Here is a 144,179-nt window from a genome sequence, read left to right on the forward strand (position 1 = left end):
GTTCGATCCCTGGTACCAAAAAAAAAAAAGGAATGTGTATTCTGATTATGTGGGGTGGAACACTCTATAAACATCTATTAAGTCCATTTGTTCAATAGCTTGGTTCAGTTCTAGAATTTCCTTGTTAACTTTTTGTCTAGATGATCTGTCTATTTGTGATAGTGGGGTATTGAGGTCCCCCACTACAATTGTGTTAGTGTTTATTTGGTTTTTTCATGTCTATTAATATTTGTTTTGTATAGTTGGGGGCATTCGTATTTGGTGCATATATATTTAGGATTTTGATCTCTTTCTCTTGGATTGTTCCCTTCAAGGATGTAGTGACAATCTTTGTTTCTCTTAATTAGTTTTGGTTTGAAATCTACTTTTTCTGCAAATAAGGTTGCTACCCCTGCTTTCTTCTGGGTTCCTGTGGCATGAAGAATTGTTTTCCATCCTTTTACTTTCAGTCTATGAGTTTCTTTTTGAGTTAGGTATGTTTCTTATATACAGCATATTGTTGCATTTTCCTTTTTAATCCATTCTGCCAGTCCATTTCTTTTGATTGGTGAATTGAGGCCATTAACATTGAGGGTTATAATTGATATATATTGATTTATCCTTGTCATGATGTTTTACTTTATTTGGCTCTTTTATTTATTTTCCCCCTTTCCTTTTAGTGTCTTACTTTGCCTGGTGGCTTCCCTCTGTTGGGCCTCATGGAGTTGTGGCCTTCATTGGTTTTTTCTAGGATATTGTTTAGAATTGCTTGTAGTGCTGGTTAGGTGTTCATGAAATTTCTCAGGTGTTCTTTGTCATGGAAGTGTCTAATTTCCCCATCAATTTTGAAAGATAATTTTGCAGGATACAACAGCCTAGGTTGGAAGTTATTTTCTTTTAGGGCTTGAAATACTTCACTCCAGGCTCTCCTTGATTTGAGGGTTTATGTTGAGAAGTCTGCTGTGATTCTGATGGGCTTTCCTTTATAGGTGATTTGTTTCTTTTCTCTAACTGCTTGTAGGATTTTGTTTTTCTGTTGGGTTTCTGGGATCTTGACTATTATATGTCTAGATGTAGATTTTTTTTTATTGTGGCTAGTTGGAGTTCTATATGCCTCACTTATCTGTATGTCCAATTCTCTACCTCTGTCTGGGAAGTTTTCCACTATTACTTCTGTGAACAGTTTTTTTATGTCAATTGTGCTTTCTCCTGTTTTTCAATGGTCTCTTATCAGTCTTACATTATTCTTTGCATTGTCTAGCAGCTGTTGCATTGATTTCTCATGGTCCCTTACTATTTTTAAGAAATCTCTATTTTCATGGTCTCTAACCGCGATCCTGTCTTCTATATCTGATACTCTATCTTCAGATTCCCTTAATCTGCTGTGGATACTTTCAGTGGAGTTTTTGATCTCCTGAATATCTGTTTGAATCTGTTTCATGGATTCCATTTGGGCGATCATGGTTTCCAGTTCTTTCTTATGCTGGGTATTCATGGCTTCCAGCATGTTTCTGAGGTCATCTATTTTTTTATCTGTTTCTGTTCTAGATCCTCTAATCATGTCTTTCACTCTGCTCACCATCTCTGTAGTTATCTGGGAGATTATTTCTGCTTTGAATTTTTCTAGAGCCTCATTCATCTGTTTTGTTACTTCCTATGCTATCAGTTCAGGGTATCCAGGTGGTTGGTTATGGGACTTTTCCATCTCATTTCCCCCAGGATTTACCCTTGGTGGGGTGGAAGTCTGAGTTTGTGCCTTGCTTAAATGTCTTCTCATTTTTGTTTTTGGTACTGTCCTTGGTTTAACTCCTGGGTTGATAGTTGAAATGGCATATTGTAGGTATCTTTGTTGCTTGTAATTAGAACCCTTATGGAATGAATGCTTCTCAGAGATGTCTTCCAGATATAGCTGGTCTTTAAGTTTTGAGTCTCTAATGACTCTAAGGCTATCTCATTTTCCTTATACTAGGAAGATTCATTGACTAGATCAATAACAACACCTTAGCCCAAGTGATACAATCAGCAACACCACTGCATCAAGTACATCTTTGAAAATGACATTTTGTGGTAGTTATTAATCTATCACCTTTAGCTGTGTGAATTAAATCAAGATCAAGGACCAACCCAACATACAGTGAATAAACTCTTCAATATAACAACTTTACCCTTTGGGATGGGGAGTTAGAAGGGGTTGGGGAGGGAGAGACAGATGGGAAGAAGGATAGGGGAAGGTTAGCAGTGTGGCCAGAGGACACAGGTGAGAAGGAAAAAGAGAATAATAGGAAAATAAAGAAGAACTCTGAATGCGGACCAAAACAGGGACAAAAAGGGAAGATGAACAATGTGGGAGAGCAAGAGTGAGTGTAAGAGAGAGAGAAAGGAAAGAGAAAAGAAAGAAGAAAAGAAAAGAAAGAAGGAGAGAAAAACAAATATTTGCAAAGAGTAGGAAAAAAATTAAAGATAAGAGGAGCAAAGGAAAAGAGAAAAAAACCCAAATTAATAATACTAATTTTGGGAATAAAAAATAACCATGAAGAGGAAGGGCCTCTTTCAGGGTATGTCTCTGCTGTCCCAATAGACACCGTGGGTTGTAGTGTGCAGATATAAGTCAATGAGTCTCAGCAAGCTAGTCGCAGACCCATGAGATTCAGGCAGATTTCTGGCTGCAAGTCCCAAGTTGAGCTCCCTGTCCTCCTGTGGGGTTGAACTCTGCAGAATTGTATTGCAGGTTCCAGCTGCCCTACCCCAGAAGATAGTCCCGGTCCTGATGGAAGGTGAAGATGACTTCAACTTACTCAGTACAGTGGTCTGGTAGTCTGGTGTCCTCTGCGTCTTTGTAGTTTGGAACCAGGTGGCTGTACAGAGGAGCGGGGTGGGGGGTGTCCAGTGGATTGCTGCCGGGGCGCGGGCTGATTCGGCGCATTCCGCGTGACTCGCAACATTGCTATGGCGTTCGCAGACCTGCTTGCCTACAGCGGGCTGATTCAGCGTGTTCCATCTTGCACTTTAAATAATCTTTTACCTTCAGGTAATTTTGTTTATTCATTGGTCTTGTGATACTTCATTCTGAAGTATACACATATCTTCCAAATGTTAAGGCTTTTCATTATAAAATATTTTCTAAAGTACACTCATTACTATCGTCAATTTCATTGTTAAAAATGATTTAACAAATGGGTATAATTTTTAAAATATTGTACTTTTCACATGAATGCACATTACTTATTATTTGCAGTAAATCCTTGTAGTGACAAACTTATTTAAGCCATTTTAAAGATAATGTCTGCCAAATACCCAAGTCTGAATAACTATAGTTTATCTTTTAGTAATTGCTTTATTTAAAACTAGTACACTGTGAAAAAGACCACTTGTTCACCGCATAACTCAATCACATAAGTGTTTTCCCTGAAGACATCCATCCTATTGAAGGATGTAGAAATGTTCTTTCAATTCTGTCAAACAGCAAGTCTTGTGTCCAAGTACCAAGATTTTATCCAATCAATATATATCACTGCTCCATTAAAGATTTCTTAACTGAGAAAGGCATTTTCTTTTAATATCAGCTTGTTCCAATGCAGAAGACAACAGCTACTTGCACAGTTTTGGTGTCAATATCATGCTTTGTATTTAAGAAAAAATTGTTTAACTTACCAATGCTTTCGCACTAGAAATATACAAATATCAGCATGGTTGGAAAGCATCAAATAATCTCTTAGTGTAACTATGAAAATAATTTTGATCTTGTGGACCCACTAAAACTCTATTGTGTGTATGAGGACTATGTATCTCAAACCTCTGCTTTAGAGAATTTCTCTGACAGTATTCCTAAAGACTATGTGCAATTTCTCTACTCCCATTCTCATTGTTTTGTTTAACAGATAATATTGATATAAAGATTCGTTTTTTGTTTTTGTTTTTGTTTGTACCAAGGATCAAACTAAGGACCTTGTGCTTGCAAGGCAGGCAGTGGAACCACTGAGCTAAATCCCTGGCCCCCGATCTAAAGTATTTTTTTTAAAGCATACTAGCAAGCACCGTCCCTTTTACCTGGCCATCTACACTACCAAATAATCTACCATTACCACTCAAGATTGTGAAAGACATAAAAAATGAGGAAGGCCTAAAAGCTGTCACAAACCAGAGGAGACTGCCTAGCCAGACAAGCTTAAAGTAATGTAGGATGCTATTAATGGAGAAATTGACAAAATTCAAATAAAGTTTGGAATGTGCCTAACTGTAAGGTTGGTTATTTAGTTTTGGCAAATACACCATGTAAAATGTCACAAATGAGGGAAATTGAGTGAGAAATAAATTAGAACTCTCATTGTTATTTTTTTATGGCTAATATTGGTTGTCAATTTGATTTGACTGAGATGCAAGTAAAAGCGATTGGACTTTTATGTTGTTGATCTTATCAATGGATTGACTCATTGATGAGTTCCTAGGTTGGTGAGCTATTAGGAAATGGAGCCTAGTTGGAGGAAGTAGGTAGAAGTAGGTAACTATGGGTGGTCTTAGAAGGGTAAAACTTGTCCTCTCTCCTGTCACTTCCCTTTTCTGTTTCCTGTCTGCCAGGAGGTTAGCAGCTTTCCTCTACCATACCATTTCTGCCTTGAAGCCAGCTTGATCCTGAACTGAACCTTCTGAGACTGTGAGCCAAAGCTAATATTTCCTCCTTCAAGTTGTACATGTTAGATATCTTTGTCAAAGTGACATAAAAGTGATTAGTGCAGCAACTTTATAAGTCTAAGATTTTTCTTCACTTTCACAGCTTTTTAAATTTATTTTTAAATTTTATTTATTTATTATTTATTTTTTATTTTTTGGCCATGCCAGGGATCAAACTCAGGACCTTGGACTTGCCAGGCAGGAGCAGTGCCACTGAGCTACATTCTCAGCCCTTCACAGCTTTTTTTTAAAAATTAAGAGTTTTGGAAGAATTTTAAATCAGATCATATTATTCCTCTGTTCAAAATCTATTTAATACCTATCTCACATAAATTCAAAGCCAAGTGCTTAAAATCCCTACCTAAAGTGGACAGGCAAAAACTTCACTTTTCTTCTGGTTGGGATGAAATACTCAACACGAGCACCTCGTGGGGAGGAGAGGCTTGTTTTGCCTTGTAGTTTTAGTCAGCAGTTAGCTCAAGGCAGGAATCCATGCGGAAGGGTCTGGCAGAGGAAAGCTGCTCACCACATCACGGTGGGCAGGAATCAGAGAGAAGGGAGGAGCCATGGAGGGAGCTAAGCCCTCCAAGGTCACACCGAAGTGTCCTGCCTCTCAACCAGGTTCCACTTACTTACAGCAGGTCCGCTACAGCCCCCCAGTAACTCAAGGCAAGCAACTTCCAAAAGCCCTGTCTCTGAGTGCACGAGGCTCTTGCAGGACATCTAGATACAAACTGTAACATTTTCTAATGTCTTTTCCTGGTAATATTTCCCTAGTTCACTCTGCTTCAGCCATGCAGAGCTCTAGATCGTTCTTATACTACATTAAGCTTGCGTTTGCCTCAGGGTCTTTGCACTTGCTTTTCACTCTGCCAGGAACATTCTCTCAGATACTTAGATGGTTTATTCCTGTATTTTCTTCAGATTCATCCTATTAGAGATTCTTTCCCCAGTCTATATAATCACTACTCAGCCTCCTCAGGTGGTTCTTATTCTATCTACCTTGCATTCGTTCCGTCTAACACACACAGTTAAAATATGTCTGTTTGCCTCTTCCTCCTCTAATGAAATGTTCTTGAAATAAAGGACTTTGTTTCAACTTTATGTTTTCTTTTAACATTGGATCTTCAATTGATTTTATAAGTTCATTCAAAAGTCTTTTGATAATATTTATTAAAACTAACAGATTTTTTTAAAAAAATGTCTTTTCTTTGCAAAACAAAATAGCTGAAAATCTTGTTTGTTCTCCAAACTGTTTCTTGGATTTTTACTGGTCTGAGACTTTCAAAAGTTTGATTTTAAACTTCTATACACTACCAGTTCTAGAAAGAGTTGAGAAAAATATGGACTATGAGACTAAATTTCAATAGCTATCATTATTAATGTATGTATTACTAGTACGAAATAGCAATTTGATTGTTATATCTTATAAAATCTTATATCTTTGGGGCCGGGGATTTAGCTCAGTGGTTCCGCCACCTGCCTCATAAGCAGAAGGACCCGAGTTTGATCCCCGGTACAAAAAAAAAAAAAAAAAAAAAAAAAAATCTTATATCTCTGATAACATCTCTAAAGAATCTTAGCTAGAAATACCTCTCAGCAGATTTTATCTTCTGAAGGTCATTATTTTTATCTACCTATAAAACGTGAAACAGATGACAAAGAGATTTGGTGTTCTTCTAAGATAAACATTTAAGTAAATGAAATATTTTTGATGTTTCTCTAATTTTTCCCCGTGTGAGTATGTAGATCTGCTGTTTTAAATTACATATATATATGTAGGTGTGTGTGTGTGTTCCTTATTTTAATTCACCTTACCAGATAAGTGACAATCTCAGTAAAAAACACATAACATTAGAAATGAAAGTCCTTCAAGGTCTGATTGCATTGTCCTTCATTAATTGTGCCTAACAATCTATTCAAACTTTGAAATCTTTTTTAAAAATTATGCTTTAAATCATTTATAAATAACAATAGAAAATTACAGGTCCTGCTGCTGTATTTTAAGCTATCATAGTTCTTAAAAGACAAACTATGTTTCCAGAATTCCTGATGATAAAAGAAAACTTATTGGTTTCTGAGATGTATCTAATTGTTATTCTTTATTTTTTAGTTTTTTAAAATTTTTGATCCAGAAATGGTTATAATTGGCCTGAAAAATAATTTTTAATTTTTCATATCAAAAACTGGTACACTTACAAGCTACTAATTCCCTGTCTGCCCTGCCTCCACTGTCCCACTTCCCAGAAAGTTGGGTCAGGGTTCTGAGTAATTGTAACGTAGTAGACCCAAAATAATATTTGATATATGGAAAATATAGAAATGTTTTGAAGTCATCAAATTATTACGGCATGAAGAAATTTTGAGGTTAGAAATACCATCAACAGTTTCATTAAAATAATACATTTGCTTTCTAAGTAGAAATTGAAGGACTCCATTGATTTAAACTGAGCTCAAAATGAATTCTAAACTTTAGGTGCTCTAATACTGCCTTGTGAATGAATTACATCCTATGCATTTCAATATCCTTGTTTCTAGTCAAGGTAGCACTTTATGTTCATTTTTTTAGCTCCTCCTCTACTCCAAATACACAACAATGTGGAAAACAAAATATTATAGGAGAGAGAGGAAGAAGAGGGAAAGGTCGAGAAGAGGGGTCAAGGAGAGGAGAGAGCACCATGGTTCTGGGGAAGAGACAAGAAGAGATTCATTAAATTGTAACTGTGAGACTATGGGTTCACTGTCTTCAGATCTAGATCTCAGAAACTGATCAGGGTTCCAAAAGTTGATTTACTGTAATTCAATGAAGATATCATACAATGCATAGTTAGCTGATTTTAATTCTTAAGATAAAAGTTTGGGATATTGTTTCCTATTTCCTGCCCTCTATTCCCATTATTCCATGAAAGGAGGATGAAAACAGTGGTTTGGATCACTTAGAGCCACAGTTTACATGAAGACACATACATACTTTAAGAAGCAGAAGGAAGGGAACTCAAACTGGTTGCCAACCCCAAACCCAACCCATACTGGCTGTCCATACTGCATGTCACCCAGGGATATTTGTACAATGAACATCCTTGGAAGACAGAGATGCACAATGTTTTCTTACTCTGTAATATAATAAGCACAATATTTTGCTTCAAGACACAAGTCAAGTCCTCTTGATTACTGCCAAGAGAAAAGATTTGAGTTCCCTAAATTTTGGCACCTTTATGTTGTGCATATGCGGGCATCAACTGTCTCTCTTTATGTTCCCCGTGGGGACCAGAGCATAGGGATCTAGAACAAATGTTGATACTCTGAATGCTGCTATTTTTGTTAGTAATGAAATTCTTTGTCACTAAACCAGGAGTTTTGTGTCTTTCTGCCTACATCCATGAAATGTTGCAGAATAACTTTTAACTTTCAAATAGAACATATTGTCGTACCCTTTCATAGTTGTTGAGATTGTTGAAAGATTGAGGTGAAATTCCATTAAATTGTATGGCAAAATCTCTAAGACATATGTTAAGGAAAAAAATGTCTCAAAACTATGTACATATTCATACAGAGGTACATATGTTTATACACATTCACTTATAATATAAACTCATTTTTAATCCAACACTCAAGCAAAGTTGAATGTAAATATTTAAAGAACATTTTGAAAGAATATAGATCAAATAATTACAGAAGATTGCTTGTCAATCATAATTGAACCTTTGGGTTAGAGGTTGGGGTACAGTGGGTATTGATGAGAAGAGTTCAAGTAGTTGGCTAAGTCTCCAGGAGAGGTGCACTCTATGTGAAAAAAAATAAGGAAAATTACACTGATGTTATAATTTCTTTGTCATCTGGACTTCCATGACTAATAATATGTGCCAGAAAAATGAGACATAATGCACAGATAGTTTGTCATAAGGAAATCCACTATCTATGTGTCTATGAGATATAGCTCCTTAGAGAATGTGTCATAAATTTTAAGAATCTGTTCTTTATAGAATGGAGACATTTTGTACCTTAAGTGCTATGACTTTCTAACCTAACCTAGCAAGTCCTTATTTGAAAGTCTCACCTATGATTCTGGGGCAGAAATATTACATGCACTGCAGGAGGAAATCCATACGGATGGCCCAGTTTTGTTTCATCCATGCTTCTTCATGGAGCATATCCTTACATTTTTTTGAACAGCTTGATGCTGGGCATGATACCTGATTTCTATGGGTCTGCCTTGGCCATCCAATACTTCATTCTCCAATGCTCTACTTTCCTGACCTTCTCTACCCAACCAGTGTTGTATTTTGATTGTTCTTGACAAAGATACTGAAAATTTAAGACATCAAAAACACTTTTCAGGGCCAGGGATTTAGCTCAGTGGTTTCAACGCCTGCTACGCAAGTGCAAGGACCCGAGTTCGATCCCCGGTACCACAAAAAAACAAACAAACAAAAAAATACTTTTCAATACTCCTTCTATATTTGGCTAATTAGAACTATCATTGCTTGTTTTTCTAATTTTTTCTGGGATTCTATATTACTGTTTCTCCCTGGTTATCTTTTTATCTTTGTGACATCTCTTCATTTAATAAGCCTTTACTTTATCCTAGATACTTTATCCTCATTTTCCATTTTCCATTCACCACACCACTGTGACTTGTGTTATGTCCATTTTATTTATTTTACAGAAGAGAATAATAAGACTTAGAGACTGAGATAACTTGCTTAAATCTCCTAGCCAGTGAATTATAGAGCACTTTGAAATTCATTATGATTGCAAAGCAGGAGCACTTACCTCTTTTCCAGTTTTTTTTTTCTGACTCTTAAATGTTTTCTCCCAAATTTCTTTTCTTATGATATATGCCTATTGTTTCAAATTTGTATTTCTCATACTCTCTGGATCAAGAGCCTCTTTGAAAGTTGAATAAAATCTGTAGATTTATTTCCCAGAAAAGTATCTATGGAAATAAACACAAAGATATCTCATACTTTCTCGAGTCACACTGAGATCTGGCCACATCATTAGGTATTGGGCACGTACGTTTCTACAAGTGATCTCATCAAGTCTAGTAGCTCAGCTACCACTTATTTGTAGTTTCCTTTCAGAGCAGACACCACTGGTGTTCTGATTCACACTTTCAAAGTGCCACCTCTGTGTGCAGCTGTGAATGGGATGGCCAGTGCTGCCATGTGACCAAACTTAGACCAAGTAACTCCTTGCTAGTTTTCTGTATCAGCAGACCTAGCCTAAAGGACTGTGGGAGCTAGGTGGGTCAGATTAAGCACTGCTTGAACTTCTGGGATCTTTGTACCATTTGGGCCAATTTGCCCCATTGGGGTTAGGAATTTATGAATCAAGGTTTTTCTCTCTTGTACTTTATATGTACACTTCTGGGGAGCAATCTGTGCTCTTCCCAGCAGGTACTGGTGGAATTGAATTCCACTGCCCATAGTGACCTCAATAGCAGTTTTTATTTATGTATTTATTTTCAGAAGACTGGAGACTGAGCTCAGGAGTGCTCTGCCATTACCCCACTCATCTTTAAGCCAAATGTCCAATTACTTTTCTCTTTCCAGAGATAAGTAATCACCTATAATTGTTTAGCATAAATTCTTTGAAAATGCACTTGGCTTCAATGTCCTACCCTCTCAGTCCTGTGCCTAGGATGACTTCCCAAGTAACCTGAATGCACATGCTTCCATCAGACTCTTTTTTTGAGGGAAATCCCTTCCAAAAGAAACAACTCTCAAATTTGCTTTTATAGGGGCTGGGGACGTAGCCCAGTGGTGCCATGCCTGCCAGGCAAGCTCAAGGTTCTGAGTTCAATTCCTAGTACCGAAAAAAAAAGAGACAAATTTGCTTTTATAGTATTGATTTTTCCTTTTTTTTGAGATCTCATTCTTCAGGTTGAAATTCCTGAATATTTTAACTTCCATAAAGCATTCCAGTTACCTAATGTTCTTTATTTTGGTTGGTGACATTATTATGAAGGAGGTCCTCAAGGTTAAAAAAAAGAAAAACTTTGGTGACACCCTTGACTCCTTCCTTTTTCTCATATCTCATTATTTTCCCATCTCTTTGATCATCAGTTTACCTCTCAAGTACCTTGTTGCCACCTCATTACCCTCCTCTCCCCAGTCCCACTACCAAAGCTCTGGTAGCCTTGAGTTCTACACAATTTCATCTTTCTTATAGTTTCAGCCATATTTGATCTTGCATTCTTCCTTCTTTCTTCTTTCTTCTTCATTCAATTATTTTACTTTATTTGTCTAAATAAATATTTCTGAAAAGCAATTTGAAACTGGCACTTCCTGCTTTAAATTATTACATATAGAAAGAAATCTGAACTACTTATCCTGACATTAAAAGTAAAGGCAAAACAAAAACAAAAAACAACAAAAGCCCTGCACAATTTATCCACAGTTCATATTTTCATGTCGTCTTCCATCTTATCTTTCCTATATAGGTTGTTTTTTAGCAACCTTGAACATTCTCTGGTCCGGGAATATACTGTGTTCTTGGCCAGTTCATGAATGTATAGATGCTATGCTGTTCCTTACGCCTAAATAGCCTTCTCTCCTCTTTCATGTTTGCCTAAAATCATCTTTCAAATGACATTTCTATCATAATTTTTGTTCTTCCTAAGTTTTGGTCTTCTGTAATACTATACAGTTTTCACATTTTTCTGCATGGCTTCATGTCTTTTAATGATTTATTTCCTTTTTTTTCTGTCAGTCTACAGTGTGCTCCATAGATGCAGGAGCCAAGTCTGATTTATCTTTTCTTCCCAGTGCCTAGAAGAAAGTAGCCACTTAAAAATCATGTCAGACTGAATCCAACGGTCCTGAGGACATCAAGAGGGACATAAACATTGAACAAATGCATAGGAAAAAGGTGATGGACTAAGGATACCATATTTAGAACCAGGTAACTTGGAGGAAGTGAAGAGGGATGAATAAAAATGTGGCCCAAATATGGAAATAAAGGCAGAGGTCATAAGGAGAAAAATATCTGCAGACAAAATGCAAAGAGAAGTGTAACACACATGATACAGATAGATGTTCAAATTCAGGGAAGTGTCTAGACATAAAAAAGAAAATATTCCACAGGACATTAGTTCTGAATATCAAAAAAAACTGCTGTTCTTTACACAAGTGGCTATATTCTCAAGATCAATTTAGTTCACCATTTTAAATTACTGTTTGAAAATTATTGCACACATAAAGGCAGCATGTACACAATAATGTCGTGATTTAAATATTATTCTCTATTTTAGAAAAGCTTCATAAACTGTCATTTCCCTTTTGCAAATCTTGGTGTTACGAGTATCCTTGTATCGCAGGAAGAATATTGAGCATTGGTTTCCAAGGATCTCATAATTTCCCTGAATGAAAAGGCAGAGGCAGAACCCCAGAAGTAGCAGAATTATGCTGCCAAAAATTCTCTGAAACTTTCAAAATAAAAAATTCAAAGTGCTTCATTCAAGCAACTACAGAGGAGTTTTGATTTATAAACATTAATTCCTTTTGGTAAATAGAAAAAAATTGAAGTTCTTTTTTCATTTTAGTACAGTATATATGTTGGAGGGATATCAGACTTGTTGTGAAGACCCATCTTTCTGAATTCAAATGAAAAATAGTTCCCCATAGTTCTAATAAAAGAGTATCTTCCCCACAAGTGCAGTGTTCTTTTTTCAACTCTTCTGCAGTGATATGATAGTCTGTTGCCCCACAATTTGATATTCCATGAATCTTTTTTGATACACTGGCAATGGTTTCTGATAATATTTGCCTAATAGAGTATAATTGTATTTATCTATTCTCTGCCTGTCCATGTTTTTTGTTTATCTGAGGTATTTTGCCATGGATTTTTCTTTTGGGAAGTGAGAACTAGAATTTGCATGTCAGTATTACAGCCAAATTCTGATACCAAAATATCAGCAAGCTTTCTTGATATCAGTTATTCAAATGGCTTCCAGGATATAGGGGTTGCAATCAAAGATGTATACATAGCTATATGTGCTCCCACATGTATGTAGCTCATGAGCTTAAGATAAAAATCTGTATTTCTAACTGACTTGGAAGCAACTAGAAGGTACAAAATACAAGCTGGAAAATAATATGAACAGTTTTTAGACTAAGTGAATACTGTTGACATGTTACAAATATAAACTTAGTGATCATAATAATTTTTACTCTCTCTTGAAGAAGTTTTGCATTGTATAGTTTAGTATTTCTTTTGTCAGAATATGCACACACACATACACACACACACACACACACACACACACACACACACTCCTACCAGTTTCTCCTATTACCATGTTAGGAGTTCCTGGACCATAAACTATCCCTGAGAATTGATTCCACACTCTCTCAAATACGACTTTTCATAAGCCAAGTCCTTTAAAAATACAACATTTCATATATTTCTCAGTCTACATGTCAAATTGGTCTCATACAAACATAATACTTTTACTACTTTCTTAGAGCATGGTGTTGAGAGGGAAAAAATTTAATATATCTGTGCGACATCTACATTAATGCAATGGTGGAATATTGAAACTGCTTTTATCTGCCACAGTTCTCAAATGAAAGCAGCAGCTAATTTTTATGGTAGTTAAACTGTGAACCTTGCCCACATTTTTGCCTATGTGGATGTGCTCCTTAGGTATTATTAAGGAAGTAGTCTTTTTTCCACATCTTAGACTTTAAAAGTTGCTATGGATATACGAAGCCTATCATGTGGTCATGTCTACACCATAAAATCTTTCCAAAGCATGCAGCAAATTCTTGATAGAATTCACAGGCCCTTCAAGAAATTACAGTAAAATTTCTTGGTATTCCCAATGTAAGACCGAGGGCCTTACCAAATGCTCCGAGGAGCTGACTGCAGCGACAAACACCCGGGAAGGAACACACCGGACAAGTCGGAAAGTAAAACAGACCTTTATTAGTCTGGCCAGACGGCACTCCCAAAGCAAAGTAGCTTAGAGAGGCAACTGGCTCAGAGTCCGGGGCTGTTTTTATAGGGGGTTGAGGGGGAAGTTAACATGTAGATTTAAGAGAAAAGAAACAAGGGTTAGTGGTCGACTGTCACGTACTGATGGTCGGCACACACACACACTAATGGTCACGACTGTCATGTACTGATGGTCAGCAGACACACTGATGGATTGTCCTACAGATAGTGGGTCTGGGAACGTCCGTTCTCCAGGCAAACAAGGAGTTGAGTAATTTACCTTTAAAACTCTATGTCTGTTACAAATTTTATCTAGCTTCCCAGAACTAACAAGCTTCTTAATCATTAGCTCACATTTAATTGCAGTCAGGGCTACAAGTATTCTAAGATTACAAGGTTTTGCAGTCCCACACCAAGTCACACCGTAGAGGAGACTATGGTACAGCTTGGCCCCTCAAAAACATTGCAAATTATCATGTCAATAGTTTCAAAATTAGTTTCCAAGAATCTGTTGTTTATATCTCTTGTTTTTACGTTATAGTATCTGTGTACTTCACACACAAGAAAAGAGTAATTTGACTATATGAACAAGGGGCATAACAGTATTTTGAGGCAAACAGAGCAAATAGAATTTAGCTAAATCTTTCAGAGAAGTTTACCATTAGCAAAAAAAAGGAGGGGGGGGCGCTACAAGCAAGCATTTCCCATGTGAATATGTTTAAGTTTTATGTTTTATATATCCTTATACTTTCATGGAAATTGAGTGGGCTAGAATCCTTGCTGTGATGCTGATAAACTTCTTGTATCACTGACAGTCAATAATATCTTTTCTTTTGTGATCCTGATTAAATGAGAGATATTCACTGTTGGTAAATCCCCCACAGAGTAACTTGAGCTCACATGTGCCTAGCCACGATGCCGGTAATGACATGATCCAGAGGGGATTTGAAACCCTATCTCAACAAATTTATTTCTGTTTTTCAACATATAATATTCAAAGTAATACTTTGGCATTGTAATGTGATTCTTGACAGGGCTAAGGTAAATTCATCATGCTAAACTGAAATGCTTCTGGCAGGTGTCTACTCAGTAACAATCAAATTGTGTGTACTATAATATCTGACAACCACCTCGCTACCTCTAGCTGTAAAACTTGCAAGTATAATACTTTATTAATGAAAACCTGGCATGTAATCACCACCTTTTTTTTCATTTACAAAAAGTTTTTGAGGATAATCTTCCATCTTACAAATAATGTGAATTTTCTAATGAATGTAGAAAAACATAAACTGTTTCATTACAGTTATTTATGCACTTTGATGTTTTTCAAATTGTATACTTATTTAAATTTAAGAAAGCATAAAAGTGAAATGTTTTTCCTTATTAAATATTAACTTTGCTGCCCATGGAAATGGTCACTTGACCCAACTGAATGCTCTCCTTAAAGGAAGGAATGATTAGAATTAAACATTAAACATGAAAATATTTTTAATTTTTTTTGTTTTTGTAATAACCTTTGGCTAAATATGTGTAACACCAACATACTTTGGTACAATTTATCATACTTTAGGTCTAAGCACCTAAAAAAATTCAGTTTAAAAGAAAATGTAATCCAAATGAATGGCAACATTTTACTTTGTATTAACTGGAAAGCCTCAGCAGGTGACAACTACTTTATGACATGTTCACTCAAAACAAAAGCAGCCATGGAATAAACCTTTTAAGAAGCTGGAAAATTTAAGTTTTCATATTATGGTTTGGACTTCCATTGCCTTGCCTATCATACTTTCAACAATTATTTCAAAACAAATATTTGCATGAACAGATAAAAGCATTCGGATCTTGTTTGATGATCCAGTGTCCAGATGTAAATTAAATTTCTGCCTGGTGAAATGCATTGTGATTCCCTTTCAAGTACCAACTTCTACCACTAGGGACAAAAAAAATGTGCCTGCCTTTTGCCCCTTCTTCCTTATTATTCTTGGTAATTTTCTTTACTGAACTCCTTGATATTTCATTGGTATTTGCAATGTGAATTTAAATATTTTCATTTTAGTGTAATTATTTTTTACAGAAACAGAATTTCATTCCATGAACCTTTTGTAATTTACTGTGAAAATAAAGTGGTTAAAATAGGCTTGGAGCAGTTTTATTAGGTCTGGAGAAATATAACATGTGATGCACAGAATATAAGGCAAATTAAGCCAAACATAAGGCACAGAACATAAGACAACTTCTGAGGGCCAGTAAACACCCTCCCAGATGAAAACAAAAATTGGGACATGCCCAACTGAGAATTTGAATCAGGTGCTGCAAGAAGACAAAGGTTAGCAAGAATAGAACTTTGGAAAATATATTTCTAATTTTAGAGCTGCTGGAGGCCAACCAGAGAGATTTGAGTCATACAGTGCCTAAGACTTATGATTTGATCTAGACTTTTTCATTAACTGGGTTACAGAATTATTCATTTAACCAATCAATTAGTAAACAGTAAATGGTCAGTTACTTGTTGATTTAGTTTTAAAAGGTCAAGCCAGAAGGTATGTATAAATGGGTAGAGATTTTTATGCACTCCTTACCCAGTGTGTTTCTTATTACTACACATTCCATTCTGCTTTTTAAATTATTCATATCCTACAAGCACACATACACATGCACGTGCACTCACACACACGTAGGTGTGTGCAGGAGTTTGTGTGTGCAGTCAGTAATCCAGTCACTTAAAAATCAACAAACACATACTTGAACATCTCATATATGCCAGGCCCTCTTGATGTTCTTTGTCCATGTCTCCTTGCTCCTTTCCTTCCCTTCTTTTCTCCCCCACTTTCTCCTGCCCCCACACCCTGGCTTACAAACAGCACTAACAGACTGAAGAACTGGAAGATTTTACGCTCCTGCCTATACACCGCATATATACCATTGCCACCACATAAACTCTGATAGGAATTAAAATGTAGATTTCTAATACTGGTGAAACTACTTTCAAAGCACTTTCAAATCCATTATCATGCTTATGGAAAACATGACATTTTTGGCCTGAAACATGAACACTCTTTAACACTCCTGTGAACTGGACTTTAATTTAACGTTCACATGGTTGGCTTTGCAAGCAAACAACTGGTCACATTTAATATGTCCATTCACCTGAGACAGTCTTTCAATCGTCTTTCAGAATTGCATTTAATTCAGTTCCCTCACCCAGATCTGTCCCACAGTGATGGCCTTGGTTCAGGCTGTCATTGTCTTCTATGTGTGTGTTGAATACACACATTCTTTCAACTCCTTACCCAAGTTCATTCTTCATTCCTTGTAGCCCATCATCCATACTGTGCCCTTAATAAAAATGTGATCAAAACATAAATTTAATCTCATCATATCCTTGAGTAAAATCCTCAGAAGTCTTCACACTACCTATAGGATAGAGTTCAGAAGTCTTCAGCAAGATATTTAAAGTGCTTCTTGTTGAACCAGCTCTGTCTCTTCTCACTACTCTCTGCAGTCCATCCTTTCCAACATGACTGCAGCTTCAGACTGTACTTACGGATGTCACATTTCTCCAAACCCCAGTTATTTCTTCCTCTATTTAAACTTTCTCACTTGCTAAGAGGGTCTCTTCCCTTTTAGCTCTCTATTCTTGCAGCAATTATGTCTGTTCCTGTTCTAACTTTTTAGTTCTATTTAATATGCATTCTGTCTCTCCAAACTGAGACATCTATTATCATCACACACTCCTACCTATACATGGGATCTAACCAGCAAAGGTGAACAAGATGCTTCTTGATAACTGGGTGAATATTTGAGGCATCAGTTAAACTGTTACAAATTTATTAACAGGGTTGAGCTGATCACAAAGACTTGATACCGGACCTTCTTTGAAGTGTTTGGCTGGAGGAATGTAGATGCTGTGTAACTTGTTTTATTACATATATATATGTTTATATATGTATATGTTTATATATATGTTTATATATGTATAGTTTATATATGTGTGTGTGTGTGTGTGTGTATATATATATATATATATATATATACCAATAAAGACATTCATTCATTTCTGGGGTAGATTAATTTCCAGGCTGGGATTTTTATTGTGAGTTTGCTTATGTTGATAATGACATTGATTAATTTTAGGTTGTGAAGAACAAAAGAAAATTTTCTCACTTCCAGGGACCCTATAGCTATGTTTGTAAACTCAGTCATAAACTTGGGATACCCTCTTTCTTTGCCCCTACATGTTACCATGCAAAATGATAGCATAAGGCATGGGTGATCATTGAACCAAAATACTTGAGGAAAATTTCAGAGTGTCTAGTGTAGTTTTTCCTATATTTAATTAACTGTCCATGTTAAAGAGAAAAAACATCCAAGGACTGTTAAATCTTAGAAGTATGTAATGACGAGATTGGACTGAGACAACTTGTACATTTGCACACATACAAACCGACTCTTCCTTACCACCTCATTAGAACACTGTCAGGAAACAGATGGCTCACTCAGAGACCTTAATTGAAGGAGGTTTAATAAAAGATACTGTTTGCAGAAGAACAATCAATTGTAAGGAAACCAATAAGGGAATTCGAAGTGATAGGAACTACAAACAGTGGGAAACTAGTATTTCCCCCATGCCTGAAGAGGCAAGGGAGGGAGCTATAGCTATACAAGCAGAGCCACTGCTCAGATACTCCTATGTGAAGGAACAGGGCAACTGTCAAACCACTGCCTAGCAAGAAGGGGGCCAAGGAGCAGGATGGGAATGAATATTTTGATCTCTTCTCCCACTTTCTGATTTCCTACTAGTTCCTACCATCAATCAAAGTCCAACAAAAAACAAGAAGCAAAGTGCAAAAAGCAAGCAGAGACAGAAAATAGAATTAGAAGGGTAAATGAAGAAAGAATAACACATTCTTATGAACAGCAAACTCTTCACTCCTTATCTGATAGGAAAAAATGGGTATCAGTGCTAAGTAATCAAAGTAACATTCGATGGGTTGAGTTTAGGGTCAATGCATGAGAGCTAAGTAGCACAAGTAGTTATAACTTCCAGTTTTAAGATCTTAGACTCCAAGCCAGGTATCCCCATCTCAGCTTCAAGTACCACAGCTCTGATTAAGTCTATTCATTCTATTAAGTAATATGTGATTTCATAAGAAATAGACCTATGTAAAGGAAAGATCCACGAATAAAGATTAGGTTTCCTAGGGATATCAGTAACTAATAGCGTTTCTTTAGGAAGTAAATGTAAGTAATTTATCCCAGCTTTTTCATCTGTAAAATGGAAGAGTCATAGTGTTTGCGAGGATCAAATAAGAAAGTGGCTATGGTTTCCTTTTGAAAAGTTGAACAAGCTCTACAAATGTCAAGCCCTGTCACTTTTGGATGCTATCTTACAAAGCTGGTCCCTGGTATGTGCTTGCCAATCATCACAGCCCCTGTTTTTGACTATCTTTCCTGGGCACATGGAGCACTTCACTCAAAACCAACTTAAACACCACATATAAAGTACAGATAAGCACTGAGAAAAATCCAAATGCATTGGCAGTACCACTGCATGTTAAAAAGAAAGAACTGGATTCACATGGAACTTCGTTTTCGTGGTGCATAACTCTCCGCTCCAAAGGTCCTATTAACTTCAAAGGAAGCTCCGTTCATGTAAATCATTATATTTATTGGATGCGCCAACTCCTTCTTATCCTCCAGGCACAATTAGAAATATCATAGAAAAATGAATGTCAGAGACTAGGATCCATATTTGATATTCTATGGGAAATTTCCCATAGTTACAGATGTTAAAAATTCTGCCCAATGGTCCAATCGTGATTTTTGCAGTATTTCCTTTCTATATTCTTGGAATTACTTTTTCTCTGATTTTAGAATATTTGTCTTACATTAAAGGAAAAATATTCTCTAGTGATAAAATTTTGGCTGTTGTACAACTTGGTATAATAATAAAAATGAAGACTGCACTACCCCTCTTTAAAGGAACAGTTAGTGCTTCCCTGAGATTATCCCATTTACAGTTACAGCAATTTTGTTCCTGCTTCAAATTCACTCTGGGAACTGCTATTAGTGTTGGTATCTTGGAACTGAATTCCTGGGTGCTCAGTTCAATATTATATACACCAAACCACCCTGTAATTTCGGTGTTCACTGTAAATTTAGGCCATTATCAATTTTCTTGTTAGGATGTGGGTTGAAAGCTGTACAATCAGTGAAAATCCACTGTAGGTGTATGTAACCCTGCACTTTTTACACCAATTTGTTGTTTCTTCACTTTAAATTCAGTAGTTTCATGCCTCATGATTGAAGTGTCTCTTGTATTGACTGAGACAAAAAATTTAATGTCTCCACTGTCCTCTCAGAGAATATGTAGACCTTGTGTTACAGACATGGTAACTCAGCAACATTATGTGTGTGTCTGTGTGTGTCCATGTATAGAAAGGCATCTAAGAGGGCATATTAAGTCTTTAACTATAATTTTTTCAAGGTGACAATATGGAGAAAAAAGTCTCTCAAATTAAATGTTTAGGGGTATTATGAAAGAGAAAATGATAATTAAATACTAGAAAAAGACTTTACTGGAAATGTATCCACATCTAGGTAGTTTTAAAGATATACTTCTTTTATAGTGTTTGGATGAGCAATGTATTAAAAAGATTCATTCTCACTAGCTTATAGATAAAATAATATCAAAGTAATTTGTATCCACTGAATTATTCCCAGGAAATAAATATGCAAGAACAGTCTAATTTTAGTAGGTGTTTATAGAACAAAATAATCCAAAGTATATATAACAATCAAATTTCTAGTGAAAATGTGTGTAAGTAGGTTTATTTTGAAAGGAAAAGTCCTACTCCCAGTGTCATAATCAATTAAATTCTCCAGGTAATGACCCCATTTGCATAGTGAGCGGAACCCACAAGTGGGAATTTTAATGGGTACACCACCTGAGTACAGTAATTGAGAGTGACACAACTTGAACTAGTTTTGTGCTTACCCCACTGAAAATTCTACTCATATTATTTTTAATGTCAAGCTACAAGTCAAATTTCAAGATGATGGATTTGTTCTTTTTTAAGCACTGAGTTTGAATAAAAGAAATACTTTAATTCTGTTCTGCATTGCAGATCTTTGCTTTAACTAATCTCTAGTTCTGATTCTCACCATTGCTTCACTTTCTTCAGTGATTGGAATTTAATTTTATTCATTAATTTGTGAATAATTAGATAAAAAATAATGTCCTCAGCAGCTAAATTGCTTTTGGATTGCAATTTAATATATTTTTTGCCAGAATATGTATTATATAGTTAAGCTAGCATAATAGTTTACTAAAATGTAATTGTGTAAATATGCCCAATTATTCTTTCTGATGATCTAACAAAATCTAACACAATACGTATTCTTGGGTAGTTCACTTTTCCTTCACCTCAATACCAGTAAAATGCAATTTCTTCAGAGCTGATCAGAGATGCCTTGTCATCTGAAGGTATTACTTTGAAAGATACTCTCCTCTCTCAGGCACTATTCATGTCCTTGAAAGAATTGTGCATTCTGAGTGAGGGATCCTATGACGTCCACATTAAATTATATAATAAAGGTGATTTGAAAACTCTCAGAGTCAAACACAGTAGATGAACTGTGCTTTCTAGGTTTTGAGGTGACATTTCAAAACTCCTTTTGTTTCACTCTAAGATTGTGTGCAATGCTAAGTGTTTGTAGGTGTTTGACACCACTCTTCCATGTCTGTAATTGGCATAGCATCCAGCAGACAGGCTCTGTACATCTTTACACTGCAACCTACCAAGTTAAGAAATGTATTGGTTCAATATAAAACAGCAGGCTGTTTTAAGACATAGTTACTAGTGCACAAGCTTTAATATGGCTTGGCTTCCTCCTATAATGAGATCTTTTGGTTCCCTGCTCAACAGGCTTTTATTCCTTTGCAAAAGGCTATGAACTATGTCAAGTGGATCAGCTGCTTTTGTACACCCTCTTTCTTGGCTTTGGAATGTAATTCCTTTGCTTCTGCCCCTTTATGCATCAGAGAGAACTTAAGAATCTTCAATTTTTCAAGCTAAACTTAGAATTTGTTTGAATTTTCTTTTCATCATTTTCCTAATAATTATATTCTCAACTAAACTTCACAAAAAGACTTGCCTGGAAGAGAATACCTAATTGCAAAAGCTATAGCTTGTCTCTAACACATATCTGTAACCTACATCTGCAAAGTGTCAAAAGACAGTTTTCTCAAATGATTTCTTGGAGGTCACCTCATATGTACATGATTCTCTTTTGATGTTGACTAAATAATGAAGTGAGGGATTTGCAGTATAAATAAACAAACAGAACTATTAGCCACAGCTGAAAGAAAAGGCAGAAACTACTTATACTCATCTATATGACTCTGGTAGAAAACATCATGTCCCGCCCCAACTTGAAGATTGGTGTTGGACAGATTTTCTGTTTGCCTCAAGAGTACTTTCTGAGGCGAGGTAGGAGTGGGAGGTGAGCCAAGGCTGGGTTCATAATCTTTTTAATTCCCAGAGTGTCTACTGACCTCATTAAAATTTGATCATACATAATGATCTTTTGAGTCAGTCTTTTAAAGTAAATGGCACAGTTCATTGTTCACTGGGAAGTTTGCAATGGGAAATGATTGTGGGTTTAGTCACCAGTAATGGCATTTGTTAAACCCACCCTCCCACATTAGAACTGCAACACATTGTCCTCTTTCCACAGCCTTTTCCATTTTAACCTAAACCTCTGAAAGCAATCTTAAATAGCTAAGTAAACAACAGGAGCTTCACTGGTGGAGCTAATAGTTTTCTCATGGGCAGTGCCAAACTTTTCTGGGTTGAAATTTTCTGAAGATTATGTGACTTTCTTGAGGCTCCCAGAACCAAACCAAGCAGAAAGAAAACACTTCCTGTAAGTTTCTTGATTACTAGGGGCACAGAGAGATGAAAAATTGAAAGGTTTTCCTTGATACTGAATCCTGGATTAAAATTGTACATAGTAAAGGTGAGAATAAACCAATCAATATATTAACCATGGTTTAAGAAGAAACTGCTTTGCTCTACTACACTGGTGTAAAAGGAAGAGAAAAAGGGGTTTTACAGTATTTGATGAAATCTTATTTGGTATCTCTGCATAGACGCAGCAATCCAATGAAAAAAATGAAAAGGTCCTGAATAATTTGGAAAATAATCTTATCAATAAATGAACTATTAATTAGAAAGATGGGTAAATCTAACCATTTAACCACCATTGAAGAAGTCAAGCCACTGAATCCCTGTGTTCAAATCGTTGTTATGTCAGGCAGTGACTTTTGACACTAATAACATTAGAATCTAGGATATTGATAGAGTTTATATGGACGAAGAATGGAAAGTTATTATACAAGGCTGCCTTGATTATTCCTTAAACTGCACAAATAACACTGAGTGTTCAGGTGAAGAAAATGGACACATATGGTATCACTGGAAGAACACAAAAACAAAATGATAATTTCTCCAAATAAACAGCCTTTTCTGAAACAGTTCTACTGGCATGTGTTAGTTATATAAAAATATTTTTTAAAACTGTGCCTCTAAAATTCCTAGATGGAAATACTTTTGATGATTCTTTTGAGTGAAAGTAATATTCATTAGATTTAATATCCAATCTCATCCATCTGAGCATTTTTTGCTTGATGTTCAATCTTGGGATATATAAAAATTTGCTTAATTTTATAAGTTAAGATATAATTCTCAAAGTAAATAATTGAAATCAATCTACTAAAAAGGTATGAAATTTGTATTTTGACATGAGTTTTTGAAAAAACACTACTGTGTTTTCATATCATGTATCAACTATGATTTTGACTTATAAAATGTTCTATTTCTCCATAGATAGTTCTCCATAGTTCATTTATGACCAATACATAAGGAAGCTAGGAAATCTCCAGAAGGGGATGTAATAGGAATAAGAAATACAGAAAAATCTAAGTTTTTAAATAATAGTTAAATTAATTAAAGTATCAATTACTATATCAATTAGATATGAAAGTATGACAAAGAACAACAAAGTCATTTTAAAAATTTTAAAATATTATATTCATGATAATACAGATCCAGTTTAAAAATATTTAAGATCAAGTTTCCACATTTAAAAAGAGGTGAAATATATAACTGCACTTAGCTATGATGGTCACATAATTCAATAAGACATTTAACATACAGAAATACTAAAATATATTGAAACTATTTTCACATTTGCCTACTTTTATGCTTTTTTCTTTTTACTTTTTAATTATACAAGAAACTTTAAGGAATGACTGCCTGAAGTAGACGAATCAAGAAAAGTATTCAATGTGTAAGTATGAAAATAAAATTCTGGTATCCACTAATGTTCTCTGTTATAGAGAAACCTTATTTCAAATGTGTTAATATTTTCATTGCAAAGAGTAGAAGGATATACTTAAATATCAGACAAACCACTTAATTGAAAATTTCTGCAGATAAAAATTAGTCAAATTTCTAACAATTCCAGGTTGTTAGCAAGTTCTATGGGTCTATAAACAGATGCTATTCTTGTATCCTAATATACAAGCATAAGTTAATTTTGGGTATATATCAATATTCAGATTCTCATCATATTTTATGTAAGAAATCAAAGATATTCTTTAGAAGAGGAAGAAAAAAAAACCTGTATACTGAAATTGTATTTTAATCAAATAATTTAAAGGTTGTGTGTGTGTGTGTGTGTGTGTCTGTGTGTGTGTGTATGGAAATGGCACTAAAAGAGAAATCTGAGTCTGCTAACATTTTTTTCTCTTTTAAGCCCTTAAATAATATTATAAATAGAAACTAGGTTTCATCTCAAAAGAAAACCGTAAGTTTTCACATGATTCAAGTTTGAAAAGTCTCTTAAAAGTTTGTTTATTTAAGGCTTCCTAAAACTATGACTATTGTTATCAGTTTAATAATCACCCAGAAAAATTGAAAATTACCGTTAATCCTAGTTTCAAAATTTCTACAAGGCATTGCATTGAATAAAACCGAACTACAATTTTGGAGAGATCAAATTCACAGGAGAACATATAGGGCATATATGTTCATTTGAACTATAGATACTTAAGACTCTGTAACTATATAATTACTTTTGCGATTGACATTTCTTTACATGTAGGAAACTTTATTACCTGCTATATGGGCTTAATTTAACTTAAAATTGCAATACTTAATTTGGTTAAACTAGTAGATATCAGGGTTCCTCATACATTGGAAAGAATGGTTTGCATCCAAGATTAACTTTATGAAGTATAATCATCGTTAAGAAACAAACCAAAATAAGCAGACAACACCATTTTTCCAGCAGACTTGAAGCTCTCAAAATAAAAGCAAGCCTTCGAAAACTCAAAATCAGAATAGTGGAATTTTAATATTAAAATATCTCCCATTCAATGAAATTTGTCAAAAGTAGTCCACATTTTTTATGAAATATAGCTATTTGTACAAGATATTATATTTTCATCAAAAATTATTGTGACATTTAAGTTATACATATTAAGGTGCTTATTTGGGCTAATTTAAATATTTATTTTAAAAAATTTGTATTCCTACAACTAAAATGAAGTGCACTGAATGTATTCTTATACAAACTGATTATAGGCACACACAGTTCAGGTTGTCCACCTAAAACTTTGTCCTAAATCTAAATAATTCATATAAGTAGCAGATGGATCACTCATTCTAAGAGGTCTGCTCAGACACTCGTTTTCCCTGATATTCAATATTCTGGTGGTTCCTCTCTGTTTATTTATGTGGACTTTTGTGTTTTTCTTCCTCATAATGCTCACCTATAGGTTTTAGCTTAGTTTGTTTCTTAACGGTCTCTTTCCTCTGCCACACTGAATGCTGCTATGCACAAGGGTGGAAGGATACTTGTCCTCTGAAGCCTAGATGAGAAAACAGCCAGAATGGGCACTCAGCAACTCTTGAACCAGTGGGGCATGTAGAGAAAAGAGTAGGGAGAGCAACACTGGGTGTCCAAGGTATGGTGTGAGTTTGTTTCCCAATGTTTGAACTAAATATGCTTACTTTTAACCTCTAGTAGATAAATATAAAAAATAAGTAGTCTGGTTTAAATACCCACTGAGAAATAATATGTTTGGAGCAACACACTCCTGGGAAATAGAAATATCAATACAAAGAGGACGCATTTAACATGTTTGGTGTGTGTGTGTGTGTGTGTGTGTGAAAATGTACTTCAGTTACTGTAATCCATTAAGAAGTTTCCAAGCTCAGTGAAAATAGTTAAAATTTCACATATTAAACCATGTAGATTGGTGGGGAAAAAAAGGGTTTCAGAGAATACTTAAAAATAATGAGTTAACAGTGCAAATACTGAGTTGTTTCAATAGAATCTTACCATGTGTTTTTCAATTTCTTCAAAGAAAATTTTTAAAATGTTCTCCAGTTTTAACACAAACAAAAGATAAATATTTATGAAGGAAAACAAATCCCACAGCATTCCATACAGATTTCCAAACAGTCCGATGATTCACAACAGGCATCCATGATGCCACAATCCATGTCACACGGACAGTTACAGCCCTCCCCCATTTCGTCGCCACAGCAGCAGCAGCAGGCTTCTGACGTGCAGATGCCACAGGAGGCTTGTCCCAGGACAATGTTGCAGACCGTCAGGAATTCACAGAACAGGCATGCCAGGATGCAGTGGACACAACAATCTTCATTTTCAGTTGTGAGGGGATGACATTGGTGAGAAAGAGAAGGGACACAAAGTATATATCATCAATCGATTGAATAGGAAATGATCAAAGGTACAACCCAAATGACATACAGCCCCAGGAGTTTCTTTTTATGAGCTGATAATTCAAAAGGGGGCTCACATGAAATTCTAGACAAGCCATCTTTAGCAGTAAATACTGCATTAGCAAAAAAAAAAAAAAAATTAGCTGAGTATATGTGTGCGGTTTGTGTGTTACATTTTTACCCTGACATTGTGTGATGGCCCTTGGTCCTAAGTACCTCTTCTCTGTGCTTCTTACTTATCCTTCCCATAGCCTTCTCCTCCCTCTAACACTGTAAAACAATGTGTTATTTATTAATGTCTGTCGTATTTATTAAGCAAGAGTTTCCCTCAATTGCTCCACAGAAAAATAGCAAAGAAATACTGAGATGAAAGTTTAAACGAAAAATGTAGGCAGAGGTAAATCACAGACTGTATCTAGAAACCCTGAACTTTGCAAAGCCACAGACCTGGACTCATGTAAGTTGATTCCAGGACTCCTCTAAATGATTGGGTTTTACCAAAACATTAAAAGATAAAATATTTGATGTATAATTAAATAATTCAATTGTTAAACCAGAATCATTTAAGGTGGATCTACATGTTTCCCAACTGACTCAATTTGAACAAATTTCATCGTTTTTTAAAAAATTACAAACGAATTAAAGAAAAACAGTGAGAATCTCTAATTGGGTTCAGCTGTCATTACTCAACAGTCGCGCCTATTTCTAACAAAGGATTAGCAAGTATGAACCATGACTGGATAATCTGACTTTTCTACTTCCTTTGGATCTTTATACTTTACATCTTTATTATTTCTTGATGCTTCTCTAAACAACAATATTTAATAAATTTCATTAATAAAAAGGTAAGAAACCATATCACCATCTAACAAGTGCTACCATATTTTAGAATTATTTTCTTTAAAATTAAGGGCCAGTAGGAGGAGCAATGAAAATAAATTTATATTTTTGAATGATTTTAACACATGTAATAAAATTCTTTAAGACCAATGTTTGAGACTTTTGCCAGTCTGAGAAATATTTATGGTTTCTTCTGGATTACTTCTGGTTTATTCTGTGGATTTTTGCTTACTTTTGCATTTAGCAAAATGCCAGTTTTAATAAAGGGATTCCACATCTTGCAACAGCAATAAGACACAACAATCTTATCTTCATCCCACTATCTAATTCCCTTTATGTTTCTGTATTTGGCATTAAAACTGCTCAGCAAATTTTGTGAAAACCAAAGAATGAAGGAAGAAAAAGAAAACACAATTTGTTGTGTGGTAGCTGTGGAATACTAGGGACAAATGCTCCTGCCTCTATGATGCCTTGTAATTCTAAATGAAGATGCCAATTGATGGAATTCTTCTAACATCATTGTTACCGCTACTTCAAGAAAGCAAGCATCAAAGTATGTGAGTCCATTTTCAAACGTACAGGCCAATCCCTGAGGATCGCTTCATAATATCCCCCACATCCACACTCCATTTCACTGCAGGCTTTACCTCTGCTGGGAATTCAGAGAGTAAAAGAAAGATACAAGGAAACACAGTCTTACTCTATATGCTACATACCAAAAAAGGAGAAAAGGTCAGAAAAGAATTCCAGAGTTGCTTGCAGAATTAAAATCCAGAAAGAATACACCAATCATTCCTTTCCCCTTTCTCGGTGTCAAAGCCATTATCATAGGTAACGCATGTAGCGATTTGGAAAAGATCACGGAGTTGCGAGGATCTCTGGGTCTTTCCATCTTCCCCTAATTTTGATTTTGGTAGTACCCAATAATTTAGAAGAACCCTGAAATCAGCCTACAAGAATCTGAGTCCAAGGCCTTGCCAAGTTTGGGTTTCTAGAGAGTATCTGTGGTTTCCCTCCACCTACATTCTGTTTACAAACTTTCAGCCCAATATCTGTTTGATATTTGTCTGTTCAGTTCAGCTTTTCATTACGATTTGTAAAATATTTTAAATGCCATAGTTATTTCATAATTTTTATGAAAATAATATTAATGAGACGCACACAAGTTCTACTCAGCATAACTTTTAATGAACAATGTACTAATTGACTCCAAAAATATTTTATTGAGATTTAACTCTATTCCACTGTGGGCTGCTTAAATTTCAAGACCAAGAGAATCCCACTGAAGAACCTTTAACTGAGTATTACTAAAACACTAGGAATAATTACTGAGAATAAAGATTCTTTATGTACTAATCATAAAACACACCATTCATAGACCTATATGTAATGGATTCATCAGTTATAAAAGGGAAAGAATGTTTGTCCCACTTAGCCTTAGAAACAGAAGGTTATAATATACATTTTTACATAATCAGAAAGGAAATCATATTTTATGAATTCCCGTGAGTGGCATTTTTGCTCAGCATCATGTGTTTGAGATATACTCACACTGATTCATGTAGCTGTAGTTCACTCATATCCTATGTACTGTAGCCAACTGAATACATCACAATGGATATATCCATTTCATTATTTATGGATATTGTTGTTCTTTTCAGTGTTTTTACTGTTCCAAAGATTGTTTATTGGAGCAACTTGTGCAAACCTCCCATAATACACCTGCTAAATAACTAGCAGTAGAATTATTGGGTCACAGAATTGCATATCTTTAATCTGATTCCAAACTTGTTTGCAAAATGATTCCTCCAAAATTTACTCCCATCCACTAAGTCTGAGACTGCCCATTGCTCCACAATCTTTGATACTGTCACACTTTAATACATACTAGTTATCTGAATGTGAAACAGAATCTCATAGTGGCTTCACTTTGCATTTTGTTGTTTACTAATACAATATCTTTTCATGTCTTTTGGCCTTTCAAGTTTCCATTTCTTCAAAAGAGATGTCCAATGTGTTCATAATATTCCCTCATTCTTCTACTAACTTCTTTTTGAGTTCTAGAAACGTTTTATATAACCAAGATTCTAGTCCTTTGTTAAATATGATTGTCTTCTCTAAGTAGGTGATGGGCCTTTCTAACTTAAATTAAAATAACAAGAAGAAGAGAGTTAATTTTTAGACCTTGAGATTCTGAGGCAAGATGAGAAGTACTAGTCAAATCTTGTTTTTAGCTGGACGTATGGCTGAGGAAGAGAACTAGCAGATAGACATATCTGACAAATCAATTAATGAAAAAGAGATGAGAAAGCACTAACAAGGACTGGTAGGAGAAGGAAATAAGTTTAGTGTTTGATTCAAAACAAAGGAGTCCAGCCACGCCTATATATGGAAAGGAAAAAGAACCCAATATGCACTCAGCAGGGAAAATGTGCTTGGTGTGAAATCAACTCAAAGGATGAAGAGCAAATCGAGTGATAATTCAAACTAAACAACGTATCACTGCTCAGAGGATACATTCATTTATAATCTAATCTCTCTTCCAGATCTTAGACTATCATGACAGATGTCATATAGAAATTAAATACCCTAAACTAAGAAATGATCTTTAAACTTCTTTTAGTTGACAAAATCTACAAATTACAAACCTTAAAACACTGTTTTATTTTTACTAGGCAGTATAAGTGCAATAAAAGTGCTTAGCCCTAAGGAGATCATTTTTTTCTAATCTGTGTTATACAATAAAAATTGACTTCTTTAGCTAGTATGTATGACTGATTGCTTTACATAGAAGGGGAAATATTAACATTAATGTATGGACCAAGACACCACTGTTAATACTTTTGTTTACAAACTGCATCAGGTGATGAACATGACCCTGGCCATCTTTCCTGCAGGAACATGAACGTTGGCCTTCTTTTTCAGAAACACGGAGCAAATTAAGTTCATGAACCAAGGCACCACTGTACTTGTTTTCAAAATTAAGAAATGTGTTATCTCGGGAAAAAAGAATTTTTCATTTAAAAATATTTACTAAATTTAAGAAATTACCTTCTACTAAACCATGTTTGAAGATTTTTTACAAATATTGATTGATTTAATCTTAATATTACTAGGAAGTAGTTCTAATATTATCCCTACTTTATCAATGCAAAGAGTAACTTAAATAGACAGAGGCAGGATCAGCACCCAGGATATGCACCTCCCGTAGCCACGCTCTACCCCAGCATGCTCTGCTGCCCCACTGTGGTGGGCCATTTCTAACAATGGGTGATCTTCCTTGGAGGGAGATCCGTTATAAGTCAAGCTTCCTGCTGATTTGTTTTCCCTTGTCTATCTGGGGTTTTTTTTAGCCTTAATACATGGTTCTTTTTTTTGCTAATGACTATTCTGAATTTCAGTTTTATAAAGAGCCAATAGTAAATGTTAACCTTCAATAAGTAAAAGCAGAGTGATCACTGAGGTGGAGAACTATAAACTGTCAGTCACAGTGGTGAAAGAGACAGAAGGGGGTAAAATGATGTCTCAGTTAAAGGAAACACCATCTGTAAGATCTAAAATATATAAATTAAGGTGCACAGTTACATTAATAAGAGCAGGAATTCTGGTGGTCCAACATAGGGTAATGACAGAGACCTCAAAAAATTAATTTCATGATGTAAATATTAAAGTTTGCAAAATATCTAGATATCATCTTAAAACATAGATCCTTTATCATTTTCTAGACGAGCACTTTGGGCTACTCTGAAAAACCAAATCTATTAACTAGCACCCAAAGAAGCCACAAACCAAAACACATTTTAAAGATTATGGAGATAACAGTCAAGATGTATCTGCACACCATCGTGTTCTATAACTTATAAGTAGCTAAATAAAGAAAAAATAGATCCCTAAATTCTGTCAGAACAATTACACACTTTATTTTTATTGTTTACCAAAAAGTTTTATTTTGTTTTTTCTCAAAGTTGTAGTTTATACAGAGTAGTTTATAATTCAGGGTAACAAAAAGGCTAAAACACACTAAGAAGAAATAGTTATTGCAGTTTTACCCTCACCAATGACAAGGGAAATCAAGGGTCATAAGAGCACCATTCAGATGTTGCTTTTATCTGAAGCATAAACAATCATAAGAATGATCAAATTTGGGAAGAATTGAGGAGGGAAACAAACTTTTAAAAAGATTGGACCATTGCATCCATGTGGTTCAGTCAGAAATACTTCTTTTTCCCCTTGTTGTGGAGGATTTCAGTTTTTATGGTTTTATTCAGTCATTATTTGTAGTTTGAGCCAAAAGTGTTTAACCTTTGAGAAGCCAACTGGGTTCTGGGAAGGATGCCTGTCCTAAACTGGGCCAAGAAAGAATTGCACAACTCAGTGCAGTGAGAGGAGGATGCAGCAAAAGAATGACAGCTATTGTAAATTTAGGAACAACAAAGGAACATACATGCAGCCAATTAGCCAAAAAAGAAATCATAAAAGAAAATATTTAGCACATTTGATTTAAAATATAAAACAAAACAAAAACTACTGTAACGAATTACTGCAGCACAAAACAAAATCTTCAAGTCTTCAAGGCGCAGCTGGCCTACAGGGAGGGCTCCTAACTCCTCAATGACATTCAGGCGTCAGAAGTGAAACTGATCTGAACTGCATTTTGCATGACTTGTGAAGAAAGCCTTGACTGATCTAATGAGCTTTATTATGATGAAAATGCAACTGAAGGTTAGTTTTTGGAATAACAGTCAGTTTATGATGAAATTATCCCAAATTGATTCACCCAATCATTTGTGGCCACAAATACACAAGGAAATTGGACAAAGGCAGTTAAGAGCGGAAAGAGCCCTGATTAAAAGCCAGCAAAAACCCCCCCAAAAAACTATTACGTACAATAAACTCAGCTCTACTGTAAACAGGTCCTTTTTAAATGTTTTTAGTTTCTTTGAAGATGTGGCACGATAGGTGCTCTGAACTTCTTGGAACAAAGATTCTAAACAGCTGAAGTGAAATACAGGAAAGAACAGAAAACCATGAGTTCTAAGAATAAACCACAACCCATTTTAGAGTGAAAGCAAATTTGTAAGTGTCTTGACTGATCTTTAATAAAGTTCCTATGAGTTAAACTGCTTGATAGTACTTTAATAATCAGGTCTCCCTCACATAACTATGTACTGAGAAACAAAGTGATAATATGCTCCCAAGTAACTGTAGATTTGAATGTAACAGCTGGACTTACGTATAATATAGTGATTTATGAAATTGCTTTGAGATCAGTCCCAACTTTGTATCTTTACCATCTCAGGTACAGATAGCCTGAAGTTGTTTGCTGTTTTTTAGCTTTGAAGACTCATATCTGTCTGATTTACAAGATCACGGCCAAGATGGCTAAGTACCAGCCTCTGTGAAAATCCAGCTGTGAGAGCCTGGACACAGACATCTTCAGGCGAGTTCTGCTCCTCAAGTGTGTGTATGTGTGTGTGTGGGAAATATTTACTAATGCTGCACGGTAGCTCAGCTCCAAGTAGCTCTACATCTCCAAGACAGAGGACTTGCAGCATTTCTGGCCCACAGCCCTTGATGACCTGCTGCCTAAATAAATTGGCAGGAGTGAACCTCCTACACAGAACCCTCTGGCACACAGCTGTCCCCAGAGGCCCTGCACTGCAGCCAGAATACAGTCAACATTTTCCTAGCAGGGAAGAAAGTGAGGTAGGTCAGGAGGTACAAAGAAAGTTAGAGAAGAGCTACATTTTCCAGGGCAGCAGAAAGAAGACCACAGTTTGAAAAACTGAAAAATCTTAACAATAATCTTTACTATCCTCACAACAAATTCAAAAGAACCCTGAAAAACACAACCCCAGCCTCCTACACCTCATGAAGGGATTTCTCAATAACTTTCCTACCACAAGTCCAAATCCTGAAGTCCATCCCTGTCCTATAGGGAGTGCATTTATATTATAAATCAAGGAAACCAGAGTTTCTTGTTTCTCTTCTTTGTCCTGTTACCTGATTTGTGGCTGATGCTTTCGATATTCCAAACTCTCAGAGAGATATAACCCAGTATTGGGTCACGATTTAACCCTAGTAGTGGTTCAAGAAGTCCTATCTAAGGCTGTGCATTTAAAAAGAGATGCATATAAAGTATTCGATAAATAATTTAACAGGTGAGCAGTACTGTGTTGGCAATGACTATGCTGCCAGGATACTCCAGAAAAGCCACACCTCTCCTCCTCTGCTCCATTCACTGATTGCCCACCAAAATGGCGCTCTTCCACTGTAGTGGAGGAAGTCTTCTAAAAGCCTCTGTTCACAGCTGAAACACACAAAAAGGGAGAACCAAGAAGCAACTATAAAAGACAGACATTGCAGAAGAGTGAAGAAGTCTGTCTGGAAAGAATAGTAATCTTGTGTCTGGTTATAGCAAAAGATTTAAAAATAATAATCTATTTTCCTGTATTTTAATTATTATCCACTTATTTTTTCAGAAGGAGAAAGCAAGAACAAAATAAAACCATATTTTACTTGAACTTATTTAATGCTATTGTAAGTTGGCCAGGTAAAATATCTCTAGTACAAGTATAATTAATAACAAGGTTGAATGAATTTTTGGATAATAAAATCCGCTTTAGATCTCAAAAGCATTTTCCTAGAAAGTCAATGTCCAACAGTCTTCTCAAGTTGGTAACAATATCTTTTATAGCCAGAACAAATATATGAAAGTAAATCCTCTAGTTTTAATGAAAGTATGTATTTGTATAGAAATGATCTAAAAAAAATCTCTCCCACATGCTTAATTTCATATTTTACAATTTCATTTTCCCCACTGTGCTTATTTCATAGCTTACATTTTGACTTTACCCCTTCTTATTTGTCCTTGGTTTAAATATTATGCAAGGTATAATTACAGAAAGGAAATCTGATTCTTAGGAGAAGTAAATTAAAAATTCAGTCATATCTGATGCTTTTAGTCACTGGTAATAGCCTACTACAAAGGCCCAGAAACTTGGCCAAGTCACCTATGACCAGAAGTCTTCATGGCAGAGTAGGAGTAAACAAACACATAAAAAGAGGCTGGAATCAGGACTTAGGTTGACAGTTTCACCGGACTGGCATTCACAATAATTCTCTAGGCACTCCAGGACCCCAGCTCAGCAAGAGCCCAAAGCGCACTTCTGCAATCCAAACAGCTGAGGGGTCCCAGCTGTGACTGATCCTGTTGCCTCCCTGGAAAGCTGGCAGGGCATCCACAGCAGCAGGAGGTCCAGGCCTCCCACAGGCAAGAGAAGCATTGCCCAGGAAGGCCCAGGTTGCATTCTCCAGCCTGGCAGAGAGACAGGCCCCTACCAAAGAGGCACAGCAGTCTAACACGCACACCAGGCAAGATGAAGGGAACAAGTGGAGTGAAATGTTCCAGCAAAATGAGATACCCAAGCAGGTTTCAAAGCAGTGCACAGGAGGTAAATCCTATTATTTACGGAATTAATTTGTGAATCATTGATGGCACGGTTACTCTTTCCACTTCCCTCCCTCTCCATCTCTGTTATCTGCTAATACCATTTGATTTTTTAAGGCACTATCACAAGGCTCAAATGAACAGGACAGCATGGCATTGAAATTTGAAGGCATAAATACCTCCTCTTTAGTGTATAGACAATTCTGGAGCCCAAAATATCTACGAACAAGTTGTTTTCAAGTATTCTCAAGTTGACAAAAGCAGATAAACCTGGTGTTCCCCCCACCAAAAAAAATCTGGTAGCACTTTATATTACTTTAAATTGTGGAAAAGAAGATAAAAATAAAAACCCTCTTACTGAGTGAGTTGCTTCCCAGTCCTCTCAACTTCATCTGCCCCTCCCCACCAACTGAGTTTTTTCTGAGTCACAGCTTAGTACATACTGTTACCATCAGTAAGCAAACACCAGCTCTACAGAAAGAAACACTGTGCTGTGTCTGGAGTTGCTACTGTTGTTTGTGTTTGGCTTAAATAAGGGTTTTAGCAACAGGAAAATAACGTACTTGGCCGCACAAAAACAAGGATATTTCAACCAATGATTGCCCTTAATATCTCCATGGTGGTTAACACAGCCAAGTACTGCTCTTATTTATGAAGACTGCAATATTGGACAATTAAAACTGCATTTCTAGTCTTGGCTCTGTCACTAACTGGCTGGGTAATCATGAACAAATCATTTTGCAGTACTTGGTGTTGATATGCATACAAAGGAGGGGAAAATGATCTCTTTTCAAGTTCAGTACTAAGATTCTAGAATGTAAGGTACTATTAACTATAACCAGTAGGTTTTTTAAGTCAGGTTCAGGGTTTTTCTTGGCCTTGGAAGAAAGGTCAAGATTCAAAGGTCTACATTACTGGGCTTTATACAATATTCAAAGCACAATATAAGTTAATATTGCATACAAGTTTACTCTAACTTAGGTAAGGCCCAGGAGCTGATGGCCACATTGTTCAGGAATCATGAAGCCATCACCCCAAAAGAGTCTTATGGCAGAAACTTAAATATCCACCAAGAAAGTAGGCTTCATATGAAAAATGGAACAGGTCAAAGTATAAACCCTGTACTCTGGTCCATTGGAAATTTAAGTGGCATATCGTATTAACCACATAAGACTTTCTGAAAGTGTGAAGCAGCAAGAAGTGGAAAAAAATTGAATAAATAGATTCAGTGTCTATTCTTGACCAGCATGGGAAGCCAAAGGCAAGGCCTTGATGGCTAAAAGTTTATTCAGAAAAACTTCACTGAGAATTTGGTTACCTGTCTCAACCACAAAGACAAATCTCAAAGAACATAATGTGTACTTAAATACAATCATAGCTAAAAAACAGTGTGGTAACAGTTGTGATTCATATGAACTCATGCTGCTTAGGAAGCATGGAGGATCAGGCAAGTCAAGCACATATTAAGCGTCTCACAGGCATTCTCTCTTCAGTACAGAGAAGCCCATGGGTCACATGTGGTTCATTTTATAGATTAGCAAATTGAAGTTCAAAACAGTTATGTAACTGCCCTTAAGGTACCAGCTATTAAGGGGAAGACTCAGGATCAACTGTCGGCCTAGGTCAGTGGTGGCAAACCTATGGCACATATGTGGCAGCTGGCTGTTTGTTAGCATTCAAAGCTCCAAAAGATTCACCATCAAAGGTCTACATGACAAAGGCTACTCTTTCGCTAAGATAAAATATCTCTATGCTTTATCTTATTAATTTCTACTTTCATTTGCAAATGCTGTATCTGCTATTTTCCAGGCACTACTATAGTTTATAAATACTTGTTCATTAAACTCTCATAAAAATTTTATAAGATAGATACTCTTATTGCCCCATTTACAGTTGAAGAAATTGAGGTCCAGATGAAATGAATATTCAATATGCAACTCAGACCCATAAGATGGAGGCCTGAGAGGTAGGAGGAGTACACAAGGTGGATAGAGGAAGTCAGGATGACTCCTGAGCTGTATCTTGAAGAAAAAGCACATCTTAAGTCTGACAAAAAGAGAAAATGTTGTTCTAGCCAGTGTAACATTTATGTAAAGGCACAGAGGCAAGAATATGATAATTTTAGAGATAGCAGTGCCTCACTATTGTTGAAGATGGAGAAATCAAGTAGAAAACCTTCAGTTTTCCATGTCAGAAGTGAGAAGACAGGACAGCATACAGTGACAATCACATAGGGTCAGTAGTGTCAGGCAGATGATTTTGAGAAAATATGATAGAGGGAGAGTTAGCATGATTTGACAAGGTCTTGGTTGAGGTAGTGATGGGAAGAGAAGAGGCAAGAATGACTCCCTGGTTTCTGGAGCCATTAACAAAGGAAAAAGTCTAAGAAACTAGCTGAATACTGGGCTGTATCTTAGGAGGTCAGTAGATCTGGGTTAGGAGTGAGAAGTGGCTGAAACTTTAATAGTGAGTAACATTATTCAGTTGGAATAAAAGCAGAGGTGAAAGGGGGATGACAGCATTTGAGGGAAGTATTACAAAAGAAGAGAGGAGACTAAAGAATTAACAACAGAGTAGAAAGTAAGGGAGAGATGGACCATGCATACAAGAGAGAAAAAAATATCTCAATGAGTTTGTGTCAGCTATTCTGGCCAGAGAAATTTCAGTAACTCAGTAGGAACAGAAAGTGAACAGCAATAAGAGGAGGACTGAAAAGCAAGGAAGAGGGGACCATGAATGTAGATAATCTTTCAAGAAATCTGTGACGGAATGGCAAAACTCAGGGAAAAACTGCAAAGGAATACAGATTCCAGAAAGAGGTATACTTGCACACTTATGCAAACTCATCACATAAACACTTTTAGGTAGGAAAGACTTGTATATGTTTTCCCTGGAAAGAAAGCTCAAACAGAATAGGAAAGGGCTACCCAGTGGGGTGAGCAGATCCCAGCTCTGCAGTAACAGGAAGTGTACTGAGACAGGAAGAGGCATGTCCTCCTTGAAAATAGAGGCTTAGGTAAATCTGCACACCTAGGATAGAGAGACCTAGAGGAAAAATGATGACCTCTTCTGCCTCTGGAGCATGAGGCCAAGTTGCAGAGAGCTTTTTTAATGAGAACAGCAACAAAATGAGACAGCCATTGTGGAGAATGGGAGCAGACAGATCTGCCTGTATTCCTAGTTCACTGCTGTACCCCTGGACCCAGAAAAGTGACCAACACAGGGCAAATGCTCAACAATGATGGGATGGATGAATTGATGACATAAGGGAGATGGAGAGAAGGATGCTGAGAATCAAGTTGAGACCTGAGACCAGGTGAAAGCAATTTTTATGGTCATCAAGATTGCTTAATTAGGTCCACTTCCTGGTATAGACATTAGTTTGAAAGGTAATATAGATTTCTTGTTCTGAAAGCAGATATGCCAGCATAAAACCTGGATCACAAATTAAGGAGTTTCACCAAAAGGTCCAAATTTGAATGATAAACAAATTATATATATGCATGTGTGTATAGCCAGTTTTAGACAGACAATGCATAGATACAAATATATACATACATGCACATACATGCAGAGATATAAGTACCTTTCTTTTCTGGATCAATTGATGTTTGTACCGGTTAATCCTGATTGTCAACTCGACTGGATTAAGTGATTCCTGGAGAAGTGTTTGGATCGTCAGGGCACTGACCTCATCAATAGTTTAATCAATGATGCTCTCATAGCTGAATTAGGAGGTGGGGCCTGGTTGGAGGAAGAGTCATGGGATGTGACCTCAGGGACTACATCTAGTCCTAGGCCTACCTCTTGGACTCTTGCCCTGCTCTCTGCTCCCCAAATACCACAGACTGAGTAGTTGTCTGCACCATGCCCTTCCACTACTATGTTTCTGGCTTCAAACCAGATGAAAAGAGACTGAAACTTCTGAAACCACAAAGGAAAATACACCTCTCCTCCTTTCAACTAAGTGTATCAGATGTTTTGACCCTGCAAAAGAAAGCTGGTCAATATGGTGTTCAAGAACCAACAGATTCATATTTATTATAAATGTATTTTTTAACAGCAACAGAAAAAAATAAAACTAAACTAAAAGCACTTGATTAAAAAATAAAATAGAACTCCTCCACCACAGACTCTAGCATGGAGGCCGGGGTGTGTGGCAGCCTTAACATAAACAGCCGTTGGCTTGGTAAAATTCATTTGTATGGCCTGAGGTGAAGGATACCAGGCGCTTTCACTTCAACATCTCCTGTCACTCCACAGAACATGTTTTCAAGGAGATATCTACCATGGATATTGAAATGTTCTTTCTAAAATAACTACTCTTCTGTCATTCCAAAATGCAATTTCTGCATCCCTAGCTAAGCATAATTATTAGGAAAAAAATAAACTTCAACTTCTAGTGTCAACTTTATGCAATGCTATGGGGACATCATTCCCCAAGAGGTCCAGTACCTCCAGTCTGATTTCCCAAGAGAAGTCAGAGTAGAAATTTAGGCAGGTTTAATATGTCTTTGGAAAACTTGTATATTAATCCACTTTGCTCTTTTCTTCCAACTATCCTCACATTTCCCCCCAAACTCCTGGATTTCTCAGTCTTCTAAGTGACAACTACTATTTACTATATATTTTTCTCCTTTAAAATGAGGAGCAGGATTAATTTTCCTAAGCAAACTTTTTATAATTATTCTATTTTATTCTCTTAATTGCCTCCTACATCTTCTTGAGAGGATGTCTACCACTTTCCATTTTCCCTTCAGTCAAGTACATAAGAGGAAGGGAAGACAGTACAAATGACCAGAGTCCCGTGCTAGAGGGGGCCTGAGGCCACACTGTGTTGCTTATCAATTCAAAACCCATCAGAAGGTGTGTGTGCCTGAGAGCCTAGAATAAAGAGTATTACCCGGGTTGTTGACTTGGAAGCATTTTTTCTGTTTTCTCTTGTGCTGATTTACAGAGTATTAAAGATAATCCAAATTGTGTCATACAAAAACTACAAAGTCAATTTTCTCTGTTCTTCTGTATCCTGATATTGCTGAGTATGCTTTTGTAAAAGTGTGCCAAAACAACATAAACAAAAAATTCAGTTACTCGTGAGTTTACTATTTAATGTAGTTCAATGAGGTGGAAATTTGGGTATGTTCTTTATCATCATTTCAGTATAATGGGAGTAAAAGAAAACTATTTTAAAAACCTGCATTTTCTTCATTATGAAAATACACAGAAATGCAACTTTACAAACAAGTCTGTCTTAAAAGAAAATATTTTCACAACAAGGAATACCTGGGATGCAAAAGGACAAAACCAGATATTTTGGGGTGTTTTGGTGTGCCATGGGCACAAAATATGTTTAAACAACAGGAGTCTAAAAATAATCAATTAGGTAAAAATTGTTATAATAGTAAAATTTGAGGTAGAATAAATATATGCTTCTTTCTAAATATACCAAGATCTAATACCAAGGCGATAACTGGTGTCATTTTAAAGTAATGATTAACATAATATTTCATAATTTCTACAACTGTAATATGGTATGAAAATTATTAAGGTGAAAGTAAGATATACTGGTACATTAACAAGGTTTATTATCTACATTTATAACTGAGAGAAATGCTAGACAGCATTTAAAGCTTAAAGGTTAATGAAATTGAATTGATTATTTTTCTTGTCTTTGTCACAGAACCCCCCCATCACCCATTATACCAGAAAAGCTTAAGACCCTGAACTGGAAGGTCATAAGTGAATCTTTCAAATAACTTCCTAGGACTATACAGTCAACTTCAACTATATACATATACATATATTCTTTATATACACACATATTCTTTATATAGATGTAAAATTCACCTATCATGAGCTCACCCCATCCTAGCTCATATGATGATAGTTTAGGATTACACATATTAATTATTAAAGGTTCTCAAAACTCTAATAGATTAACACTGTAAGTATTTTAAAAGTTGAAAGTGTTTTCAAGAGTAACTATTATTTCTATGTTACTTTATTTAGCTTTGGAAGTTAAGAGGAGTAACTTTATTTTATTTTTTCATTTTTTGGTACTGGGGATCGAACTCAGGTCCTTGGCCTTGTGGAGCAGGCAGAGAAACCATTGAGCTAAATCCCCGGCTCCTAAGTGCAATAATTTTTAAAGGCCTACGAACATCTAAGTATGTATTTTCAAATATAAATCAATTTAAATACAATAAAAATATAATTCAATCTATTTAAAAAGTTTTTGAAAAAAATCTTCAGACTTAGATGGAGATTTTTAGATCTACTACTTTTTTTTTTTTTTTTTTTTTGGTACCGGAGATGGAACTCGGGCCCTTGTGCTTGTGCAGCAGGCGAAGAAACCACTGAGCTAAATCCCTGGCCCTAGATCTACTACTTTTAAGCTACATACCTATACTCACAAACATATAAGCTAAGAAAAAAACTATCTGAACAGCTACTAGAAGATTACTGTATAAAATATAGTGCATTACTCCATTTGTGTTCCTATAAATTGTAATAAAGAGCTAGGTCAGGTGCAGTGGGAAGCTGAGGCAGAGGATCACATTTTCAAGACCACCCTGGGCAACTTAGTGAGACCCTGTTTCAAAATACAAAAAAGGGCTAGAGATGTGACTCAGGCTTCCTGAGTTCAATCCCTAGTACTAAAAAAAAAAGCAAAAAATAATTAAATAAAATTTCCAGTGAAACTGGTAAGGAGAGTGAGGAAGAAAAAAATAAGAAAAAAGAGAAATGAGAGAAGAGAGGGAGAAGAAAGGAGGGAAAGAGACAGACAGACAGCTGTATTCCAGAATAGCATACAAAAACAGACTTGGCAAAGTCTGTGGACTTGGCAGGCCAGATCTCCAAAGCTGGAAACTCCTCTTAAAAGAGCATAGACATCCTTCTCCACATAAATGGAGGGCTGGACATTGATTTCTATTTCTTCAGAATCTTCTCTTTTTTTTGGTACTGGGGATTGAACCAGAATCTTGTTTTTTAAAAACATCATGTTCAAAATTAATTGGTACCCCCAGGATTAAAGTTCTTTTTATTTATTTATTTATTTATTTATTTATTTATTTATTTTTATTTTTTTGGTACCAGGGATTGAATTCGGATCCTTGTGCTTGTGAGGCAGGAGATGGAACCACTGAGCTAAATCCCTGGCCCAAAATTCTTAATTCTTAACCATTTTAGTATCTATTTAGCCAGGAAAACAATGGGTCTTCTGGATATATAGAGATATGAGGACACACACAAAAAAGGAACTGAAAGAATGTAGTAATAAAACACCCACAGGGAAAACAGGAAATATATGAAAGTACAAAAGACAATATTAAGCCTGGCAGGGTAGTACTTGCTTGTAATCCTAGCACACTGAGAGGCTGAAGCAGGAGGATTGTAAGCTTGAGCCCAATCTTTGTAATCTAGCACCCTAGAAAGATCCTGTCTCAAAATAAAAATAATTAAAAAGGGCTGAAGGCTGGGATACAGTGGGCCTTGGGACTTACTTCATGCTAAGTCTAATGGAATGTGCCCTTCAGCCTCCATGAAACCCAAAATGGAGGTCTCAGCTACTCTGAAGAGAGCACTCAGATTTGTTTTAACCAATTGAGATGTAAAGTTTGAAATAAATATTCAAGTACCGCTGTTCACAATGCAAAGGAAGGGGCTTCTGGGCCACAGTTCAACTGCTCCCAGCCCAGAGGAAGGGGCTACTGGGACACTGTTCCACCATGCCCAGTGCAGAGGAAGGGGCTTCTGGGCTGCCTTACCACCACTCCCAGCACAGAGGAGGCGAGTCGCATGCCAACAGCACCCACCACCCCCTGCCAAAATGAGAAGACATGTAAACAAGTCTAAAAATCAGACTTCCAGATCACCTACAGCAACCCCAAAGGGAAATGAGATGGAATGCTCTAATAGTCAACCACCTGGACTCCCTAAATGGGCAAAAAAAGAGGATCTGGAAAAAATGAAACCAGAAATAATTTCTCAGATAACAGCAGAGATTGTGCTCAAAGTGCAGGACATGATTAATAAATATAGAGAGGAGCTGAGGAACATGATAGAATTCCAACATAAGAAATGAATGGAAGCCATAAAACAGATGCAAACAGATTTCCAGGAGATCAAAAACTGCATTGAAAGTCTACACAGCAGAATGAGCCAATGTGAGGACAGAATTTCAGATATAGAAGACAAGATTGTAATTAATGACCAGGAAAAGAAAAATTGCTTCAAAATTCTAGGGGACCATGAGAAATTAATCCAGCAGCTGCTAGGCAATGCAAAGAAGAATAACGTAAGACTGACTGGATTCAACAAAGAAACAGTAAAGAGTGCAGATGACATAAAAAAACTGTTCACAGAAGTAATGGCAGAAAACTTCCCAAGCAGGGAAAAAGAACTTGACATACAGATAAGTGAGGCATATAGGACTCCAAATAGCCTTGATCAAAAGAAATCTACACATAGGCATATAATTGTTAAGATTTCAGAAACCAAACAGAAGAACAAAGTTCTACAAGCAGTTAGAGAAAAGAAACAAATCACATACACAGAAGAGCCCATCAGAATCACAGCAGACTTCTCAACACAAACCATCAAGGCAAGAAGAGTTTGGAGTGATGTATTCCAAGCACTAAAGGAAAACAGCCTCCAACCCAGATTTGTCCTGCAAAACTCTTTCAAAACTGATGGAGAAATGAGATACTGTCATGACAAAGAGCACATTAGGAACTTCATTAATACCAAACCAGCACTCCAAAAAAATTTTAGACAATATCCTAGGAAAAGACAATGAGGATCACAACCCCAGGAAGCCCAGCAGAATGAATCCATAGGGCATGACAAGAAATTAAAAATAAAGGGGGAGAATCCAACAAAAAGAAAAAGTCATGACAATGATAAATCAATATGTATCAGTTATAACCATCAATGTTAATGGTTTCAATTCACTAATCAAAAGAAATAGACTGGCAGAATGGGTCAAGAAGCAAAATCCAACAATATGCTACATACAAGAAACATACTTAATTCAAAAAGAAACTCATAGACTTAAAGTTAAAGGGTGGAAAACAATACTCCATATGACGGGAACCTGAAAAAAAGCAGGAGTAGCTATCCTCTTTGCAGATCAAGTGGATTTTAAACCAACACTGATTAAGAGAGATGAAGAAGGACACTACATCCTTGTAAAGGGAAGAATCCAAGAGGAAGAGATGACAATCATAAATATCTATGCACCAAACACTACTGCACCCAACTATATAAAACAAATACTAACGGACATGAAAAGTCATATATGCACTAATACAATAGTAGTGGAGGACCTCAATGCCCCACTGTCACAAATAGATGGATCAACTAGACAAAAAATAAGTAATGAAATACTAGAACTCAATCGAACTCTTGAACAAATGAACTTAACAGATGTTTACAGAGTGTTCCACCCCTCAAACACAGAATACACATTCTTTTCAGCTGCACACGGGTCCTTCCCCAAAACAGACCATATACTTGCTCACAGAACATGTTTAAGTAAGTGCAAAGGAAATGAAGTTATGCCCTGTATATTATCAAACCATAGCGTGATTAGATTGGAGATTAATAGCAAAAGAAACATCAAGAATTTCATAAAACCATGGAAATTGAACAGCACACTTCTGAATAACCATTGGGTCACAGAGGAAATTAAAGAAATCAAACAGTTCCTTCAATTGAATGACAATGACAATATAACATATCAGAATCTATGGGACACAATGAAAGCAGTCATATGAGGGAAATTCATAGCAGTGAATACTCATAAGAGGAAAAACAGAGCAACCCCAATTAAACAACTGGATGGTGAACCTCAACCTTCTGGAAAAAGAAGAGCAGGACAAACCCAAAGCTCATACAAGGGAGGAAATTATAAAGATCAGAGCAGAAATCAATGCAGTGGAGACTAAGAGAATGATACAAAAAATTAATGAAGCGAAGAGCTGGTTCTTCAAAAGAATAAAAAAAATTGACAAACCCTTACCCAACCTTATCAGAAAAAGGAAAGAAAAGGCCCAAATCCATGCAATTAGGAATGAAAAGGGTGAAATTACAACGAACCCAGCAGAAATCTAGAGGATCATCAATACCTACTTCCATAACTTATATGCCAATAAGATGGAAAACACAGAAGAAATTGACAGATTCCTACATGCATATGAATTACCAAAGTTGAATGAAGAAGACCTAAAATTTCTAAACGACCCAATATCAACCAATGAAATTGAAAATATAATTAAAAAGTTACCAACTAAGAAAAGCCCAGGTCCTGATAGCTTCACTGCTGAATTCTACAAGACATTTAGAGAAGTAAGTACTGACACTACTGTTTAAGCTCTTCAATGAAACTGAAATGGAGGCAATACTTGTGAATTCATTCCTGGAAGCATGGATCACCTTGATCCCCAAAGCAGAGAAAGACCCAACTGAAAAAGAGAAATATAGGCCAAGCTCACTAATGAACATAGATGCAAAAATCCTTAATAAGATACTGGCAAATAGAATGCAGAAGATCATCAAGAAGATCATACACCCTGATCAAGTGGGATTCATGTCAGGGATCCAGGGATGGTTCAACATATGCAAATCAATCAATGTAATATACTATATTAATACAGCCAAGGACAAAAACCATATGATTATCTCCATAGATGCAGAAAAAGCATTTCACAAAATCCAAAATTCATTCATGATAAAAACCCTACAAAAAATTGGAATAGACAGTCTCTACCTCAATCTGAGAAAAGCCATCTATGAAAAACCAACAGCCAATATCATATTAAATGGTCAAAAACTGAAATCCTTCACACTAAAATCAGGAACAAGACAAGCAGGTCCACTATCACCAGTCCTGTTCAATATAGTTTTGGAGACATTAGCCACAACAATTAGACAAGAGAAAGAACTAAAAGGAAAAAAGATAGGAAATGAAGAATTCAAATTGTCATTATTTGCAGATGACATGATACCCTATATAGAAGACCCCAAGAACACCACCAAAAGACTTCTAGACTTAATAACCAAATTCAGTAGAGTAGCTGGATAAAATGTCAACACACAAAAATCAATAGCTTTCCTCTACAAGAAAAACAGACTCACTGAGACAAACATAGGGCAAACAATTCCTTTCACAGTAGCATACAATAAACTGAAATACCTAGGAATCAACCTAGTGAAAGAAATCCAGACCTCTTCTCTGAAAACTATAGCTCTCTGAAAAGAGATTGAAGATGATATCAGAAAATGCAAAGATATCCCCTGCTCCTGGGTAGGAAGAATCAATATAGTGAAAATGGCCATACTGCCAAAACTGCTATGTAGATTCAATGCAATTCCAGTTGAAATCCCAGCAGCATACTTCATGAACCTTGAGAAAACAATCCAAAAATTCATTTGGAACAAGAAGAGACCCAGAATAGCAAAAGCAATTCTAGGTAACAGAGACATGGCAGGGGGTATGATAATCCCCAACTTGAAACTATACTACAAAACTACTGTGATAAAACAGCAAGGTATTGGCAAAGAAACAGACCTGAGGACCAGTGGAACAGATTAGAAGATACAGAAACAAGTACAGACACACTCAGCCATCTCATCTTTGATAAAGGAGCCAAACACCCTTACTGGAGGAAAGATAGCCTCTTTAGTAAATGGTGCTGGAAAAATTGTGTTTCAACTTGCCAAAGATTAAAACTAAACCTATATCTCTCAGCATGCACTAAACTGAAACTGAAAATGAATTAAAGATCTAAATATTAAAACAGAAAAGTTGAATTGGCTGGAACAGAGGTTAGGTAGAACTCTTGAAGACACTGGTGTAGGAAAAGATTTTATGAACAAAACCTCAGTTGCCCATGAACTAGCACAAACAATCAACAAGTGGGATCTCTTCTTATTAAAAAGCTTCTGCCCAGGGAGAGAAACCACCAGCAGTGTGAAGAGACAGCCCATAATGTGGGAAAAAATCTTCACCTGCTCTTCCTCAGACAAAGGTCTACTATCTCGAATCTATAAAGAACTTAAAAATATCAGACCTCCTAAATTTAAAAACCCAATCCAAAAATGGGCATCTGAAATGAACAGACATTTCTCAGAAAGAAGAAGTAGAATAGCAAATAAACATTTAAAAAAATGTTCATCATCACTGGTTATTTGAGAGATGTAAATGGAAACAATGCTGAGATTTCACCTCACTCCAGAAAGAATGGCTGCTATCAAGAAATCAACCAATATCAAATGCTGGCGGGGCTGTGGGGAAAGAGGAACCCTGCTCCACTGCTGGTTGGAGTGTAGACTGGTGCAACCACTGTGGAAATCAGTATGGAGATACCTCAGAGAACCAGGACTGGAAGTCCCATTTGACCCAGCTATTCCCCTGCTGGGGATCTTCCCCAAAGAATTAAAAGAATCATACCACAGTGATATATGTGCACCCATGTTCATAGCAGCACAGTTTGTACTAGCTAAAACTTGGAAGCAGCCCAAATGCCCATTAACTGAAGACTGGATCAAGAAAATGTGGGTTTTTTTTTTTAATAATATGGAGTACTACTCAGCCATAAAAATGAGAAATTAGAGACATTTATAGATAAATGGATGCACATTGAGGTGATACTCTTAAGTGAAATAAATAAGACATTCATGTGTACATACTGAATAGTTTCTCTAGTGTGAGAAACTTAAAGTGTAAAGAAGGACTAAAAGGTGTAATGGGTTATGTGAAATAGGAAGAAACGGGGCAAAGGGGACGGGGAAATGGAAGGGGTAGGGGAAAGGAAAGAAAGGCATGGAATTAATATGAGAAAATGAAAAAATGGAAACAAAGTGTTTGTAAATAGGGTGGGATGGAAGGGTTGAAGGGAGGGCAGGGGAAGGGGGAAAAATAAGAACAGAGAGAGATTACGTAAAGGTGCAAATTTCCAGTGATGAATGTCATTATATTGTATACCTAAAATGTACCAATAAAATAAAATTTAAAAACCAAACAAACAAAAACCAGAAATATTCATATTTTCCATAGTGGTGAAGGGGGACCTGAGAATGTAGCTCATTGTGAAGGCCCTGAGTTCCATCCCTAGCAGTATCAAGTAATAATAATAATAATAATAATAATAATAATGATAATACCAATTACCAATAAGCAAACAACGTGGCATTTGGACATGAATTAAGATATGGATTACACATCAGTCCATTTCTTTAGTTCAACAGGTGATTTAAATATATACTTACTCTTCCTCATAAGAAAATGTAACTTGTTTAAAGTGGCAAAATTTAAACAGAACTAAAACTACAAAATCTGAAGAAAAATTTTGAATTATCATGAGCATCTGAAATAAAGTCTGACCAGAAGTGGTTGCCACAAATATTGAAAGACAAAAATTAAGTTCAATGAACAATATTTGGATACTGTTTTTCTCTATGTATATTCTTTATAAACTGTACAACACTCATGAGTCACCAGCCAGTGTTTTTCAGAAGATTAAAAACATCTTGCACATTCTGCATCTTATCCTAAAATCTTCTTCCTTTGAATTGTAGTATTAGGCAGCATCTTTTGGCATTACTGTAACTAAGAAATGATTTTCTGAAATTTTTCTAAAATGAATGGAAAATTTTAGCATATATAGAATCATTTCAAATGATAAAATATTTACATAAGAAGAAAATCTCCAAAACTATAAACCCACTATGTCAAATCCTATTGGTCACTGTAAAAGATAATGTTCTTAAAACATGGCTCCTTTTTTGTAATGATCTAAAATCTGAGAGGAGTAATAACACACACATGCACACAGACACACACACAACAGAGGACTTTATAATGAATCTCCTCCCTTTTTACCTACTTAACATCACCATACTGCACTGGCACTCTCTCCTTTACCAGTTCACACCAAAATCACTTGACCAATAAATTTCACTTCTAAATTCCCTCTAAACACCTGACCCTTTTACTATACCACCATCAGGAAACTCCTTGAGCAGAGTGACCTATGTATCCATCTCCGGATTTCCTTTCTCTTTCTCTTTAGTATCCACTTTGGTCAGACTCTGTCCCCATCACAGACCAAGAGTATGAGTGTCACCAGTGGTCTCCACGTGCCCATTTCAATGGTCAATTTTCATTCACTTCTCCATGTTAAAGTGCTCACTTTATTTGGTTTCCACACCATCTCTATTTATCCCTTTTTAAGCACTGCCTATTCATCATCGCTTTGTTCATGGTTCCTCCTTAATTTCTGACTTAAAAGAAATAAAGTAGCCTAAGCCTCAGTTTTGAGTACACTTCAGCTTTTGCATTTTATCTGCTTTCTAGACAGTAGTTCTGAGCCTTGAATTTGCATTAGAATTATATGAAGAGCTTCCAAAGGATGCTGGGTCCTTGGATACACTCCATTGCTAATGAATCATCATTTCTAAGGGCAAAGCCCAAGGTGATACTTTAGAGATGTCCTGAAGCTACTACTCCAAATACCTAGGCGCCAGGGTTGAGAAAGCCAGTGCTATATATAGCAAGGATAAGCCCTCCCAAACCTACATACAGGCACAGGCACATGCAGAGACATGCACTCTCTGCACCCTGACAACTCGCAAAACTTCCCTCGGGCTGCAGATGTTTGTTCTGAATGCCAGCCTCCCCAGTCTCACATCACCGCTTAAAAGCAGCTAAAAGCCTCCATACTCAAAAGCCAATCTGATCTTCTTCCAAAAACCAGACCCCATTCTTTCCACAGTCTTCAGTTTCTGGCAACTCCATTCTTCTTCAAGCCAAAAACCCCCCCAAAAACCCAAATCAAAATAACAAAAAAAAGTCTCTTTAATCCCTGTCTTACTCTTACACTGAAATTTCATTATTCTGCAAATCTTATTCTTTATTTCATACATATACGTATGAAACAAAATCTCAGCCCCTCTCCCACCACTGCCACTCTGATCCAGTTCCAATCTGAATCACTGAAATCATCTCATAGTAGAGTAGATCTCTTGCTCTGGTCCTGGGGTACCTGTGGTCTACTCGGCGCAAAAGATAAGATGACGTTTAAATGTAGTAAGTTAGATCGTGTAGTGAACTCCCCAGTAGAGCTATGCTGTGGGGCTTCCTATGTCAAAATTACAATGGCTCATCTCACCCCGCCCCTGCATACACACACACAAACTGTTCAGCTCTCAGAGACATTTGATTTTAAAATAAAATATTTAAAAGTATCCAATCTCTTTGGTTACCTGAAGAATAAAACAAATGTTAATAAAGCTTTTGTTACCTTTCTTTAAAAACATGCCATGTGGGTAAACTATAACTTTTATCAGATTCTCAAAGAAACTCATGTATCCAGAAATGACTAGAACAGCTGTGGAAGGGGCCATCACAATTACTCAAAAGTACAGGTCATTATAGCTTAAGTCTTAACCTTTTCAAGTCTTTCCTTATAATAATAAATCAATAAAGCGTAGGTCACAAGAAAGCATAAATTTTACTTTAAACATATTTTAAATTAACTTACTGTCTTCTATTTGTCTGGATTATGCATTGGTTTCCTTAATCATCTTTCTTCTACTTAACCTCCAGTGCTATATTTTTTGCCATTTTATGTTTTGTCTTATTTCTTATACTAAGTGTAAAAGCTGTCATTAAATTCACCGAAGGACCTTATAAATGTAAAGGATAAGATGTCAATTTCCATCAATTTGTAGTCCAATACACAAAAGTCAAGAGATTTGGAACCCTAAATGATAAGGTCTTTTTGATGCTTTTCTTTCAAGTGAAATTAATGCTCCTGCAATGAGGTAGGAGTAGAGACTTAAGCTAGGCTTTATCATCAACAAAGGTTCCATTTCCTCATACCAGGGGATTCCACAGAAGTTACTCATAAGTTTTCTAAGATTAATAATACCATACAATTCCAACACAGCAGAGCCACTGAGGTCAACATATCTGCATATGGGACTCTGGTTGTTCAATTCTCTTGCTTTGATAACGTTTTACCTTGTTCAAAGTATTGAAAGATCTAACTAAAGGCAATATATGCTAGTTGTCTAAAAAATGTAATTATTACCTTCTTGTATCTTCAAACATTTCCTCTCTCCTTGATCTTCTCTATCCAAATGTAAAGATGCACAAATCATTCCCAAACAAAACAATATAACCCAAACAAAACAAGCTGCTTAGACCTGCACTTCTGCCCTGGACTTTGGCTTTCCTAGAAATTTTATTGTTAGTGTATTTCTTCACATTCAACAACCCACATCATGGTGACTTTTTCATGAAAACAGCTCTCAATAAGTTCATGAAGCTATACCCACGTTTTTAATTCCACCAGTTATTTCAGAACTCATTTTACAAGCATGTCAACAATATCTGGTGCAATTTAGTAATGTCCTCTTTCTTTTAAAACCTACATTCCTGGGCTTCTATCACACCATACTCTCTAGTTTGTTTCTTGTCTCATCTTTCTTACTGCTTCGTCACAGTCAGATAATCTTCTTCTCTGACTCTGACCCTTTTCCTGGGCTACCTAGCCAATGTGAACTTACTGTGACTTATTTCTATCTGACATCACCCCTGGAGAAAAATCTGAACTTTTCATGGGACCATCTCCCAGGCCTGCAAGTTGAACCCACATTCCTGTCCTACCAAACTGGCTGGCCTCCAGTGACCCGAGTCACTCGGTTCTCAGCCACCTGAACTTTTTGTTTAAATCTCTTGTAGTTTATAATAGTTCCTCTGTGAAAACAAATATCAGTGAGTATGCTTGGGCCTAACCTTCTCTCCAGCTCTAAGAGTGTATTTCTAAATGCATTTTGGTACTCTCCTCTTGAATTGTGTACCTTTATTTCAAATCGATGGAGTCTAAAATAACTCATTAACTGCTGCCAACTGCATTCAGTTACTCCTGATTTCTAGCTATTTTGCCAACTAATTGAACTAGAAAATTAATGACAATCCTGCATAGAATGCATCTGACTGCTATTCAGTTCGGCCTAGAATTAGCCTTGGATCAGGACTTCTCATTAAATTGTCAACCTCTGCAAACCACAAACCCTCTCCTGTACATGCATTGCACAACTCTTGGGACTGAAAACAAACTCATTTCTAGTCTGGTTGCAGTACCTATAAATTGTTGTTTAACCTAAAAGACAAAACAAAAACAAAAAAACCACACCTACAATTTTTGCCACTGTATTAAAAAATAAAAATCTTTGTGTATTTTTAAGGTGATAGTTTTTTAAATTTTTGATTCTTTCCATTTAGCTTATTATTATTCCAAGTGTCTCAATAGTCTCTTCACCCAAGCACCCCACACCCTAAAGCTTCCTGGCCAATCTATCTGTATCTGTATTGTTTTATTTCCTCCCCACCCATCTCCTGAGTGAGCGCTAAGCTAATTTAAATTGTTAGAACAGTGGCTTCAGACAGCTTGTCTACAAAACCAAAAGTGTAAGAGTTGTAGTCCATAGCCAACAGCTTCTATTTCTTTTTAAAGATGGTCTGCAAAGCTGTGTGTTACTGTAAAAGAAGAGCACTGGAAGTTGAGACATATTTTGAGTGTCTCTACGTTTTAAGGTTAAATTATACATTTATCAGATCCTTGCCAATCTTTTACTTGATCTTCAAATGGATGCGCATGAGAGTACAAATTACATAGTTAACCTATTTTTCTAAACTCTAAAGAAAATTTATTGAAATGTTTACTTTCCGCTCTTCAAAAATACCTACTACTTGTAAATACTTTGTAATAATTGTCTCAAGTTTTAAGACACCTGATTAAATATTTCAAGTAAACAAAAAGCAATGACTTATATGCACAGAATGAAATAGTTTGACAGTGTCAAATTTGTGCATGTCTACTTCACACACACATACATACACACACATTATTCCACATTATTGTATTTCTGTGTTCCATTTAGCATGTTGGTTAAGCAGTGAAATTTGTTATACCTATATTTTCATAAGGATTGGCAAATATTGTGCTGGAAAACATAATTCTAAATCTTCCTCCTACATCATTATTCTGACATATAATGGAATTCATTGTTCCTGAGAAAAGAGAGTACAACAAAACACTATTTAAGCAAATTCAGTGTTTTGAAGATTGTAGCGACCTTTTTGCCAAAAACCACCCAAAGTTTTTTTCTGAAAGTTCTAGTTCATATCATGAATTCCAATCATTATCTTTCCACCAAAATCCTGGTCCTTCTACAGTTATAGGAAAAATTGAAGCTTTTTATGCGAAAAACATGAGTATGAGATTTTACAACACTGCTGAAAGAAAGAATGCTCAGTATCACTCTTACTTTTGAACATTTTTTTCCTGAAATTAGGATTTTGGAATTTGTATTTGTGGAATAGAGAAAACCTGATGGGGTTGGTGGCCATCTTCTGAGGGATCATGGCTGTGTTCTCCTCCTAGAAGGAGTGGGCCCTGCACTCTGGTATATGTGGAAAATCCCACATCATTATAAATGCAAGGGGAAAGCACTGAAAAGAGAGGAAGAGCCTAAAGGCAAGACAGAGGAAGACCATGGAGGCCAGAATCCAAGAGAATAGTTTGTGAAATAGGAAGAAAAGGTCTAAAGGGGAAGGGGAACTAGGAGGGGGAGGGGAAAGGAAAAACTATGATAAAAGGCAAAAATGGAAACAAAGTTTTTGTAAATAGGGAGGGTTGGAGGGGTTGAAGGAAGGGCAGGGGAATGGGGAAAAAATAAGAACCAAGATATATCATGTAACGGTACAAATCCCCAATGATGAATGTCATCGTGTTGTATACCTAACATGTACCAATAAACTTAATGAATAAGAGAAGAGGAAGACAGACAAAAGAAACAATAAAATAAGGACTAGGTTGACTTCATCTATAGGTCCAAATGCTTCTAGAGGAACTTGTTAGCATCCCAAGCTAACAAGTTTAAAATCAATTCATCCTTTTACTTATGGAAATAGTTCACTAGTAAAGAACAAAAAGAATACTGTAAAGGCATTCAGAGTGTAGGTGCTCAATAGACTGCAGTATCTGCTATAAGTAAGAAGGAGAGGGAAGAAAATACTTTTTTTTTTCAAAAATTCATGTAATGGATATCAAATGGCATCCTCCAAAGAAGTCATAAGGATATGGGCTCCATCTTCAGAAGAACAAGTCATTGCAGGATCCGCTGGACGGGTCCTTTTCTAGCCTTCCTCTCTCATCTTTCCTAATTCTGTTTCTCAGCCAACAGTGGAAAACTCTACGTGGTTCTCTGAATGATGTCTTATTTCATGAAGCTCCTTTAGCCCCTAATCCTTCCCTCTTCTCTCAACCCCATAACCCAACTTGGCCTTGTCTTTCAGGTCCCCACGCAGTCATTTCCTTTACAGAAAGCAAACACTGCTGTAAAAACTTAATTTTTACAAAATATATAGCTATAACTGAAATACCCAACTCATGTTAGAATTTACCATTCCTATGATAAGAAAAATGTCTTAGAGTCTAATGAAAACCCTTGGCAATTTGAATATTATATGATACTAAATTATAGTATAATTATTTTAAAGGTCAAGAATCTTACATATTTAGTTTTAAAACTCTCCACCTGGGTGATGCAATCAGAAAATTTAAGTGTGTATGAAAATATTTAATTATACAAAAGAAGCAGAAATCTACTAATTTAATAACCTTTAAGTAAAATGTGCAGTATTTTCCCACATGAATATTTTTCTCTCTACTGCAAAAAGAGAACTTTTGAAAAGTTCATATTCATATTCATATTCATATTTCAGGGAATATGAGCATATATTTTATTTTCCAGTGCTTGTTTAAAAAAGAGTAGGATATAGTGGCTTAGAATAAAACATTATATCACTTACTAACTCATGGGAAATTCTGTGAAGCCACTGAGCTGGGTGCTGCTATAAATTAAAAAGAAAACAAAAAAGTCTCAGACCCAGTTCAGAATTCTCAGGAATTCAAAATTTAGTAGGGAACAAAAACAAAACACAGCACACAGGTGTGAGCTGTTATTAAACTGTTCACAGAAAGAGCTTGAAGAAAGCAAATGTGTACTAAGACAAGCCCGCCTGGTCTACAGTGAATCATGGTTAACATCTGATGGGATATTGGAATGGACAGTAAATTACCTTTTGCTTAGAGGAAACTCTGTTATAGTTCAGTTCACTATCACTGGAAGAATTAAATGAGTCCACATGACTGAAGTAGACAGAATAGTTTCTGATAGACCCAAGGCCCCTGGAGCCCATGCAGGTTAAAAACAGTCTAAGGGACTCTAAGGGAGGATGTGCCCATTTGCACTCAGGCCAAATGAATGAGTGAAAGAAACATTCAAATATCTCACTAAGCCCCAGACTCAGTTATATACCTGGTTCAATCCTCACCTGGAAACAAAAAATGGGCCCATAATTTAACAATGTTTTTCACATTTGGTCACCAAAGGCCCTTAGTGCTCTTAATGAATCCCTATAAAATAATTAAATATGTAATTCCATCATCCAAACTAGGAAGATGTTCTTCAAGTTGCCAATCACAAGCACCATGCAACCAACAGTCAAAGTGTACATAACTAGCTGTTTTGTTTTTTTTTAAGACAGGATCTCACTGTGCAGTTCAGGCTGACCTGTGTAGCCCAGACTGGCCTCGAAATCACAGCAATCCTCCTGCCTCAGTCTCCCAAGTGCTGGGATTACAGCCGTGTGCCACCATGTCCAACAGTTAGCTGCTTTTGGGGTTTCCAAAACCGTATGATTTTATGATTTGTTTGTTCCTTTGCCATGAGGAGAGTAGGTACAGAGGATGAAGACTTTAAACAACCGTGAAAAAGAAAAACATAAAACTGAGAAAAGTCTACCCATTAAATGCTCCCATTGTTACTGCTTTTTTAAAAAGGAATTTCTATCCATTTTTATTCCCATAACAAATCAAGCCTGTTCAAGATCTACTGTTCCGACATTGAACTCTCCTAAAATCAAGCACTATTTCAGTCCACCAAAACCCTTCCTGCCATTGTCTTGGAAGGCTCAGTATGTTTCAGAGCTCCTACAACATGGGCTGGATATTCTATACAGCAAAAGACTTGCCTTGAGAGGGAAGCAACCTTGCTATAAAAAAAGAATCGTACAATCTCCAAGTCAAACTTAACTTTCAAAGCTATCTAATCAAAACCCTAAATTTTATAGCAGGCCTAGATCAAAATCCCTGGGCTAGCTGATATTTTCCTTTTAATTTGTCATCTATTAGTTCAGTGAATTTGCTTCTTTATTTGTTGGTTTATTTGGGTTTTTGTGGAGGGGAGGGGGTTCCCCAGTACATTGCCAGAGAATAAACTTAACTTCAAAACTGAAAATGAGAAGAAATAACAAAATACTAAGGCACAGATTAAATAGTGGCAAATATCATGAAGGCATCCACTGAGAAAGCATGAACTAGAACAAGGAAATTTTTAATCTAGATTCAAATAGTCACAAAAGAAGCCCCAAATTGGCTAAATCCTGTGGCCTAACAGAGAAGGTACGGATAGGACTCGATACAATATAATTAGATCCTTTCATTTCTCTTTCATACTTTTCATGTTTGTAACTGAATCTTGAAATGTTATTTTGTTGTAAGAACGGATCACAAGGTCTCCATTTATGGATATCTTTGTGGCCAGTCATAATTAGGAATGAGAATGAGAGAAGACGAGGAAAGGATAGGAGACTAAGAATAGGTAAAAAGGGGAAGAAAAGACAAAGAGTGAACCATATTTAATTGTATAGTGTTGATTTTCCATCCACTTCATATGTTACTTATGAAGCTGCATTCTTACATTAGAAATAAATTCAGACATGATATTAAAACCAAGCAATAATGAAAAATTCCATTTGTTATTTCAAATCAGACTGATATGCAAATGTAACTGTGCTTTAATACTAAAATAAGTAAATATCAAATGGAAAATGGAGGTGAGGGGCATTATAAGTAAATTCGAATGTATAAAACAAGTAGATTTCAATTGTATTCAATCATTTCACCCAATCACCTAGAAGTGAAGATCCTCTAAAGAAAACTGCACTGCCTTCTCAACTGCTTGGAGAGCCGGTTTAGTTAACAGCCCGCCTATACTTCAGAGATGACCATGCAGCTTACAAGTCAAACTCATTTTAAAATGTCAGTCATGTCCCTTTCAATCTAATTAGTTTGGAAAGTAGTGTCACTGACCTAGAACTATGCAGACCATTTATTATCATATCATTTGATCAACCTAACACTTTGCCTCAGTTGAGTTTAAGACACCTCTAGCCAAAATGTAATATCTTTTCTCCCACTCCTTACTGGTAAAGCTCAATACAATTTCCTATTTACAACTTAAGTTATCTCTATGAAGAGGCATGGCCAACTACACAGAGGCACCCCACAGATATTCCTTTATTTAAGATTCCCTGACAATTAAAATGGAAAAGTAAAGGGAATAAGATTATATATTTTTTTTCAAGGTTTTACATTCCCAAGAACTGGTAATGGGGAAGGTGGGAGAGCAAAGGACATGTTGAGAAAAATGTGGAACCTTGACTATGAGAGGAAGTTTTTTTCTTTAATATGATACAATGAACCTTATAAAAAAGAATCTGAAGGTTAACCACCACCATACAGTTTTGTTTTATAATGAAGAAAACCTTTTCTCAGGTTCACAAGACTTAACTAGACTTTATCCTGGCCGAGGTTAGGATGAGAGAGAAGCAAAGAGGTAATAACTGGCTTCTCAGAGATCAGAGGCCACACTCAAATGTCTCCAAGGAGGACAGAAGAACACAGAGAGCTTAGAAGGGGGCAGGAGTGGATGTGGGCATGGCAGGAGCAGAGGCAGCACAGGTTAGAGGACAAAGGTCAGCAAGAGAGCTTTGCATATATAAGAAATGATCTTCAAGACACAACTACAAGCAAGTCATCCTGTCTGCAGTACTGAATAACATGCTTCACTGAGGAGGGAAAAAAGTCCATGCACTCATGTATGCCACCAAAATGTTGTGTGCATATTTGAAAATGTGGCATTGAAAAGGTATAGCAGTTATATTTAAAGTAGTGATTACTCACTCTGGAAGACAATAATCTAAAAGCAGAGTGTCAGCTTCCAAATCTTTCTTTTCTGTCTTGTACTTACCTTTGGGGAAGTTAAGAGGGATTTTACCAAAATTTGTGTTTGTCTGTTTGCTGGATGAAATTATTACCAGTGCATATGATTTTCTATCAGGTCAAATAAAATATGCATATATCTCACACTTACCTTCAGGTGAAGAGCCTGTCTTTTGGGAAAAGGCAGCATTTACTTTGGTCTTCTTACTGACATCATTATTTACAGATAAGCTGGATTGAATTTTTCTATGCATTTTTTGAGAAACAGGAGCTGAAAGTTTGTGATTATCTGCACAGGCATGTTTGGCCCCGTGGTGAATTCCATTGCCATTGCTCAGACTTGCTTGCCCTTCTTTCTTTATCTTGCCTATTTCCTCTTCACCGAGTTCCTGTGCTGAAGTCTGCAGCAGAGGCAAGCGCTGAGGTTGGGCTACAGGAAAAACAGGAAAAGTTCATCCAGTTAAAAAATGATAATGAATTGCTATTTTATAATAATGAAATGCATTCAGTATCTGAGATTTAAGATTTTACTCATGACACTAAAACTGAAGAGGAAAAGAAGAGAAAAAGGGAGGCAGGAAGAGAGGAAACAAAGTCATTAGAAAGAAAAATAGGAAGAGGATTATTAAAAGACACTTTATACAAAGATACAAAAAGTAGAGTAGAAAAACTGTATTTTTTGGTTTTTTTAAAGGATAGTTGAATTAGAAATTTGAAGAATAATTCCACACATTCAGTAAAAGTTGATTTTTTTCTAAACTCTGAGACCTTTTTTGGGTGCTGTGGACTCACCAATATTATTCTAATACTCCTAATAATGATATTGATAATTCTTTTGAAGTGAAAAGAACAGCTAATTCAGCTAAGGAGTCAAAGCTGGGCACTACAAAAATTTTAAAAAGCTGGGCACTGAAGAAGGCAATAAAGAGGAATATGGTATTCTTTTTTATAAGGCTGCAGAAGAAAATCTTTTCTATATTTATTCTTTAGATTTTAAAATAAATGAATTATGAAAAGTTAGAAAAATAAGAGAGGGCTTTAATTCTGATGCAACATAGCTATCAAAACTAAACATCTTTTCGAGTGCTCTTTTTTGGGTCACAGCCAACTAAAAGATGCGCACCTTCACTTCTCTTGTGCAACATTACACGGGAAGTCCTGGCAAAAGCAATAAGGAAAGGAAATAAAAAATAGATCTAAATTCTGGAAAGGAAAAAGCAAAAGTGTTGAGCTGTGCACAGATCTGAATATTTTGAGATAGTCTAAGAGATTACAAATTCTCAAAAATTATGAATTTATCAAGATTTATACAGGATCAACCATGGAAAAAAATCAGTAATATTCCAAAATGCCAATAGATATCAACAAATACATAAGAAAAATGTATTTCACCTAGCAAAAGAAGACAGAAAGACAGAAACAAAGAGAAAAAAGAAAGTAAGAAGGAAGGAAGGAAGGAAGGAAGGCAGAAATAAAGAAAGAAAAGAAAGAAAGAAGGAAAAAAATGGCCTCCCCAAAAAAACAAAAACTCTGGTAAATAGCTGAAATTAAACTAAGTAAAAATTGGTAGATATTTTTATTGCAAAAAGTTACCAAATATTACTAAAAAGCATACAAGAAGCCCAGATGAATGGAGAGTATAAATATATTAATTATATTGATATGTTTTTTTCAGTTTATTTCATTAATTCCATTCCCGTTAACACTTTCAGTTGGCTTATTTATGGATCATGAAAAGCCAATCTCAAAATAAGGAAGAATAATCAAGAATCACAGAAGAAATTTTAAGGTAGAAAAGGATGGCAATGGATGTATTAGATATGTAGCCTTCTTATGAAACGACACAGTGACTAGAGACACACCCGTCACAGACACAGCCAATGGGCCAGTGGACTCCCAGTGGTGAAGGCGTGTGTCATACATGTACATATAATCTCAGGCAAACTCCAACTCTATTAAATGCCAATATATGAAAAGCAAAACTTTTTAATGTGAAAATATATAGGAGGCTGTTTTAATAGCATGATACTAAGAAAAACCTATCAATTCAATTCTTGGAACAATAAATCCTAAAACAAGCGGGATGAATTTTCATCATTGATATTGCTGAGTATTTCTAAAAACATCAATTTTGGTAAATTCCTGTATCCCATCCTGAGTTCTCTGCAGCTAGGTATATGAACTCAGTCCTCAATAGAAAATTGAAACAAATTTAGTGTGATAGCATATTAGATGTTAAGCAGAGTTTGAGTTCAGAGAAGTGACTAGGTGTCAGCCACCCTGGCGGGGGGGTGGGGGTGCAGCTTCTCTGCAGTCAGTGGAAAGGCATTTGTTGGCCTAGGCGGCGGGGTTGCCCCTTCTGGTGTCTGCTTCCTAGTAGATCAGTGGCCTAACGTGACCAGTGGTGTTTTCCTTAAAGAACCCCTACTGAACGAATAGGTATAATCCTTGGCTCTGCATCTCTGAGAGAACATGTACTGCTAATAAATACATTTTCTATACAAGTTAGCAACGATGGATTCTGGCTTTTGCGGCTAAAATCCCTGACACACTCCCCCCCATAAAACTTATCTGTTTACATTGGCTAAGTAATGAAATTATTTCACTGGGTAGGTCTTAAGTAAAGCTAAATCACAGCTTTTCAACAAAAACAGCACAAAGTATCCAGTGTGATCATTTTACTATTTCTCAATTTCTTGGAATTTCAAAATCTTAAGCTGCTCTTTTAGTCTGTTCATGTTTATGAACAGTTATGAAATGTAAATTATATGACTACTACAAACTCTTTGACTTGGAAACTAAATACTGCATGAAAAGCTATCCAATAGAAAAAGTACTGCATGCAAAGCTTTTGCAGTATATATGATCCTTTCTAAAAATAAAATTTATTTTATTTTATCCCCTTCCCCCCCTCACTTCTTCCTTTCTCCCCTTCCTATGTACAAGAGCTTTGTTTCCATTTTTTCCTTCTATTTTCACTCTTTTCATTGTTGCTTTCTTCCTTTCTCCTTCTCTCCTCCCTTGTTCCCCTTCCCATTTCCCAACATCCATTATACATCTCAGCCTTTATTTCCACATTCAGTTTCTGACACCAGAGAAACAATGTGGTATTTAAACATATGTGTCCAATTAACTTGAAGGTCCACCCATTTAGCTACAAATGTCCAAGCTCATCCTTCTTTATGGCAAAGTAGTACTCCATTGCATAAAAAACCCACTTCTTTATCCATTCATCCATCAGTTGATGGGCATTTGGGCTGTTTCCAACATTTGGCTATTACAAACTGTGCTGCTATAAATATGGGTGTGCACATATTGTTGTGATATGATGTTTTTAATTCTTTCAGGAAGATACCTAAAAGATGTATAGCTAGGACAAAAGGAACCTCTAGTTTTAGTTATTTGAGATATCTCCACACCAATTTCCACCATGGTTGCACCAGTCTACACTCCCAACAGCAGTGGAGAAAGGTTTCTTTTTTCCCACAGCACCTCCAGCATTTGTTATTGGTTGATTTCTTGATAGCAGCCATTCTTTCTGGAGTGATATGATGCTGAGAAATTTCCAAAGAGGACTGATTATTATAATCTGGGGACTAGTTAAGGCTTGGTAATATTTTTGAGAAAAAGTATATATTTGAGAAAATATTTAGTACAGCATTGTTTACTTTTGTTTCACTTTATGTATCATGAAGAAAAACAACATATCAAAACATTCTATTCATAAGTGTGCATACTTCAATAAAAAGAAGATTCATTTTTTTAAAAAAATGTCCTTTCATACTAAGTCCATTAACATTAGTATCTGATTTTTAAAACTAATATATGAAATGATCTTATAGTTTTTCAATTTTACATTAAAAAGAGAAAGATTATCTAAAAAGAAATTATTTGAGAAGCCCAACATAATGGTAATAAAATGTAGCAGGGTTCTTTTCTCTTAAGTTTCAATGAAAAGGAAACAAGAGAATAGGTTATTTCTTTGTTTACCAAATATATATGTCACCCTTCTCATGACCAAAATCTACAATTAAGGCATCTAAAAATGGAGATTTATTTATGAGTGTGCAATGGTTTGATTTAGAGATTAATTTGCTGCTCTCCTAACTTCTTGTATCAGCTAGGGTGACACCCTAATGACTGCTATTGAGCCCAAAGCTAGTTATGCATATGCGTTTAAAAGAAGGCCAAAGAATACAGCTAGACCTAACACTGTGTGGTGTTCTTTTCAGAGCACTTTCCAGTGATTTCTCCAAACATATGCAATGTTTTAGGTCACTTTTTCTCTAAAAATAACAGTATAAGCAATCAGGGAGCTTGGGAAAGTCAAAATATCGTTGACTAGTGTCTGGGATACTCTTTATCAATCAAAATTGTCCCATCGTATTCCACAGTTTAAGATAAATGTACAATACTATTTAATAGTTCAACATTCTCAATAAATAAAAGCAAAATTTTAAAAGACAACAGTGTCCTGCCACCAAATTCTAAAATTGACAGACCTGACCTTTTCCTAAGCTCAAAATCGACTCTGTAAATTACTGGGTATGGCTGGAGTAATAGCATAAATTATCCTTAATGATTTATCTACATTTCAGTCCTCAAAATCATATCTATTTCTGTTGCCAGAAACATGAGAGCACATTTTTTTGTATCAGTACCACTTAATTATTTTTATTGTGGTTTGTATTATGGTCAGGTAACCAAGTATTATCTCTTCATTCAATGTTTTAGCATGAAAACAATTTTTAGTTGATTTTGTCAGATGTGTGTGAAAAGTCCAATCAAAGCTAGATAAACCCTAGATATAATAGCTACATCAGCAAATATGAAATTTAACTTTGTTGATCGATTTTAGTGGATATGATTTCAATCTTAAGGTAAAATTACAATTAAAACTAAGTAGGAAACATGATTTTATTTTTGAATAAAGAACAAAAATGCCTGGCTGACTAAACCACAAGTATTTGGTGTTAAACAGATTCTTTTCCTTATTGTGTAGAAGTTGTGTATGGCTTTAAATAAAAAAAAAAGCACGCTGATATGAAAACGACACAATGCTTCTTAAAACACAAGTGATGTCTAGGGACCCTCACTCTCTCTTTAATGATCTGCTGCTCTCATTCAGCTGTCTTTCTTTTTTCAAATCTTTACATATGTGACAGCTCTCAAAAGTAGACCATAGACCATCTGGCATTTCCAGAGGTGTAACTTGTGCAAATTCAGCTCTATTGGGAGTGCACTCCTATCTTCTGCCTGTGTTAGAGAGGGACAATAGAATGTAGAACTTATGAGATGTTTTGAATTATTCATTTTTTTGCCTGTATATTCAAGAAATTTTACAAACTCTGCATTTTGTACTACATAATCACATGCGTTAAAGGTACAAAGAAACTTTTTGACACCTCTTTTCTACAGAAAGCTGGCATTTTGTTTGATATGTGAACATTCAGCATCTGTTATGGCACTCTAAACAGGATGGGTGCTTCTACAAAAGACCTCATTTTAAATTTGCTCTATATGAGCAAAAAAATGTATTCTTGATATTCAGTAACGAATGCAATACACATCGAAATTTCAAATACCAGTTATAGGAACATTCAGCATCTTCAAACCTGGATAGGATTGGTCACTCGCCTACCGTATGTGTAAAGATTTTTTTAAATCATTGCTCACACAATGCAGGGTGACTGTAATTTTAATAGCCATGATGAATAGTTAAAATGTCTTAAGAAATACTGTGCTTTTTAGGTTCAAATGTTTTCAATCAGGAAGGAAACCAATAGAATTAGGTCTAGTGATTTTCAATAAGAATAATAAATATAAGAATAAATGAGTCAATAGCATGTACTTCTTTTGATAATTTGTTTAAACCAGGTGATATTGTAGCTACTAATAACTATACTTGAAATGGCAGCTGCTGGAGTAGCAATATACAGCAGCATTTTGCTACAGCATATAATCTATTAACATGTGCAAGTCATCTTCAGTGGCTGGTCTCTTCACACAAGTGAGATTTAATAAAATAACAAAAGAAGTCTGCTACTTAGTCAGTTTAAATGGTTGATGTGCATATAAGAAAATCAAAACTAAATCCTCAGGATTTAAAATTACCAGTAACAAAACAACCAATATAGAATATGGAGGAGAAAAAATGACTTTGTGTAAATGTAAATTACTTTTTTCAAGGATAGTTCACAAAGTTTTTCTTGGTGCACATTGCTCTGCTACTCCATAGTCACTATAGGATGAACACACTGATACCCACGTACACAAACATTTTATACATATGTATAAAATACTATATATCAAATATATATATGATTCTACATTAAATATAATATATATAAAGTATGCATCTATACACAGTAACAACTTTAAAAGCAGATGTAAAGTTACTTCAGTATGACTTATATGTTAAAACTACATAAGATTTTTACTGCTATGTAATGTAAATTTAGGCTAAAATCAACTAAACTAAATGAGTTACTGTCTTTGTTTTTCATCCCTTGATCTAAGTCTTTCTTTCTCAGTATGCAGATCCTAGGCGGAACTTGAATCCTAACAGAATGTAGGCATCTGGCAGTTTCTATCATGTCTATAAACCAATCCATACAGGGATACATTGCTGCCCCTATCCCAAACGACTCAAAAGACACCAAATTTCACAAGAAAGAAATGTTCAGGTGATGGTCTTCTAGTAATATAACTAGTGTGATGGATTTCAGAAAGCAAATAATGTGTACAAGATCTGATTGTTATTGTGGTGCAGTAATGGTATCAGGTAGTTTTGTTGGAAATTGTCCATTCCAGGCATAGTTTACTCTTTGAAGACAATTACATAAAATTCCATCAAATTTCTATCCTTAACATGGCTAGGAGGATATCAAGTGGGATGACCAATCATCCCAATTTGTTCAAGACTAAGGAGGGGGTTATCTTGAGATGAAGAAATTTTACTTTTAAACACAGGTAAATCCCAGACAAACTAGGATGAGTTGTCACCTTTATATGGGACAAGTTTTAACTGCTGTAGTTTTCCTCAAAGAAGATACTAGAACAACAAATTGTGGGAATAATGTGGACTTTGAACAAGACAAACTTGTGGTTTGAATCCAAGAGTCAGTATTTCCAGGTTCTCTGAGCTTGATAAAGTTATTTCATTCTCAGGAACATCAGAACCTTCACTTACAAAGTAAGAGATAATGACAGATCTTCATGTGTTTTTCCCTCTCCTTGCTCTCCACCACATAATTCTCCCATTTCTCTCTGATATACTATTTAGCTTTTTTTTTTTTTGGCACCAAGGAGGACTGAACTTAGGACCCTGAACTTGCGAGGCAGGTGGTGACACCACTGAGCTAAATCCCTGGCCCCTATTTAGCTTTTTTATTTTAATTGTGTACTATTATGTCACTAACACTGTGCTTTTCTATAAGTCAATCCAAAACACCTCTGTGCATAAACATGCTTCGGATGAAATCCAAACATTGTCTAAGTTTTTCAGAAAAATCACAACTTTATAAAAAATAAATTCAAAACAATAGTTAAGGAAGAAGATCTACATTTTCTGTTAGGATATGACTATTTTACTAAAAATGTCCTCAGATTATAAGCCAGGGATGAACAAATACTACTGTATTTCCACCAACTATAGTTTTATCTCTAAGGATATTTTTTATCCTCAAGAGAACACAAACTTGGATACACATTGTGTCAATCATCACACCTTAGAGTTTCTAGTTAACTTGTTTGGATAATATGAGACTACCACTCGTGAATTTGAGAACAAATAACTTTCAGTTTAAATTAGCAAGATTTATTATGGATTATCTTCTATGAACTTTATAATACATATTAAAATATCATGTCTTCCCATATAATCTTACAGCAAGATGATATTTTACTGTGGTATCTCTTTGTTCCCTGATTCAACAGGTATTTTTATCACTTGATTTAACTGATGAAAGTCATTTCACCTATAATTATTTACAATTGTATAAAAGTATATCTAAATAATAAATGACTATGTATTTATAAACATTTTGTAGAAAATGCCCATAGTGTTTTAGTACAAATAAAAACATTAATTCAATTAAAAAACTGACACGTTGGCATGACCTTTCTAAAATTTCTTTTACACACTACATTATTTTTAAGCTGGTTGCTTTTCAAACAATAATCCTTTCATTTTTTTTCTTTTTCTATTTTAAAGAATAACTCCTTAATTTTCTAATAGGCAAAACTGGGCACATTCAGAACAAATATATCTATGATTTTTAAAAAAGATGTAAAAGGCATTTCTTTGCTTTTTTAAAGAATCAACGGGCAAGCATAAGTCTGAAAAGTGCTACTGTTATTGCAGTATATTTAAAAAAAATAGAGGCTTTACTCAGAATTCTCAAAACAATAGCCAGGCAATGAATATGTTATGGTTACTAGTTATACTTTGATCTCCAGACATCAGTTAAACATTTCTTTAATTTTATTGATGTTTCAGCACAAATTCTATATGCAAATATGTTTTAATCATTGTTGGTATTTCTTTTTGTATATACACAGTCATATAAAAAGTACCTGCTAAGCTGTATTCAAGTGTTACCCTTACATAAAAGCAGTCAAGTATTGTCAATAGATAACACTTCATAAATACTTCACTTAATTAAGTTCAGCATGGACAAACATTAACCAATATATACTAGAGTAAAATTAGACTGGATACTGGCTAAAAGTTATTGGTAATAATAAGCATAAACCAAAACCCTCAAATATTTGAAACTTCAAAATTTATCAGTAGGATTTACTAGCATTCAAGGACAACAAATCGTGTAAGAAGACCTCTCATTAAGAGGCATGCAGCACTCTTAAGTTTCAGTGTAACAGGCATGTTGACATTTGGACAGATACAGAACTGCCTTTTGATATATATCCTAGACCCAGCCCTGGCTTTGGGTCCCTTTACCTTTTTTTGTATGATACAGACACTGATTCGGCAAAGTACAAGTCAAAAAGTTTGAAACTAAGAACCGTGATCCAATATAAAAAGTACATCAAGAGTAGATTATTGGATTGTAAAGCCAGCTAAGTAATAGCAACAATGGGACCAAGGAGAACACTAGATCCTAGCCAAAGGTCAATATTAAGAGGTAGTATTTAGCTAACATGATGTCATCAGTTTATGGGATAAAGATTGTGTACATATTATGGGCAGATCATTAGGGTACTCTGCATAACTGTTCAGGGATTGGTATACTGAACTTATGATCTTTAGTGGTCACAATAGTAAAAGGACAAACTCCATTTTTCTGAGGTAAAAAACTAACAAAAGCAGACAGCTTTATTAAAAGCTGTTTCACTTGTAAATAACACATTACTAGCCAGCAACATGAAAAAAAATTGCTCTTATGTAAATCCAAATAAAGTGAATCTCTCTCTGTAGGCAAATTTCCAAAAGCCACTCCAGCTAGAGGACAAGCCCAGGTGGGTAGAGGAAAGCTCCAGCCTCCATGGGAGTTTATACAGTTCACATATATACAACTGTGCACAACAGCCTTCATAATCAGTGATCTGGGACCACTAAAGTTCAGATAATCATGGATGTCAGCCAAACTGCAATAGAGCAATTATTTGTTACCATCTCAATTTAGTGTGCTGATTAAAGTGCCAGAAAATGGAATATGAGATATTAGGGAAGCGAAAGAAGTGTGGAAGCCTAAAACCCCAGGCTCTTTCAAGTGCCTCACTATTCCCTGTTCATGAGAGTTCAGAGAAGTCATTCGCAAGAGATAAAATGTGGGGAAAGAGCACCAACCAGGGTCACGTCACCACCCACACCAGTACAGCCAGTGACAGGAAGCCATGAAATCAGACTACAGGAGATAGGGAGAGCCTCAAACTCAACTAAAGTGACCAGGTAAAGAACCACAGTCAACTATTAGTTGAGACAAACTTTGGTGCCAGTTACCAGAAAATGAAGTCTTCTATTACCACCTCCAAAAAAGTACAGTGATAGATAGGCAACCAACAGCAACATGAAGGAAATTATATAGCCACGAATACCCCTACACTAGAAACTAAAGGCTTGTGACTGTTCCACCCTGAAGTAATTTTTTTCTTGTGAATTTAATTGTTTATTCAAAGAAAGTATGTATAAAACTTAAAAATCTGAGAACTCAACTATACATATAATAAGATTCAGTTCTTAACATATACATACAGTATAGCTATTCACTACTCTCCCCCTCCCTTTTCCCTTTCAGTCCTTACATCCTTACTTCTGGCTACTATTTTATCCTGTAAGATCATTATCTTATTGGCCTAAATGGACAACTTTTACTGCTTTCAGGCCATTGCAGAAAATTTCAAATGTTAAGAAAAAAAAAAGAAAAGAAAAAAAACTGGAGAATAGAGTTTTTTCCCAAAATAGCAATTAGGTTTTTGTTTTGTTTTGTTTTTTAATTTTTTTTAAGGGGTTGAGAATCGAACCCAGGGCCTTATGCATGCTAGGCAAGAGTTCTACCTCTGAGTTCCATCCCTAGCCCTAGCAACTAGATTTTTAAATTCTTAAATCTAAAACCTATTACCACCTAAAGAAGAACTGGTTGAGCCCCTTCAAGGGAATCTTCCCTGAAGCCATTTGGTCAAAGTTGGTCTTAAAGGACACCAAAAAAGGGAAAGTTTAGTGGAAAATGTTGCAGTGGGAAACCTGATGGATACAGAACTCAGACCAAGTCAGGAAAGAAACTCAACAACTGGATGCTTACAAATGGTCCATTCTCTTACATACTGTCCCTAACCAGAGTGATACTGTATATATTCCTTAGCCCAGTACTGTACCTTAGGTCTACACTGCGGTCGTGCTATACCCCTTTACCATTATACAGATACATTTTAAGCCATGAATTACAGGATTATGAGACCCTACATCCAAATTTGATCTAGAGAAGATTTTGAACCATTTCATGGGAGAAATAAACTTTATCTTGAAGTCTATGGACCACCATGTCACTAGCTTTACATGTATCACCTGGATGTGATTGTGATTTGTCTCTAATGGGGAAAGATGAAGTATACATACATTTGTGAGAGGGGTAACAGGAACTCATTAAGAAAAAACAATGTAAAATTGTACGTATAGAAACAAAAATATATTGGCTTGTACACACATGCATAAATGTATGCTTGTGAGCCAAGATCAGGACCAGAGCAGACTCTTATACTTGGTCTATTGGACATCACCTCTTTATCCTGGTAGAAATATAGATATTAATGAAAATGGGACCTCAATTTATTTTCATGACTCTTTTGGAAAACTAGTGTTTTTAGTTACATACATTCTGTACACACATACTGACAACACTGGGCGTTGGCTGACTTGCCTTAATAGCACAGAGTTCCTTAAAGACAAGGTCCCATATTCTCAGAATTCCATCAAACTTACCAGGCACACACAGCCTGACAAAGAGCCTTGTGTGATGTTCAGCACCCAGTGGATACCCAGAGAAAATTAGCTGATGATGATGAATTATACTAGCTTTTAAGCTGTCACTAGATCCCAGCATATAACAACCTTTCTGAATAAATCAAGCAACAGTTTGGTATTCAGTACCATTATAAACTTCATCCTTCACCTTCATGAGTCTAGGGAATTGCTGTAAAAGCATAATATGAGAATGGAGGAACTGTAGCAAGGATTCAAGAAATTCTCTCTGTTATAACAAGGGAATTAAAGATTCAGTTACAAATATAGGATGTGTGGAGAAATGCATCAAAAATACTAGTTAAGTAACCTTTTTTAAAAAAGCATAAGAAAAGTCAGGACCAAATTATATATCTAAAAGTTTTTTTGCCTTTCAATAATAAAAGCAAACTGAACTTAATGTACAAGTGAAACTGGTATCCCTTTGAGACTGAGGTAGTAGATATGCAAATGACATTCCAGTAAAGAGATAGGAAACCTACACTGAGGAACATACAGATTGCTAACCGAACCTTTAAGAAGTACATTTATTTCTGGTAGAGAATAAATCAGAAGAATAGCAACTTTTATTATTATTAATTCCTCTAGACCTTTAATAGAGCTTACAACCCTCAATGTTCATTGGAGAGTATGTGCTACCTGGAGGATTTCAATAAATTCCTTAAAAATATGGTCCATAACAAGGAAACCTTCGTGCTCTAGTTCTAATAACATTAGAGGGGATGTATTTTCTGACATAGTTTGAAAATTTGGCACTTAGGCAAAATTCTAAGACAACCTCTAGCAAAGTCCTAATAATCATGTCCAATTCCTACAGAAGACCCTGACAAGTTTCTTCCTTTAAGAATTCAGCAACAGGCTGCTTATCCAACTTAACCTAACAACAATATTCAGGAAAATGGTGCAACAAGGTTTTTTTAAACTTTCAGAAATACATGAATGTTAAATTCTATTGTATGTGAACAACAAATTCAAGCTGTAAATAGTGGGAATACTTCAGTATGTTCATGAATATGTAAAAATAGTGCCATTTTCTCATTATTTTCACCTATCTACTCCTGAGATTAAAATCTTGCTTCCCTTATAGGGCTATTTAAAATTTTAAGGGCTGATATTTGTAATGTGAATTTTACATTCTTGTTTTCATCAAGTATCGAGACACTGAATACTAGTGAGCAAAAAAATGTTATCAAAACATACACATCAGCAAATGACTAGACACAGAGGAACAAACTCATTAACCACATTTAAAGATTCACATGATTGAGATTATATAATTTTTCTTATCCTAATTTTTCCATTAAACTGCAACAACTCTATCAAGGCAACTTAGGCTGTAGAGTGACTATGATAGGTCATTATAAATATTTTTATTATACACTATGTTCCTAAGCAATATTCTAGGCATTAAGGTATATTACAGGGAACACATTTTCAAAGACCTTACTGGCAAACATCTTAGGGATATTTATCACCTCATACAATAAGAAATCCCAAAGTAGACCAGATTTAATATGACTAATTTCAGCTTAATATTCTTAAAGACAAGGTCTAGAAGGTAGAGAAAGTAAGTTAAATGACAGCACTGAGCTTGTTGGTTTTCCCTACTCAGACATCAGCACGAGAACGATGCCAGCTGAATCTCCCAGTTTATAAACAGCCAAAGGTAATGACACATTCAGAATCTTATCAAAACCAAGACTAGTGATACTGGAAAAACATTCTTCACCTTTGGAAACTTACTTGAAATGGTAAATCACTAATTTTTATCTTTGACATGAGATTTTGTTATGATTGAAAAACAATATATTCTAGTAAAACTGAATTCACTTTTTAACTGCTTAAAAGGTTGCTTTCATTGATGATATTTTGGAATTTTCAATTCAACTTTTATTTTCAATGAATTAGTAACATCTGGTGAATGGGTAAAACACTAAAGGAACTTTAAATCTACAGATTTTGGTCATAAACATTCTCTTTCAATACAGCATCTAAGTGTACATATAGAAAAATTATAATTTGAAGCAACATTGTGCAGGAATGTGATAAAGGGGCAGCTTTCCCACTGCTGTGACAAAATACTTGACACTTGCGACTTAAAAGAGGAAGGGTTTATTTTGGCTCACAGTTTCAGAGGTTTGAGTTCATGTTCTGCTGGCTCCAGGGCACAAACAAGACAGAGGGGCAAGGCAATGAAAGCAACTCACCTCATGGCAGCCACAAAGAGCATGAGGAAAGAGCCAGCTAGAGAGATATACTTCAAAGACATGCCCTCAGTAACCTTCCTCCTCCAACCAAGCCCCACCTCCCAACAGCACATTCAGTTATGAATACATCAACTGATTAACGCATTGATTTGGTTAGGCTCCCCATGATCTAATCATCTTCCAAAAGCCCCACCTTTTTCCAGGGGGAGAGTATTTTATCCAAACTATAACAGAGGTATTTGTGTGTGTGTGTGTGTGTGTGTGTGTATGTGTGATATTTTAATGAAGATCCTCTTCTAAAGGAAAACAAAACAAATCTAAGAAACAATGTAAGAAAACAAGGACAAAATGGGAAGGAAAATTAAATAATAAACTAGGGAAAGAAACAACAGAAGAGGAAAGAGGAGGAAGGGGAAAATTGGAGGGGGAGGAGGAAGGGGAGGAAAGGGGCCAAGGGGAGTGGGAAAGAGAACACACACCCCAAAGACAACCTCAGATTACAAAGCTGGCCCTTCTCTGCTCACCCGAAAGCACCTGACACCTACTGACTCAATAAGCCCTCTTCTGTATGCCCTGCACACAAATACCCTTAAATGCCTCTGTGTGCCTTCTTTTTTCTTGATCTTCCTGCTAACATGAGTTTAAGCACACATCATTTCTTATCTATGCTATTATGGCCTCTTACCCAGAGCTCACTGTCTCCAGATTTTTCTATTTCGGCCCATCTTCTACATCACTATCAAACATTTTTCTAAAAAATAAAACAAACTAAAATCTATTTAAGTGTATACTAATGTCCTAGAGATGAGAGCTTCACTCCTAAATCTTCAGGGTAAAAGCATAACACATTACCAGACCCTTCACAATATTGCCTCAATCTTGCATTCTATCATTCTCTCTTACTTTCCCATGTTCTAACGCTACTAAATTTCTCAAATTCTCAAAAACTTCACAATTATTCATCTTCCTGTGCCTTTCACATATTGCTCCTCTTCCTGGGGTGCTCTCTACTCCTCTTATTTTACCTCAAAAGCTAGGTCAAATTTCATCTGATCTTCTCATTTGTTAAAGGTTCCTCTGAGAAGCTCAAGGCTTTGTCCTCTCTGTCCTAAGGGCAAAACTTATTAAAAGTTTGCCTTCTCCACCAAATTGTATTCATTAATTCATAGAGTCCTGCAACAAGCATCTATCAAATGTGGGGTCCCAGTGCCTCATATACATGCAATGTTATCCTGAATATCTGCTCCAATAATGAGAACAGTCGCCACTTTGAAAAAAATAAAAATTAAAAAATGACACAAATGGAAGTATAGCAGGAAACAATAATCTTCTGGTGCACATTCTAATCTCAGTTGTTTAGAATCTTAATAAGTATATCATACTTTCTTAGAAAAGTAAATAAGGAAAATAAAAGCAGTTCCCTTTTCCTCTACTTCCCTGATATAATCTGATTTCTTCTAACATCCTTTAATGATTTTTAGAATCTGCAGTAATTATATTTGTCCTTAGAACCCCACAACCATCGCATACATATTTATAACACTAACTCTTATTTCTCACTCAAATGAATTGAAAAACTGAAAATGTCAAATTTATTCATCATCATGAACTTCACATTGAGTTCATCAATAGTACAAGTATATTATTACTCTATATCTCAACAGTAGACAAAAATATCATTAATAACTGGAGCTAATAAAAATTGATACAACAAAAAATTTTAGCATTTGAAACTAAATAGTGGATAGAAGTACCCATTATAGTAGAATAGTGATTTCTTTGTCTTACACATTTCTATCAAATACTTCATTGTATATCTACTATATATCAGACACAATGCTAAGACTAGCTAAATTGGGTTAAGAAAACATTCAACATATAAATAAAGAAATAATGCACACAGTTTAAAATTACGGCAAGTGCCACAAAGGAAAAGTATTACTGGCAGACAGAATAACAAAAAAAAAATTAATTCAAATAGCTACAAAGGGCATTTCAACCAAGACCTGATGAGGAACAGGCCTCTTGAAAAGAAAGAGTAAAGATTTCAGGCCAGACTAACAACACAGGCAGAAACCACCCCCAGCACCTTTGCCGACCTGAGAGGAGCCAGTTTGGCTAGGGAATACACACTGTCCACTGGACTATTTATTGCCTAATTCAAATTATAAACATTAACAAATACTAGAAAAACAATAGAATGTACTTCCATAAGCCTTCCTGGCAGTATTCTTCCAGATTTGGTGCTTCTTTTCCATGTAAGCCATTACCATAATAAATTACTCACTTACAAGACCACTTTCAGTATAAGTGACCAGAAGCTGGCTGAAATACTTAAATTTCATTCAAAGCACTCCCAATAAAAGGGTCCTAAGGCAGCTATACAAAGTAGCCATCAACTGCATAGAAATGTAAAATACAGTTATAATTTAGAATATTAGGAAACATTTATAGAAATCTTATACTTTAAGTACTTTCCAAGAAAGGATGAGATACATCCATTTCTCTGAAAAAGAAAAAATCTATTTAAATTGAAATACAGTGAAAATTTGTCTCAGGCTAGAGAGAACAGCATGAATGATTTGATGTTCTTCAATAATGAAATGAAAGGTTGTAGAGGAATCATGCTGCTGCTCTTAGGAATACTCTTAGATTTTACAAATAGACTATCACTCTGAGTTGTATTCATCTTCATACTTTATTCTAATTTTCTAAAACAGTTTTCTTAATTAAAACATAATTCTGGAGCAGTAGTTCTCAGCCTCTTTCCAACTCCACAGCATTTATTTGAGCAACACATTTGGTAATGCATAATGCCCTGCGTGGTCTGAAAAACATGCTCTTTCACCAAGGATTCTCCTATCTCCTGCCTTATTCAGGCCACTGGAAAAATTGTAATTCTCATAGTGGAACCACGGATGGCTAGCATGCTGCCCAATAGTGATTTCTGTCATAAAGTCAAACTCTGAGAGAAGAACAAGTGGACAATTTGACAGAAAAATGAATAAGTTTACCCACCTAGGACCTTAAAAATTCCTATTAATTTAAGTAATTATTTTCTATTAATGTAGACTTTCAAATCCCATACTGTAGTTGACAAATTAAAAGCAGTTACTATATATTCTCACTGATAACCAAAGATCATTTCAAGAATCGCAGCCTGCTTCTGTCACTAACTACCTGGATACCCTTAAACAAATTCCTTACCTCCTCCAGTCCCACTTTGTCAACTGAGAAACACACAGGTTGAACACAGTTATCTCTAAGGCACTTTCCCTAACTTGAGCATTCCAAGATTACAGGTCTATGGTTCAGTGTCAACATGTACATAAATAATATATACAGGTATATGGCATAATATATAGAAAATAATCTGGAAAGAGTTAATATAAGGACTCACTTCACTAACACCTTGTAATGTATTTGAAAACCCATTTAAATAATATCAATTAAAATAATTATTAAAATCTTGCTATCACATAGCTGAAAATGACCCTATATGTATTACTGTACCCCAGTAACTGGTTATTGTCATCTTTGTGCATAATCAACATCCATCTACAGACTGAGACATTTAACAAAGTATGTCCATGTAGATCTTCATGTCTATAAGAGCTTCACCAACTATAAGAGCTAAAACATTCCAAGTATGTTTCAAAGATGCAGAAGCTGAAGCAGAAAGAGAGTTTCCCCTAACAAACGTCCCCTAACAAATGAGTATTCAGGATTAGAATCCAAACCACAGGACCCACACCTCACCTTTTCTAAGTATGCATAATCTTGTGCTAAGTACTGGTATTGTGTGCTGGCTGTCCCTTCACCACATCTCACTCTTATAAAGAAAAGAGAGACAATTAAGTCAAATTTGGGGCTGTTATTTCATTTTTGTCTTTCCTCTAGATGCTTTATAAGTACTACTATTTTATCTGTTTTGAAGTCAAGCTAACTGGTTTGCAACACGTGTACCTTTCCTACTAAAAGAAGAGCACTATGCTGTCTGCTTCTGTCATCAGTGACACCTCCAGTTTTCCCAAAGTCTTCACACATAATCATGTCAAGTACATGAGACTTCAGCAGCAAGTTCCCAAGGTACAGTAAAGGCCACTGCAGCAGGCCTGGATAGCTGGAAACTCTTTTAGTTGAAATAGTCCTTAGGGAGAGCTATAAAAATCAAGTTCTCTGAGCAAAGAAGCTTCTTTGTGAAATATTCCAAAGGACTGACTTTTAAAGTTGTGTGCCAAAAGAATACCACAGGAATATGTTTAGGATGAAGATGTGCATGCTTGTCCTCCAAAGAGACCACCCACAAGTATTTCCCCATTTATATTAACATGCAAAGAAGTGAAAATAATATTACACCTTCAATCAAGAGGCAGAAGAATAAAGCTATTCCCAAATGCTTTAAAATTGTCTTTGGCCCCTGAGCAATGCTATTCTAGGACTATAAACTACCTATTTTTCAACTCACTGTAATTTAGTGTTTCACACTCTAAAATAGGACACTAAAATCTGTCATTATTACTGACCAGACTGTAATCATACCTACTCAGTCATGCCAACACTGTAGACTCTGACTCTGAGTTAACCAATTTTGTCTTTTAGCCCCACAAACTAGTGATTGGACTTTTGTTTGTTTGTTTTTATTAAAAAAAATAACATTAACTGCAGAAAATGAACGCTCCCATGGCTATGCTCTTTTTGCACATTAAGCATGTACTCCGTGAACTGCAGCCTTTAAATATTTTTACTTGAACGCTCTAGATGTCATCAAAGAAACAAACTGAATTGCAGCCTTCATCCCAGGTAGTGTTACAACAAACTTGTTTTCTTTAGTCTTAATGAACGCAAAGAACACATCATGAACTTAAAGTGTCTCAAAATAAGCAAGCCTGGGCAAGATGATGACCAAGGATTGACGAATCCTCAGTGAAGTAATGGGCTCCATCTTTCAGGAAGGAGATTTTCAACACATTTCAGATAACCATGAGTCTTCACCAGTGTCAGAGTAGAGACTTTAAAGAGTTGTGCAAAAGATGAGAATGTACAATGTTTTGCTTTTGTGTCTCAAAAAAAAATGGACAGCAAAATCTTGTGTATGGTTTTATAATTATGTATTGTGTGTATTGTAGCCTAATTCATACCCACAGTAAAAGTGAAATCTTTGAAGTGTGAGTGATTCACAATTCTATCCTGCAAGAAAAGTTTAGCTAGGAATATTTATTCCTGATAACAAAACAGTGCTTTCCATACAGGCCATTTCTTCACTTTTTATAAGTTCTTCAACTTTTAAAAGTTCTACTCCTCCCCTTTCTCTCAATATGTTTGCTTACAATTCTAAGTTTTCTTATTGTGCTAAGTCCCTTGTTCAGTGTTTCACAAAACAGTAACTCATGACAATTAAATGACCAAATTCTATTTAATGCTTAAATATTGTGACACAGATTATTCAATGCAAACAAATGGTTGTTATTGGTTTATTAGCAGCAAACAATAGTGCCAGAAGTTGTAGTGAAGTAATGTTTTCCCAGCAGGCCTATAAATATTTGCTATTATCCTTGCTTTAGCAACTATCCTAAATGAGCAAACTATGAACTTTTATATAGTAGGAATGGTTTAAAACTGCCTGCAATAAATCTTCTCAGTCTTATGTTGTATTTCCATACCATTGAAAGAAATAGCTGATATTGCACATAGTTTCAACACACTGCTCTCCAAAGTATATGCTTCATCAGCAATTTATTTTAACATCCACATCTCCCTCTCAAAGGGAATTGAAACTAATTATGTATTGTCCCAAATGCCTAGATACTACAGATACCATATGAATTCATATATTATTCAAAAAGCTGATCTTTTTTTAACTTATTAATATGACTCTTAGGTAAACTATCTCTATTAAAAGAGACTTTGCTTGATTCAAAGAACAAACTCTAGCTATAACAGTCATGGATGTATTCTTTCCAATATATCTATAAACACTTGATTAAGAGGCAGCTTACTCCAGAAATTTTTTTTTTTTTTTGTACCGGGGATTGAACTTGGGTCCTTGCACTTGCAAGGCAGGCAGCAGAACCACTGAGCTAAATCCCCAGCCCTACTCCAGAAATTTTTAAATGAAAGGGAAAGCTTACTTCAATTCAAGATAAAGTACCAAAGAAAGATGAAAGAAGTAGCTATGTGTAATTCTTCAGAAAAAAAACCCCAGATAAAACAGTTTTCATCCTTAAAATTTTTACTGATATATAAAAGACACTTTGATTCTGATTGGATACATCAAGACTGCTAAGATAATCAAATAATTCTTTATGGCTACATCTAAAATATCTGAAGTCTTTCACTGTGCCATTTAACCAAATAAATAGTTCTTTTCTGATAATATGAAATTTAGATTAATATTGCTGCACAATGGAACTAAAATTAAGAAACATGTCTGAAAAATGTTAACATCTCTACAGAAAACAAGTTTCTCAAAGGGCTAAGTGATAAAACAAAAAGCCAACCTGTGGGCTATCCGAAACAGGCAACCACACCTATCAGTTCCTATGGGTCATCAATCTTAGCTACAAGAAGCCACCCTTAAAAAAAGAAACAAAAAGAAAACAGACCTTCAATATTCAAATTAGTGACTAATACTCACACAACTCTACAAACTTATCTGTTCTAGGGCAGCATATATAATTGGAAACCTTGCGGGTTTTCTATCTGTTCTGCACATTGGAATTCATTAGGGATCTTTTGGATACCAAAGCCCTTCTCCCAAATGATTCTGAATTAATGGGTGAAGGATGGGTGCTGGATACCAGTAAGTATTTTAAGCTAGCATGTGAAGTCAAGAATCACTGCTTCCCACAAAGGGATATGATTATCATCCCACCTTGTATCTTCAGCTCAGGTTGTTCCAATTTCTTCTTGTCACAAATGGAAAATATCTATATACCACAAAAGGAAGGCCATATGCTAAAATTCTCTATCTATCTTTGGAATGAGACCACATTATAGAGTCAATAAATAAACAGTTCTGAAAACTACAGAAGACTTTTTCCTAAGATATTAAGTTTATATTAAACCCAGGTATTGTCTTGAATTTATCATAACAAAGATGAAATTTTGAAGCATAGCATATTGCAATCTTTTCAGCTATTTTTGACCCAATACAGACACAGAATACAGCCTCATCAATAATAGTGGTAAAACATAGTAGTCATTTTCAGCTAGGGAAGTAGACTAGAACTGGGAGCTTGGAAAAGCTACCTATCTCCTCAGTAAATGTAATGCAATTTGTAAAGGACCTTAAATGTTACAAAGTACCTAACCCTTCCTCTGACCCCCACCACAACCATTTATTCTAGGTGGAAAAGCTATATGCTGAAAATCAAGACTTTAGCAGTTTAGATACAGCTATAGACACACTGCTTGACTTTTCTGACCTCAGCCTTCTCTATAGATGTCAATGAGCATACCTGCTTGGTAAAGTTGCTAATAAGCCAAATTAAGTCATCAGTATGAAAAAAAGAAGTCATTAACTTCAAAAAGCTGTAACACTAACACTTTAAATATTATAAATAAAAGAGTCTTTAATATGAATAAACTGAAGACTGAGAATATTCCTTTCTTAAGAGACCTAGAGTCAACCCATATTTTAAGAGAAATCACTACAGCTTAGCTAATTCAAAGCTATTAGTTTCCTACAGAGAAGCTAAATGTCCTTAAAAGGTAAAGATTTTAATTTATGTAACAATTAATGCAGAAGAAGTATTGGGAGGAAACACTGTCCCTGGCCCCAGGCTAAACAGTATGAGGCTATAAAGCTGAAAGAGAATCCAACCTTGCCCTTAAGGTGCCCTCAGTCCAATATTACAAAAGAGGGACTGAAATCTTGGAAATCAGTGAATCCTGTAGAAAAGATGTGGATCAACAGAGTCCCACTGAGACACTGCTTGCTAACTGGAGTTATGGGGAAGCAACGTAGGTGAAGCCTGGCAGAAGGAAAATGCTAGACATGCAGAGTGAAGAGCAAGGAGCATATTTTGGCTATGAGAAAAAGTTCATTAAAGGAGAAAGCAAGTTATTTTTTATTCCTAGACTCCATCATCCAAAATCATTCCCTGAAAGTTTATCATGGTCCTGGAATTACATTAATTGTTGGGAATGCAACTTACAGCCAGCAGACATAAGACACACAATTGCACAAGTAAATTACAAATTGTGGCAACAGCTAAAAAGGAAAAAGTGCTAGGTGAAATAGGAAAACTCATTTTAGATGAAGAGGTCTCTGAAGGCCTAGGAACTGACAAAGCAAAAGGAAGACCTGGCATGAAAAGCTCCGAGGCAGAAAGAAAATCAAAGGCATCTGTGACAAGGAAACAATGCCAGTGAACCTACAGAGGACCAAAGTCCAGGAGAGTGCAGAAAGGGAGAGAATTTCAAGCAGGAAGTATGTCCTGTCAAGTTACAGAAAGGAAAAGGACTGAGAAGGAGCTACTGGACTAGTTGAGAAGTATGACTTACAGATACTAAAAGATCATTTTAGTAGTAACTATCCCTTCCTTCTAGATATAGACCAAAAAGGGCTAAGGCAATATAACAATGTATAGCAAAAATGGGTTTGAATACCAGAAAATGCTGCTTAGTTAAAAACCTCAAATGTCTCAGTCAAAAAGAACTAGAATGTAATCTGAGTCCTTATGGAACAGTATGTGTCATAAAATTAAAAGGCAAGTATGAAACAAAAATGGAAATCACTAAAAATTGAGGCACAGAGGCATATCAATTGAAATTAGAGAACATAAATTTATAGAAGCACTAATCTTTCCATGATAGAACATTCTTCCCGTGTGACTCAGTCCCAGCACCCTCAGGTGAGAAGTCTGAGACTGATCCGTTGCTATAGTGTCAGCATAAGACTGGCAAATATGGCATAAGGACATGGAATTTAGGAGGGTAATGAGAGAGCTTTCGAGAGTTCCAGCCGGCCAACAAAAAAAATCAGGTAAAGTTAAGAAGGGGATAAGATACCACGGAGGAAAAGAACATAGTTGGCAGATGTGGAATAATTATTCTTAAGGAAAAGCACAAGGATAAAAGAGAAAGTAAATTTGTGATTTTAAAATATTAGATGAAAAAAATTTTGGTGATATAAAGTCCAAGGTGTCTCCATATTTATAAAGCAGCCAAGGTGAAATAGATAAAAGTTCATTAGTATTAAATAAGTCAATGATTGATGTTGTCTCAATGAAATTAAAAGAAGCTCTGTACCAGTCAAACACAGGGGATTCCTGACCTTGAAGGTCAAATGTGATATTACTTATAGACTGCATAGATCAAGCCAGAAGCAGAGGAGAAAGCATGGTAAAATAGTCATGGTGACCACACTCAACAACTGATGAAGAATCTGCCATCTGATTTTCACCGTGACTTGGGAATTTTTTACATCAAATGTCCAGGGACAAGATGGCTAATAAGCCCCAAGTTTAAATACATTGAAATAATAAGATTTTGTGGTCTGAACTTGTTCAAACTGCTTTGTCCAAACAAATTTTGACTTCATAATACAAGTCAGTATTATTCAAACCCACTTTAAAAAGGAAATTTTTATGATTAAATATTTTTTATTTCATTGGGGAATAATCTTTGAAATTAAGTAAATATACAATGGATCTTGTTATTTAAAAAATCAAAAGTTAAGATTTGGACATTTGAGTTAAAGTACTGGATGTTTTATTCTACATTTTTATGTAGATCTAGATCAAATCACGGGCCACTTAATTTGGTTGAAATTTTGAAAACTTAGTCTGTAAAAACATGAACTTAATTTTATATTTCCAATGTTGAATATTTGTACACATAGTTATTTGGTTAGATAAGACTTTTAAAACTCTACTGGATATGAGAATTTTATGAGAACCTCACTCACAGGGAATCACAGGCTAGACAATTACTCATAATCATACCATTAGTTAGGTGTGTTGTTGTTGCCATTTACCTTTGCTGTGACAGCACTTTTGTAATGCTGAAGGAATGTTGTGAGAATAACCTGCAGAAACAAGCCTCTACATAAATGACATGTTCGGGTTCTTTTCGTAAAGGTGAAGAATGATGGGCAGCGTCCAAAGATGAGATATATGGTCTTATTATGATCACACTGGCATGAATCAATTATTCATGACAATTTGAGATGGTGGGAATCTTTTTTTTCCTTAAATGTTTCAATCCAAGTTTTCACAAGTTCTCAAGAACCATGGAAAATGTATTTAATCAAATAATGTTCCAAAGCAGAACAAATTTCTCCACCTACTCTCTCCTCCATGTTTCACTTAATGCAATTTTCACCCTCTAACACAGTACTACCATCTGACTGTTACAAAAGAGATTTCCCTTGACCTTTGCATATTTTGCTGCAGAACTCATAGAACCTGGGAAGAATCCAACAAAGATTTACCAACAACTCCCAACAGGCTAGTTAAAAGAAACATGGGACAAGTTACAGTATTGAGTCTTAGCTGTGCTAAGATGAAGAAGAAACAGAATTCCTGAAAATGGTAGAGAAAGATTTCCACCAGTCTCTTTCACTGAGCTACCCCTGGCCTGTGAGTTATGGATAAAGCTGGAGGTTGGTTGTAGCCCTTCACAGGCTGTGGCTAAATGAGGGCTCAGAACCTCTGGCTTACAGTTTGCCTATGGCCACGGTTCCTATACAAACTCCTCCGGCTTACAACTAATAGATAAATGATTTGCACAAGCCCAGAAAAATTACTTCATTCTGAATTTCAGGAACTTACTAACAAAAGTATGAAACTGGTATAGAGTAATTAGTTATCCAGTAAAACTGGATCCCTATCCCTTCAAGGCATCCAGCCAGGCGTAGCTTCACTGACACATAATCTACTTAGAGGCAGAAAGCCCAATACTTAGAGGGGCCGTCTCAGAGGGGTTCATTGCTAAGCTGCTGCACTCATGGAATTCATGATGACTTTTTGAACAAAAGTCCTTAGGTTCTTATTTTGGGAGTCTTCCATCTTTCAAATTTGGAGCACATCCTGATTTTTGCAGAACCTGAAGGAAGATGAGTCTCCTGGCCTCTACCTGTAACCCAAAGTGCTTGCTACAGGTTACCAAACTCTAACACATCTTTGGGAAACTGAGCTCTCACCCTAATGTTTTTTGCTATATGTGAGACTTTTCTTTTTAAAATATTTTACTTTTAATGTAATGAAATAATTTACCTCAGAGAAAATCAAAGTTGCAGAAGAGAATATAGAGAATATTACGTAGAAGTCATCTTCACCCATATATCCTCACTCGATTTCATGTAGCTCCAGGGAGGAAACCATGTAAAGGAGTGGATGTGTATCATGCAGTAATCAAAAACTAAACAGACATTTATAATTTTATTTATAAACACACATACATACATATAGATATAGATATATGAAGGAAAGGTACGTACACACACTGATATATCTTTTTTTGTTGCAATTTTGTATATTAACTGGATGAGATGAAAAAAGGCCATTTAGAGTCTTATAATAATTAAGACCAGCATCTCCAAATACTCTACATGATACCTCATTCATTTCAGATACATTAGCTTTGAGAATATCAACTATTCTATTCATCTGCAGACTTCTGGACAATGTAACAAAGACACAGAGATAGCCAACTGACTATCCCACCCTACCAATAAGTTTCAACGAGGAACTTTGGAGAAACTTAAGAAACAGGTAAATTCATTGTTTTGCCTCTTACTGAGCATGTTGATTAGAAAAACATATCTGGACCTCTGTTTCCTCATTATTTGACATGATGGCTTTTACAAGCCTTTAAACCTCTTTCAGACCAAGCACTGTAGGTTTGGGGGAAACTATCTCAGTTGCACATCCTCATGACCACAGCTTGGCTTTGAGCTCCCCTGACACTGTTCCATCTCAGAAATCTTAAATCTACATTTTGCATTATTATACAGAATTCCATCTTCTCTTTCCACATATTCTATTTAGCCACCATACCTACTTTTGGTTTTGTTTCTTAAACACTACAAAACTGTATGTTACAGGTAGAGGCTAGGAGACTCATCTTCCTTTAGGTTCTGCAAAACTATATGGACTATTAATTGCTTTGTTTTTGGCTTCTCTGTAAGGCCCTTTCTTGTTTTTACTTCCTTCTTTTATATCCTTGGCACATCACTTCAAAGATTTTTTGGACAATATGCTTAAATCTTCCCCCTACTCTCCTTTCATCACAACTACAAACTGAAATCTGTGAGCTCATTCCCACTACCTGCCATCCTCTGCCCTGTATATCTTACTGATTGTACCTCACACAAAGGTGGATCCATGTCCTTCTTGCAATCCTACCTGCCACTGCCACAGTCTAAGATACCTTCCTTTCTCAATCAGATTAATACAGTCTTCCCATTGGTCGCTTAATGCTTTCAGTCTTTCCCATTCTTATTTATTTTCCAAACTGTTGCAAGAGTAATCCTTCACAATATAGGCAAATTAAAATATAAATCTCATTCAGTCCCTACTCCTTCAATTTCCTACACCTCCACTTAACTCTTTTATAGATCCTTTCCCTCTCATTTCTTCCCATACCTCATCAAGCATTTTATAGCCCAACTTACATAAAACTTCTCCAGATGTCCTCAAGCTGGTGACATCTTATCTCTAGAACTGCAGAGGTGCTGTGTTTTGGGATTGAAACACACTGGCCTCATCTACTCCAAGTCCCTGCTCCAGTAACTTAGCTCTTTTAGGTACCATCATAGACATCACTTCCTCTAGAAGGATCTTGCTGATCCCCTTTTCCATGTGAGGATTTGTGCTTCTCTTATGTGAACACGCCACAGCCTCCATTTCCCACTGCAGCAGCACTAAAACACACATTATCATTCCAGATAAACTGCCAGTTTCTCCTCTCAGATCACACATTTTGGATGCAGAGAACACAACCATATTGTTCACCACTGTATCCCCAACATAACACAGTGTCAGTGCTGGCACTCAAGCTCAATGTAATGGGTTTTTTATTCAATTTTCAAAGTTACATTTTAATTCCTAATCCCAAAAATTCAATAAACAACATACTTTACCGAAAACAATTTGTGTCAATTCACAGAATATTTAGATTCAGGAAGTCTGAGGTTTGAGAACTAAAATTATCTAGACCACAGTATTTGTGATCTTAAAGCATTAAATGTTATTTATTTCTTCAATGGTTAGCATTTTTGAGATGATTTCTAAGCTAATTCCCAGGCCTGAAGAATTCCCAACTAGAGAGAAAGACACCTATTCCCCTTAATGAGACCTCATCTGCCACTTGCACCTCAACACCATCTTGTTTCCTCCTCTAAAGATCAAAAGAATATGGGACTATCAGAAAGTAATTGAAAACTCTTGACCAAAAAAAAGCAAGATTAAAGATCTAATATCAAGGTATTTTATAAAAATGAAGGGTAAAATAAAAACTAGAAAAAATAATATTATAGTAGTACTAACAACAATAAATGCATATTATTTTACAGTATACAAAGCACTTTAAAATAATTTCATACAATCTTCACAGAAATGAATCTGATCACTTATGCAGGGATTATGGAAAGGATCTAGAAAAAGACAAGAAAAATAACCTTCCACTTTGTGGAGAGACAAAAAGGTACACACACAAACATTTACTTCCATGAATACAAAGAAATAGTCTCTCCTTTTTACATTGTGCAAATTGGTCTGCATACATTTTGTCATTTTGCAAGTGCTTGAAATTTATAACCAATTGATGCCAGTACATTATGGATATAAATATCCAGGATTTCTGTAAAACCTGGTCTATGTATCCCAGTCTTGTGGATATGTAACCCAGTATAACCACGATGAATAAGAAAAACAAAGGCTTAATACTGATATACTTAGGCTCAAGGATAATAATAATGAAAACAACTCACTGAGCATTTACTCATTTGTCTGTGCTGATGAAGCATGAAATATGAATTTTCTTGTATAATCCTCAGAGTAACACAATGAGGTATCTAGTGTTAACACCACCATTTTAGTAATGAGAGATTAGAGCTCACAGTTTAGATAACTTATCCAAAGTCAAAAGTAATGACACAGAAAGGGTCTGAATCATGACAATTTGTTTCCATTGGCCTCAGGACCCCTAACCTTATGATGCTCAAAACAAAAAATGACAATGGTTCTCCCCAATTTCTTGGCAAAAGCCCAGATGAGTCTGGGACAAGCAACCCTGAGGAAGAATTGTGTGAGGAAAGTTCATCTCTATTTTAGAACACAGATCAATGGCCGCCACTAGCCAATGGGATAAATACAGTAGCCTATCAAAAATGACCCAACCTCAAAACCAAACCATTAGTTTGATTTTGAAATAATTGATGGTCAGATTTCTCTCCATAGCAATCACCAAAGCTTCTGAACTGCAGCCACACAAACATCTGTTCAACATACTGAAAAACAGAAATATTTCTAAAGCCAAATGGAGGAGGAAAAGATTAACCAAGCCCAAAGTCAGAGTGACTTGTTCCTCCCTAATGAGGCAAAGGGATTACAAGTTCAAGGCTAGCTTGGGAAACTGAGAGACCCTGTCTCAAGATAAAATGAAATAAAACATAAAAGGGCTGAGCATATACAGTGATAGAGTGCTTGTCTAACACGTGTGAGGCCCTGGGTTCAATCCTTAATACTGAAAAACATGGACTGAGAGGACTTGCTCCCCATATTCCTCCAAAAGGTCAAATAATCATGCAAAAATAACCTCCTAGATTATCTGGGAAACAACCCAAAAGCTACACATATCAGCCTTCACTAGGTGGTACCTATTTAGGGGCTTGTTTATGGTCTCTTTTATATAAAGTGAATTCTAAGGAAAACCAAATAGTACTTGTTGAAATGTATATTCAATAAAGAGAGCTGTGGAAGAAATTTAAATCTCAGCCTCTTGATGCTCTTTCCTTATCCTCAAAGTAAGAAATGCTCTAAGAATATAAATACTGTACCTGAGTATTGGCTTTTCTTTCACTGTTTTGCATAAGGACAGCATTCCCTGAGTGACAAAATGGTATTCATTAAAGGGTGATCAATGGAAAGTTGGCAAAGACTAGGAAAAGAAATAATGGAGTTCCTAATAACAGCCTGTTGAGGTTGAGAGGAAATTCAGAGGAACGTTTCAAGTAGTAGGATGAGTGAGAAGGCATGATACAGCAGCTCCATGACCGTGGGCAAGTGTGAATTAGAGAATGCCTTGCTCTCTGCTGCCAAGTAAGTGCTTACTATTACGAGAGCAAAAAACTCTTCAAAATGAATAAATGGGTTAAGTAGAATGGGGATTACCACTTAAGTAGAGCATTCTAACTTTGCTTCAGATCATGGGAATTCTATAAAATCACAAAGGAGAGAATTAGCTGAATAAAATAGTTTAATTTAATGGGAAATTTACTTCAGAAAAGAAGCTAAGGAAAATTTCTGGAGTTAAGTAATGACATTTAGAATTAGGATACATTTATGTAAAGGCAATGTCCAAGGATAAAGTTAAGTAATAAGAATTTTCAGAAAGACCTAGAAAAATCTGAGATAAAGTCCTGAGGCATTTTATAAAGAGGAACAAAGAAAAATGTAAGCTCTTTATAGACAATAATTAGGATAGTGGAATTTGACCTAAATTAAAGCAAAATATTACATATGCCTAATCATAAGCACAAGAACACACATTGTGCATACGCACATATTCCTTTCTACCTTAGAACCCCCCCCTCCAAATACTGGGATCAAAATGTTACCTGTTTCTCTTCTAGTCTATTTAAGACACATAATGTTGTCTACTATCTGTTATCAGTTTATACATATTATGGATTAATAGAAAAATTATTAATATTAATTGGGGGTTTTACTCCACTGCAACATTTATTTTACCAAATCAGAGGAACAGTGATTATTAATACAAGTAAAAACTTCAAGTAAAAACTTCAAATTATATACAGTACTGTATCTGGTAATCTGAAGCAAAAAGCCAGGGCTTTAGCCAGTACTCTCATAAAAAGAAGTTTTACAAACTTGAAAAATAAATCTCCATTCCAAAAATTAAATTATATGCCAAAATATTTTTTCAGCATATGAAAGCCTTTTAAACTTTAAAAGGATGAAAAACTCATAAAATAAAAAAGAAACTTTGCAATGACAAAATTTCCTCACAAAATGTTTTTTGTGGTTCTAATTCTTTACTAATTTTATTTAATTTTTTAACAAATGTAAGTGGCTGAATTGTCTTTTTTAAATTTAAAATTCAAAAGAAAGAGAGTCACAATGCACATCCCTTGACCAGATTGTGTGTGGCCTATTTATCTGAAATGTCTGATTCCATATGGATTTCTTCTCTTTTATTTATTATTTCTAGAAAAAAAATTCTTTAATAGCATAGCAACTCAGGGCAACCAATTTGAAAGCTAAGCCCCCAAAGACTCCAGCATCCCAGGTCTGCTGCCTGCAATATCTTCAAATAGGAACGGGGAAGACAGACAAAGCACAAACTTCAGTGTGGAGCATGAATCCAGTAGGAGCCACAAGGGGGTGGTCCACTGAGGTCAGGGTTAAAGTTCACAGAATAATTTGGAAATTATTCTCAGCTTGGATCTCGTTTATGAAGCCTGAGAATACACCCTTTAATTAGAATGCAATTTCCAAAGCAGCCACTCCCTTGACTTTCCAGGGCTCAGTTATTCTCAGCAACAAAAAGTAAAAACGGCCTCATCACACTGACAGCTAACATCCTCTATAAATTACGCCTTAAATGTCCAACGAAGAAGGCAGCAGGAATCCAGGGCAACAGAGGCTTGAGCTGCCAGCTTTCAGCAACCACTCTTAAGAAGAAAGAAAACCTCATATTCCACAGAGTTCCTTTCCTCCACTGCCTGCTTATACAGCTGAGCTGTCCCATGGAAGCTTGGAAAAAAGAGTGGGATGTGTATTTGAATATGTTCCCACACCCAAGCAGGTCTCATTTTTCTGATGCTCCCTCTATCCAACTAACCACAAGCTACAGTGGGAAACTAACATCAATCCCTTGACAGCCAGCTGTCCACCTCTTCCACGGTGCTCAGGGAACCACACAGGACTCCTGGCACAGAGGCCAGGCTGGGCCTGACTCACCACAGATGTTCCCCTCCTCCCTGTGGAGCATGAGGCCAGAAGCCTATTGTTATCACTGAAGAGTTACTGGGCTTGAGATATGACCTACATGCTGAAGCAAGGTGCAAGCACACAACTCCTCTAAACACAGGATTAAGAGGCAGACATTAAATTACAAGAGATGGCCAGAGAGTCAGTGGGGAAAGCCAAAGAGGGAAGGTCATTGTTACAGAGTCCAGTGTCAGAGAGCTGGAACAGCAGCCACTACCATAATAGTTTCAAACGCTATCCAGAATCAAGTTAAGTATAAAGATGATATAAAATGTTCCACTTCTGCAAATCCAGATATGAATTTTACTTCTGAGCATCCAAGAAAGTAGCCTTTGCCTAGAAAAGTGTGACTTGGAAAACAACAGAAATAGGAGCTTTAAAAATTGTAATCTGAAGTCAGTCAGACACCACTTATAAAAGTCTGGAATAGCTTGCTAGTTCCTGTTTCTAGCCTGAGAGGCATTACTGCCTTTGGCCACGGTCATCTGTATACCATTCACCTGTCAGTGTTCCTAGCAGCTCTTGTAGAGGGAGCTATCGTCTTCCTATCTCTGTATTCTTTCAGTGCCATTGGTAGGAAACTCACTATGTCCCCAGTGTCCCATGGCACAGACTGTATCACTTTCTCAATAAAGAAACTTTCTGACAATATTTTTTAATCACTATCCATTTAACTAGTATAGGCAGAGGAGAAAGAGACGGGGCGGGAGACAGAGGGGGAAAGAGAAACGGGGAGAGACAGAGGGAGGGAGAAAGGGGAATTTACTTTAAATCCATTCTCTTTAAATGGCATGAATTCTGTGACTGAATTGAGCTTCACCAAGCAGGACAAACAAATTTATCAAGTAAACATAATTCTCCATATCCTTATGCAACCAGAATTTGTATTTTGTTTTTGTCCTAAGAGATTTTACTTGCCTTGGTAAAAGAGATTAGCAAAGTAAATCCATTAAATAAAACACATGAAAGTATGTTGAGAGAGAAAATTCATACTTCTCAACAGCTGGAGTTAAAATTGCCTCACAGACCTCTTTGAGTGCTCACTACTTCTGGTTGCTAGAAGAGCATCAATAACATATGCCAGAATCTCACAAAATCTTAAAATTCACAGTAGTAGAGTTGATATATAGATAGTAAGTGAAATTATCAGTTTTGAGATAAAGATGTAAATATGTAATTGAAACCATTTGATTCTTTAGTAAAAGCTATATAAATCTTGTTCCTCAGTAATATCTGAGTTTAATTTCCTTCCTTTCTACTCGCTTTCCCAAGACAAAAGTGGATCAAAATCGAAACAGTTCTAAAATTAAACTAAAATACACTCGTTTTTAGAGCTTTTGTTTGAAAACTGGAAATTCCCTTCAATAGCGTTTTTACTGTTGCTGTTTGTTTTCTGCTAAGCTGCTCTCTCCCCACTCCTCCCCTTTTCCCCTGCTTTATACTGTTTGATTCTCTGTTTGGGCAAAGGAGTAAGTATTCTAGAGAAGAGGGGAATACTACAACTTTCCAAACACTGTAAATGTGAAATGTAACATCAGAAAAGGTCTATATTATGAAGTTGTCTAAACTGATGAATTAAATTTAAATAAATAAAACACTTGACTCGCAGAAATGAATTCTTCACTGCCCACTTTGCAAAACTGAGAATGAGACATGGTAATTTAGTTACCTTGATTAGAAATTTCAAAAGAACTCTATGTTGATCTTTACACTTACATATTGGCTATATATAATTCATTGTATGGCAAATTCATCTCAAATTCACCTGGGGGAACTTATCAACCAGAACATAGGCTCTAGAGGGTCGCAAGCAGAATCTCACGCAGAGAATCACCACGCTTCTGAACAGTACCAAAGCCACAGGTATTTCAAGGTACTCTCAAAGTAGAGCAAAATACTGATGCTTCTATAATATTCTACAGAGCAATTTCAGAAAGCAGGAGAGTATCAAGGTGAAGACACAAACAAATGGTGATATAACACAATTGAAACCAAAAAGAATAGAGATCGCAATGGTAAGAATAGAGATCACAATTGCATCGTCAATATATAACTTGTCTTTCTTTCTTTTCTCAAAGTTGCATTGTCCACATTTCCTTAGAGTTGTCTGATTCCCACTGAGTTGCTGCTCAATAAGGAACCAAGAAGTTTGGACAAATCTCTCTGAGAATCTAATTGAGCACATGTGAGTCAATTCTTCTTTTCTTAAAGAAATGATGGCAGCTGACAGAACTATTTATATGCCAGTTTTAGTTCTGCAATTTAAAATACTATTGAAAATACTTTCAAGTAAACTCCTGATTTATAGATTTGTAGAATTATATGAGCATTGACTGAAAGAATATTATCACAGTACATCCCCAAATCACCCACATTTTCTCCTTAAAAATACTTACTTCTGACAAGTTCACCATCTGAAGAATTTCCCCACAAGGACCGGTCTTGAGTCTCTCCATATGTTAAGTGTCTATTGGTAGCTTGAGTTACATCTTTCTCAGTTTGGTCCTTATTACATTTTTCTGAATAAAAAAGAATACATACTTATTAGCATTGAATGCTATATACTTTTCTCTAGTTTTATAGGTTGTAGATTTTTCTTAATGTCTCTATCACAGTTTAAGGAAACAAGAGTAGAAGCATTGCCTCAATAGCAATTATTCAATGAACTTCTACTATGTGCATTAAAGAAACCGAAATGTTCACAGTAAATATAATATATTAAGGTTCTAGTAAATAAGGAATTTTAACATAGCAAGTTATCTGCCATGATAAAGAAATGTGGAAAGGTTACATAAGGATGAAAGTGAGTGCCACTATACAGCTAGGGGGCAAGTATGTCAGGGAAAGCATCAAAAGAGACAGGACTCCAATGAATGGTGGACATGAAAGTTGGGCTGCATTTCAATGAGGGACAGAGTAGTGCAGAGGCAGAAAGCAAGTACAAGTTCTCTCTGGAGAAATTTAGGAAATTTAGAAATTTAGGAAAAAAGTCAAAGAATACATCCTCAGAGAAGAAGGGTGTTGAGGATGAGAGATTTATACAGGGGTTTATGAGTTCTCGGGGGAAAGCCAGTATGTGAGGAAATGTGAAGTCTTGTTGGGAACGTTAAGTCAAACAAAAGCAACCTATAACACCAGGTAAAATGCATGCTATGAAAGGCCCAGAGCACTAAAGAGGTTCAAAAGAAGGGGGAAAATCTCATCAGGATTCAGAGATCAAGAAAGACACTATAAAAAAGGTGCATGTTGGATGGTTTTTAAAAGATTAGAAGGATTTTGAAAAGCCCAGATGGGAGAAAAGTGGAAGAACAGCATGGAAAAACTCCAAAGGCAGACACTTGGGCAAAGGTTCCAACTTTTTGGGCTGTGAAATACTTTCAGGGGGACATTAGAAGATAAGCCTCTATGGGTTTGATCCCTGGTATAAAAAGAAGAAGACTTGATTAGAAAAAGAGTGTGGATATTGAATTCCAAGATAAAAAATCTGGACCTACTTTAAAACAAGATAAATAAGTGAAAGTATCCAATGCAACTTTATGAAACGCCTAAGCAAAGCCAGGTATTAGGAAGATTAATAAACTTTTGCACAACAGTGGTTCTCAGTCTTCACTGCACATTATTTAACTTGGCAAGTTTTATTGAAAATAAAAGATTCCTGGGTTGTACCACCAATAATTCTACTTTAACTGGGGGAGAAGAGGTTTCATTCAGATAATTTGACTACTCTTATGTACTTGTAAATCACTGAATATGGTTTCATCTAAGGAGCACAGGATAAGGGCTTAGCAAAGTTCATGTAACAGTTGATGAGAATTTAACTTAGTAACAAGATAGAAAAAAACGCATAAATGTGAGACACTAGAGGCTTGCACAGATAAAGAGTATAGGATTGAAGATAACCAAGTTCTTAGTTTGAAGTTGACTCTCAAAACCTGGAAATCAGGAGAATAATTTACTGATTATGCATAAGTATGTGTGTAACATGATAGATGTTTAGGGATTGGACAAGGTGATGGGAATACAAGAAATCATGAGATGCAACCCAGGCCTTCCTTCATAGAAATTATAGTTTATGGATCAGTTCAGTACTGGATATTTGAATTTGCAAGCCAGGAAAAAAAAAAGGTTAATCTAGAAACAGTCTTCTTCCAAAAAATCGATTGTTGAAGTCTTTTGAATTAATGAAGTCACTAAAAGAGTGACTAAAAGTCACAAAAAGAGTCTGCACAATTGGGAAGGAGTTAGAAAAGTAAGAGAAGCAGGATGATGTCAAGCTATGGAAGCAAAGAAGGGAAACAGATTCAAACAGAAGTTGTTAGTCAACCGTGTTAACATTTCCAGTGGAAGGAAAATTTTCTGCACATGCAAAAATTTCTCAGGTACCATGGGGATTTCACAACAATTGAAAACTTCTGCCACGAAATACATTTCAGCACTTTAAAATAGATAGAGGGACATGAACTTAAAAATAAATTCAGAGGCTGAGATCTCTGAAAGTGTCTTCAACTCTACATATTTTTAGAAAGCAAAATCATATTCAAACAGCATTAAATTATAAATTAAAAGCATGCTAAACCAATATGTTCTAGATTTATGTAACATTTATTCAGAATTATCATAGGAAAAATGTAATCTTCATATGATGTGTTAGTTTCAATTAAAATTTTTACTTTTTAAAGCAAGTCCATAAATCTTCCACTGCTACAGCCAACTCAAGGCCTTTCTGAGATTATCAATGAAAGAGATTTCTATACAAACTCACTAGTATACATGAACTAGCCTGTCAGCAGGGTCCCGCGTACTTGCTGCTACTGTTATGTAGCTGCCAGCCGCCAGGTGTCATGCTAGTAGGCTTGATTCAATTAGTAACTTTAATTGAAGCTGAATGAAATTAATTATATAATTTTGAGCTGTTCGAGTTTAATTCCATTAAAATTAATTCATGAAACCAAGGCATTATGAAGCATTGCTGACTAAAAGAAAATAGGTATGAATAAAGCCTCTAGACACACTTGACTCATACTTGAATCATGTCCAATATTCGAGTGCTAAACATAGACCCTCTCGACTCTACTCTGAATAAATGAAAATGCCATGTGGTCCATCCATATACACACATTTACAATTACGTAACCCACTGCTGGAGGAAAAGGAAGATCTTTCTACTCTAAATTTTTATTAAGGTATAGTTTATGACAAATTTTTTCTTAAAAACCACTTCTTTATCTGGTTAATGGCAGACTTAAAACATCCCTAGTGTCTGTCTTAAGTCAAAAAAGGAAAAGAAAAAACATTTTGTCTCATTATATTAACATAATAAAGTATATGTAATTACTATTACATCACAATCACTAATCCATCCAACTTTGCCTCTTTTGAAAACTCGTCATGATTCAAAAGTTGGTCTCTCTGGCTTTTGTTGTACCCTATAGCACCTAGCCCAAAGCAAGACTCAGAAAGATTCCAACTAAAAATTTAAACTGGCTTTTGCCAATTCTCTACTTGTATAAACTGAACCACATGACCACTTGACTATTTTGTGACTTTATAATCATGCATATTATTTCATCAGTATCATTTTAATATTTGCTCAGTTTAGCAGAATATCCCTATGGCAGCTTCATATATGGTGGCCATATATATATATATATATATATATATATATATATATCACTGAATATCAGTGATATATATATATCACTGAATAAATGTGCTGTAGAGAGAGTGGACTATAATAATAGACAATTATAAGACAGGCACCACAATATCCAAACACAGAATCAACCTTACTACAACTTTCAATGTCTGGGTCAACCACTACTCATTATAATGTTAAAATGTCAATTTCTAACAACAGAATTCTATTAGCAATGTAGGTTGCTGTGTCACTTTTGAACTGAAATGCAAAAAGCACAGTCTTGGTTTATCACTCCCATCCTAGATACACAGAGATTTGTAGTTGCATTTTAAGGAGTATGTGGGCTGGAAGGGCATAGCCTATAGGCAATCTGGTAATTTCAGTGATGGAGAGTATCAGTTTGCACCTTTCCATAAGATTTCTGCATACCCATCAAATAGGTACACCTCTCTGAAACAGCAATTTTCTTTTTAAAAGGGGCCTCCATCATCCCAGCTGTGCTGCTCTTCTAAACCAAAGTTCTTACTTTGACTCTGTTTCAGAATCACCTGTAAAGCTCTTTACACATACAGAGGCACAGGGCCCAAATTCGGAGGTCCTAGTTCAGCTGGCACGGTGAGTGGAAGGGTAAATTAATCGTGATAGATGGCCATGTTTGAAGACCACTGTTTTAAGTAAGCTATTCTCTGATACTCCATAACTATTAAAAAAAAAGACTGAGAAGAGCATTTGGGTATTGAGATCTATATTCTGGTACCTATCACCTTGCCAAAGATTTCAAGTAATCAGAAAATGAAAATGTACCTAATCATCTAATTCTTAGAGAGGTATTTATATCTGTCTTCATGTCAGGACAACCAAGAAAATACAAATCCTGAATTATTTGTAGTACTAACCAGCTCTACTAATAGATGGAAGAAAACATATCAAAGAATGTGCTTTATATATTAAAGTAAAAGTTGAAGACATTTTTAATATAGAACTATGCCAAAAGACAGTCAGTCACACACCATAGGTATCTGCCCCCAAAGGTCTGGCACTTGCCCCTTCCAGTACGCCTAGTCTGGAAACACATGTGGGAAAGAATCTGTGCCTGAGGAAAGGCTAGGTCTTGCCAACAAATCTCCCAGCTAGAGAGACCAAAACACACATACATGAAACAATCAAGCAACTTCAAAACAGAGACTAGGCAAAACTACCCTGGTCATACTTCTGACCCAAAGGTCAGCCAGCTGTGTGACTGGAACCCTGCCCCATCCCCTTCCTCCTCTTCCTCAGGAAATGTCAGTAATGAGCTGCATGATTCCAAAGGTCTTTCTGCTCTCAAAATCTGTAAATATGACAGTACAGGGCAGAACAATTGAGACCAGGTCTCCTACAACCATTAGGAAGAGTATTCCTAATGGAGGAGGGCAAGTCATAGAAGAGCCTTTGTAAGGCACTGGATTTTAGGTAATTCTCAAAGAAAGTGAGAAGCATGAATTAAACAAAAGAAAAAGCCAAAGAAAAAATACAAAGATTCTAAAAGATCAATTTAAATGTAATATGTCCTATCAGAAATGACTATCTTACATAATCAATATGCTTTATTTTTTACTATTTTTCTAAAAAAGAGCATAAAAAGTAAGAAGCAGTCTACTCCAATTTTGATTATTCTTGCTAAGGAAGAATGGGAAAAATTCATGTAAATAAAATTTCCATTTAATATAAAATTCTATAATATTTTACCTCTGGAGTCATCCAAATGTAAAACCTTGATAGTATTACTTACTTTACAAATTAGAGGAATCAAATAATTAAAAGGTGATTAACAAGAGAAAAATTAAGAACATTTAATAAATTGGATAGTAATTTACATAAAACATTATGTATGCCATCGATAGCCATTCAGCTGGTATGTAGTTGCTTGGTAAGTTTTAAAGATGAAAACGCTTTTTGTTTTTGTTAAAAGAAAATATTGGTAAATTTTTTTTGCAATTACAGTACTATCTTAGCAGTTTCAAAGTACTTTAATATATAATGTTCATTTGATCTTCAAAACCATTTATGATAATAAGGAAGAAAACATTAGCTCGATTTTACTGATGAGAAACAGAGTTACTCTCTGAGTCAGATATCCAATTGAAAATAAGAGACTATAGTAGGAAGAGGGAAAGGTAAATTCCAATCCCACCTAGGAGAGAGCGCTACCGCACTATTCAGTCCTTCTTCAAAATTTTAATCAGTTGCAGCCCACAGGGAAACACACTCTACTCTTGGTCAGTTTGGTACACTAGTAGGCTGTCCTTTATTTTGAATATAAATCTGCCCTCAGGTAAACAATAACTAGTCCTACTCTTGCAGTTTGTAGGTAAAAAGAGTAAGCTTAACTTTTTCTATAATGTCAACTGTTCTAACTACTAAAGAGGAATAGTTTGTCCGATCAATGTATAACCTATCAAATATGTATCAAATATCAATAGCTGAATGCTTTTCACAAATAATGGTAGCAGAAGGACTTCAGAAGGTTGCTTCACGAAGACATAGCTTGTCAAATATTTGAGATATTTGACTGCACTTTAAAAAAGACAACTTTCGGAACACACCAGAGTTTCTCATTAAATCGGGACAACACTGCCATTTAAAGTTCCAAATATATCGCTTCTCGGCCTTTTGACTAAGATCAAGTGTAAAGTTCCAAATATTTGAAATCTTCCTTGTGAATGAAGTAATTCTCTTTAGGGTCTCTAGAACAGAAACACTGGCTCTAAATTTTACTCTTTACTAGAGAAGGGCTTAAGACTGCAGGCTCTGACATCAAGGTGCCAGGGGTCACTACTAATAATGTGGAATCTGGGCAAGGTAATCCTTATCAGATTCTTCATTTTTAAAACTGGAATCACAGTAGTACCCACCTCAGAAGGTGGATCTCAAAATACATGGAATCATGCCTACAAAGCAGAGTGTTTCTGGTTTATAGCAAAGGCTCATTTGCGGTGACTAGGATTATTGTGTTAAGTGTTATTACAGTAAGCATCTTGTAAAAACCTGCTATAAACATGTCACAGGCAGGCTGGTGAGACTGAGGACTGTATTCTTTTAGTAACTGCTATTTGAAAATCCATGCGAGCAATCTGTCTTCAGATTAAATAAGAAAAAGTATTGCTTCTTTTGAGAGTCTGTGTGTAGTTTTGTTTTTATTTCCCCTCGTGGACAATGAAATTCTAGCAAAATGTTTTCTTTTTCACTCAAATTTATAAACAAAATTTAACTACTGAGTTTGATCCTACAGTCTACACCTGTATATTCTGATTTTTCCCCGTGAATCTTCTTCTAGGCTACCTATGTTTTCCATTATTCTGTTCTGATCTTTTTTCTTTAATGGACTTTCTTGAGCCACTTCAAATATTCTGCCAAAATAGGCAAAACTGTGTGTAAATTCACAAACCAAACACCAAATACGTTTTCCACTTGTCATCCATATTTTATTTGCTTACTTTGTGAAAGATGAAATTGCTCAACAGAAATCTTTACAAAACCTCATAAAGCTTAATCAGTGTAAAATATATTTTGATAGAAAGGAGTACAAGCAGTTCTCTTTGTGCCTAAATTTTAGAACTTTTGCATAATTAGGTTTCATAGAGGATAATCAATGACAGAACATTTATAATCTGTAAAATCTGTAGATGATTACTTCTCAAAAATCTACACTCAGATCTCCATTATCTAGAAAGAAAATTGCTTTGAACAATTTTAATTTTTATTCTTCCATTCAAAAGCCAAGATTGTTAGAGACAATGTATGTGTAATCCAGTTTATGAAACCTCAGTAATCTGAGCATAAAACTTCTGGGAAAAATAAAAAAATCTGGGTTTGTATTTCCCAGAGGCTCTAAACAATGTGGATAGTCTACAAATGCTTCCCAAATGTAACCTTTAAAAAACCAACGATAAGACAGCTTTCAGGAAGACCTGAGGCTCTGGAATTTCATTTCTTCATGGATCCAAAAAAAGAAAAAAGAAAGAGAGAAAAAACACTCAAGCCTAATGACCTTTAAAGAATAATGGCAAACTAAACTTACTTTGCCTAAGAGTGTAAAATGGATTAAAATCTCACTGTCCAAAAACACATGTTACAATTACCAAGTCATTTTAACAGATTGAGCATATCCAAAAAAATTCATAATTTTATAAACATAAGAAAGTTATTATGTAATTATAAACACATTATAAATGTTTATGGAATGTTTAAATCACTAAATTTAATTAATTCATTGCTATCAGTATTTTGAAAAATGGTAAGACTTTTGAGTTCATTCTAAAATGCACATTCTTTTGAAGAAAAGGTTTCTTAAGTACATAGGAGCTAATGGTATGATTAGATTCAAAAGAATGAAAAACATGGCACTGACCAAATTAGTTTACAGGTTTGGAGTTGGTAAAGAAGAGGAAGATATATATACAGAAAAGTTAGAAATAATATGTAATTGCATATGAATGTGCAAAGAATAGATAAATAGCAACCATAGTTATAAATGTATTGCAATTATATCAGGGTTGTAAATAAATAAGATGGTGAGAAATTCTGCACTTTCCACTTTTAAAAAAGATAAGGAAGTCAGATAACAATCGGACAGGGACACCAGAACACACTGTGTCAATCTCCATAATCTCTGGTACTCCTTGATATCTAACCCTACAGTTTTGTATCTTAAGAATATATTTGGGATAACTGACCCTGAGGCACAGAAACTCTGACTTCCTCAAATATGTACTGTTTCAGTTATATTTACTCAGCCAATAAAAATATTCATGCTATAGCCAAGCATTCACAGCCTTGTGGAATTTAAAGTTATACTCTTAGAGGTCCCTTGAGTAACCGATGACATGAATTCAGATGAACACTTCTAACACTCAACATCCCCCAGTACAGGCCAAGGACAGCAGGCAAGAATACTTCAGGGCTAGGGAAGGGGCCTCAGAAGAAATAGTTTACTCCAGTTTGAGATTACTTACTTATACGTACACATTCCTGACATTCAGCTAAAATCTATTTTCTCTATTGTTTTCCCTAATTCATCATGTTTTTCTCTTTGCAAAACCAAGCAAACCAGCTTAACAAATCATGCAAAGTGATGTCTCATCCTCACTCTATACTACAATGCCGTATTAGAAAACATTTCATGTTTTTCTATCATTCTTTAAATACCTTCAGTTTGTTCAATGCTTTTCTATTCACTTGCATAGGCACAGCAGGGTGATATTTTGATGATTTTGTTTTGTTTTGGTGGTACTAGGCACTGAACCCAGGGTCTTGCTAGGGCTAGACAAGCACTCTACACTGAGTTATACCTCTTGCTTACAAGTCTTCTTAATCCTATCTAGAAAGCTATCTATCACATAAGAGCATCTCACTGCTGAAACCCAGAGACACCATATCACCAGTTCCCTTAAGTAGTAGTCTGTGAACCTCATTAATGGAGGACTCCAACATCTTCCTCTTTGAACACGTGGAGACACACTGATCTTTACATTTTCTACAGAATCACTCTTAAAGTGTTCCAATTTTTAAAATATTTTCTGTTCTTAGAGTTATTTTAGTTAGAACACTTTCTCTGGTTCTCTGGTTAAAGGCTGAACCCTTATTTGGCACAATTCCAGGAATGGAGGCCATTGAAAATCAAAAGTGAACAAAAGGAGATGATTTAATTGGCAAAGGCATTTTTCAGAGTAGAGCCTGATCCTGAAGTAAATAAATAAGAGACACTGGAGAGAATCATGTTAAATAGTAGTAAAGGTACAAATGAGATAGTAAGTGAATCAGAAGTACATCAAAATGTATTTCTTACATTTTAGAATGATGGATATGATTTACTTTGAGGTCAAGAGATATGTCCTCTCTGTTATTTCTCACAAAGCCCCACACCCCTGGGCTCTCATATAATTCACTCACCTAGGCTCATACCTTCTAGTCTCTCCTTCCTGTCTCTGGATGCTTCATGCTTTGGATTTTCCATTGGGCCCACCTGCCCAGCTCTTCTGCTCTGCCATGTTTGTAATCACGCTACCTTCCACAATTCCAGTCGCTTTCAGAAGGAGAACATGCAGACCCGTTACCTTAGATATTCCACATGGATATACCATCTTAAGCAGTTGAAATTCCACAAGTCCCTAAATTCATCAGTTTTCTTCTCTCCCTGCCTGTTTTTCCATCTGTGGTCTGTATCTTGGACAAAGGTAGCCACGGAAACAGCATCAACTCTTTAGTTTCCCCTTATTTCCCTTGTCCCAGTGAAAATCAATTTCAAGATATTGCCAGTTACAACTCCCCAATTTTTCTCAATTCTGTATGTTTCCACCTAGGGAAGGCACTACCAGCATCTCAATCTCTCCTCTCCCTAATCAGAGTTAATGTCCTGTCAGAAAGACTAAATATATTTCTCCTTAGATCAAGAATTATAATCATTTTGCATCTTGTTGAGAAACTGATTTAGTTATTTTAACACAGTACATATTTTAATGTTGTGCACTCTTTGAAAATTAACTTTACTGGTACATTTTAGGTATACATTATGATCACATTCACCATTGGGAATTTGTACCTGTACATGATATATCTTAGTTTTTTGTTTTTTCCCATTCCCCTTCCCTCCCTTCTACCCCTCCACCCCTCCCTATTTACAAAAGCTCTGTTTCTGTTTTTTCCTCCTTTAGTAATACTTTTTAAGCTTTCCCATGTTTGCACATTTCATCAGTGATAAATGAACAGTAAAACCCTTTGAGAAAACTTAGGAAAGATCCTGCATGCTGCTCGAGTAACACAAGAAATAAGAATAGGTAAGTCTATGTTCACAGAGACCCCGAGGATCAGAAGCTGATCCACCATGAGAAAGAGCAGAAGGACTGTCCCTAGATGTAGAGAACATAAAGAGGGGAAGCTGTTTTCGTCATACTCTGATGTCTAGTCTCAGAGTTCCTGACACCTGTTGGACCACAGGTTGCCTTATTTTTAGTGCTCAGAGCTTTGAGCAATTCAAAAAAAAAGTTTTGTTTAAAGCTACAATCTATGTATTATTCAGCTGAGGTCACTCACAGCTCAACCCTGACAAAACTGACTCCTTGCCATCCTGAGATTCTCTCTTGAGCGCTAAAGTGTAAGCTCCAAAATTCTACCACTGAATTGACAACTGGCCATCAACTAATCTGCCACATGTTCTGGTTGCAATCTTGAACTGATATTTAAATAAGGAACTGAAATTGAATTTAGTAGATATTCATATCTCATCTTCTCTAAACTAGTTTACAAATCTTTGCGGTCACAACTAAGTATTATGAATTCTTAATCTTTATAAGACCTTATCAATAGTAGGCATACAGAAGATATTTATGGACAAGGTTTTCTCTTCCAGGTGTCACAATAGTCAAAAATATGTTCTAGCATTAAAAAAATTATTTCAGACTGTATTCCTGGGACTACTAAAAACTTGGGCAGAAAAATACATGCATGTGAATCATCTTTCTTTAGACCACATGACTGTGAATCCAAAAACAGAAGTAGATTGCAAGTAGAAACCACAAACAGAATTAAAACCTTGTTAAAATAACTCTTTTCACAGTTCTCACTTAGTAAACCCTAAGTGACTGTAAGTGTAATCTATAAAATATAACTTATAACTCAATTTCAAAAATTCAAAGTTCAAAAGGTTTCCTCCTAGACGACATGTGTGCTAATGTAAAAAGATGATATTAAAAGTTTAATCCACCTCAGTACATTGTTACTGGCAAGCCAGAGAAAGATAGAGAAGGGAGGAAGGAAGAGGAGAATTACACGAAAAACACTGCTTCATATGCATAGCACGGACCAAGAAGAGCTGAACCATTTTCAGTGTGTTCCAATGAATCACCAACACTTAAAGTGATCCAGAATATAAAATCTAGACCGTCCGGCAGCAGTCTTCCCACAATAAAAACTGAAAAAAGACTTTTAGAAGTAGAAACATAAATCACTTGATTTATCTTCTGCCTTTATAAAGGAGAATTCTGACATTATCTCAGAAAAAAAATTCAATTAACTTTTTCCTCTTTTGTTTGTTACTCTTCTACGTAAGTTTCCATTTGCAAATGGCGTAACTTTAGATTGTGACAATTTATGTTTCCTTATTTTCTTCCTAAGTTTTATTACTATAAAAATATAAAGCTAGTGAAATAATCACACTCTGTTATTTGGCCTACTTTCCATAAAATCACCTCAAAATGATCCAGGAAATAAGGTTCAAAGAAACAGGAAAAGCCCATACACACCCGAAAATTCCATAGCTTCCCTTGTAGCCCTGTAAAGGTCATTTGATCACATATATTAAATCTTCGTATATGAACTGAGCAAACAAGCTAATCAAGCACAATCTCTGCTCACCACAAGTCTTAGCCTGCCAACTGCATTTCTGGTCTCTCTGGCTCCCTTACCCAGCTTGGAAACAAGACCAATGACTACAAAGGCACTTTCCCCAGACTTGTGTGATATTTGTCCCTTGTCTTGCCTTTGCTTCCACCCTGCCAGTCCCTAAACCTACACTAAGATCAAACTCCATTCTCTGTTTTTGGTCCCAGTCTCCCACATGCTTCTTTCTGAGAAAGGCAATCAACCATGCTGATCCATGTCCAGAAGAGTTCATGCCACGCATTCTCAGTTAAGCCCTCAGTATTAATGAGCAGCTTTTGTTTGCCAGAGATTGACTCCCTTTTGAATTCTTCACTTTTCCAAATCTTTTCCACACATCTCAAATTTCTTTATTCATTCTAACCACCCTTGCTCTCTGCAAATGTCACCATATACTTTATTGAGAAGATCTAGGCTTTCAATAGCCTCTCTCTCTTTTATATCAAATTTTTTCTTAATTATCACCTATCCTTTTCTTTTGCCCATCTCAAAGCTTTCCTAAGACTGGTAGGAATTCTTTCTCAAAATCATAACCACACAGTTTTAAATATCCACCTCACTGCACCACTACTGCTCCTCAATCTCTTGTCATCTTTGATCTTCCTATATTCTATCGGTTTCTAACTTTAAAATGTGGTGAGCATGTTCAATCAAGACAGCTGGGAGAAGTCTTCAACATGTTTTGTTTCTCCTTCAACAACAGCAACTCTTTTGTACCTTTCATAAGCACCAAATAACAAACACTTTTATGAGAATCATTATGAAGGTTTTTTGTTTCTTTTTGCTACTTCTCCTAAACTGTAGCCATTTCCCTAAATTTGGTCTTCACTTCTCCCTCACTCCTGTGCCCATCCATCAAGTGAATTTTTAGTGGATGAGTTTGACCCTGACCCTCATCACAGCTACAAAACCTCATTTCCAGCCACCTATTGGCTATCATGGCAAGAGATAAATTTTCCAGAATCTACCAAGTCAAAAGACTCAACAGGTCCCACTTGGTTTCTGCTCAGGTTACACAGCACCTTTATGTGTTACTTTAAATTTCTACCACTCTACTATCTCCCATGTTAAATATTTCAACCAACCATATCAGTTCAGTTCATAAAATGTGAACAATGTGCTTGGTCTCCAGAGATTCAAAGACGAGTAGGTAAAAATCAATGTCCTCAAAGGGCCTTGTGAAGCTAGACAGAGTCCTATCTTGGTGTTGCTATTGTCCTTAAATCTATCTGTACAATTCCATTCCCACTGGTGCTGCCCTAGGTCCTTTATCCTCGTCAGTCCACTGGAATAGCCTCCTGGATAACTGCCACCTCCAGTCTTCCTCCTTCCTCCAAAATTATCCCTTAAACTGCCACCAGGTTTATCTCCTAAAAACACCAATTTGGTTCTCCTGCCAAAGAACCTTCTAGACTCATCACTGCCAACCAAAAAATATTCTTGTTGACACAAATCTTCTCCGTGTGAGAATCAGGAGGCTGTCCAAACTGACTTTGCCCTGTCTTTTACCCTCCTTCTCTGCTCCTGCTACAACCCTCACAGTGTTCTTAGCGAAGTCCCAACATTCTGTAACCATCCTTTCCAAGTCTTGTTTTCTATCATCCATCTCCACAGGGCTGAGTCCTACAACTATGCTCCCTGGTCCAACTCACATTAAAACTTTTCCTTGATGTTTTTCTAAACCCCCTGCTAGACATGCTTTTCTCTCTCAAGCTCTGTCCTCACACTTTCTTTGTGCCTCTCTTATGCTACCTATTTCTTTAATATGCTGGCCCCATACTCAACTCACAATATGCTACTGTCTCTCAGAAGACTTGTGCAGTTTTCAGCTCAAACAGTTCAACCTCTTCAAATGCTTCTTAAATTTACAGATGTGCTTTTCTTTAACTTTTTCTTTACCCTCCCCCTCCCCTCCCTCCCTCCCTTCCTCCTTTTCTTTTTCCTTCTTCCTAAATTTCTCCTATTGCCCTCCATCCTTTCTTAGGTTTTTGCCTGGTTTCATGCTTCTCTTGTTCATCTGATTCTTTTTGTAAGCAAATGGAAAATAAACGTGCCCAATGAATATGCCTTACACATCTAGAACTAAACTTGTAAAATGAACATTAGTTCCTTTACACGTAAAAAATTAAGTCTGCAAGTTTTAAGGTCCTTGAAAATGCCTCCAAATCCTCTTCCAAATCCAGAGAAGTCTTCCTCTATTTTGCTAATTAAGCCTGCCCTTCCTCAATCAGTTTCAACCAATTTCCATTCAGTTTAAACTTGTCCTTATTTAGATGTGGCCACCAGTATTGCACTAGTATGTTCTCTGGGATTTATCATTATAAGAATAAAAAACTTAATAAAATTTAATCCCCACAATCTTTTGAGATTTATTATGGAACTAAATATAATTTACTACTGTGTTTATAAGAAAGCATGATTTAGCTTCCAAAAGTCCAACTTACAAATGAACACAACTCATCTAAAAATTGAGGACTGCTTTCTTTGCTGTGTTCTTGGCTGAGGTCTCCAAAGAGAAGTGTAGGATAGCAGAACAAGAATATCTACTTAGGTGGTAAAAGACAGCACTGAAATCTTATTTATTTACCATCCCATGCTTTGTTTTAGAGCTGAAAACTTCTCCAAAAAAGAAAAAAAAAACTGTCTGTTCTTGAAAGCCTTAATTTAACACGTCATTTTACAAATAAAAGCCTCTGATTTAATGGCTCTCAAATAAAATGTAGGAACATTTTGAGCACCTTTTTTGGTCTTATACCCAGAGCCTGTAATTCTATATGTCTGCGGTGAAGTTAAAATGTCACTGGCTTCTGGGAGAAAAGGAAAGCAGGGGTTGGCGATCTCAGCCCTCTGCAGTTTGGACCAGACTTGTGGCAGACCTGCCCTATCCTGTACACTGCAGGATGGTAAGCGGTGTCTCTGGATCCTGTCACTAGATGCTACATTACATACCCTGCCTCCGGTGAGGATGGTCAAACATGTCTCCAGGTAGAGCCAAATGTCTCCTGGAGGCCCAAGTCAACCCCAGTTGAGAACCAGGGACAGAAGCTGTCAAAAGATGACACATTCTGAGAAATGTTACCCTTAAAAAGATTAAAAACATGATAAAAATAGAATACAGATACTCTATGTATAGGCACAGTACCTAAATTGAAATAAACAGTTTTCCTCAAAAGGAAATCTGATTAGCCCCTGTAAACTCCTGACAACCCAGCTAAGCTTCTAAGTCAAAGCTCTTCTTATGTAATTTCAACTTGAAGATCCTCCCTCTCCCTGGCTTCTATTTTAGATTATTTTTAATTAACTTCACTGGCATTTTGCATCCTGCTATGAAAAGTCCGCCTAATAGTCTCAGAGGACTCTCCCAAGAGAGAAGAGTGCATTAAATCACACATTATCACATTAAAGTATATTCCAGCACTCAGAGTCCAACTGTCTACATCTTGGCAAATGCAATGGGGTGGGGGCTGGGACAGAAACAGGCTCAAGTGATTCACAGTATCCAAAGCCTATTAACTTCAGTGCATCTACCACCTATGTAAAAGTTGTATTGATTCTTTCCTACAACCACATTTATTATGACATATATTGTATAATTTGTGCTTCTGCCTGATTTCTCGCTACTGACTCTGTGGGTCTTTGGGCAAGTCCCTTAAATTCATTGGGAGTCTTTTCCCGCCTCTAAAACATGAACAGGTTAGATTATTTCTAAAGATCCCTCTAGTTATATGTTACAAACTTATGAATGAAGCACTTAATTAAAAGGCTTTTGAATATATGTATTCTTGAAACTATTACATCAAATATTGGGCTGGGGATTTAGCTCAATGGTTCCTCTGCCTGCCTCAAAAAGCATAAGGTCCCAAGTTCGATCCCTGGTACCAAAAGAAGAAAAAGAACAAACACCTAGATTTTCAATACTGCCTGAAGACACAATAAAGTTTAAAATGCTCAATTAAAAGAAACAGTTGGAAGGACCACAAATGAAAAGACCCTATTCTCTCTTAAAACTAAAATTGTCTTTTCCCAATTTCTCCTTCAAGGCACTTGAATGGGGATTCACACAGGAATGTAACTCAGTATTTCAGCAGTTAGTCATAAATAGCAAAATAGTTTGTAATTACATGTTTGTTTTCTATTTTCAATACCAAAGATAAAAAATCAGCTGCTCAGAGGCACATCCAGCCAGCAGTTGTGTGAGTTTAGTTTAGCCTGGACAAAAATTATACTTAACTATTTGCCAACCCTTAAAAACGGAGAGATGATAAATAAAAATTCAGATTTCCAGTGTATCTTGAAATATTAGAAGATAACCCACATTACAGTAATTAGCTACAGCCTTTTGCCCTTTGAGTTCCCCAGTTCTCTGACATCCTAGTTCCCCCTCTTTTCTGACATCCGCCCTGGTTCCCTCTTACAGCCTAGCACATATGAGCTTACGTCCTTACTCTATAACAATTTCTGGAACACACAGGAAAGATGTTTCATGTTCTGCACTGCTTTCCAATACTAAAGCTTGCAGAACCATGATAAAAAAGGTAAGACTTTGAGAAAGCAGAGCTATACTCTTTGCAAGGAAAACCTTAATGCTAAACTTAATCCTTAGAGCTAAAATGTAGACTACAGGTTTTCAAACACCACCTAAAATGATACAAATGGAATCCTAAATTTGATGGAGAATTCAAGCTAGAGGATTCCTAAAATCACTTCCAATTTTCAAGTCCCATGCCTTGGTTTAAAGTATGGATAGCTCAGTGTAACATACTAATATATGTATGGGTTATATATCTTTATGCATTTACTGTGCATATATGTTTGACTTTGTAGGGGGAAACTTCTTTATAACCTTATTGTTTATGAAATCTTTTCTTTTAAGTTTCCTAAAACATTGCTTTTCTCATTGACTTTAATGTATAGAATTTTAAAGTTACATTTCAATTAATTAAGCAGTGACTTTCTACAACAGCATTATTAAACTGTCCTTCAGAAAAACTGATAAAGAATCCAAAGACAGAGGTAAAAGAACTCAAAGAGGGGCCCAAAAATAAAATGGCTTTCAAGAAAAGCTTCTTCGCAAACATCTTTATTGACAAAACCAACCTGTTCCTGGGAAACTACACCCTGAACCTTTCTCCTACTCACTCCAAATTTTTCCCCTTTAATTACACCTTATGAAATCTACCTGCTTGAAACAATATTTTAATGAGATATGAAGATTTAAAAAAACAATCAATTTTATATTAGACCTATAATTAAATTGATCTCTATTTAAAGAAAGTTTTGAGTCAAAGTTAAACTAATGCTGTAGCTAATTTCCAGGAGCAATACAGCTGAAGAGTTTCCACGCTGAGAAGGCAAGTGATGTAAGCAGAAAGCGTTCTCCTTCAGACCCTGGTGGATGCTCTGCTTCTTAAAGTCAGATCACGTGATGCCAGAAGGCTTAGCGTAGCACAGGGGCATGAAGTACCACCGCAAGTTCTTCCAGCTGATTTTAAAAACGCATATCATTTAAGTTGGCTATTGTACATATTACCTATTTAAAATCAAATTGTTTTCCTTGGGTGTCTGATGTTAATTTTTGACATAAGCATTGTTTAACAATAGTGATTAACAGCTCAAGTGGGAGCACAAACAGCCCATCAATGAGTCGATATGACTACTGAGGGCATGCCTAATGACAGGAAAATGATTGTGTTGACAATGCAATGTGTAGAACATGGGCTGCTTCTGGGAAAACATATGTTTATCATTCTAGTTCTCTGCTTTTCTGCAGCTAACCATTTTTATTCTCTATGTTTAGCAAAAAATGAGTCACTCTTTCAAAGAAAATGATAAACGTATTTCAATTTAACAGCCCTGGATGCCAGAACATTTTAATTTAACCACGGATGTTTTCTGCTTTTATCTACTGGGGCTTGAATATTAACTTCATTTTTTTTTTTCATTTCTTGCCTTTAAAAAATTCCAAGTAGTTCATTACATTATTGTGGGGGGAGAAGAGAGCTATCAGATATGCTTACAATCAAGTATATATGGTGGTATATTTGAGGCCTGGAAAATTATCTAATGCATATCAGTGTCAGAACTCTTTAGCTCAGAACCATCCTTAGAAGACTATGTCAGGGAAGTGCATAGCCCTTGCTCTGTCACCAACGGAATCCCGATGTATATTACCTTCAAGAGACACTAGCTTTGTTAAAAGCTTGTTATGGAAGTTTTTCAGTAACAGGAACATTTTCCCTTTGGAAGAACATAAAGTAGTTAATTCATTCTTGGAAAGCATTTCTTTTAAAACATGTTTATTTCAAAACAAAATAGTCATTGAAAACATATGCATGAGCCATTCCAAAGTAATTGGTCACAGAAACCTGGATTATCAGCCTGGTTGCAGAGGAGCCCTAAGGAACAGAAAGATAGAAAGGAGAGAGCGCGCTTGCTGAGAGGCAGCAAGGCAGGATCTGAAGAGGACATAAGCACTGAAGAGGCCTAAAGAAATGTTCGGAACACACACGTCTAAATGTGAGGCCCAGAAAACCACACGCTTAAGGAAGAAGCCTTCCTGTCACCCAGTTTCTCCCCAACCAAAAGAAGGCGGAGTGGAGGGACCAGCCGATCCCGCCCTCCTATCTGGCTGTTGATCTAGGGCAGGAATCCCGGGCGAACTTGCTCGAGTAGCGCGAACTATGCAAAAGTTCCCGACGAAGAGGCGGGAATCCGTGCCCGGAGCACCAACCTCCCCCTCGTCCCCACCTCCTGCCAGTACCGGGCGACACGTTTGCCGCAGCGGCAGAGGAGCTCGCCCCTCGGGAGCGCGCACTCACCCTGGGCCGGGGAGCCCCGCCGGCCTCCGCCCGCCGCCTCGGCCGCGCGCTGTGGCCCCACGGGCCCGGGAGCCAGGGCTTCACCCGCGCCGGACATGGGCTGCGCCGCCGCCTCGCCGGGCACACGGAGCAGGGCGCGGAGGTGCTGGGCGCAGGGCACTCGCTGCTGCTAGGGGGGCAGGGGGAGGGAGAATTTTAGAGAAGAGCTCACCAGCCCTGCGGGACAGTCCCTCCGCCCCCGCTTCCCTTCCCCCGAACTCCACCCCAGGGAAGTTTTGATTTGAACCAGCGAGGAAAACTGTTGGAGCGCGAGTGACAGCGGCGGGATCCGGGGGGTGGGAGGGACCCAAGTGGGGCGGGGGCTCGGCCAAGGGACCCAGCTTGGGGAGGGGCCCCCCGAGACCACCACCTACCTCCGCAGGCCGGGTCGCTCCCGCTCCGCCGCCGCCCGCGCCCTCAGCGCGGCTCCCGCATCGCCCCGGTGGCCTGGCGACGCCGCGGCCGCCCCTGCGCTTCCCTCCCGCCTCCTGTGGCTCAGCCCAGACTGCGGCGGCGACGGCAGCTCTGACTGCGCGCACTCCGCCCCCTTTCCAGCCAGCACACTCTGGCCGGCTCCCCTCCGGGACTTTTGACCCCCACTAACTCTCTTCCCCACTGGCTTCCACCACTGCTACAATCTTCAGACACCTCTCCCTCGGTGGCTCCTTTTCATCACATCCGGGAGGCTCGAACTCTTGGCAGCCCGCCCGATGCTGGGGGCGGCGAGGCCTGGGTTTGCCCGCTCGCTCCCTCGCGCCTAGAGCTGTCTGGGTCAGGAGGCCAAAGCCGAACAAGGCTGGCAAAGGCTCCCCAGGCCAGCGATGTGTATACCGGGGCTGTCCAGGCCACCCCCAACCAGCCAGAAAGTTGCCCCAACTCCTGGTTCAGAGGCTGCACCCCGCCCCCCACCCCCCAGGCAACTGGAGGAAGCTATGGGAACGCCCCGAGGAAGCTAAAGACCTTTTAAGGTGGAGGAGGAGAAACAAAAAAGTACTGCAGTGTCTAACTTTCCCGTTGTGCTTCGGTAACTTTGGCCCCCAGTTCAGCGTTAAATCTCTTCATCTCTTTTTATTTTTAAGCTCTTTAGGTCGGTCAAACAGGATCCCCATCAGGTAGAACCAGTTGCACTTGCCTGAGTCCACTAGAGGAATCCAGGGCAGCAGTTGACCCCGGAGGAGGCCCGGGCTGCTCCGGTGGTCCCAGTCTGACCTCTTGGAAGAGTGCGTGCCTCATCGGGCCAAAGCCATCTGTGAGGAGGTGACTTGTTGTCCAAAGTTAAAAGCAGATCAAGTCTTCCTTTATAAATTAGACATTTGATTGTTACTTAATCTGATGAGCCAAAAATAACTAGTTTAAAGTAATTTGCAGGTAAAAAGTACTTTAACAATATATCCAACTAATGCCGTTCTTTCATTGTGAACAAAATGCAGAATTCAGTTGAAGAAAGACTAAACAGATTTATTTGTTGACTCTAGGAAAAGAAAGAAATTATAATAATGTAAACAAAACCGAAAAAAATGTACACATGATTGACCTTTTTTCTAGATGTATCATTGATAGAACTCCATTTCTATGGGTAAAGTTGAGCATGGCTATGTGACTATAGCACAAGGGTACATTAAAATAGGTAATCATACTATACACTTTCTGCAAACTGTATCAATGAATTCTTACATTAGCTCTGGAAGTGAAATGCTAAGATTACATTGCTAGTGTTAGAGCTCAGGTTTGTCTGACTTCAAGCTATCCTGCTTCTGTAGGCAAACTCAGGTCTCCTAGAGACCGTGAGGTGATCAGAATCCCATGAAACTGCCTGTTGGCCCCTGAGAGTTCCCCAAATTTTCTCTTAGCCCACCCTTGCTGCATATACCTGGGTCTAACTGATCAACCTTGGTTCATGAGGAGCCGTCCAGTAATCACATCTCATTTTGTCACTCAGTGTCATGGCCTCTAAAATTCCTAAATTGAACTCTCAAATCCCTTATGTTAATATCAGGAGGTGGGGCCTTTGAGAGGTAATTAAATCATGAGACCAGGGCCCTTATCAAAAGACATAAGAGAGCTTGCTTTTTTTTCTCTGTTCTCTGCCTTCGGGGACTTAATTACCTTCCCAGACCCCACTTTCTAATTCTATCACCTGGAGGATTAGGATTCAGCATATGAGTTTGGGAGCACACAAAGATTCAGAATATAGGAGGCAGGATATATTATCCAAATTTTGCTTATAGAAGTTGATCTGTTGTAATGTGTAAAATGATTTCAATGCACCGAGGTTGGAACTTGAAAGTTCAATGAGACCAAGAATGATCCTGCAAGTTTGAGAGAAAGCTCTTGCATACAACATGTAAATAGTGGTATACAGTAGTGCCTGCAGGACAGCTAGTGGAATTGCCCCGTAGGCCACTCAGTGTGTGTGTCTGGAGTACAGGCTTACTGTGGTACTTTACTAGCTTGGAGGTTATAAAAGAGTTCCCAAAGTAGATGTGTAGAGTAAAAGTAAAGGGCCTAAGACACAGCTGTTCCCTGAAATTCAATTCAAATGTGTCTCTGCTGGTTTCTCCCTTTCTCCACACTGTTCCTAGTGTCGTACTATTATCTGTCTAGATAAAAGATTCATCATTATTCAGGGGCCACTACCACCAGTTCCTCACCTGCTATCCCAGATGCCACTGAATGTTCCATATTAACCCACATTTTACCATTTCTCCTACTATAGTAATTGAGGTGGGTAGGTATCTGTCATGGGGACCAGCCTTTCAGGGGAGATTTAGCCCTACTAGCTCTAGATCCATAGTCCCTACCTCACATTCCAGCGTGTCTTACAACCACTCCCAACTAGCGATATAGTAGAAATGGTGATGTAATAAAATATGAAGACATTGTGTAAGAGATTAGACATATATAAAAAAAATTAAAAGTTTATGAAGCATCTTATGGATTAATCTTTATCATTAATTAAACACTTTTATCACTTATTGTACACCTCCTATATGTTAGGCTACACATTCAGCCTTGGAGATAAAGAAATTTGATTTAATGTCTTGAAAAAGCAGCTAAAGTAGTTTTCACTATGACAGAAGCTTATCTGCCTAGGTAAAGGCAAAGTTAATATCCTAACATAGATGTCTAAAGTATAAGTTTACAAGTAGGATGTGTAATTGAGTGTGAAGTTCAGGGAATATGAGCAGAAAATATTACAATCAGCATTTATGTATGTTTTTATGCTATTGATGTTAATTCAAATTGTTGAGTATGTACTATAGGGTATATGGCATTTTAGCACGAGTGTACTTTTGTATAATTTATAAGTAAACATACATTAGGGGCTCACAGGCAAATATTTTATGAGTTGACTTAAATGTATTTAAGTCACTTAGGGTAAATTCATGCAGTCATTCCCAGATTATACCAAGGATAGTTTTTCTAGAGAATATATACACCCCATTTATGTAGAAATATCATTTTAGCAATCGCCAAACCCAGGAGCTAGAAACCAGAAAATTATCCCAACCATCTAAGTATCTCAAATAACTCTCATGACCTTCAGCAAGTACCAACACAAAAGCTACTGTCTTTCTCAAATCTTACTTCTTCTTTTGTGAATACACACCACAAAACAAATGTTATTCTCTATTTTTTTCTTCACAGTATATTAGAAGAGAATTTGGGGTACAGGGATTGTGAGAAGAAGAGATCAGCTAAGGGAGTTATTACGTCAGTAAAAAATGACAGCAGGAGAAATGATGGCTGACAGACAAGAAAGATACAGGGAAATAAACATGTCATAACTGCACCTCTGTGAATTCAGCGCAGTGAAAGAGTCAACGTGGTGTTCCTAATGAAGACCTGCGTCATTAATGAAAGAGTTGCTTATGTGACGACTGGGAATATATTCTATTTTTTAGAGAATTAGGTCAGTATTTTTACAGTTTAGGCAAAATTCCTTCAAAAGTGTTCACATTTTTTAAATGCTGCTATTTTAAAGAGTAAATTTCACAGGATGACATTTTGGGAGCTACAGAGGAAGTTAGCAGACCTGTTTCTGGACAACATTCATTTAAATGTGCTGCTCCACCTCTGGCTACTGGGTGCTAAGACAGGTGTCTGAATCCCACTCTTCAAATAAAACGCTTTCTTCTTTTTTTTCCATAGCATATCATTCCTTTGGTTAAATTTTTAACTGAGAGAAAAAAAAACTGGATCTTTCTTTTTTAAAAGATTAAAAACTACCAAGCTTGCCTCTTTAGACATAAAAAGTAATACAATGACATAAATTTTATTCCGTAAGTTCCACAAACATATATCAAGCAAATATGTCCTACCTGTCAAACCACATGCCAGGCCCTGAACTTTCAAAACGAGAGGAAATCCTGTCTTAGTCTTCTGGGAGCTCAGTTTGCAAAGTAAGGGGCAGGGGAAGACAGTCGAGCAGGAGAAAGACAGTCACGTGGTCCCAGGAGCACAGGAAGTCGCACCTACTGCAGCTCACGCGTGGGCGGGGGAAGTCAGGGGATGTTTCACAGAAAAAATGATCTTGAGCTGAGAGTGGCTGCAGAGTAAAAGTTGGCCTGTCAAAGAGGTCAGGGGATTCCAAACAGAAGAGATAATACCTGCCAAAGAGCAGAAATGTGGAAGCCCCAGAGCAGTTAAATGATTTGGCAGAGGCTGTTTTGTGCTTTAATTACAGAACCAACACGAAGAGCCTAAGTTTCTTGCTATGCAGACCTCTTGCTCCCGTTCTTTTCAGATTGCACGTAAATGAATCCATCATTTCTAAGTGACGCTGAGCCAAAGGTCCACCTGATGTTGTATTTGGGAGTTTGAAAGATTTCCCGTTGTTGGTTCATGTGTGACCAAAGAACCATACCCCAAATCTCCTGCTACTGAATTAGCTTGACTGCTCCAAGCTCTCAGGAAGGGTCCCTCTCAGCTGCCTGACTGCTCTGGCTCGGGGCACAGGCCTGCAGAGTCTCTCCTTGCTGTCACTGTCCTTTCCTGCTGTGTTTGGAAGAAAAGGAAGGAGATGTGATGGCATTCAGTAACACATGTCAAATAAGAGCAACATGACCAAAGACAGAAATGAAAATGGACATAACAGAAGCAGTAGACAATAAGCAGGTTTTTACTTCATACATAGAAAGTGCACCTAGATATAGCAGGGAATAAGAACTGTGAGGAAGCAGTGAATGCTGTACTAGAAGCCATTGCAAGTGACAGCTGATATGCTGAAACTGAAATTGGAAATAATCATGGTGATCACGACAAAACATTTAAAATGATGTAGAAGATAAAGCTTTTTGTTATTATAACCCCAAACTCTTATAGATTCTCAGGTAAAGATAGAATACTATTTCAAATCTGACATTTAAATCAGTGTCTATATTTTTCAAAACCTTGCATCAAGCAATACACATTAAATTTAAAAAATGAAGGATTTTTAACTAAATTCTATCATTCACCTAATCATGAGGCCTTTAAACAACTCAAGGAAAAGGCAACATTTTCTTGAATATTCTTCCACCTCCCATTTACTCTCTTTCCTACACTTCCTAACCCCTATCTGTTCCCAGAGTCTCCTATTCTTCTCTTGCAACTTCAGGTTCCCTACTTTTGAACCTGTGCAGATATGTGCCAAGATTTGTAAGGAAGGAATTTACTTCCTGAATTACATATAAACATATGAATAACTAGTAGTCTGTCTAACTCTGGAGCCATCCTGTTCCTATATTCATAACCCCTGAAATGTATCCAAGCCCACAAATGGACACAAAAAATTATGTAGCACCACAGTAATAATAATAATAATAATAATAATGTCTTAATTGAATTTTTATTGATATGTCAGGTAATGCAATAAAATTGGCAGAAAAAATGAAAATGAGATGTTGAGAGGATACATTTGGAGGGTGGCTGATACATAGCTCTAAAATCACTGCAGAGGTTACCACCACATTGATCTTTCTGTACTATTAGCAACTTTTTGTGGAAACTTACTTTTACTTTTAATTTTTATTACTTTTACTTTTGATTAAAACAGCCAATCTATACAAAGGCGTGTTTTCCTTCCCCAAATTTATATAGACTGTTTTAGTCAACTAAATATTGCCACTTTAGAAGATATGTCCACATCCTAATCATCAGAAAGTTTGAATATTACCATCTTTGGCTAAAGAGACTTTGCAAATATAATTAAGTTAAATATTTTGTCATGTAGACAACATCTTGAATCATACATGCAGGCCCTACCTAACTTCAGTGGCAAGTGTTCTTACAAGAGACACACAGAGAAGAAAGGCAGAGGAGAATCTGTTGTAAAGATGGCTGGAGACACTGGAATTAAATGGCCACAAGCCAGGGAATCTGGTAACCATCAGAAATCAGAAGGGGCATGGAGTGGATTCTTCCCTAAAACATCCAGATGGAGTGTAACACTGTCAATGCCTCATTTCAGACTTCTGGTCTTTAAAATTGTAAGAAAAAGATGTTTGTTTCTTTAAGCTACCAAGTTGATGGTAATTTGTTAAAGCAGCCACAAAATGTCTTTAGAAATATGAAATTGAGTCTATTTAGGCCCACTCTGTTAATAATTATTTAAAATTTCTGCTCTTTCACTGTTACTAGGGAAAGTAGTCCACTCTAGATCTCTGAAGAGACTGAATCCTTTGATATATGTCCATTCCAGTCTCTCAATGGCTACAACCCATTTCTTAGCATTAGCTGTAATGACTGTCAGGTACAAAGTCCTTTAAAATGCACACACTCTTCACCATCCATTCTTCAATTTCATCACTAATATCATTGATTATCATTGGTATCATCAATAGGTATTTTCTTAGTTACTTTTCTTGTTGCTGAGACAAAGTACTCAACAAATTAAAGGGTGGCTCAGTGTTTGTAGAGGTTTCAGTCCATAATCAGCAGGCTCCAAATAGTGTGGCACATGGCAGACAGGCATCAAAAAGAAGAAACAGCTCATGCTGGGCAGAAGGTAGCAAAGCAACAACATACCACAGCTCTTTCTATCCCTTACATTTTATCCAGGGTATTTAGGGTGGGGGCACACACACCCTTAATCCTAGTGCCCTTGATCCTAGCATTGCACCATGAATCAATCCCAACATCACACACTCTAGATCCAGCCACCTCTGAAAAAGCCCCATCTCTGACTGCATGAGGCTTTGGGGAGACATCTAGACACAAGCCATAATAGGTATCAAATGTATCGTAATTCCTACTCTGTAAGTTGAAGAGCTTGGACTTCATTTAAAATTAGCACCTTCTTTTCAGCAAATATCGACTGGTCATATATGTCTAAATCAGACCTCCTGTTAGGTCAGGACAATACAGAATTTATTTTTTCAATTACATGTCAAGTGTTCTGCTGAACACTAGAGAAAAATGGAAAGAAAACACCAGTGTTTAGCCTATAAAGTTTAATCTTGAGGCACATAGACATTAATCAAGTAACCACATAGACAAATATGTAAGTAGAAATAATGGTTAGTGATGGATGCTGTGAGAGTATTTAAGAGGAGCATAGAATTACAGCTCTAAAATAACTTAAGGGTAGAGTAGGAGAAAGGGCCAAGTAAAGAAAAGATCAAAATATAATGCTACAACCATGAAGTAGGAATTAGTTCCTTTGCCAGTATAGAAGAGGTACCATGCAACTCAATCTGAAGAGAAAGACACTAGAAGAGTGAAATGAGTTTGGAGAACATTTCCAGGATTCAAAGGGATTAATTATAGGAAGAAAGAGAGGAGGCACAAAGGTGAAAGCAAGTGCAAAGACAGGACAGAAGGTGCAAATGGGCTCATTTAGAGAATTCCAAAATGCATACCTGTTCCATGACATTTTTTGGAATGTGCACATCTATATCAAAATAGGACCTCATTTATAGATCCCTGGAGTATTTAATTCATCTCACAATTTTATTAGAGGGCTTTCTATATCAATTTTAAAAAATATTCTTTAACAAGTGGACTGTTCATTCAATTTCTACCAACTGACCAGACAAAAGACCATGTGAAGTGTGGCCAAGACACTATTGGCCATACAGTGTTAGCAAAAGTCCACTTAATAGAAAAAGGAAAGGAAAACAGTAAAGAAGGAAGGAAGAAAGGAAGGGAGGGAGGGAGGGAGGGAGGGAAAGAAGAAGGGAGGGAAGGAAGGAGGAATGGAGGGTAGGAAGACAGAGAAAATGAAAAGAGAGAAGAAAGAAAGAGAGGGGAGGAGAAGTGAAGGAAAAGAAAGGAAAGCATATGTTCAGAAATCTTACTTGTATTTACACCATGAACTGGACCACCAATATTAGAATAATATTTCTTCACTGCACAGTTTTCATAGTGCTGCGTGTGGTATTAGTTAGTGTTGTCTGTTTCTTTTCATCCTACAAGCTTTACCTTTTAGACACCAAAGTGCAGACAAACTATCCTAGGTCTCCCTATAATAAAGAAAGTGGTATTTAGAAAGCTCAGTAAAGAGTAAGAGATAATTTTTAAGCAACCAAAAGGTAATGGAGTTTATAAAGATCTAATTATTAAACAATGTCAAAACAAAAATATCTAAATCATTTAAAACATAACCATGAATGCCAAAGATTATAAAATGTTAAGGTTGAAATAAACTACTTCAGAATGAAACCATGTCATTTAAAATTGCTGCAGTGACTTTGAAATATTCCATTTGGTCAGTCCTGAGACCCAGAGTTCCCTCTTGCAATCACAGGCAGATGGATATTGTCTGCATTCACTCAGCATAACAGAAACTAAACTTTCTTCAAACAAGGGTATGAATGCCTTCAAAACTAGACAGAAGAACTTCTTAGGGCCACCCAGATTATTTGTGTGTGTGTGTGTGTGTGTGTGTGTGTGTGTGTTTGCAATAAATCAATCCTTCTAGAGGGTCTGGGATTTTCTTAGCATCACTTTTTTTTAAAGCTATCTTCTTAAAAACCAAGTCTAATTTCCAAAGTAAAGTCCCTGTGAAAAAGCTAGGGGAAATTCTTTAATCACCCAAATTATAATTCTAACTTTTAGTTCAGCATAAGGAACATAAATCACTATCTTTCTTTAGTCCTGCTAAAGTCATCCTTTCAGTCTCAATGGTTCATAAATTAAGGAGCCATATCCAGCCTCTGCTCCTATTCCAAGCCTGTCTGATGGAGCAAACTGGAAAGAGACAACTTGTGTTTTATTACAGAATCTTAAACCATAATCCAAGTGAAAATTGAAATACTGTAGCAGAACTACTAGAAGTTTGAAATACAGTGGCACCTTAGCTGTCAAATTTAATTCGTTCCAAATTTGTGTTTGAAGACCAAAAAATGTGAGAACTAAACATACTTTTCCCATAAGAAATAAAGGAAAACCAAAAACTTGGTTTTGAGCCCCTGAAATTACACTTATAAATTCATTTTTCCAGAACTTTAATGAATTTCACAATGATTTCTTTCTTTAACTCTACCGTGGTTCTCAGTTTTCCTCTTAGCTTTATGGTAGGTATCACTATCTTTGGATCAATGGTTATGATATTTTATGCAAATAAAGCACAAAGAAGCACAATGACAAAAGTTTTAATGCACTAACACAAGCACTATATGTTGTTTGGGAGAGAGCAGTACTTAAACTGAAAAGTCACTCCTTTGTGTGCAAGGGGAGATGCATGCGACTCATTCTCAGCTGTACAGGTTTTTTCAAGTAGGATTTTCAGTTTGACTGTGGAGCAAAGATACTAACACCAAGTAGACTGCTGTTCAAGTAGTAGAAAGTTCTAATTTGGAGCCATTCGACAACCAGGGTATCACTATAGTTCCCTGCTGACCTTTGACCCCAAACAAGAGATAAATAAAAATTGTACATTTTACCAGGAATCGAACTCAGGACCTTGTGCTTGCCAGGCAGTACATTGCAGTGAAATGAAATGAAGGAAATATGTGCTTTTGTTTTTGTTGACTTTAACATCTGCTGGGGCTTATATCTAGATGTCCCCTAAAATTCTCATGAGCACATCGACAGGGACTTTGGGAGTGAGTGGATCATGGCTGGTTGGTTTAGCATAGTTCTGGGTGTGTCTTAATGATGGACTTGCTGAAGAGAGAAGACCCACCCTGGGTATGGAAGGCATCAAGCAATAGGCTTGTAACCTGGAAGAAATAAAAAGGGAAAGAAGAAGGAAGTCCCCCACTTCCTACCTATCATGTTATGAGCTGTTTCTCCTCTGACATGTCTCTGCCATGCTGCTCTGCTTTGGATCCAGACAACTACAGACTGAAACTTACAAACTATAAGCTAAAACAAGCTTTTCCTTCTTTAACTTGTGGGTGTTGAATATTTTATCCCACCAATGAGGCAAGTATCTAAGACATTATTATTATTTCAGTTTATTAAAATTACTCCTAAAAATGATAACTTCTGCTTATAAAAAAAATCTCACTTCCAGGATTATGGATGATGCATAAGTTTCATTAATACGTTACTACAAACCTTTACCTCTCTCTGTGCATGTAGTTTAGTGTTTAATAGAAGTCTAGTGGTAATTTCAAAATATTGATGAAAATAAACTAGTTATTATTATATTTGAAAAGGTTTTAAACTATTTTGTCTCTCTTGATTTTACATGCTTAATAATAATAATATGTTTATGACATTTTTAAATCATTAAAGTACAAGTTTAAAATTAAGTAGTTATTTTTGGTGGACTAAAATGAGTTCTTTTACTGAAATATCAAGCTGATAAGTAAATGATTATCCATACAATCAAGTTATATCTATGTATCACACAAACTATACAATACATCCTTTATACATTATATTTCTGAAAATATCATTTAAAAATTAAATTAATAAACTTGTGTGAGCTATATTCTTTTTAGTGTTCAAACTTAATAAATTTCAAAGCAAATTTAATTATTTTTAACTGAGGTAGTTTATTTTGTTACACTTTCAAAGTTTCTATCATATACTTACATTGTGAGACTATATTTAAAGATGTTTATAGTTCTCCACAGTATCATGTGAATTTTTCAACATTACCAAGGTGAAAACTGCCATTGCTTGCTGAATATCAGAATACAGAACTGCTTTTAAGACAGTGTGCTCTTAAGACAGAGTGACACTTGCATCCCCCCCCATCCTTCTCTCCTCCTCCCTGTCTTCTCCTTCTTCCTCCCTTTCCTTTTTCTGTCTTTCCCCAGCAAAAAACTGAGAGTGGCCTTTAGCCTTGAGCTTGCCCTTTAGCTCTGTGGCCAAAACCCATGTGTGAGCTCAGAAACAGGTTCTTTCCTAGTTAAGTTTTCAAAGGAGTCCACAGCCCAACTGATACCTGGTTTAAGCCTGTGAGAAAAACAGGAAACAGGAAACTGTCACCCCAGAAACTATGGAATAATGACCACTGTTGTTTTAAGCTCCTAGATTTTGAGATAGTTTTACTGTAATAATCAATGAGTAGTACAATCATTCAGGTACCATTTTTCCCCTTTCTAAGCCCACAGAATATAACAGAGACTCATTCAGAACTATAAACAGTTCAAACCTTGCCCTGTACCTTAATGCCCAGCCCTTAGCCTAAGATTTCAGAAACACAGGCTCATTGTTCTTTAGCTTCTCAATTCAAATAAACACAGAAATTGTCTTTTAGCCAACCAGAAATATGTGTCTAGTCTTTTAGTCTGAATGTTTCCCACCACACTTATGGGCAAAAAAGTTAATTCCTCTACCCATAAAGCATCGAAAACCCTGCTATTTAAAGATGAGATATGATTAGTATGCAATAAAATAGAGCGTATTTGTTTTGAATTGTATCCATGTAACACCACAAAAGTGAGCTATAGACTGTTTTCATCACTCTATAATATTTCTTCCTGCCTTTTTCTTGTCATTACCTTCCTGTCCTGTCTTTTCTCCCCAATTATCTAATTTCTATCAAATAGATTCGTTTTCGCCTTAATCTAGAGTTCGGATGAATACATTTTTGTAAAAATTGCATTCTTTTGTGTCTGGATAATTAGCTTAATATTACAGTTTTCATATTTTTATACTGCATCACTACTTTCTTTTAACACTGCTAAAATATTATCAATGTAAGTGGATGCACCAGGATTTGTTTATTGATTCACCTGCTAATGGCTGTTGGGTTATTTGAATTTTTAGCTATACTGAGTGCTGCATATATTTGAGTACAAGTTTTGTGTTAATATATCTTTTTATTTGTATTGGGTAAATATCTGGGAGTTTGCTCTCTGGAGGAGCATGTGTGTAACTTAATGAAATGACACCAAAGAGTTCTTCAAAGTGCTATACCATTTTATAATCCTATCAGAAATTTTGGAGTTCCAATTACTCAATCTGTTTGGTAACATTTTTTTTGTAATTTTTTTAAATCTTTACAATTCAGTAAATAAAAGTAAAATTTATTGTAATATTAATTGGAATTTCTCTGATAACTAATGAGGTTATGGGTTTTTTATGTGTTTATTGACCATTCGTATATAGCTTGCTGATTTTTATATTGAGTTGTATGTTTATTGTCATTTGTGTATATATGTATATTATATATAAAATATGTTCACTTTTAATACACTGTATATATTTTCTGTACAGAGTCATTTATTAGATGTATGTGCAGTGCACATTTTTTCCTAAACAGTATCTTATCTATGGATATTCTTTTTTTTTTTCTTTTTGAGACAGGATCTCACTATGCTCACTATGTAGTTAAGGCTTGAACTCACAATGTAGCCTAGGCTGACCTAGACCTCATGGTAGTCCTCTTGCTTCAGCCTCCTGAGTTTTGGGTTTACAGACATGCACCACCATGCCCAGCTGTCTATTGATATTCTTAATAGAATCTTTTAATGAGCCAAAATGTTGTTTTAATAACATTCAATTTATGGGTTTTTTTTGTAAATTCTATGGTTTGTATTTATTGTACCTTATCCAAGGAATCTTTACTTCTTTTGTGGTTATAAAATAGTCTTTTATCTTTTCTTTGAAAACTTTATGTTTCTGAGATTTAAATTTAGGGATATAATCCATCTCAAGTCATTCTTTCTATGCATGGAAGGTGAGAGGATTCTGGATTCATGCTTTGTTGTATAGATATCCAGCTGTTTGCCATTTTTGTCAAAGTTCAAATAATTACAAGTCTCTGGGTTTGTTTCTATATCCTTTAAATTGTCCCATCATTTATTTTCCTGACATGACATGGATAGCACATTGTTGCTCTAATTTTGTTGTTTTAAATTCATGTAGTACAAATCCTCCCATGTTGCTTTCTCTTAAAATTGATTTAGTTATTTTAAATTTTATTAATTTACCATATAAATTTTAGAATAATCCTATTTCTTAAAAATAGGATACTGAAATTTTGAAAGAATTATGTTGAATGGAGATAATATAAGAAGAATGGATGGACATCTTAATAGTATTGAGTTTCTTGATCAATAATATAATTATTTACTGGTATTTTCTTTAATATCAGTTAAAATTTATAATTGTAATGTAAAGGTCATACCTATTATTTATTAGATTTATCCTTAAGTATTTTTGTTCAAAATTATAAAATAAAGCTAAGATAAACTCTATATGAACTTGACTGATGATAAATTGGATAAACATATCTATGACTAAGAATTAGCAAGAAATCAGGAAGAATTTTTTAGAGGATATTGAAAGAATTATAAGAGACTAGGACATAAAATTCCATTCATGTATCTCCTCCAATTTTGTAGATGTAGAGAAAATGAATTCTTATATAGTAAAATATAAACTATTAACATCAACAAAAGAATAGGAAATTTGATCATACTCGTTATCTTTGAAAGATCTGCAATGATGAATAAAAATCTACCCTTGAAAAAATCTCTTGGACTAGATGGGTTCATTGATGACTCCAGATATCTTTCAAAGAATAGTTACATTAAATACCAAACAAGACTATTGAGGGCTAAAATAAATGATGGGAACCCTTAGGGAGACAGGCAGCCCTGGCCATGCCTCCAGCCACGATACTGATGTTTTAAATTTTTTATTGACTTCCTTGAGGGCCCAGTCACTCTATGACTATCTATTAATTTCTATCTAACTTAGCTGCCTACAATACTCATCTGAGTCCACCTTGTTTCCCTTCTCATATTTGGGGGCAAGGAGGATGTGATCACTGTGATATGTCAACTTGACTTGAACAAGAACCATCCAGCACATTAGTAAGGATTTTGGTGTACTTTTAGATAATTGACATATGGGCCAGCAAACTATGTGTGATGGGGGGACCCAATTTGGATATGGGTGGCACCAACCAATAACCTTGTAGCCTAGATGGGATAAAAATGGAAAGAAGGAAGTGTTTCTCTCTTTTCTTAGAAAGCCCTGGTTTTTGCCACTGACTTTGGTAATCATTGGTTTCTAGTTCCTTCAGCACAGACTCTTCCGCCTTCTACCCACACTCACACCAGTGCCTACATGAGCTTCCAGGGCCTTTGACTTTCAACTGCTACTGGACCCTTCAGCTCTCCAGCACTCCAAAGGCCATTTGGCTTCTTCTGCCTCTGATTCTGTGGACAGCCATTTACACGCTTCTGCTTCTCACCCTGTAGGCCTATTTAATAAATTCCTTGTGTAAGGGTTAAAATGATTAAAATGAATAATTGATAATTTGAAATAGGAAAAAAGGTCCAAAGACAAATGAGTGAAGGGAGGGGAAGGGGAAAGGAAAAGAGGGAAAGGAAAAACTATGAGAAAAGAAAAAAAAATGGAAATGAAATCTATGTAAATAGGTAAGGGTGGAGGGGGTGAAGGGTGCACAGGTAATGGAGAAAAAAATAAGAACCAAGATACATCATGTACAGGTACAAACACCCAATGATAAATGTAAATGAATTGTATACCTAAAATGTACCAATAAAATGTACCAATAAAATTAATTAAAAAAAAAAATTCCTTGTGTAGTTATACACATATTTTGTGTTGATTCTGTTCCTCCAGAGAACCCTAAGTAATACAGCAAATGGATATAAGTATGCCAATTCTTATACTACTTGCTGAGAAAAATGAAGTCTTTTTTATCTGATCCATGAGTCTTGTATTTTAAACCAGTAGCCATGAAACAGTAACTGGCAAATTTACTATCTTATAAGTTGGCAAAATTAAATTCCAGACCTGGTATTATCCTGTCATTTGGAAATTATTTATTTCTCCTTTTAAGTCTGTTAATTTTTTTTTTAACATAATAAGCCATACTGGATGCATCATTATGGATGGTGGCTGCATATTTTAGAAAATATTGGAAACCTTTAAGATCCCAGAGTGGTCCCAGTCATCAATCACTGAAAAGCTAGACCCTTCAGTTCTGCAAAGAAATGAATTCTGCCAACAACTTGAATGAGCTTAAAAACAGATTTTCCCCAAGAGAACGTTCAGATTAGAGCTCAGCCCAGGTGAGACATTGAACATAGCCATGTAATTCTGAATAGAGGGCTTAGTTAAGCTGTTCCTAGACTCTTGACCTATTGGTATTGTGAGATAATAAATATATGTTCTTTATGCTGATAAATTTATGTTAATTTCTTATGCAGCAGTAGAAAACCAATATGACCTATATTGATCCCCCCCCCCCCCCGAGAATGTGTCAATTGCCTAGTTCTTGGTATTTGTTATTGTTTAGATTCAGAATCTCCCTCAAAGGCCTCATGCACTCATTGGTGGGGCTTTTGGAAAGTAATTGAATCATGGAGCAATATATTTGACTTGCTCTTTTTTTTTTTTTTTTTTTTTGCTTAAATTCTTTTATTGGTACATTTTAGGTATACAATGCATTTACATTTATCATTGGGTGCTTGTACCTGTACATGATGTATCTTGGTTCTTATTTTTTTCCCCATTACCTGTGTGCCCTTTACCCCTCCACCCTTCCGTATTTACATACTTCATTTCCATTTTTTTTTCTTTTCTCATAATTTTTCCTTTACATTCTTTCCTTTCCCCATCTTCTCCCACCAACTTACCCCTTTGGACCTTTTCCTATTGGGGGCATGACATGGAGAAGTGTATCTCCCTCCCCTGATTCTCCCTTTCTCTCTGATTACTGATCTCCTTGATGTGAGCAGTTTTCCTCCACCAGATTCTTCCACCATGCCTTCCTACCTTGGAGCCAGCCAACCATGGACAGTAACAGTGAGCCAAAACAGATGTCTCCTCCTTTAATTTGCAAGCCTCAAGTATTGTGTCTCAGCAATGAGGAAAGTGATTAAAACAGTATTTAAGTTAATTTGAGAGTTTATCTTGTATATGAAGAATGCTATGGTATAGTGACTCTGGGCTCTATTTTATTCCTTTGACTATTGTTGATACTATTGTTTTAGTGAACAATTAACTTGATTTGGTTTTTGAACCCCAAATGCCTCACCTGTGTTATCATATATCTTAGAATTTAGTTCTGGTTTTTGTTTTCTTTAGTCCTTATTCATGGTACAGAAATTTGGGCAGAATTAGTACCCAGAATCTACTTTTCCCTTCCCTTGGCTCTTTCCTATTCAAGGTTAACCTTTACTTTCCTACGGAAATGGCTGCATTGAACTCTGAATACTTAGGTCACAAAGACCATATTTTTCTCTTGAAAACCCAATTTTCTGTCTGTATTCCAAAGTTTCCAGAAACCAAGAAATCATATCCTGCTATTTCCTTCATTCAAGTTTTGATTTCCCTTCCCAAATCTCTGCCTTTGTCCATATAATTTCTTATTAAACTTTGTGATTATAATCTGAGGGAGAATTAGTCTAGGAGCTTTTCCTGTCATATCAGAAGCAGGCTCACCAAGACTCTACTTTGATCAATAGATCATAGGTGCAAAGATCTTTCAAGTATTTCATTTTATTAAAATGTGAGTTACATTATCTAATCTCAATCATTTCTGTTTGTGGACTAGCTAAATTCTATAACAAAATACTACTCATCTCATTACTGTACCATTCTAAAGCACTCATAAAGGCTTGCTAGGTTTGTAGTATATATTAAATATGTATTCAGACTCTTAGCACAATATGTCTCTTTTTGTTGCTTCACTATTTTCAGTGAATGAGTATTAACAAAACCATACATTCTACTTCTTGATCTTTACTATATATTGAACCAATAATGTCTGTCTATTATTCTTCATACATATTCAGAGCATCTCTTCCAACAGTTCCTTTGGAACCATTATCCACATATGCTGTGAACGCATATTAAAAGTAGAATACATTTACATATTATGACTTCATCCCATTGAATGTGCAGTAAAATCTTTATAAAATATAGTTATAATATTCAAAAGCTATTTACTTAAACATGTTACTATTGTACCATTTATTAAATGTTACTTCTTCATTTTATAGTGGAAATTAACAGAAAATCTAGGTTTCCAAAGGGCTACATTATTAAGGAAAAAGTTTTCCTTTTTGTCTTTTAAGCACATCCTTCCTGTTGATGTCCTTTACAATAGAACAGAACCCATATAGGTAAAAGAATTAGCATCTTTAGTCAAAATGAACAGATTTTTCATTATGAACTCATTTTGAAGCTCTTGTGTTTTTCAAGGACATATAATAGATACAAAAGTTTGAATAAACTTCTGAAAGTCCTGAAGTTGTGCAAAATGCAAATAACAGGACATTTTTAGTCACTGAAACACAATGGTATCATAGCTAGTTAATTGTTCTTCTACTATGAGAATCCACAAAGAATGACAAGAGCTATGACTTTTTGCATGGTTTTAAATCTCTTGTAGAGTGTTATAGGACCATGGCAGAAGTCTGAGTGATATTAAAGAGCTGATAAATTAAAACATTCTCTAGAAAAGCAGAGTATTTATGTCTCATTAGCATGATGAAGTCAAATTTTACAACAGCCAAAAATAAAATGACAGACTTCTGCACTCAGGAAATATTAACATGATGAAGAAAACTAAGACATCTAATTAGAAGGCTAAAATTGTGTTCCTCCTCCTCTTCCTCCTCCTCTCCTTCCTCCTTCAGTGCTAGAGGTTGAACACAGAACTTTGCACCTGCTAAGCGCATGCTCTATACTGAGTTCTAAAGTCACTTCTCAATATAAATAGTAATACTCAAGGCAATGGTCATTTGCTCCATTCATGTAATTAATATGAACCGCAAAGTAGCAAATGTTTAATTCTGTAAGTAAATATAAGACTGTATCAATTTTAAAATAAAACCCTCACATCATTTCAAGAGAAGGCTTTCTTTGAAGTGCAAAACATTTACATTTATGGGGAAGTAGTTCCTTCTTCAACATGATAATCAGATTTGTATCAAAATTATTAAAATTGTCAAAAACATCTATGCAGGTAAGAATGGAACACAGAGACATAGAAGGAATAAAAATGTGTTTGTAATATATTTATGTTTTAGAGAAACATACATTATGGATACATGATAACATATTCTGCTTTATCCAAAATATAGTTTATTTCATTTTCTCTGATTTAGTCACTTTCATCAGACTACTTTTAGGACTCTTTCTTCAAAAGAAATCCTCCCCAAGACCAGGTGCAAAATGGATAAATATCAATGGATGGGTTACTTTAACATTTCTTATTGGTTTGTGTGAACTTCTTCAGTTTTTAGCTTTGTATTTCCACAGAGATAGAAAATTTTAAAAAAAACAAAACAGTTTAAAAAACATTGTACAAATTGCTTAGTTTTAAGAGGGACCCTGTCTGTCTTACACTTCAGACTTTTTGCATGTATTTTGCCTATTTTGTAAAGTGTCTGGCTGGCCAGTAGTAGGCACTCCAAATATTTTTGAACAAAAAAAAAAATGAATAAAATAAAATAAAAGAATAAAAATACTCCTTTTTGTCCCTTCATGGAGTGTCTTGTAGACAAAGCTACACATCCAATTGTGTTAGAATTACTGTAACAATAAAGGTATGCATTGCATAAGTGGAATAATAAAATATATTACATAGCATTTTTCAGAAAAAAGTGTAAGAGAAAGATCCCCACACTAAATTAGAGTCATAAATTTGAGTTCTGTTCATAATTCTTCTACCTTGCAAGTTAGCAATAAATAAGTGGGTCTGGGGTTGCAGTTTGGCCCTCAGACTCTGCACTAGACCAAGACAAAATGTGATAAAGCTATAATAAGGAAATGATCAAAGGAAATATTGAAATGAAATCAATTACTTCTATCGGAGGAGGTATAGAAGTTGGCCCAAATTAAAGTAGATTCCATGCCTTCCCAGTTTAGACAAGCTGACACAGCCTTTATCTAAACTAAACATTTAAAATACATGAAATCACGTAACTCATGAATCCCAACTGTCTTTATTCTATTTTTCACTGAGTAGCCAGAATAAAGCAGTAAGGACTAAGAAGCAGGCAAATTAAAACAACCCTGTGATCCACTAGTGTTAAACCAGTTCTCAAAATGTTTGCTTGTAAGCCAAGCAACAAGTTTGATGAGAGTATGAAAACAAGTAAAGTTGAAACTCTGCTTGCTAGGGAAAATTTACATCTGAGAGTAAGAATACTGTCACCGGGCATGTAAATATGCAAATCTTCTCAGGCATTGGTTCCTACTAAAATAAATTTACTTAAAAGAAGCACACAGATTTGCCCAACCTAAGTGGATGTGACTCACTGTATTTCCCACTCATCTTGACTTTAACATATGACTCAATTGAGCTCCTTAAGATCTTCCCCTAAGTGTTTTGCAAATCAACAGTCTCTTTTTCATTCTCCCCACTGCTGCCACATTCCAATCACTCATTTCTCCATACTCAGATTGCTACAAGAGTCTACTAGTTTTTCTTGCTCTGTTTTTCTCTTTCACAATCCATTATAGGTGCCAGATATGGATTTAGTCTTCCTGAAACTTCAGATTACTATTAGTTTCTTTTCTGATATTATCTGTTTGGCACCTTTAGTCAAGACAAAGCTCAAAACCCTCAATTCAGCACTCAAGCATGCAGTCTAACTCTACTTACTCTTCTTTATTTTGCTTCTCTCTCCTGGTCTTTTCTCAGGCAATTCAGTCTCACTCCCGAGACGTGCCCAGCCTCTTACAACACTTTTACATCATAGTCTCTTTTTCTCCCCTCCACCTTCCTAAACTCTATCTCATTACTTTCTCTAATCATTACACTACACGTTGGTGCTGTAGAATTGTCCACTTGATGAATCATATTCCTTGGGAAGATGATGTATACAAACTCTGAGGTCTACAGAAGACTAGCAATGGCCATGGTGTTTGGGGACTGCTTTCCTGAAAATCTGTTATCAGAAACAGACGATGAGCAGAATTCAGACAAAAGGGGAGTGGAATAGTTACTTCTCTTGGTAAGGTGGGAAAGACTAAGAGGTGTTATTTCAGGATGTCTTGGTTTGAATTCTATGACTTTATACCACCACGGTTTAGTTTCTTGATATGATTCTGGCTTAGATTTCTCCTAATAAGGTAGTTCAAGGGATTACTTGGTAAGTCAGAATTTAGTAAGTGTAAACTATGCATAGTATCATTATGAGGTAATGTAAAAGTAAAGTACCATTATAAAACAAAATTATATATATGATTGGATACCTCAGCAATACTGGCCAGGAAGGGAGTTCAAAAGAGAAAAGTGAAGGGATGGATCATCAAATAAAGATTTTAGGATGTAAAATGAGAAAGGGTGGACAAGGTGATACACAGAAAGTTAATGCAATAATCATCAGGGTATTACATGGTACTCCTTTCCCTTAGAGTTTTTCTGACATCTCCATTTACTCCTGTCAAAGAATCCATTCTTCGAGCATGACACAGAGCCATGAACTCTAGGATAGTGATTGGGACTCTGATGAGAATAACATAATATATGATAAAAATAAGGTAAAAACATTTTTCTACACAATTTCATATTATGAAACTTCTAGTAAGTATATTATTTCTCTATTTTATAATAGGGAAAGATGCTGGGAGACTGATTTGTCCTTTGCACAACTGAGCATTTATAGAATTGAATGTCATTGCATGAATCTCATATTTCTATCTTTATCAGAAAACTCTGCCCTGCTTTATAGATTCTAACTTTTAATTTCTGAATGTAGGATTTTCAAACTTGAAATGTTCAATATTGCTCTAATCTTCTTCTGATTTTGTTATTCTGCCTACCCTATTCCTTTAAAAATAATCTCTATTTTCTCTCTACTCCCCTAACACTTTCTTCGTTTTGTTGACCCTGACCACACTGTACCTCTAGCTGCCTGACAATGGATGGCACAGGGGAACAATGTAAAGTGATCACTTTAAAGAGTCTTCTTGATGGTCAGTTCAGTAGCCGTGGAGGCAAGAAGTGCTTCAGCCAAGTACGGTTAAGCTGACTTAATACAGTTATCTTTTGTTGTAGCATATTAAATGGGATTTCCCATTGCTTCTAGAGTGTGTTGTGTACATATAGAAGAGTAAATGTGTGGCATTTTGTGCATGAAGATGTTGCTGATGTAGACAGTGAAAGGGATTCAAGTCACTGAATCAAGAAGAGTGCTGGATATGAGAAAACTATGAATAGGATCCTAATGTAGAACACATTTCAGAGGTTTCTCTTTCAAAAGATGAGCTTCATTAGGTGTTTCTATGTGAGCATATGAATGTGATGATTCTAGGTGAAAATTAGTGCTTTATATTATATTTCTTAGCTAATTTGTCAGTAAGATTGTCAATTATATATTTAAGTCCCAAAGTTGCAATCAGAGTAATATTGTTCTTACATGTTTTTCTATTAATATTTCAGAAATCAGTGAAAAACTGACAATATCATAGGTGTTTCATGTTTGTATTCCTTCTCTATATAAACTTATTAAGGGTGGGTAATTTATAACTAATGCTTAGGCCTTTATGTGGCAAAGACTGATGGTACTAACGTCCAAAGAACTTACAATGCTTTTGCATATACACAGTAATTGTAACTATTTGTTAAGAAAAGTTATTTTTGGGAGAAAGTATAAAGTATTAAAGAGTAGAATGTCATGGGATACATGATTGAAAGGCAGGGTGTAAAAAGAGGATAAGAAGCCAATGCAATAGTTGAGAGGAAATAAAAAACAGATGTTAAGAGGGAATCAGGAACAAAAAGTATGTTTTGTTAGACTTTTTCCCCTTCTCTAGCCTCCATCCCTGAGGAGTTAGTGACCCATCCCTAGCTTGATAGAATTCTTTTAGGGTTTCCAATGCAACTGTGGTAGACCAACGTTGATTCTAACAAGAATCTTTCCCAGAGATGTCCAGAAAATTATTAGAAAAGAGGAATTCTCTTTCCCCATAATTCACTGCAGAAATATAACTGATGCAGCAAGTAGTTGCATTTTCTGCCAAATGAAGTGTATCCATAGTAGGACAGAGCCTGATACACAGAAAGAAATCAAAGGAGGCTCAGGGAGATGACAAGAGTGCCATTATTGGACAGATTCCTATCACCTGTGCAAGAAGCATCTCTGTTCTTCCCAGTCCCATGAGCCAATTCTCTGTTGCTTAAAAAAGTTTGAGTTTAGCTTTCTGTTACTTGTTTGCAAAATTCCTGGTTGTTATAGAAAACCAGTGCCAAAAATGTTATGTTTGTTGCTGTAAATTGGGGAGATTGAAGATAGAAAAAGGACATCGCTATTGACTTTTCATCTTTACCAGTAATCACAGAAAGTGCAATTGCATTATATTATCAAGGAAAAAAGCTACTTCAGTGATTTATTAAAGAGCACCTAGAGAAATTTTTGAAAAATTTTTCTTCATCCTCACCACCACCTTCCCTAAACACATACTCAATAGAATCTATACTAGCTTCCTCAGGAACAATAAACTAAATTCAGAGTATTATGATCTATCTCACTTAAAGTTAAGAAAGGAAACGGTGAATACAAGTGATATAAGAAGTTTAGCTAGTATTCAGTCTGAGGATTCAGTGCAGTGCCTATGAAAGCATTTCTGACTAATGAACTAAAGTTATATATTCTTTCAGAAATAAGGTACTTAAAGATTGCATATGGAGGGCCGGGGATTTAGCTCAGTGGTTTCGCCTCCTGCTGCGCAAGCGGAAGGATCTGAGTTCGATCCCCGGCATCAAAACAAAAAAAAGATTGCATATGGAAAATATACATTCTTAGAACCAAAATATTACTGGAAATCATCCTTTCTGGTAGACCAAATAATAGTAAATGAAATACACTGAGAGTTGAATACCGAGGTTGGTATTTGTTAAGCTTTCGAAAGTACCCTCAATATAAAAGGTAATTCATACGAGAATAGAAATCTTATACATTATGAGAAGCAAAATATATTAAAGACAACTTGGATAAAATATTTCTCTCAGTTGAGATTGTCAGATGTGAATCTTTTGCTATGAGTTTTTTTGCTAGAAGAGGTGAGATTAACTGCTGGATTACTCTCTGAGTAAAGCAAGAATCTCTTTCTTACTCTTATGACATTTTTTTGCCAAAATAGCTATGCCTCAAAAGTAGGCTAATATACAAAACAACAATTTCTTCTCATAAAATTCTTCGTAGTCTGGATCTACATGTAGCTCAGCGGGCACAGTATGATCATATTTTAAATTGGAGTTAATCATGCTTTTCCCTTTGGTTTCTGTGGCTGGAAACCTCCTAAAGGCAGCCCCTTGGGATGTCAGTTTGGAATATTCTTATACTCTTTGGCCACAAGCACATAGCTTGTGCAGTTTTAGCATAGAATCTCCATTTCTGTGACAGAAAGTATGATTTTTCATTCTTTGCAGAACTTCTCAAATGTTTTAAGAAATTACAAATTTTGATTTAGTATTCTAATCTGAACACAATTGTAGCAATTTATTAAAAGAAGGTTACTGGTCACTGCAAACATATATCTAAAGACATACACTGTCACAATGCTAAATGTTTACTTTCTCTATTAAAACAAAAATCAATTAAATTAATAAGGGCTCAAATAAGGAAATGAGATTTTTGAGGAGAACAATAATCAAAAAGAAAAATAATTCCTTCTTGTAACAGTTATTCCCGAGAATCTTTCTAGCTTTCTGTAAATATATCAGTGATTATTTATGAACTACTTTGTTTTATTAACACCTTACTCAGAAACATTCTATTTGCCAATACACAAGATTCACATTGGGGTTTTACTTAAAAAAAAAATGTCAATCTTTTTGCAAGAAAGGTTGGCTTGCTAAGTAATTAGGAAAAGAAGATCCATAATTCATTTTTCAGTTTAAAATTTTTACAATAAACTTAAACTCTTTTTTTTTTCCTACTTTACTGAGGGCAAATAATAAATTTCACATCAACAAGTATCTCAAGTATTAAATATTCACAAAATGAGGTTATCTAAGCACCTGGACTATAGAGTGGAGGACATGATGAAATAATGAAAAATAAATTAGCCTAGAAAATAAAACTGTTCATATCTATCCAGCTCTCTACACAGTGTGAAACTAAGTTAAATTTATTAAATGTTTAACTCCAAATAATTTATCAAAATGGGACTTTGTTCTAACTATAAGAGATATCCAAGTCAGGTTGCTGAGTAAAAGAAGTGAGATGTAAATGACATATATATATATATATATATATATATATATATATATATATATATGGAAATACAAGTACATAAAAATTTAATGGATGAAACATATCTAAACTTAACAGTACTTCTGATGTTACTGTAGGAGAAGGGAATAGAAAAAAAGAGTTGGGGGTAAGAAGAGACTGTTTCTGTTTTATGCTATATTAAATATTTTATATTCAGAAAGTTTTCTCTTTCTTATGGTTTGCATAATTATAGCAATTTTAACCAGTATCAAATTTTAGTTGCATAACAATCCTTCATGCATTTATCTATAGAGACAGATTGTAGAAATGCATTTTTATAAACATTCTAACATTTTATAAAATTTAATTCCTCCAAGAAATATCCAGATGAGTAAATAGTTCTAAAATCTCATTATAGGCTATGTCTTCCACATATTTTTAATCTTTCCAAGTGCACATTCTATTCTACTCATAATGAAGGTTGTTGATTGACTAACCCAAATTAAAATAAAAAATTAAATTATACATATCTTGTTATAGGACTATTTTTCAAAAATGTGATACATATTTTTTGAGAAGTTTTTATCAAAGAAACAAAAATAGCTGTATATATTTTTAAAGTTAATTTTAAGGCTGAGGGAAGTTTCTGAATCCATTTACTTACTAAATAACTAGTGAGCATTTAATCTGGGCTAGGTATAGTTGAAGACACTGGAGGCTTAATGATAAACAAGACAAAGGACTTGCCTTTATGAAGTGTGCATCTGAGATGGAATACAAAAATAGGACTGAAGATCCCAGAAAAAGGACAACATGTTGACATGATGTGTCACCATTTGGGTGCACCTGATTAGGCTTGTTCTGGACCCAAGATTAGGTCAAGCAGGGGCAGAGGTATGCAGTTGTTGCCCACAGAAACTCAAAATGGGCCTGGAATGGCAATTACCCTCTTCCCACCCATGCCCATCAAACTGAGCATAGAAAAGGTAGAAATCTCTGGCTCTAAACTCCTCAATCTTAACTGATTCCTCATCCTGCAAAGGCTTCTTTGACTACTAAAGCATGAATGTCTAAGAGAAAGAGTGCAGAACACAGATATAGCCACTGCCATGGTTTTCTGAGCTCAGGGAATATCTGTCCCATTGATTTGCTGGGTCAGTGTTTAAATCAAGGAGAACGAAAACTTAATCACAGCCCCTGTTATTCTTGTCCATTTTTGAACTTTGATATTTGTGTTTTTCCTAAATTCACAATTCATCAGGAAAGATGAATTGCCATTGTCTCTGATTTTCAACTGATTATTTTCATGACTTTAAATGAAAATATTTAACCAATGAGAATCATTCTAAGTCAAGATGTAAGCCATATCAAGGTTTTAGTTTCCAGTATATAAAAAATGAGGGTTGAAGAGAGGAAGGATTACAAAACCTTTGATATATTTAAAATATTTGTATGTAAAAAACTAATCTTTACCACACACAGAAAACTCACTTGAAATAAAAATGACAAAAGTCTAAGTTCGATGACTTTTATTCATGCTGCCTTTTACCTTTATGGGAGGCTTCGAGCAGATGTCTGGACCACACCCTCAACCAATTCATCAGGCCCATGGATATCCACTGATGCCCTCCATGCCAATTTTGCAAGATATGCAGAAGTGCTGTTTATGTCAATTCTTCTTACAGTCATTCTCAGTGGAAGTGAAAGATATGTTGAGTTTTGGTTCCATCAAGAAAATTCTACAAATTGAACTGTTCTAAGTAAGCAGTTATTTTCTTTCAGGCTAAAGGAGTTGGGCAGACAATTCTCAAAAGAAGAAGTATACATGGCCAATAAGTATATGAAAAAATGATTATCATTTTTAGGCATTAAGGAAATGCAAATGAACATTGATTTTCTGTTACTCTAGTCTGAATGGTTATCATCAAGAATAAAAAACAATAAATGGTGATAAGGATACTGGGCTGGAGCAGGGAGAGGAACCCTTCCACACTACTGGTGGGAATGTAAATTAATACAACCACCACGGAAATCAGTGTCAGAAGCAATTCTACATAATTTTGGGGAAAAATCATTTCATGATGAAAGTATGACTATAGCTATCTAAGGCCCAATGTTGCCTTGTCCACAAGCCAGCTATGGCACACAGAAACATAACTCCATCTTGCCTCCAGTCACAGCTGAGGCCTCAATGGTCCTGTGATGCTGCAGTGTTCAAGGGCAAGAATATATCAGCTGAAGACATCCTGGTTCTTTGAGAACCAAGTAGAAAGGTCTCACCTGTAGAGGGACAAATTCCTTATCAGCTTAACTCATCCCACTTACTGTTGTAACATCTTTGATCATCTTACTGTCCTAATCAAGGTAAGTTCCTCATGGACCTAAGAGCTTCATCAACATAAATTCCTCATCATCCTAGGATTATCACCATCCTCTGAGTTATCTGTTCCTCCCTGTGAGTCAAAAAAAAGTGTGGCAAGCTCAGGGTGCCTTGGTCTTTGCTGCCCAGAGCAGCATTGATCAGGCCCAAAGCTCAGCTTCTTCTCTAAGTCTCATTTCCTGTCTTTACTCATTAATTGGCCTTGTGCTGCCATGGCTTACAGGAGACCAGGATCCACAGCAGGGGTTCTAGTAACGTCCGCTTTCCCTTTTCCCTGCAAATCAGTAGGGACTTTCCTCAAAAAACCAAAAAATAGTGCTACCATTTAATCCAGCTGTACATTCCTTGGTCCATACCTGAGGCAATTAAAGTCAGCATACAATAAGGAGACCTTCACACAGTGTTTATTATGGCACAACTGACAGGCACCAAGACATGGAGCCAGACTAGAAGCCCATCCACAGATGAATGGATAAAGAAAATATGGTATACAGACACCCTGGAGTATTATTCAGTCATAAGGAAGAACAAAATTCTGTCATTTACAAGAAAATGAATAGATCGGAGACCATTATGAAATGAGAGAAATAAGCCAGATGCAGAAAAATAAATATCACACCTTCTCTCTAATAAGTGGAGTCTAAAAATGATGACAAGAACATAGAAGGGAGCCTATTATTAGACACGAAGAAAGTAAAAGGGGAGTATAAGGACAGGTAGTAGGAAGATCAATTTGTGCAAAATATATTATACACATTATAACCTCCCCCAAAATGTGAAACTCGTGAGGAGAACAGGGTAAGGAAGGGATGAGTGGTTAAAAATCATCAAAATATGTTACATGCATGTATGAATTTGCCAAAAGAAAACCCACTACTATATGTAACAATTTTTAAAAGTGAAGAAATATAAAAAAATAAAATTGCTTACATTATTCAAAAAATATCCTAAAGAAATGAGTAAATACTGTACCATTCAGAATGACAGGCTTCAAACATAAAACATGGGACTAAAAATTCAGATTAATAGCCACTGCCCAATTTAATAGATATAAAAATGGAATCTGGGCAATTATATTTTAAAAAATTGTTCAGGAAATGATAGATTTAGCTAGGGTATCATTCTACTGCTTATATTTTGGCATATTCTTCTGGCCAGTTTTTGTCCAGTATATAAATTTTTTATTACATGGTCATAATCACAGTATGATTAACTTTCATTTCTTTTTTAAGTTGAAATGGTGCAATTGAATACTTAGGGAACTAATTCTCAAAAGTCTAATTCATCAAAATGATAGTATACATAAATTGCTATACTACATTTATAAACTCAAAAACCAAAGAGTGCTACCTATTCACAATAAATTATATTAACTAAAACATCATAAATTAACATTTCTTAAATTTATAAAAATTTTGAAAACTACACTTATTTATAAATTCAGTGGCTATAGCCAAAGCTATAATCTCTAGAAGCCTAACACATTAATTGGAAGAGATAGAATTACAACTGCTTTTTTTTTTTCCAGTGCCGGGGATCAAACTCAGGACCTTGTGCTTGCCAGGCAGGCCCAGTGCCACTGAGCTAAATCCCTGGCCCTGCTTTTCTATAATATAAGTGAGAGAACTGATCTTACATGCATTCAGAACTCAATTCATAAACTTGAGGGAGTGGTTCATGGTCTTTTATGGAAATCTTAATGTGGCTGTTAAAAGAATTCTATGTTCAGAATAAATTTAAGTACAAAAGAGATCATAGACTGAGTAATTATGAAAGTCATTTTTCTTTCCTAGTATTATATAATTATTTCATATTTTTACATGAAAATAACTCTTCCATTTTATAATACATATAAGTACAATTTTTACATTTTACTTAATACCTAAACAACTGTAAACAACACCACTGCTTGTTCTGCTGCATGCATTAATTTTTTAGGAACCAGGCACTAAAATGAGCCTTGGCGTTTAAAATAAATGGGAGTAATGTAAGGAGAAAAAAACCTCTGTCATTTTTATAGCATATTCTGGGGAGTAGAAGCCTAGTTTACAGATTTTCTGAGGCAGAAACAGAGACAGAAACACCAAGCTGGAGTATTCAGCTAGACACTCTTAGTTTTACAATGGTTAAGAAACTCATTTAAATCACAAATGAACCTCTCCAGTACAGGGGTTGAATAGAGATCCAACTGAATATACACAGTCTTTTTGGATAATGACACAAATAAAAAATTCTTTTAAAGCCAAAGATTTTGCCAAAGAATCCAGTTATTTGACATATGAGTGAACAATCGAATACATAACTATGCCAAAAATTTCTGCTGAAATACTTTAGTGGCTTTAGACTACTGTCCCTTCAGGTTCAGATACCTTCAGTTCCGACAGTGCGCAGCACAATTTGGAGAAACACAGGGCTGAGGATCTGAATTTGTGTTTTTCATTCAGATGTTTTAATTGTATGCAGACACCGTCATTGACTATTGGCACTGATGGCTGAAGAAAGGCATTCCTTTTCAGAGTGAGGGTCAATTTTAAATTGTTTTTATCTCCTTTCATTTCTGTCTCATTTCGTTTCATTCTGCATTATTTTATGACTAGAAAATGAAGCAAAAGGAAAGGGAAGTTTACACACATTTTATTTTAAGTCACAGTTTACATGAGCATCAAACATGAGTGTTTTATTTAATTCTTTGGGTTGATACTTTTCTGGTTTCCTGAAATATAAAATCCATTAATCCCTGTTTGCAGACACCTTGAAATATTTATTGAATAATACAATACAGATTCTAAAACATAATCTTCTTTTATGAATACTGGCAGAATTTCACCCAGCTCTGTGGAAGATTTAAGAAAAATGGCAGGGCAAGATCAGACATTGTTTACATCTCACCTCCAGCAAGATATAACTTTACTCTTGGCTGACCTTTAAGCAAAAGCAATGGTTATGTAACCACGTAAGCTAAAAACTAAACAGGAAAAGACAAGCAAGGGGTCACAAAGCTGAAATGAACTACAAACTTACTATATTTGTTAAACTTAGATTTTTATCATGTTCTCAAAGAAACACTAAAATTTCACAAATGGAAAAAGGTGACTAATATTTTAGCTTTGCTATCTGAACATATACATAAATATTTCATTATTTAAAAGAAGTTATTTGGAAATCTACTATAAATATTTCGCAGTGTTAACCAGGACTAGCTATTACAAGAAACTGTATTCTCTCTTCAGGTAAAAATTGGTTATAATTAATGCCATACACATTGTTCCTGAAACACATTTTCTAAAGTTGTTCTGAAGTTAAACAAATTTATCTTTGGAAAATTTTAAGAGTAATCTTAATCAAGGAGCAAATGAATAACTTCTTGAATTTTTTTAAAAAAGCTTTGTCATTTAAGTATATAAATAAAGTTAATAATGGCTACATTATAAGTTCAAGAGAAAAAATTCTTACCAAGAAAAATAAAAACAAAAACAAAAAATGACACAATCTAGAAATACTCTCAGATGTTTTAATATATAAATACTTTCAGATTTTTAGTAATATATAAATATATGAAGATCTTTTATGTCTCCATGATAAGCATATTTATATTTTTGACTGTATTTAATACTTGTTAAATATATATATTTTTTATATGTAGTAGAATCATTGGTGTACCTCTGTATATTTTTAAAAATTATATAAACAATGAAACTATATTATTCTCTAAGGAATATAAGTATAGTAAGGAATATGATAAGGAAATTAGAACATTAAGAATAAAACTGGGGCCGGGGATTTAGCTCAGTGGTTTCGCCGCCTGCTGTGCAAGTGTGAGGACCCAAGTTTGATCCCCGGTAACAACAGAAAAGAAAAGAATAAAACTGTACTGAAAATATATGAATTATATGACATGGCAGGTAATGTGTACTGACAGGTTAAGAAGAAGCAGACTGACTACAATTTAGTGGGTGAGATACAGACATGAGATAATTGACATATGGAGGGTGCTATGGTAGGGATCTAGAGTGCACTCTAAAAGACTCATTGTTCTGAAGGCTTGGTTGTTGTCTTATGGGCTTCTGGGAAGTGATTGGATCATGAGGGGTATAGCTGGGTCAGTTGATCAATCCATTGATAGACTCATAATTTGATAGCATTCTTGGAGTTGATGGAAACTGGAAAATATATCCTAATTAAATGAAGCAGAAGTCATGGCTTTGAAGGCTTTGCCTGATTCCTGGCCCCTTCCCCTGGGAATCTTTCCTTCTATCTCTGCCTCCCGGCTGCCGTGAGATGAGCAGTTTTCTTTTGCAATCTCTTACTGCCATGATGTTTTTGCCTCACCACAGGCCTAGAAACAATGGATCCAGTAAAATATGGACTCAAACTTCTGAAACTGTGACCTAAAATAAATCTTTCCTACTTAAGTTGACTCAGGTCAGGTATTTTGTCACAGTATCAGAAAAATAACAAATTGAGCAAATAGTCCTAAAAGGAAAATCATATTCAAGTACTGAGAAGTAGGAACACCTGAGTTTCTGTATAAGAAGTCATTAGACAAGGCCCATTGTGTAACAAGAAGTGATGATGAGTCAAAAAGAATAAAGAGTACTTGGTAAGAGTAGAGTGGTGAATTTCCAAAGGAAGATGAGGCTGAAGAAGGAGAAGGTCTGGAAGAGCACTGCAGCCAAGTTTAGGAGTTTAAAATTAAAGGTGAAAATGAAAGATACTAACAAATCCTGTGATGTTTGTCCAGGTGAGGTGAGGGATTACAATAAATCTAAGGCAGGAAGAAGATGAGTAGGGTGTTATTTAGGAGGCACTGCACTTATGGTTCTCACCAAAGGAGCAGTAAGATGGTCATAACATTCCCTGCAATATGACCATGGCAAGAAGGCTCATTATGAGGAGAGAAGATGATAAATGCAATATTAGATGTACTACTCTTCTCTCAAAAAGCTGAAATATGGATGTCAAACAAGCAGTTGTATACATGGGAAAATCTGAATGGTATTGTGGACTTTGACATATAAATGAGATTTTTTTTAATTATCATAAATATATATATATATCTCAATGAATACTTCTCTGCACATTGCATTATATGTTTTTTATAAAGTAATAATATTATAATCAGGAATGTAAATGATGAGGAGACCAGAGTGTCCTACGAGGAGAATGACTGGAATACTCTCAATTAAATTTAAATTTTTTTCTATGAAGACAGCTATAATAAGAGAAGACTTAATGGGACAAAGTCCAAAATTTAGCTTTTATTAAAGGCACAAGACCTAGTAGGCTGTTTTGATGTTTCTGTTGCGTTTTGTTTTTCTGTTTTTATTTGTGGAAGCAATGCTCTTCATAAGACCACTCAAATTTCACAGTATTATAAGGTGATTTGTATTAAAAACCATCTATAACTATCTATTTCCTGTGGAGGAAAGATCCATAAATTACAGCTCAGGTTATTTGTCAGTTATGTAGTTTAAAAGTTCTTTGGCAGATAGGATTAAAGTGTGAGAATTGATCCTGAACTCCAGCTGAGGGGCCTGTGAAATTATAAAGATAATATGTTCAGTACAATGTCTCCTGCTGCCCAATTTAAAGGTTCTGGGTAGGAGGTCAGTGGAAAGAGAAAGCAGTTGCATGGCACTATTTGAAATATTTTAAATAAATGTTTTGTAAGAGACTAAAGTATTATGTAAAGGAATGAAATTTTTTTTCTAAGCAGAATCTTTATGAAATCATTTGGTTTACAAATGAGTTCACTTTGAGTCTTGTAGCTTGTGGTCAATCTAGTTTTCAGGAGAGTATTATTTTCTATAATTTCATTTTTATTGTCTTTCCTAAACTTCTTTTAATGACTAATAAGAATGGCTTTTTCTTCTTTATTTTCCTCAAGAAACTCTTTTATGTCTAATAATTCTTACATTTAAAAAACCTGTTTACAAGTTTCTGCAAGAATACTTACTCATTTTGTGTCATATTTCCTGCTCATAAGCTGTCCTGAACCACTTATAGACTCCAAGATATTAAGTGTAAATTGGCTGCATTAATCAAAGCAAAGAAAGAAATGTGAGTTCTCTGCATTTTGCTTTGGAGCAGTGAAGTATCCAGAATTTAGATAATTACATTCAAACCCAAATTGGTTGGATGCTTTGTTTTGGAAGGGGTTTGGGTATTTGCAAGATGTATATAGCATAGAAAAATAAAAATGCTTTAGAACATGTAGGAGGAATACGAAAAAAAATCATGAAACCAGAAAGGAAGAAGGATCCAGAAATAAAGGCCAAACACAAGATGCATGAGATGGTGTCCACTTGCTAAAGATGAACTCAAAATGAGCTCTAAGCTTGACACTTCAAGGGAAATTGTATGTAATTATAAGGGTGACAGCACCCATGAGTGAAAAATGAAGCATTAGTGCAGAAATCCATCAAGTGTTGATTTGCAATCTGAGAGGAAGAGCAAGGATCTTTTAAAAAGGAATGGACAATAAGTTCACATCATTATTGGAGATATAGTGAAGAGTTTCCCCTGCTGTGTCTAATGATGTCCCTCATACAGGCTGGTGGCATAATGCTTGGCTTGTAAGAGGAATCTCAGGGTGGGAGAGAATTAAGTTTCAAATTACCAATACAACTCCTAGCCTATAATAGTTGAGAGCCTCAAGTATATCACTATTGTTTGCTTATTATTTATTAAATAATAAGCAGTAATAAACACTTTGGCATACAAAGATTTTATGATGTGATTTGCTTTATAGTTTAAGAGTAAAGCAAAAATTATCTCTGAAATCCAACTGTGACAGAGTGGAAATATCATTTATGTGGATGTCAAAGCCAATGTTTGAATGCAGCTTGGCTAACTTCTAACAGGACATTTTGCTGGTACAAGTTATAAATGACCCCACTGAAGATAACGCAGAAAGTTTAAGTGAAATATTGCACATAAAGAGCTCTTCTCCACTGTTATGATTTCAATCTAAAATGTTACCCCAAAGCCTCATGTGTTTGGAAGATGTTTAGACTATAAGAGCAAAATAGCTGACTTGTTGTTAAGTGGTAGGATGTGGTCAGAAAAGCAAGTCATTGTGGTTATGACTTGGAAGGGTTTACTTGGCGACTCCCTTGGTTCTCTGCTCCCTGTATGCCAGGAGCAGCTATCCTGTGCCATATCTCTCTGCCATGCTGTCTTGTTTTGGAGCTATCTTACTATGGATTGAAATATGAGCCAAAATAAAATCTCTCCTCTCTTAATTTGTAGGGGTGTTTGGTATTTTGTTCGAGACAAGGAAAGTGACTAAGACAGATTTTGGCACCAGAGAAGTGAGGTCATTGCTGTTTCACTATCTGACCATGTGGCTCAGAAGCCCTTGAAGCTGGTTTGCAGAAAGAGTTTGGAAAGGTTTAGAGAGGTAGCTAGAGAAGCTCTAGAATGCTGTAACCCCAGCTTGATGGGAGTTTCTGGTTGGAACTCAGAAGACCAGAGTGCTCATAAGAAATGTAGAAGGCAAGGCACTGCCCCCAAGGGGTGTCCTGGGCTGATAGTCTCCTCAGGTCCAGCTGCCCGCAGCCTGAGTGTCACCCAGCAGAAAAGAAGCTGCAACAGTCATTGGAGAGATGCTAAGTTTTTCTTAACTGAAGTCAACAGTGACAAA

The 144,179-nt window shown here is 36.0% G+C and overlaps 1 protein-coding gene across 4 annotated transcripts; it reads right to left on the reverse strand.

Annotated features, from left to right (window-relative positions):
* Positions 1–23,654: 23,654 nt before the first annotated feature.
* Mdfic (MyoD family inhibitor domain containing) lies at positions 23,655–110,503 on the reverse strand. 4 transcript variants are annotated; one of them, XM_087204618.1, is made up of 5 exons: positions 109,990–110,503; positions 109,577–109,742; positions 91,102–91,224; positions 57,988–58,266; positions 23,655–26,320 (listed from the first exon to the last, which is right to left on the reverse strand). In XM_087204618.1, the coding sequence occupies exons 2-5, from the start codon at positions 109,671–109,673 to the stop codon at positions 26,073–26,075; spliced, it is 747 nt and encodes a 248-aa protein (XP_087060744.1). In that variant the 5' UTR covers positions 109,674–109,742; positions 109,990–110,503; the 3' UTR covers positions 23,655–26,072. The 4 variants fall into 4 exon arrangements, with proteins under 4 accessions (XP_087060744.1, XP_004865328.1, XP_021100428.1 ...); XM_004865271.3 differs by having other exon boundaries at positions 109,577–109,745; positions 109,990–110,496; XM_021244769.2 differs by lacking the exons at positions 109,577–109,742; positions 109,990–110,503 and adding an exon at positions 100,275–100,944.
* Between the last annotated feature and the right edge of the window lie 33,676 nt (positions 110,504–144,179).

Source organism: Heterocephalus glaber, unplaced genomic scaffold (genome assembly GCF_053883595.1).
Source record: "Heterocephalus glaber isolate CG9 unplaced genomic scaffold, H.glaber_assembly_v1.0 deba00000546, whole genome shotgun sequence".
Taxonomy (NCBI): domain Eukaryota; kingdom Metazoa; phylum Chordata; class Mammalia; order Rodentia; family Bathyergidae; genus Heterocephalus; species Heterocephalus glaber.

What these genes read in the sequence shown, in the direction of transcription:
- Mdfic (XM_087204618.1), bottom strand. Translation starts at nt 109,673, where the DNA reads ATGTCCGGCGCGGGTGAAGCCCTGGCTCCCGGGCCCGTGGGGCCACAG. An exon ending in GCGGGGCTCCCCGGCCCAGG is followed by an intron (nt 91,225 to 109,576) that starts GTGAGTGCGCGC and finishes TTTTTTATTCAG; the next exon opens with AAAAATGTAATAAGGACCAA. An exon ending in GACAGGCTCTTCACCTGAAG is followed by an intron (nt 26,321 to 57,987) that starts GTAAGTGTGAGA and finishes CTGAAAATGAAG; the next exon opens with ATTGTTGTGTCCACTGCATC.